Source organism: Chiloscyllium plagiosum, chromosome 10, assembly GCF_004010195.1.
Source record: "Chiloscyllium plagiosum isolate BGI_BamShark_2017 chromosome 10, ASM401019v2, whole genome shotgun sequence".
Lineage (NCBI taxonomy): Eukaryota > Metazoa > Chordata > Chondrichthyes > Orectolobiformes > Hemiscylliidae > Chiloscyllium > Chiloscyllium plagiosum.
In genome coordinates this window covers 46,247,308-46,354,481 of record NC_057719.1, presented here as the reverse complement: position 1 = coordinate 46,354,481, position 107,174 = coordinate 46,247,308, and the positions used below count along the sequence as shown (strand labels likewise).

The 107,174-nt window shown below is 39.7% G+C and overlaps 1 protein-coding gene across 3 annotated transcripts; it reads left to right on the top strand.

Moving 5' to 3' along the window:
- Positions 1-7,864: 7,864 nt before the first annotated feature.
- ddhd1b (DDHD domain containing 1b) lies at positions 7,865-83,984 on the top strand. Of its 3 annotated transcripts, XM_043697675.1 has the most exons (15): positions 8,379-8,463; positions 11,154-11,274; positions 32,926-33,099; positions 41,281-41,382; positions 42,389-42,517; positions 43,610-43,757; positions 53,604-53,716; positions 56,196-56,302; positions 59,261-59,520; positions 63,832-63,907; positions 67,881-68,030; positions 69,363-69,636; positions 81,696-81,872; positions 82,611-82,665; positions 82,751-83,984. In XM_043697675.1, the coding sequence occupies exons 2-15, from the start codon at positions 11,193-11,195 to the stop codon at positions 82,953-82,955; spliced, it is 2,052 nt and encodes a 683-aa protein (XP_043553610.1). In that variant the 5' UTR covers positions 8,379-8,463; positions 11,154-11,192; the 3' UTR covers positions 82,956-83,984. The 3 variants fall into 3 exon arrangements, with proteins under 3 accessions (XP_043553607.1, XP_043553609.1, XP_043553610.1); XM_043697672.1 differs by lacking the exon at positions 11,154-11,274 and having other exon boundaries at positions 7,865-8,463; XM_043697674.1 differs by lacking the exons at positions 11,154-11,274; positions 41,281-41,382 and having other exon boundaries at positions 7,865-8,463.
- The last annotated feature ends 23,190 nt before the right edge of the window (positions 83,985-107,174 follow it).

Here is a 107,174-nt window from a genome sequence, read left to right as displayed (position 1 = left end):
GCAGTCATTTGGGCTCTGCTGACGCCTCAGCTAAAAATGTAATCGTACAGACCTGTAAATAGGAATGATTACTCTGTTTTCGGTATGCAAACAAATGGAATGTTTACATATGTATGGCATGTCCAGTTGTACAGATCATCAAAGTATTTTATGAATAAAGTATATTTTTGAAATATAAAAAAGAGCATGGTTGAACATTAAAGAGAGATGTTAAGCTTTCTACTATTGGAAATGTGTATTGCCTGTTGCTTATGAGGGACAAATTTTACTTGCAATTATTAAGCAAATTAAAATATTGTGAGTGTTCTGCTGTTGCAGACATCAACTGCTTCAGCCAATGCAAAGTTGTGAATGGTACTGAACAGGTTTAACCATCAGCAAACAGTCCCACATTAATGAACAGTTGAAGATAGACTAGATTAGATTAGATTTTTTTTTAGATTACTTTACAGTGTGGAAACAGGCCCTTTGGCCCAACAAGTCCACACCAACCCGCCGAAGCGCAAACCACCCATACCCCCACATTTACCCCTTACCTAACACTACGGACAATTTAGCATGGCCAATTCACCTGACCTGCACATCTTTGGACTGTGGGAGGAAACCGGAGCACCCGGAGGAAACCCACGCAGACACGGGGAGAATGTGCAAACTCCACACAGTCAGTCACCTGAGGTGGGAATTGAACCCGGGTCTCTGGTGCTGTGAGGCAGCAGTGCTAACCACTGTGCCACCGTGAGGCCTAAGACACTGGTTTGAAGAACTTTCATAGTGACAGAATGCGGCTAATAAGATTGGCCTCCACGAAGACAACCATTTCCCTTCTTGCAAAGAATCACCAGCCAGTAGAGAATTTCCCTCAATTTTTACCTATTTATGTTTAGCAAAATATGCTTCATTATATTTGGAGCTAAAATGAAAGATTCCCAATGGTAACTGAGTAGAAGAAATTAATTGCTTTTAAACAATCATTAAAAATAACCAAAGAATCATAGAAACAGACAACAGAGAAAGAGACTGTAGGCCCAACATATTTGTGCCAGGTCTTTGAAGGAGGTATCCAATTAACTCTACTCCCCTGCTCTTTCCCGTTGATTCTGTATACGTTTTTTAAACCTTTTCATATTTGGTTTGACTGTAAGATATTCTGTAGAAAATAATGTTCTCATATTTTAATGGAAGGCAAAAAGAATACAGACAGAACATCATGACTGAACACAAATAGAAACAGAAAATACTGGAGAAACTTAGCAGATCTGGTCACATCTGGGGGCAATAAAAAGAGTTAGCATTTTGAGTCCAGTCTGTTTCTTCTTCAAAATGTTAACTCTGTTTCTTTCTCTGCAGATGCTGCCCAACCTGTTGAGATTCTGTAGCACTTCCTGTTTTCATTTCAGATCTCCAGCATTCACAGTACTTTTATACGGGTGAACGCAATGGTGTTAAAGGTTTGATCTACAAGTGTTACAGGGACAGGCAGGAAAATTGAATTAGGCCACAGTCAGATCAGTCATGACCTTATTGAATGGCATGACAGACTCAGTGCATTTTCTGACCTATTCCTGCATCCATTTATTATAATTTTAATAAAGAATATCACTGCAGCCTCAGTTTAAATCTGAACTAAAATGTGACAACTAAGAAATTTGCTCTGCTGCCTACACTTACTGAGATAAGTGTGAAAGCATGGTAGCACATCAATTGCTATTTTCTGTTTTTCGCTGTAAACTCACTGTACTAGCAAAAGAGGTGAATGCTATGCACAATGCTAAATATTCACCTTATTTCATCCAAACGTATTTTCATGCAAGACACCTTTAGATGTTGCCATGTTGATCTGTTGACAGATGTAGCTAATAAATAGGGAATGTAGGTGAATTTAAATTATTATTGACTTTCTTCTCTTCAGCCTGAAACATCAAGGTATGATTTGAGTTACTTCTTCCCCTTTTTACTCTGGCCATTACTGAGAAAGACCAAAGGGCATTCCCCAAATTGTTGTTTTAAATGTAAATCTTAGAAATAAGACCTTGGAGTGCAGGTTCATAGTTCCTTGAAAGTGGTGTCACAAGTAGATAGGATCGTGAACAAGGTGTTTGGTATGCTTTCCTTTATTGGTCAGAGCATTGAGTACAGGAGTTAGGCAGTCATCTTGCAGCTGTACAGGACATAGGTAGAATATTGTGTGCAGTTCTGGTCTTCCTCCTATAGGAAGGATGTTGTGAAACTTGAAAGGGTTCAGAAAAGATTTACAAGGATGTGGCCAGGGTTGGAGGATTTGAGCTACAGGGAGAGGCTGAACAGGCTGGGGCTGTTTTCCTTGGAGCATCAGAGGCTGAGGGGTGACCTTATAGAGGTTTATAAATTTAAAAGGGACATGGGTAGGGTAAATAGACAAGGTCTTTTCCCTGTATGGGGGAGTCCAGAACTAGAGGGCATAGGTTTAGTGTGACAGGGGCAAGATTTAAAAGGTACCCAAGGGGCAACCTTTACATGCAGAGGGTGGTGCATGTATGGTATGAGGTGCCAGAGAAGTGGTGGAAACTGGTACAATTACAGCATTTAAAAGGAATATGATTAGGAAGGGTTTAGAGGGATATAGGCCAAATGCTGGCAATGGGACTCGATTAATTTACAATATCTGGTCGGCATGGACTAGTTGGACTGAAGGGTCTGTTTCTCTGCTGTCCATCTCTATGACTAGTTCACAGCAAAATGCCTCAAGTGAAATAAAAACCTTCTACATCTACTCTATCAAGCTCGCTAAGAATTTTGTGTTCTTCAATAAGGTCGCCTCTTATTCTTCTAAACTCCAGTAAGTGCAGGCTCAACATACTCAATCTCTCCTCATAAGCCAGTACTTCCATACCTGGGATCAGCCTAATAAACCTTTTTCCTACTCCTTCTCTGCCAACAGCATAAAAAATTTACTTTTCAGTTCTAAGGAAGTCGTATCAGACTTGAAACATTATCTCTGTTTCTCAATCAACAGATGCTGCCAGACCTGCTGAGCTCCTACTCCATTTACTGTTTTTATTTCATATTAGTAGCATTCATAGCATGTGACAGTACTACAGCCAAGTTTTCATAATTTCAGTAGGTTCTTTTTATTCATAATCTCATGATTATTACTATTTCTTATGCCATGTTTGCTCACATCTAAGTGAAGATTCAAATAGCTTGTGTTAAAGAGATGAAGAGAACAAACTTAAACTTGTTTGTGCTCTTTCCACATGATTTATACCTTTGCTTTCAAACTCTATCACATATGCCCCTATGTTCCAACCCTTAGGCTTCTACTCCTCCAAAACTCTGTTTGCCCACATTCTATGTTTTCTTTATCCATCACCTCTGTCCCTGCTGATCTACATTTACAGTTTAGGTGTTGAACTAAGGAGCCAAAGTCTAAATGTTCTTTCAAATGTCAGAGTGTTGAGTACAGGAGTTGGGAGGTCATGTTGCGGCTGTACAGGACATTGGTTAGGCCACTGTTGGAATATTGCATGCAATTCTGGTCTCCTTCCTATCGGAAAGCTGTTGTGAAACTTGAAAGGGTTCAGAAAAGATTTACAAGAATGTTGCCAGGGTTGGAGGATCTGAGCTATAGGGAGAGGCTGAACAGGCTGGGGCTGTTTTCCCTGGAGCGTCGGAGGCTGAGGGGTGACCTTATAGAGGTTTACAAAATTATGAGGGGCATGGATAGAGTAAATAGACAAAGTCTTTTCCCTGGGGTCAGGGAGTCCAGAACTAGAGGGCATAGGTTTAGGGTGAGAGGGGAAAGATATAAAAGAGACCTAAGGGGCAACTTTTTCCACAGAGGGTGGTAGTGTATGGAATGAGCTGCCAGAGGAAGTGGTGGAGGCTGGTACAATTGCAACATTTAAGAGGCATTTGGATGGGTATATAAATAGGAAAGGCTTGGAAGGATATGGGCCGGTTGCTGGCTGGTGGGACTAGATTGGGTTGGGATATCTGGTCGGCATGGACGGATTGGACCGAAGGGTCTGTTTCCATGCTGTACATCTCTATGACTCTATGACTCTAATCCTTCCCCTCCTTCTCAATTCTTCTGATCAGGCTTTCATAAGCACTGAGCAGATTCTGTCCATTACCAATCGCTACTATCTCTGCAGCTGCCTAAATTCATGTACTAGAATCTCCTGTAAATCCCACCTGCCTTATTCCAACATCTAGCTTTTTGACCAAACCTTTGGTCACCCCCTAATATCTCCTCCTTCAGCTCATTTTGTTTTAAATCCTAAGGGAAGGACAAAGACCTGAAACATTGCTACTATTTTCCTACAGTTTCAAATATTTTTATTTTTATTTTTAGCAATGCCCCATGAAGCACTGTGGAATATTTTTGCTAAATTAGAGGCATTAACAATATAAATACAAATTGTTGAATATACTGCAAAAATACGTACAGCATAGTTGGGAAAGAAATGGAACTCTATCTAAACTAGCATGAAACTCTAACTAAGAGTTGATGAGATTATAAATAAAAAGAATCTACTGAAATTATGAAAACTTGGCTATAACAGTCACTTTCCTCATCCAAGTCATTAAACAACTGTGGCCCCAGTACTGATCCCTATGGCACTCCTCTAGTTAAAGGTTGCCATTCTGAAAATACCTTCCTTATCCACATTCTTATGAATTAAGAAATTCATAATTAAGAATTTTATTCAGCTTTATATAAAATCAGTGAACTTTATATTCCTGCCGTAAACCAATGGGCTAATTATAAATGGATTCCAGTTTGTCAATTTTTAAAAAATGAAACGTCTGAAATACTGCATAGTAAAAATGAAATTTGATTTATTTGGTCATTGTAAAATACTGGGCCTCCCCTTAGTCAAATAGGTTATTGATAAATCATGTTGGGTAATATATGAAGACTTTAAGAGAAATACTGAACAGCTATTAATGGTTGAGGTTTAATTCATTTCAACAAAAATTCAAAAAATTCCTATTACTGTTGTCTTCAGTACTCCTCCATTTATAAAAGATGGACACGTAGCAAACAATCTGTTTCAGATGGGGTACAATATCTTCAAATAGTGCACCTTTGCTGATGGCTAAAGATGTCAAGCCTCAAAAGTCAGGTTCTGTCACTAGTGTCACACATGAAGCTTCCAAATGTTATTGTGGATTGTTTCCACATTGTCACATGTTCCAAGCTGCTGAAGCTCCCAGTCATCATAATCCATTTATAATCAGCAGCCGACATACAGTCATAGAGCTGTGCAGCACAGAAACAGACCCTTCGGTCCAACTCACCCATGCCAACCAGATATCTTAAATTAATCTAGTCCCATTTGCCAGCACTTGGACCATAATGGGCGGCACGGTGGCACAGTGGTTAGCACTGCTGCCTCACAGCGCCGGAGACCCGGGTTCAATTCCCGCCTCAGGCGACTTACTGTGTGGAGTTTGCACATTCTCCCCGTGTCTGCGTGGGTTTCCTCCGGGTGCTCCGGTTTCCTCCCACAATCCAAAAAGATGTGCAGGTCAGGTGAATTGGCCATGCTAAATTGCCCGTAGTGTTAGGTAAGGGGTAAATGTAGGGGTATGGGTGGGTTGCGCTTCGGCGGGTCGGTGTGGACTTGTTGGGCCGAAGGGCCTGTTTCCACACTGTAATCTAATCTAATCTAATCATATCCCTCTAAAACCCTTCCTATTCATATACCCACCCAGGTGCTGTTTAAATGTTGTAATTATACCAGCCTCCATCACTTCCTCTGGCAGTTCACTCCATACACGCATCACCCTCTGTGCGAAAAATTTGCCCCTTAGTCCCTTTTAAATCTTTCCCCTCTCACCCTAAACCTATGTCTTCTATTTTTACATTCCCCCAACGCAGGGAAAATACCTTGTCTATTTACCCAATCCATAACCCTCATGATGTTTTAAACCTCTATAAGGTCACCCCTCAGCCTCTGACGCTCCAGGGAAAACAGCCCCAGCCAATTCAGCCTCTCCCTATAGCTCAAAGACTCCAACCCTGGCAACATCCTTGTAAATCTTTTCTGACCCCTTTCAAGTTTCCCAACATCCTTCCTATACATGCTACATCACCATTTCCCTCTCATTAGCAAGTAACTTCAAGGTGGGATGATTAGGACCTTCATGTCACACACAGAGGCATCCTTGAAATGACACTCTGTGCATACCACAGGTCATCTGGCTCAGATTTTCTCAACATACATGAAGCATTTTGTGGGCATGCCTGAGCCTATGTGTCATAGCCCCTACTCTGTTTGCTATCTTCTTTTCCATGATCCTGACCTTTGCCTTCTCTGTAGCTGTGGAGTCTACTTGCACATATGGCAAGCTCTACAATCCAAAAATTGAAACCAAACCAAAAACACATCACATCCTGATCAGAGAAATCCTCTACACTAAATGGTGAAGTACTAGTTGCCCAACAGAAACTCAGCCACTAAGACTTATGGATTGTCTTTTCCATGCCTGTAACTTGTTCTTCCCAATTATAAATGTTTTTAAAAATGGTAATATGACAAGATGTTGCATCTCTGCTCCTGATCATGTTAAGCTGCAAGTGCTTATCAAGTTATGCTACCTTGGTATCACAGTGACAAACCATCATCTGACATTTGATGCAGAACTTGGTACATGCATAAAGCAGCTACTACTTTTGGCCAGCTTGCAAAACATGCATAGAATGTCATCAAGCTGTGTGTATGGGAGGGAGTGTGTGTGTTGGGTGTGTGTGTGTGTTGGGTGTGTTGGGTGTGTGTGTTGGGTAATTTTCCCCATTTCCAACTAACCTTTGTCAGAGGAAGTGCTGACTGGATTTACTCCAAACTGGTCTGGCTGCAGTGTTAATACTGTACCAGTGTCTCCAAGTGTGCATTCCTGGAGGCTGCTCCGTGGCTTGCACCCACCAGCTCTCCAGCCATTAGTGAGCCAACTTATCCAGCCTCATGGTACACTGCCTTCCTAAGGCAAACTCATGACCCAATGGGATGATGCTCGAATGTCATCAAACAGCCTGCTTTCCTTCTGATTTTTAATATTTTTTATGCCTAGTAAAGATAAATGTTCAGAGATGACAATAAATCAAACGCTTTTTGAAAATCACTATGATTTTTGTTCAGGTTTGTCCTGGAAATCAATCTCCAGTTCCTGGAGAGTCCAGCCCAGTCCTCAAGGGTTGGCAAACCTAAAGGATCTGCCATTCTGATTTCCCTACCAGAGGCTATTGATTCTATCAACTTCTGTCATTTCAAGCAACTAATTTCTGCACAATAAATGAAAGTTTTCCAATCATTATAACTTTTTCCAAATAACCTCCAAGTTTGAATGAAATCAACATTTCCATTACATACTGCAAAGGAATTTAGCCATAAGGTAAAACAACAACATCATTGCCCCACAGATTCATCATTATAATGAACATGGATTGGAAATAGTTTGAAGATAGTGCAGATTCAACTTTAATTGTTCCCCTGAAAACCGTGGGGGGTCTCCTTGCGCTGACACGCAGCGCGTTGTGACGCCGACTTTGGCGGGTCCCCGAGCTCGGCCAGGCCGGGGGCCGGGGGTAAGGGAGCAGGGGGGAGGGGATGGAGGCACGGGGAAGGCCAGATAGCCCGTGTGTGTGCCCGAGAACCCAGGAGAGAGGAAGTACCTACCGGCCGTGAGGAAACTAGCAGGCGGAGGGAGGGAGTAAAGGCCGGGCACCCCGCCCCAGGCCCCGCCCGAGCCCGGACACCCCGCCCCAGGCCCGGACCCCTCCCTCTCCCTCTCCCTCCCCCCGCTGGAGTGCCCTATGAGCGGCTGGAAGGCGGAGTCGGAGTAACAGCAGCAGTTTGTGCAGATCGGGGGCTGTGGGGAGAGGGCCGGGCCGGTGATAGAGCAGCACGGAGCAGGAGGCGGGGGTTGGGGGGTGAAGGAGCCTGGGGCTCAGCATGGAGCCTCCGCCGCCGCCGCCGCTGCCGCACGTTTCGGTGCCGAGCGACGAGAAGCCGTCGTCCACTCGGTCGTCACCGGGCGCCTCGCCTCAGCATCACCGGCGCCGGCGGTCGGGCCGCTTCGGCCTGGAGATGTACCGCTCGCTGAGTGAGGACACCTTCGACCTGTTCACGGCCGAGTCGGAGGCGTCGCTGCCTTACCTGGACAACGACGAGGCCGACTTCAGCGAGAGCGACACCACGGTGGACCGCAAGCGGAGCCGGGCCAGCAGCATCCGGCACCGGTACGATGTGGTCGGCGAGCTGGGCTGCGAGGAGGTCCGCTGGTTTTACAAGGAGGACCGCAAGACCTGGAAACCCTTCATCGGATATGACTCGCTGCGGATCGAGCTCATGTACCGCGACTACCTGAAGCTGGCGGCCAGGGACTCGGGGCTGGACAGTGTACGCACCGTCTGTGTCCGCGGGGGCCTCTATGAAGTCAACGTGATAGACAAGGGCTGTTACCCCGTCTACTGGTATCGTGAGTATCACCTCTCCTTGTCTTAAACCTCACCCCCTCCTCCTCCTCCTCCTCCTCTATTTAGGAGAATATCAGCTCCGGGGCTTCTCTTCAATAGGACTAGACTGAGCTCACACTGTCCCATTGCCCCTGGAAGAACAACCCAATTGTAAAGCTTCTCGCTCACACGCTTCTTTGTTAGAAAGCTACTTCGATTTCACACCTCTAGATGTGTATTTTTCAGATGCTCCGTTTAAACGCGGCTAAAAGTGCCGCAAAGAAGCATAACACTTTCTCTCCCGCTTTGCTGCCCATCCCCATACCCATACTTTGTCAATGATGAAGCTCCAAAAAACAGCGGTGTTGTTTTTCTGGGTTGAGTTGTATGTTGTTCTCCTTCGTTATTGGAACTAATTACACAATGCAAAAGTGGTTTTTACTTGGAGAGTCCCAAGGATCACGGGCCTGCATCATCTCTGCATTGCTGTAGTCGAATAGGGCAAGGAATGTCTGAATCAGAAGCACAAATTTGGGCAAGCATTCCAGATAGAAAAGCAAAATGGGATTTAAATGTCTACAAGTTATAAAAGTAAATTTGCTGAGATTTAGGATGCTAAGTTAGTTGAACACTATGGAACCATGAGGTGAGAAAGGCTGGTGTGGAAGGAATTAGTGCAATGAATCTAACGAAAATAAAAAGGAGAAGCATAAAGAGGCAATGTTAGGATGTGTTGCATTATACCTGCGGTTCAAGTCCCAACGGCTACAGATAATATGTATAATGTGTCCAAAAAAGGTTGATGCTTAAAAAGGAATGATTTAGTGGCAGAGGAATGAGGGAAGAATCATGGGACTGAAAAGCTGAGCTCGGGATCAAACTGAGATTATATAAATGTCCACATGTTTAATTTGAATGGATGGTGGAAATGTTGACCAACTCAGGATCAGAAATTAGTAGTGATAGCAAAAAAAATATATTTGGTATGACAGTTCAGCCACAAAGTGTCATTCAATTTATTTCAGTAGCGGTAGATAGTTTTCACATATGAACACCAGCATTGTGGGTGATGTTGCAGAAAGGTAATGTTACTGATTGATTAGGATGGTGCCAACGTTGAAGCTGTGTTTGGTGGGGCTGATAATAAAAGAACAGAATAAAAATAGTTTTTAAGTACACGTTGAATACGTAGATAAGTGCTGTGGAGAAAGTTCAAAAGAAAAATGGTGGAAAATGTGTTGAACGTAAGAAAGTATAAGTACAAATGAGGCTTTTAGCTGCATAAAATGTTAATGATTTTGACTAAGACAAAAATGACTTTCTTAGCACCTTTTAACAGGTTACCTAACATACTTCTCAAAAAGGTGCAATGGAAGTAGTCTATGTTGAGGGTGAGATAGAAAATAAACTAAAAGGAATTGTTTGAGGAAGATGAATGTTTGTTTGGGTGACAACAAAGAAGAGAGACTTACATTTATATAGTGCTTTTCATGACTTCAGGATATTAAAAGCACTTTGCAGCTAATTTAGTACTTCTGAAGTGGAGTCACTGTTGTAATGTAAAATCTATGGGGCGATCAACTTGTGCTCAGCAAGATTAGCTAAATAGCAATTGGATGAGCAGAGTTTTTTTTGTGATGTTGATTGAGGAATAACTATCAGCCAGGACTCCAGAGATAGTTTACCCACTACTGTCTGAAACAGTGCCCTGGGAACAGGTGGAGCTTTGGTTTAATGTCTCAGCCAAAAATCGATTCGCATTTAATACAGCTTTTATTTTTGTACATAGATCACAGAATAGGATTAAAACACAGAACCTTCTGACTCTGAGCATTAAGCATTAAAGAGCATCAAAGCATTAAGAGATTGAGCAGATTGGAGAGACTAAGTAGGCTCTATCTTCTTTACCAGATTATTATTTAGACAGCAGTGCACCTGTTGAGGAACCTTCCTTATGTTCTGCTATTAAATGGAAATGAAAGTCAGGCTGGTTTTCTAACCTATATGTAACTAGTTCTGAATCTTATTGTGTAGACAGTAAAGTTGCATGTTAACACTGCTGTAAAGTGAATGAGAAAAATAGAATGGTTAAAGTGCTAATCAAAGGCAATGATAGTTTTATGAAATGATCCATCCTATTTCTTTGCATTTTTCCAACAATTCCCTTTTCTTTAGGAGTTAAACTGGAATGTTCTTGAGAGAGAATAATGGCCTAGACTTTGCTGTCAAAATGATGGTGCGGTAAATATATTTGCTGTTAGTTAGGATGATGATACAGTAATTTAAAGCAATGGACTAATATGTGATAAGTTCCAAATATCCATTATTTTTGGTCCTGTTGTTCCACTTTGGCATTGCAAAAAGAGGATCTTGTCATTCAAATACATTAAATGTGTGCTGTATTAAGTAAACTTGCCTCAGAATTAAGTCATGGGTATCCCAGTGTATGTACCTTTTCATGATGTGGGGAATGTTAATTATTGCCACAGTGTGACATTGAAGATTAATTTTCACAAATTTTGGAGTCTCATTCATTCATTCATTTCAATGATTGAAGATTTTTAAAATGTCATTTGTCTCTCACTGTTATTCTTTCTTTCCTTCTCTTTATTTCTCTTTTTGTACCTGATTTGACATTGAATTCATCCATTTTAAGTTGCCTTTCTTCTCTGTGTGCTGTTAATTTCATAATCTTTCAATCTGATTGGTTAAGGAGATGCACCGTTGGTGGCTTTGATCAGTTGGGTCCCAGATGCCCTGTTTCCCTCCCTGTGCCATTATCGATCGCTCTTTCAGCAACTTGCCACGCAAAAAGTATAAAAACCTAAACAAGGGTAAGTCCAACTAATGGCAGATGCTATTAGATTCTGACTTCAACTCAACGAGTTCAAGTGCAGGATTTGAGTATGGATGGAGGGAGTGGATTAGAGGAGATGCAGCTGCAGAGGCAACAATATAAATGGTCTTAGTTTTGAGTGCAAAGGTGCACAAGCATCTTGTATTTAATATCAAAGGTGAATATTAAAGGAAAGGGGAAGATGGTTTGCGAATAATATAAAACCTGAAGAGATGGAGTAGTGTTGCTGATTAAGCTTATGAAACCAACTAGTGTATGCAAGTTGAGATTCTCTGTGAACTTTGCAATGTATTGGGGCTCTTTTTAGAAGGGGGAAGGCAGGGTTGGGAGACTATTTGGGACCTATCGAAGAATCAGTTGTAAAGGTTGTGACTGTACATCTGCAAATCCTGTTAAAATATGCCAGGAGGATGGTTCCAGAGGCATTTTAAGAGAACAAGGTAGTATTTTCCACCTGTTGAAGATGAAGGGGCAGAATTGAGTTGGATAAGAAAATAAATTAGTGACTCCCAAAAATGGGTCTTTCATGATGGCAACCTGTTATGAAGAAGAAATTGAGGGGTGCGGCCATTGGTGTACAGTGGTGAAGCTGGAGGGGTGTTGGAAATTTGGAGATCTGGCAGTGAGCTTAAATGAAAATTAAAGCAGCAAAGAATAAGTTGATTGAGTTTAGAATTGAGAATAGTTTAAAGATCATGAAGGAGCAGTGAAAATGGTAGTGGAAAGTGAAATACCTAAACATTTAAAAAAAAATTAGTACTCGTATAATAGGACTTTTAACCTTTATTGGCTTTCTAACAATTTAGAAAAACTCTCCTACTGGATGTTTTGTACTTTACAACAAGTTATGAACTGTTTTTTTTGATTTTGTGACCATAAACAAACACGCCACTCATCATGTCAACAGCGTTTAGCTTGGATGTTATGTTTAATAACATTGAGAACTTTGTGAAAGGGCACTTCATTAAACTGCATGGGTATGTCGAGCTATTACTTTAATATTGGCTCAGAGAAGATTACAGGTTTTATAATGTGTATCTATATATGAGGAGACTGGAAATGACGATTAACTGTGTTTCTTTGTACTATGCACCAACTGTCTTTAACTGGGCATTGTTCTATTGTCATTGTCCTGTGTAAGATTTAAAATGATTAAACAGATGGGTGCAATGATACAATTCTGACTTGGAGTCATGCTTCAGTGGCAACATCTGTCAGAAGAAATTTGCAACTCTGAAATAAGGAATTGAAACAAGCATCATGAAATTTGTTATCATACAGTACATATGCTGAGTGTAAACTCAACATACTGTTCAATAATGCATTTGATATTTAGACAGTGATCTGTTCCAAACTCCACTGTCTAGTAGTAAGTTCCTTCTAAGAATTGAATGCAGAAAGTTTATTTCATATTTTGGATAAAGAAGTTTTTCTAGCAGCCCTTCTGTTAAATTAGCCACATTACTAAACGTCAGTTGGTATTGATGATAGGTCACTGTACAGTTTTAATGGACGTGGTGAAGACATTTGCAGTGAGAAGTGTCTTTCCCTCCTGGCATTGTTAACTTTGAAATTCACATACAGAAGTTGAACTGAATCCAGTTATGCCATCATAATTTCATTGATATGCCAGCAATGACATCTGTCACTTCTGTGGGCTATAGAATGCTGCAACTAAACTAAGGGCTTTTTCTGGTGACATGTAGGTTACTTGGGGGGAAGTGTACATGTATTTGGAAAGAAGGACTGATTAGGAATAGTCAACATGGCTTTATGCATGGGAAATCATGTCTCTCAAACTTGATTGAGTTTTTTGAAGAAGTAACAAAGAGGATTGATGAGAGCAGAGCGGTAAATGTAATCTATATGGACTTCAGTAAGGCATTCGACAAGGTTCCCTATGGGAGACTAGTGAGCAAGGTTAGATCTCATGGAATACAGGAAGAACTCACCATTTGGTTACAGAACTGGCTCAAAGGTAGATGACAGAGGGTAGTGGTGGAGGGTTGTTTTTCAGACTGGAGGCCTGTGACCAGTGGAGTGCCACAAGGATCAGTGCTGGGTCCTCTACTTTTCATCATTTACATAAATGATTTGGATTTGAACATAGGAGGTATAGTTAGTGAGTTTGCAGTTGGCACCAAAATTGGAGGTGTAGTGGACAGCAAAGAAGGTAACCTCAGATTACAACAGGATCTTGATCAGATGGGCCAATGGGCTGAGAAATGGCAGATGGAATTTAATTTAGATAAATGTGAGGTGCTGCATTTTGGGAAAGCAAATCTTAGCACGACTTACACACTTAATAGTGAGGTCCAAGGGAGTGTTCCTGAACAAAGAAACCTTGGAGTGCAGGTTCATAGCTCCTTGAAAGTGGAGTCGCAGGTAGATAGGATCATGAAGAAGGCATTTGGTATGCTTTCCTTTATTGGTCAGAGTATTGAGTACAGGAGTTGGGAGGTCATGTTACGGCTGTACAGGACATTGGTTAGGCTACTTTTGTAATATTGCATGCAATTCTGATCTCCTTCCTATTGGAAAGGTGTTGTGAAACTTGAAAGGGTTCAGAAAAGACTTGGAAGAATGTTGCCATTGAGCTTTGGGAAAAGTTGAATAGACTAGGGCTGTTTTCCCTGGAGTGTCGGAGGCTGAGGGGTGACATTGTAGAGGTTTATAAAATCATGAGGGGCATGGATAGGATAAATAGGCAAAGTCTTTTCCCTGGGGTGGGGGAGTCCAGAACTAGAGTGCATAGGTTTGGGGTGAGCGGGGAAAGATATAAAAGAGATCTAAGAGGCAATGTTTTCACTCAGAGGGTGGTATGTATATGGAATGAGCTGCCAGAGAAAGTGGTGGAGGCTGGTGCAATTGCAACATTTTAAAGGCATCTGTATGGGTATAAGAATAGGAAGGGTTTGGAGGGATACGGGACTGGGTGCTGGGACTAGATTGGGTTGGGATATCTGGTCAGCGTGGACGGGTTGGACCAAAGGGTCTCTTTTCATGCTGTACATCTGTATGATTCTATGACCACTGAAAGCTCTATTATATGTGCATTTGGTTTGTTGCACTTAAGTTCAAATTTCCCCAATCTTTTGCACTGGCTTGGCCATTTTCAACAGGGTGGTGCTAATATTATGGTTGTAAACAAATTTAAACTTGACCACAATGTGATCCATGTTTGGTCTCAACAGTTATGAAGAGGTATCACTGAGCAAGAAAATCTTTCGATTTCCTTTTCTCTTGAAAGATTTGTCCTGTTTTTTTTCCTCTGTCAGAACAGGAGGAGTATCTGACCATTCCTCCAGTGAAACATGACACATGTTCTGGTGCATTATAGATCATTTGGATAGTACTTTTTTGCAATCATTTGATATTGTTTACCATTTTAACTCAGGATTTTTGAATCTAATTGTAGAAATCAAAATGCTGTCCATTGAAATCTAGTTAACTTGAAATCTAGTTGGCCTTGATCATTCAAAACTATACAGTACTGCCATTTTTAAAAAAATACCTATCATTTGTTTTTGTCATAATCTAACTTATCACCAACAAAATCACAAGTGACCTTTTTCTTCATAAACTGAGATCAATAGATTTTTAGTTTCTTGGGGAATCAAGGTATATGGGGAGAGGACAGGCAAGTGAAATTGTGTATTATCAACCATGATCATTTCAAATAATGGAGCAAGCTTAGTATAGTTTGGAACAGATCACACTCTCAACAGTGAGCGCCTTATTGGATAATACATTTTGAATAATGGAGCAAACTTAAGGGACTATAAAATCTACTCTCCTATTCCCCAAGTTCTGCTTTTCACGTGTGTAACTTGAAGTTAAATTTTATATAATATATCTTGCAGATATTGTCATTCAATTCCTAGAGTGCATACCCACAGCAGGAAGTTATCTGTAATTTGGTGCATTCATCTGAGGAAATGCAGATGCATGACTGATGTTTGAACTAGATTCAAGGTCAGTGTAAGTTTGTGCATGTGTAGGCAAGAAAATCATTGAGTTTGGAGGTTTCAAGACATTAAAGCTCTTTGGGAAGAAAACAACACTGGTGATAGGTGGAAATTATTCTTTCTTTGTTGAAAGTTTTCATCTGTGGTGAAACCCACAAGTAAGGACATTTAAAGAGGTGCAATATTCAGTCACTTGAATAAAGCAACAAGGTTTACATATACTTTCAAAATGACAGGAGTGTGGAGACGGGAGAGGTAGGGAAGAACAAATTAAAATCTGATTTTTCTGTAAACTTTCAAACATATAATGGATGTAGTGCAGATAATATTTATGCCAACATGTAAATTACAAGTACGAATCTGGACCTTGCACTTAGATGTGTTCATGTTTTCTAAACGTTTGTGGATTATTGGTAGATCTAATGAAGTTGATTTTGCCGTAATGAGAGAGAATTAAATTTTAATGTCAAAGACATTCATGTGTTGGCAATGGTAAAAGGTGAAGTATTAGTTTGTTCAGAATATGTGCTATGTTAGGATAATAGTACTATCTGCTGTTCAAGAACCATGATAATGATTCTATTGTCACCAAACTATGCAGCTACTTTGAGGTGTCAAGCTGCTAAGTACAGAAAGCTACAGTTTTTAAAAATCTTGCCTCATGTAAAGTTTAGTTATGCTGGGGAATTACAAATGGATAAATGGCATCAGCATGATGTAACATGATGTGCTTAAACAGCTAGCTGTAAATAGATCAGTTGGCATATTGAGTACTTGGGGAGTCAAGGTATATGCGGAGGGGACAGGCAAGTGAAATTGAGAGTATTATCAACATGATCATTTCAAATAATGGAGCAAACTTAGTGGAGTTTGGAACAGATCACAGTCTAAATAATGAGCACTTGTCTTTAATTTTGATAAACACGCATTATATTCAAACAATGTTTTCCATGTTCCAATGTAGTGAATATTTAAGAGGGTTGCTATGTTTAGAAGACTTGAAGAGAAGTTTCCCAATTGGACATTTTATTCGCTCGGGGTGTGGTCATTGCTAAGCTAGGTCAGCATTTATTGCCTATCCAAAGTTGCCGTTGTGAAATTGCTCACTAGAATACCTGTTGTCCATGTGGTTCCAGTGTTCACATTGAATTGTAAGGGAGGGATTTCCAGGATTTTAACCCAGTGATATTCGAGGAATGGTTCCAAGTCAGGATGATGTATGGTGATGTTCCCAGATATTATTTGCCCATGCCCTTCTAGCTGACAGTTTGCGGGTTTGGAAGATGCTGTTTAAGAAGTCTTAGTGATGGTACTCACTGCTGCCACTGTACATCGATAGTGGATGAAGTGAATTTTGAAGGTGTTAAATTGTGACAAAGAGTGGCCTTTTTAAAATCATGGATGATGCTGAACTGCTTGAATTTATTGAATGCACACATCCAGGCAGGTAGAGAGTATTCAGTCACAATCCTGACTTGTGTCTGACATGTGGTGAGGTAGGTGGTCAGTTACACCTCACCAAATTTCTAGCCTGTGACCTAGTCTTGCAGCTTCAGTATTTACACAGCTAGTTTAGATTCTGCTCAGTGAGAATTCCCATATTTAAGGATTCTGTGATGGTAATACTATTGAATGTCAAGGGGTAATGGTTGTATTTTATCTTGAGTTATAGAGATAGACAGCGCAAAAGCAGACCATTCGGTCCATCTCATCCATGCTGACCAGATACAGTCAGTGCTGGTATAACGTGTGTTTCTTCAACACAAACTGGCTTTAACACAGTTGAAGAATTTAGACTATCATTTGCAGAAACTTCCTTACCTGTATTGGCTACAACACGATTCTGGTCCCATTAGTTTTGATGGTGTGGCTATTGCATGATTTTCTTATAACATGAGATTGCATGAGAACAGAACTATTGCATTATATCAGAACTGACTGTATCCTAAGTAAATCTAGTCCAATTTGCCAGCATTTGGCCCATAATCCTCTAAACTAAGCCCTTCCTATTCATGTACCCATCCAGATGCCTTTTAAATGTTGTATTGTACCAGCCTCTGCCACACCTCTGGTAGCTCATTCCACACATGCAACACCTGTGTGACAAAGTTGCCCCTTGGATCCCATTTAAATCTTTTCTCTCTCACCTTTGGACTCCCACCCCCTCACCCCCACTCTGGAGAAAAGACCTTGTCTATTTACCCTATCCGTGCCCCTCATGATTTTATAAACCTCTGCAAGGTCATCCCTCAGCCTTTGATGCTCCAGGGAAAATAGCCCCAGTCTATTCAGCCCCTCCCTATAGCTCAAATCCTCCAACCTTGGCAACATCCTTCTAAATCTTTTCTGAACCCTTTCAAGTTTGACAACATCCTTCCTACAGCAGGGAGATCAGAACTGCATGCAGCATTCTAATAGTGGCTTAACCAATTTCCAATAGTGGCCTCACCAATATTTCATGTAAAGGCTGGTGCACATAAAATGGGTATATGAATAGGAAGGGTTTAGAGGGAATTTAGGGTACCTGGTCAGCTTGGATGGGTTGGACCAAAGGGTCTGTTTCTGTGCTGTACATATGACTCTAATTACAACCATCTTTATTATGCTCAGTATGATTCCAATCAATGGAAAGTTTTCCTCCAAGTTCCATCAACCAGTTCGATGCTACACACACAGTTGGAAGCTGCCTTGATGTCAAGGGTAGTCACCCTCATTTCCTGTCTTGAGTTCAGCTCTTTTGTCCATATTTGGGCCAAAGCTGTTCGGAAGTCAGGAACTGCTTGGGCCTTAATGGTTCACTGAGCATCAGTAAGTAGGTTACTGTTAAATGCACTTAGTGACACTGTCAATGACACCTTCCATCAGTTTGAGAGTTAACTGGAATGATAATTCGAACATTTGGATTTGTTCTGCTTTTTGACATGATGTGAATATTTTCCATATTGGATGCCAGTGTTCAAACTGATTAGAAGTAGCTGGCTTGATGTGCAAATGGTTCTGGAGGTTTTAATCACTTTGCCATTGTAGTATCCAGTTGTAATATCCAGTGCCTTAAGCCATTTCTACATGTCATATGGAGTGAATTGGGTTAGGTGAAGGCTGGCATTTCTAGTGTTGGAGATTTCAGGAGGAGATAGAGATGAATTGTGTTACTGAAGATAGTTGTAAATGTTTCAGCATTTCTTACTGAAGACAGTTGTGAATGTTTCAGTATTGTCTTTTGCACTGAAGTGCTGGGCTCCCCATCACTTCGTAGATTTCCTCCTCCTATGAGTTGTTTTAATTGTCTACCACTGTTCACAACTGGACGTGATAGAACTGCAGAGCTCATTTCCCGTTGGTTATGGGATCAGTTATCACCTGTTGCCTACAATGCTTAGCATGCAAGTAGCTTCACCAAATTGACACCTCATTTTTAGGAATGATAGGTGCTGTTCCTAATATGCCTAACTGTACTGCTCGTTGAACAAGAGTTGATCTCTGGCTTGTTGGTAATAGTCGGATGGGGCATATGCTTGACTGTGAGGTTATAGATGGATTGAATACATTTTTGCAGCTGCTGAAGGCCTGCAGTGTCGTGTGATATCACTTGAGTTGTTGGGTCTGTTTAAAATCTGTCACATTCAGCATGGTGATGTGCTGCACAATATGATGGACAGTATCCTCAGTGTGAAGATGGGTACTTTGTCTCCATTAGGATTCTGCATTAGTTATCCCTATTAATTCTATCATGAGCAGATGCATTAGTTTCAGATAGATTGAAAAAAGGCTAGGTCAAGTACATTTTCCCTTTTATTGGTTCCCTGACCACCTGCTGCAGACAGTCCAGTATCTGTGTCCATTTGGCCTCCACCCAGTTCCTGGGTTGCGAATGTATTCCATTCCTGAGTTTGCATGTGAGTTGGCACACTATACAAGAGAACATAAAGCAGTCATATGTAAGTGCTGAAAATGTTGATTGGTTGAATATTAAAATTACACCCCTTAAAGGGATGGCATTTGTTAATATGAGCATTTGTAAATCAGATGTTTGTAAAATGGAATCCAAGTACGTTGCAGGCCAATGCCAACTTCAATGCATCGTCCAAATGATGGATGGAGGTAGGATTTGGATTGGGCTTGGTTAGCTGGTAATTAGCACAAGGTTTCTTGCCCAATGATTTTGCATGGGATCTGGAGTCAATGTCGGTGCCTCCAAGAGTAACTCCCTCCTAACTATATACTTCTCTGTCATCTCTGGATTTGTACAGTACTTCCAAATCTAATTAATGTAAATACTTTACTAATGCCATCAATTTGCTTTTTCAACCTCTGCTATTATGCTGGAACTTCAAAAGAATTTGTTTACTTTCAAATAGACGCTTTGCAACTTGCTGTGGAAGTTTTCTCTGCCAACCATCTGTCGTGCTTGGGGATCATATTTACTCATGTCTTTCAGATTTACTTGGGCATCATATTTACTCATGTTTGATCTGCAGAGTTTTAATATTAGTTTTCAATTCATTTGATTAATTCCCCAAACTCTGATCTAATTTATAAAAGTATAAGTTATTTTGACCTTCGTCTCCTTCAGCTCCTGCTCCAAACTAAAACAATTGCTTTTCCTTTATTCCCTGAAGGTATCAAAAAATGCGACGGGAAGGGATGAAATGGGATCATTGGTAACCTGGGAAGTTTCCTGAAAAATATTTATTCTGTCTGTACTTCCTTAACAATTGAATGATATATTTATGATCAAATAGAATGTGGATAACATTCATAACTTTAATGTTTTTGTAATTACTGAATAGATTATATTTAATTTTAAGATTAGATTCCCCATCTTGGGAATTTTGTATTTACTGGCCACCCCTACTTATCCAACCTGGTTTCCCTATGACTCCAGTCTGACGCCAACATGATTAGATTCCCTACAGTTTGGAAACAGGCCCTTCAGCCCAACAAATCCACACCGACCTTCCGAAGAGCCATTCACCCAGAGCCATTCACCTACCTTATATTTACCCCTGACTGTGGGCAATTTAGCATGGCCAATTCACCTAACCTGCACATCTGGAGAATGTACAAACTTCACACAGACAGTCACCCAAGGCAAGAATTGAACCCGGGTCCCTGGCGCTGTGAGGCAGCAATGCTAACCACTGAGCCACTGTGCCGCCCCTCTTAACAGCCCTCTGAAGTGTCACTCTGTTGTGTCAAATCACCACAGAGTTTCAAAGAGGCAGCCATCAGTATGTACTCAGGGATGGGTAAGAAATGGTGTTTCATACAATAGCTGCATCCCAAAAAATATTGTCCTTTAGAGCCCTCATATGGCACTTCCACTGTGGTTTTAAAGTGGTATGTGTGGATTAGTCTTTCTTGTACAAAGTCCTATCTTATTCTTCTCCTATCACGTTTCCAGTGCTTCTTTGCTGAATGAAAATCATTCTCTCCTGTCTTTCCAGCTGAGGCAGAGATTTCTAAAATCACGCAGCCCTCTGAGAGGATAAATATCTCCATACATTTTTATAAAAGAGTGATCCTAATTTTAAAGCATTGCCTCCTAGTTCTGGACTTATCAACAAGAGAAAACATCCTTTCCATGTCCACCTTGTCAAAATCATTCACAATTTTGTTTACTTCAATCAAATCGCCAGTCACTGTTCTAAGATCCAGTGTAAACAAGCCCATCTGTCCAACTTTTCCTAAGGTAACCTTCCAGGTATCAATCTCATAAACATCCTCTGAACTGTCTCCAAAACATTTACAGCCTTCGTTAAATTACGGAGACCAAACTGGCCACGGTATTTGAGATGTATTCTTGCCATGATGTATGCACTTGGGCACCAAGATTAATGCTTTGCAATCTTTTTTCTCATTGTGACTACATTTTAATGGACAAATGTTAGCGCAACCTCAGAACTGCGAACATTGGAGCTAGGGGGAGAGTGAGATACCTGAGAATGGTTGGTGGTTAGGGGAGCAAATGAGGGACCTATGAGAGTGGCAAACGAGAGAGCTGTTTAATCCACAGGGTTTATAAGTAAAAGGCATCTATTTTCTCTTTAGGTTTTTTTAAGGACATGGTTCAGCCTACACAATCCGATCGATCGTTGAGCACATTATTTTGAAGTAATGGGGCCTCGTAGCTGCTAGCACTTAGTCGAAGTTCCATGGCAGCCATTGCAGTATCAGAATCCACAACCTCAAACTATTAACTGGCAATGCTACTAGAAGCTGTGGCCCACAGTTTCAAAGCCCTGATCTGGATTCTCCTGCACCTCGAAGTGATTCTTTGTTTAAGTAAGAGTCACGTTTTTCAAAGTGAACAACTTCATGGTTTCCCACAATATACCCAGGGTCTGCCAGATTTTTGTCTGCTCACTTAACCTATCTATATTAGTCTTCAATCTTATGTCCTCATTAAAACATACTTTGCAACATATCTTTTAACATACCTTCAGTCGCCTCATCTAAGTCATTGATATGAATTTTAAAAAGTTGAGGCCCCAGCATAAACACCTTTGGAACCCTACTTATTACAACCTACCAAGCAGAAAAAGACCCATTTGCATAAATTCCATAATTCCGTTATTTGTCAGCCAGCCAATCTTCTGTCCATGTTATTATGTTGCCCTTGTACTCTGAGATCCTACTTTTGTGTAATAGCCTTTAATTTGGCACCTGATCGAATACCTTCTGGAAATCCACATATTGGACGTAAGCGGGGTTCCCCTTTATCTATGGTGCGTATTACTTGCTTAGAGAACTTCAATTAAGTTGGTTAAACATTATTTTCCTTTCACAAAACTACATTGACACATTCCAATTACCTTGGATTTTTCAGTGTGCAGTTATAAACACCTAAATGATTGATCCTAAGACCTTACCCACAGTAGACATCAAGCTAACTGCCTATAATTTTCAATTTCTTCTTCTGTCCTTTTTTCTAAAAGAAAAACAAGGTTATATTTGCTACTTTTCAATCTGATGGAAGCTTCCTAGAATCGAGCATATTTTGGAAAATTAGTACCAAAATATCTGTTACCTCATTAACCACCTCTTTTAAAATACAAGGCTGATGCCTAATCAGGACCTGAGGAGTTTGTCAGCCCACAGTTCCATCAGTTTGCACAATACCACTTCCCAAGTTACTGTAATTCCATGAAATTCCTCTCTACCTTTCATCTACTGATTTACAGCCAATACTGTAAATAGATATTTTTAATGTGTTATCGTGAATACCGTTAGCAAAATGTTTATTCATTTCATCCATTTGTTTTATTTGTTTATTTTATTCGTTAACTCCCATTCTTACCCTGTAGAAAAAAACATTGTTTTTTTCATCTTCAGATATCTACAGAAACTCTTGCTTTCCACTTTTACAGAACTGAAGACAAAATCTGATCCGTACTGCACAGTTGATTTCCTCTTACTATTTTCACTACAAAATTCAATATCTAATTGGTTTTAGTTGCTGCCAGTGCATTGGTTGAATATGTTGAGATTGTGAGGACTTAGAGTCATAGAGATATACAGCACGGAAACAGACCCTTCAGTCCAACTTGTCCATGCCGACCAGAAATCCCAACCCAATCTAGTCCCACCTGCCAACACTTGGCCCATAGCCCTCCAAATCCTTCCTATTCATACACCCATCCAAATGCCTCTTAAATGTTGCAATTGTACCAGCCTTCACCACATCCTCTGGCAGCTCATTCCATACACAGGTCACCCTCTGCATGAAAAAGTTGCCCCATAGCTCTCTTTTATTATCTTTCCCCTCTCACACTAAAGGTATGCCCTCTAGTTCTGGACTCCCCCACCCTAGGGAAAAGACTTTGTCTATTTATCCTGTCCATGCCCCTCATGATTTTATAAATCTTTATAAGGTCACCCCTCAGCCTCTGATGCTCCATGGAAAACAGCCCTAGTCTTTTCACTCTCCCAATAGCTCAACCCTGGCAACGTCCTTGTAAACCTTTTCTAAGCCCTTTCAAGTTTCACAACATCTTTCCGACAGGAAGGAGACGAGAATTGCACACAATATTCCAACAGTGGCCTAACCAATGTCCTGTACAGCCGCAACATGACCTCCCAACTCCTGTACTCAATTCTCTGACCAATAAAGGAAAGCATACCAAACGCTGCCTTCACTATCCTATCTACCTGCGACTCCACTTTTAAGGAGCTATGAATCTGTGCTCCAAGATCTTTGTTCAGCAACACTCCCTTGGACCTTACCTTTAAGTGTATAAGTCCTACTAAGATTTGCTTTTCCGAACTGCAGCACCTCGCATTTATCTAAACTCCATTCCTGACCTCTCTTTACTGCAGCTATTTTAGCACTGTTCATAGTATTTGTGATACTTTGTTTTCTTTCCTATGTAGAATACTTACACTGTCTGCACTAAATTTCATCTGCCAGTGATCATCCCACTCATCTAATTTATTTAGCTCAATCTACACTTACTGGGATGATTTCTTTGATTTGCTGCCCTGCACAGTTTGATTTCATCTGCAAATTTGATCTGTTTCCATTGACCTGCTACTATCAAAGCATTGACGTAAATTAGAAACAGCAGTAGTCTCACTACTGAGTTCTAACATACTCAGTGTCCCACTCCTTTTACTGTTACTCAGTCAAACCTGTATCCATTATTTTTGGCATTTTGGCGAAGGTTTACCCCTAATCAATCCTGTTGTTTACACACAACTGATGATAATGGATTTCAGTTCCCTGCATCTGTTTTGTCACGTTTGTTTGAATATAAGGGGCAACTTTTTCATGCAGAGGGTGGCCTGTGTATGGAATGAGCTGCCAGAGCTTGAGATAATTACCCGTTGTCTCTTAAGGATTTAATTCTTTCAAGTCTTATCAGTTTTTTAAAGAATTTCCATTGCATTCACACTAACAACCTGAATTTTGATGTGATCATTTTGTTTGGGGAGTACAGGGCAACGGAGGCGTATGGTGTCTGGACTGGAAGTGTTCTTCATGTACAGTAATTGTTTGAAGGATGTAATCATTCCAGTATATTTGCTACTTTTTAACATTCTCACCTCTTCTGCTATTTTACTGTTGAAATTACTTTTTGCTCTACTGCATTTTGCCTGTGCACCTGTGTTTTTATTAAATCTCTCTTTCTTGCTGACTACTCTTTCAACTAGTTTTTGAACCATCGACATTCGTCCCAATTAGTCCCATCTCCCTGCAGGATATAAATATTTAAAATTTGTATTTAGTTCAATTTTTAATTATTTAGGTAACATTTAGTCTTTTTCAAAGTTTATAACCCTTAATTCCTTTACTCTTCAATAACCTATCTATCTTTCTCCCTGCAGGATATAAATATTTAAAATTTGTATTTAGTTCAATTTTTAATTATTTAGGTAACATTTAGTCTTTTTCAAAGTTTATAGGTGTTTTCTAATCAGCCTGTTTGTAGATGTTATTACACACCTCTGGAGCAGGTGGAGACAAGAACATAAGAACTAGGAGCAGGAGTAGGCCACCTGGCCCCTCATGACTGCTTTGCCATTCAATAAAATCATGGCTGATGTCTTCATGAACTCAGCTCCACCTATCCGGCCACTCACTATAACCCTTAATTCCTTTACTCTTCAATAACCTATCTATCTTTGCCTTTAAAATATTGCTTCAGTAGGCAAGAAATTCCATTGATTCACAATCCTTTGGATGAAGAAGTTTCTCCTTATTTTGAGACTGTGCCCCCTAGTTCCACTTATCAGTGGAAACAACCTCCCTGCTTCTATCCTATCTATTCCCTTCATAATTTTATATGTTTCTATAAGATCCCCCCTCATTCTTCTAAGTTCTAATAAGTATAGTCCCAGTTTACTCAATCTCTCCTCATAAGCCAACTCTCACAAATCTGGAATCAACCTCGTGAACCTCCTCAGCATCCCTTTGAATGAACCCAGGCCTCATATTCCAGAGGTAGTGACACTACCAATGTGCCACAAGAGCGTGTTTTTTAGTTATAAGCCTGACTTCTGGTCCTGGGGTTAGTTGGATCCCATACCACAAGTTACTTGCCTCCAGTAAAAACATCCCCAAAATCCTGTAAACCAAGCAATGCTATCACCTTCGTTGTGCTGTGATGTTTAAAGAGCTAGAGATAACCAAAAGAGCTTCTTCATAAAGCTGTTGAATTTGGTAAAGTTATCCAAAAAGAAGTGGAAATATTCCAGGAGATTCAGCTAATTTTTTTTTAAATTCAAAAATAGGATATTTGTTTTTTGTAAATATCCCACATCATGTTGCATTGATGTGGGATATCAATAAATATCAAAAAAAAAACAGGCAATAAACTTGGTGTGACAGAGAATAGAAACAGATAATAATCTCTAGGGGTTTTCACCTGCATAGATCTGCATGAACAAAAATCATACTCAAATGTTTGAAATCGAACATAAGAACAGTGCAGCTTTGATCCACCATGTGTGGTGACTATGATGCCAAACGAATCCAATCTGTATGCACATGGTCTGTATCCCTCTATTCCTTGCCTGTTCATATCCAAATGCCTCTTAAACATTGCTATCATATCTGTTTCTACCACCTCCCCATCAGCACGTTCCAGTTACCTACCACCCTCTGTTTTAAAATAAATCTTGCTTTGCACATCTCCTTTAAACTTCCCACTCTCACTTTAAAGCTCCCCCCTTCTAGTATTTGAGATTTCCATCCTGAGTAAAATACTCCAAATATCCACTCTATCCATGTGTATATTATATTCACATCTAATATACTTCTATCAGGTCATCACTCAGCCTCCAATGCTCGAGCAAAAACAATCTAAGTTTGTCCAACTTCTCTTTGTAGCTAGTACACTCCAATTTGGGTAAACCTCTTTTGCATCTTCTTCAAAGCCTCCACATCCTCCTTTAAAGTATGATGACTTGAATCATGCACAACATACTTTAAATGTGGCCAAACTAAAGTATTAGACAGCTACAACATGACTTGCCAACTTTTATATTCAATGCCCTGACCAATGAAGGCAAGCATGCCATGCAGTATGCCTCCTTTACCACCTGATCCACTTGTGTTGCCACTTTCAGGGAGCTATGGTCCCCTTACTTGAGGGATGTTGTTGCATTGGAGGCAGTTTGGAAGAGTTAACTAGATTGATTCCAGAGAGAAGCAGTTTGTTTTATGAAGAGAGATTAAAAAATTTCTTTGGAGTTTAGAAGAATGAGAGGAGATCCAATTGAAATATATAAACTGCTGAAAGGAATTGACGATTGACAGTTGTAGAAAGAATGTTTCTTCATGGGCAATTTAGAATGAAAGGTCATAGTTTTAGGATAAGGGGTAGCAGATTGAAAACAGATGAGAAATTACTTCTCTCAGGATTGTAAATCTGTAGTAGACACTGAGACATTGAGTAAATTTAAGGATAAGATGGACAGATTTTAATTAGTGGACTGTAGGATGTTGGAAAGTGGAGTTGTGGCCAAGATGAGATCAGCCATGATCGAATCAAATTGTGGATCAGGCTAAAAGGGCTGAATTGCCTACTCCTGCTCTCAGTTCTTGGGTTCTTGCATCTGTCCAAGGTCAGTTCTCCTGTACCTGTAAATGCACCAGCAATGCCTAAGCTGATTATGGCAAAATGTAGGAGAAATATTGAAAACTTTCTAGAAACGTGGAGGAAAATGGGAGCCCCTCAGTGGTGCATTGTTGTCAGGTTGCAGAGCTGCCAATGAGTGCCACAACCTGAAGGTCCAGGGTAGGTGTAAATCAGACATTAATAGGCCATTTGCAGCAGTTGGTAGGTGGAACACCTTTTGTCCATAAGACTCTTGTAAAAATTATTTTGTGGGATACAGGAGTTGCAGGCAAGGCTGACTTTTATGGCCTCTCCCCAGTTGTCCTCGAACTAAGTGGCTTGCATAGATATTTTAGACCGTAGTTAAGTTTCAACTACATTGCACTACTGTTGATTTTGTTCTTAAAATCTAATGGAAAGTTGCATGTATTGGAATATTTAATCATGGTGAACTGTAGATATTTACTGCTTTTTGCTGTTCAGTTTCCTATTCCAATGTCTGTGAATGAAAAAGTTTAGAACTTCTTTAGATGTTACTTATTTGCTTTTTTCAGGAGATATTTTACCAATCTGTTTTTTATGGCAGTTGGAAAGATTTACATTTTTACTTTTTAACAATGTTAGGACAAATGTTACAACATTTTATTGTATTGCCAGAAATTATGCATTTAAGTTGATGCTTAGTTTCACCGGTTGATAGAATCATAGAATCCCTACAGTGCGGAAAGAGGCCTTTCAGCCCATTAAATCTGCACCCATCTCTGAAGAACATCTCACTCAGACCCAGCACCTCCCACCCAATCCCTGTAATCCCGCATTTACCATGGCTAACCCACCTAGCCTGCACATCCGTGGACATTATAGGGCAATTTAGCATGATTAATTCACCTAACCTGCACATCTTTGGACTGTGGGAGAAAACCAGAGCACCTAGCAGAAACCCACACAGAAAACGTGCAAACTCCACACAGACAATCACCCAGGGCTGGAATCAAACTCTGGTCATTAGCACTGTGAAGCAACAGCTAACCACTGAGTCACCATGGTCTCCTTTTAAGTGGAATTATTTACTGTTAGTAATAAGTAGTTATTAGTCTTAATTAGTGTATGAAAAGCATCTTAACTAAATTATGTCTCCGGGTGGCCACTGCTATACAGTAAGATTACCAGTGGATGATTTCAGTTCACAAAACAATGGCCATCTCTCTCATTGAGTTGATATCTTCAACATGCTTTATTTCATTAGTGCATTGCAGATTATGTAACCCTGCTCAGTTAGTTTAGTTAGTTGATTTGAGATGAAACCAATTTGATTTTGATTCTCCAATGGGATCTAGAAAATGATGAGTAATCTTCATGATACAGGGCTCAGATGAATGGTTTTAGCTTAAATAAAAGTTGTTCAGACACAGTAATTAGCACTGCTGCCTCACAGTGCCAGGAACGCGGGTTTGATTCCAGTCTCGTATGACTTTCTGTATGGAGTTTGCACATTCTCCCTGTGTCTGTGTAGGTTTCCTCTAAGTATCCTGGTTTCCTCCCAAAATCCAAAGATATGTAGGTTAGGTGCATTAGTCAGGGGTACACGTGGAGTAATAGGGGAATGGGTCTGGGTGGGATACTCTTTGGAGGGTCGGTGTGGACTTGCTGGGCCGAAAGGCCTGTTTCCACAGTGTAGGGGTTGTGATTTATGAACAGAAAAGTTTGAAGCAATATTTGTGTGTGTGGAGGATTTTATATTCAGTGTGCTTGTTGCTCTTTTAATTTGTGATTTATTACTTCATTTAGTTAACGAATTTGTTTAAAGATCTGTACAAAGTAGCCATTTTAAACATTATTATGTAACTACTCTTGTGCTTAATATTGCAATAATACAGCCTAACCTATAGTTGCTGTCAAAAACCTACGGTTTGTTGTGGGTATGTGAGGTAAATGTCTCAGGAATTAAATGTAGTAACGCCTACGTGCTGCAATGCCCAATTTGGTGTTGCTTGAAATTCGGTTTGTGCTAGCATATATCAATACAATATAAATAATAGTTATTAAACTCACACACTTATCTAAATGAAGTGTTTGTAACTTTCCATCCACGGTCGCCATAGGTTTACTGACCGGGAATGATTCAGAGTTCAACCTGAAATGGAGTGTTCGGGGTTTATGATAAATAGAGCAGTCTCAATACTAGCTCTTTCATAAGTCATTTTTGACCAAGGGTTTTATTATATTTTAAAGTACTAGCTGCCAGAAGTGGATTAATTTGTATTGTCAAGTAAATGGGGAAGTAATTTGGTAATTGAGAACATTGGTAGTACATGTTAACCGACAGGAGCAGGGTGCAGAATCTTCACCCGAGCATAAAGTGAAAACGAAATTGCAGATCTCCAGGGAAAAGACGGTCACGTGACTGTGTAGCTCTAATTTAGAGCTGGAATGGACACAATGGGCCAGATGGCCGCCTTCTGTGCTATAAGCATTCTTTAATTTATAATGGTTCACAGCAGTTCAGTCAATGTGTGAACTGCTCTGCCATTGAGAAGATATCCCCATCTATGAGCTGATTTGGAGGCACTTGAAATCTGGCAAGTATGAACTAGCAAATGAGCTTCATTGTCGAAATAATAATGGCGTACACAAGTACTATATGAATGTAGAAGCCTTCTTCATTCTCTTTATCAAATAGTGACATTCAGAAATGAGAGAAGAAAATATTCTGCACGTTATCATTGAGTTTGCTTGCTGATTGGACAAGTTCTTTTCTTTTCATATCGGTTCTGAGCAGCAGAATTTTGTTATCTACAGTAACTTGCTTTTCTAAAATATTGCCAATGTACAGAAGATGGCCCCAAGTGTTTCATATTAAGAAGTCAGAGGCAGATGGCAAACAGCAGGTGGGAAATATAAATGTCTAGTAAACAAGATTGATTTTTTTCCATTGCTGTGTGAATAGCTCTTTGCATAGTTTATTATTTTAACATTGTAGTTACAAATTTGCGAGGGGGAATTTGTACATTTATGATAGTGACAAATTCTAATGCAGGGAATTACAACATGACTGGGAGATTTTGACGCTAATAAAATGCTGAGTAAAGTCCACCCATTTTGCACCACCAATATGCCTGAGTCCCAACCGAAGAATGCTACCATCAACTGCACTAGTAACACAGGGTGGCATGGTGGCTTAATGGTTAGCACCTACCTGGGACCCAGGTTTGATTCCAGCCTCGAATGACTGTCTGTGAGGAGTTTGCATGTTCTCCCTGTCTGTGTGGGTTTCCTCCGGGTGCTCCAGTTTCCTCCCACCATCCAAAGATATGCAGGTCAGGTGAATCGATCACGCTAAATTGCCCAGAGTGTTCAGGGATGTGTAAGGTAGGTACAGTAGGGAAACATAGGGTAGGGGAATGGGTCTGGGTGGGTTACTCTTCAGAGGGTGGACTTGTGGGCTGAAAGGCCTGTTTCCACACTATGGATTTTATGATTTATTTTTCTCTCTGGGACGTGGGCATTGCTGGCTGGGTCAGCATTTATTTCCCATCCCCAGTTGTCCTTGAGGGTGGTGGTGAGCCACCTTGAACCACTGCTGTCCATGTGCTGTGGGTGACATACAATGCACTTAGCGAGGGAATTCCAGGATTTTGACCGGGTGACAGTGAAGGAATGGCAATGTATTTCCAAGTCAGCATAGTGAGTGGCTTGAAGGGTAACTTGCAGGTGATGGTGTTCCCATATATCTGCTGCCCTTGTCCTTTTTAGATGGAAGTGGTTGTAGGTTTAGAAGCTGCTGTCTAAGGACCTTTTAGTGAATTTCTGCAGTGCACCTTGTAGATATGACACTGCTGCTACTGAGTGGCTGTGGTGGCCGCTTTATTCTGGGTTGTGTCAAGCTTCTCAAGTGTTGTTGGTGCTGCACTCATTCAGACAGAGTATTTCATCACACTCCTGACCTGTGTCTTGTCAATGGTGGCTTTGGGGAGTCTGGAGGTGAGTTACTCACTGCTGTATTCCTAGCCCCTGACTTGCTCTTGTAACCACTGTAGTTATGTGGCAAGTCTAGTTGACTTTCCAGTCACTGGTTAACCTCAGGATGTTGATAGAATGCCAACTCTCTGAGACTAGCAATTAGTTAATATAACATAGAGCAGTACAGCACAGGAACAGGCCCTTTGGCCCATCATGACTGTGCCAACCATGATATTCTAAACCAGTGCCATTTGCCTGCACATGTTCTGAATCCCTGTATTCTCCATCTGTTCATGTCTGTCTGAATGTCTCTTGAACTTTGATAACATTTCTGCTCTATCACTTCCCCTTGCAACACGTTCCAGGCACCTACTACCCTCCATGTAAACAAAAAACCTAAACTCAAATATCTCCTAACTGCCCTCCTCAAATATCTCCTTTAAACTGCCCCCCCCCCCCCGCCTCCCCTTTACCTTAAACCTTAAACCTTTACCCCTAATGACACTGAACTTCATGTGATCTGTCACTTCAACACACTACTATGTTCCCTGGCCAACATCTGTATGTCGGGCTTACTGTAGTGCTTCAGCAAAGCTGAAGAACAACATCTCCTTTTCTGTTGGGGACTCTGTGGTCTTCAGGACTCAGTATCAAATTTTAGGGCCTTAGCATGTCCTCCCATGTCCTTCCTCCAATCCTCACACACCAGACCTTGTCATTACACGGGCTGCTACCACAAACAACCTACTGTCAGCTGCTAATGGCCCGCATTAGTAGCTATTGACTCTTCAGGGTTGACTACTACTAATTCATTTATCTGCCCACTCACCGTTCTCCCTCTCTGGGTCATTTTCCTCTCCCCCATCCTCCAACCCATCTTCAGCATATATACAACCTTTTCCTAACTACAATCAGTTCTGAAGAAGGGTTAATGGACCTGAAACTTTAACTCTGCTTTCTCTCCACAGATTCTGCCAGACCTGCTGAGTTTTTCAAGCAATTTTTGTTTCTGCAATTCTTTGGCTTTTATTCCAGTTAGTTTCATGTTGATTGAAAATATGCAAACTCGTTTGCTGTTAGATCCTTGAATTTTGCAGATTGAGAAGGCTTTCACCTCAACAGGCAGGTCAAACTTGAACAAGTTACGGAGGTGAAAGCCTAGTGACCATAAACAACTGCATCAACAAGACTCCTTCATTGATTGATTGTATTTTATGGACAAGGTGTTAGTGCACCAGTTTGCTGGACAAAGGTAAACAATTTGAAAATAACAGATTGAATTTTACCGAGCCCAGAAGGTGGGCCAGGAGGCATGAGGAATCAGGGAGTTGGGTCAGATTGACACCCCAGCGTGTGTTGTCGCTGTTGAGGCATTTTACTGATGGCATGCTGTCATCCCAGACGAATGAGTTGTGTGCAAGGAAGAAAGGTAACACCTATGGCTCTGATGACATCCATGAAGGGATTTGTTCTCCAGCCCTGAGCCTAATATTTCTTTTGCCCCGTTAACTAAAAGAGGCTTCCTGTATTCCTCCAAGAACTATCTCTCCCGTTGGTGTTGCTAAGCATTCAGAGTTCTGTGATTGTGTGAAAACATGGTGATCCTGCCTACATTCCATCTTTAATTGGATGGTAGGCCCACAGGCAGCCAATTATGAAGCTGCCTGAGATAACATTATTACTGTGGCATCTGTGTCCCCACTGGCTTGGTAAAACATTTCTTAACACTACTCAGTGAAAGGGGGCTTCTCCTTAAATGGATCTCTCTCTAGCTTGAAAATAAACTGTTGATCTTGCTGGAATGCCAGAATAGTCAGTACAACTTAACAACAAATGTCTGTCTATTTATTAAAAATGAAGTAATGTGAGAAAATTAATATTAAAATAGCAAGGCATTTTCTATTCTGTTCAGTACAGTTTAGTTTCAAACTCTGTTTTTCTCCCTCATCCTCTCTTCTGTCTTCCATTGTTCCAATAACATGAAACTAACAGAAAATCCAGAAAGCACCCACAGATCATGCAGCATCTGTAGAGTAAAACAATCACAAAACTTTGTTGTTCTACTAGTGAATTTAAGAAGGAATGTTCATAGATTGTTTTCTGTGATTAACTATGCTTGTGTTGTCCTTCCCTTTGCAGAACCCGATAAGATTGTAGTCATGCGTGGCCAGTGGTTTGTTGATGGTACATGGCAACCTTTGGAAGAAGAAGACAGTAATCTCATTGAAGCTGAACACCTAAAGCGTTTTCGGGGTCAACAGATGCAGGATGCATTTGAACTGGATGTAGCTAAACCCATGGATAGTAAAGATGGTAAGACAAATAAAGCCTGTAATCCCAACTGCAGTTTCACAATGCATTCTTTCTAAACTAATGGCTGGCATTTTTCAGCCTTGTTTAATATTTGAATACACAGTAGCTATTCATTATGTATGCTATGAAATGAGAAATATTATATTTGAGAACCACAACTCTGACCTTTGAATATATTACGAAGCTGAAGGTTGACATGTTTCATGTAAGACACTAAAATTATTGCAGGGCCGTGGCTGTGACTATTAGTGGGATCTGCACATTGCTGGCAAGACTAAACTGTAATTCTGAATCCCTAATTAACTCTGAAAAAGACAGTGGAGAGTCCTTGAAATGTTCATTTGGGAAAATGCTCCCATTGTGTTCTTTGAGCGGAATTTCACCCATTGAAACTAAATTACCGTTAATTTGTCAGTCAGCGTGGTGTATGACATAGAAGGAAAATTGAAGACTGGTTTCCAAGGCTGTCTAGAATCTGGTAACAGTAATGAAACAGGATTATTTTATTTTAGTCATATTTTTGAATTAAAATAAGATTACTTTCATCCTATACTTTAGTAACTATCTAGGAAAGCATCTTTTGAGATCAGCAAAGAAGTTACATAATGTATTCCCTAACTTTGCATCCAATTTTGTTCTTACTACTTACCCATCTAACCAGATTGGTCAAGGGTTCACATACTCACTGCCATCTTTGTCGGTGCTTAGCCAATAAGTTAACTAGTCTTACTTAATTTTGCTTAGTTTACTTTAACGTTTCTTAAGTAAAAAGTAACACAAGCTACAGCAATGTTTGAAAACTATAGAAGTTTGCAGGCTCAATAGAATTCTAAAACTGTACTATTGATGAAAATAAGATGAAGATCTTAAATAAACTTACAGAACAAATAAAAATGCACTATTTACTAGTATTTCACCATAATCACTCCATGTAAAAAGGGATATTATTGTAAACAAATTGTGATCTTTTCCGAGTAGGCTTTGGAATTTGGTTTTGCTGCAGATATCTTCCCTAGTTCAGTGCTGTTATTTACTCCTGTTCAGTAATCTGGTTGTCTGTTTCTCATAGACGTTGACTCCCACTGCTCCATGTCTACTAGTGTGGTAACAGCATCCGGGACTGTAACAATGAAGCTCCTTCATTCTGGACTGGGTCTACCTCACTTATGCATATGCATTCTTCCAACTTCTCTAATTACGGACTGAATTAACACTAAATACAATGTTGGCTTAATTTGCATGTTGCTTTATTTTTTACTAGACAAAACTTAGAATAGAAAATGCTGGAAATACTCAGGTGGCATCTGTAGAGTGAACAACAGTTTGTTTCAAATTGATGCCCTTTAACTTCTGAGGTTCTTCAGCCCCCATACTACGTTTAAAAAATTGCAAAAAACAATCAATTAGTTTTTTTAAATTTCAGTAAGTTTTAATTGAATTACATCTAAATACTGGATCATTTTGACGATGATTCATTTCAAACTATATCAACTTGTTTTCTATTTGCATCTCTTCAGAAATCATGGGGCAACTCCTTAAATTTGTTTTTGACTTTCGACAGGAAACTCTTTTTGTTTTGAATTATTTTTATGAGCGGGAACATTATGAATCAAATCGATTGTGCATGGGACTAAATTCTCACACCACCTTTAAAACCTAATGATCAATCCAAAGCTGTTCTGTCTAATTTGTGAATTTTTTTTGTTTTCTACAAATCAGGCAGATTCTGTTGCAGATTTGCCTTTTTAATCATTAACCTCAGTGCATTATCTTAAACATCTTTTCTCAAAAGTGATTTCTTATTGGATTCTGAGTATGTATTTAGAAAACTGGCAAGATGGGGAAGTCTTTTTCAACTTTACATAGATCAATAACACTTCACCCACTAAAAACCTGGTTTTGTGATTGTCACAGATGCCAATGCTTAGGTTCGCTGTTGCTTTAATTTAGTGTTTTTTAAATTGAAGCACTTGCCTGAACGCCAAAGCTTTCAAAAATCCTCCCATCAAAAATTTCAATCAAGTAAAACTGTTTGCTTTTAACAAATGCAAGTTTGCTCTCTTCAACCCTGTTTGTCCATTTGTTGTTTTCAGTACTATGATTAAACTGGCTGGCCAGTGGTTACGGATTCTTGTCCTTGCGTTTTTTTAAAAAATATTTGATGAGCCTTGAAAGAGTATGGCTAGTATCTCCACAATTTCGATCTTTATTTCCATGAGCATCTTCAGAGCATTCCATTCTATGGTAGTGACTTATCAACCTAAGTAGATCTAGCCTTTCTAATTCCCCTTCTCTATCAATTTTCTCCCTTTGGCTATGCAATATCAGCATCTCTTTGCCTTTGATAAAGTCAAATGCAATGTGCTCATTTATTTATATCAGCCATTCCCTGTCTCCCCATGCATAGGTTCCAGTTTAAGTCTCTAATAAGCCTACCAGTCATCTTACTACCTGTACACTATTTAGATGCTCATATCATCTTTTGGATTGCCTGTTTAATGTTATCTACCAGTCTCTCTTCATACTCTTTGCCCCTTCAAATTCTGTGATAATTAAGTTTATTCTGGTCACTTGCATGGATCTGTTTGACATGTGCATGTTGTGAAACTTCTGCCATTAAAGGTAGAAAAACTTTTTTTTTGTGTCAGTCATTTTAAATGTACTGCCAAGTAGGCAGACTTTTTAAATTAAAAAAATGCTTTGTATATGAAGCATAAGGATTATAGAAGAATCCCACATAAATTAATAGAAATGCTCTTATATAAAATGGGCACAGCATGAATCAATTTTATAAAAGTTGTTAATAAATATGCATGATAGTTGGTGAAGTTGTGCTGTGAAAATGCTTAATTTGTTTTGTATAGCTATTTGCATGCACATTGCCTGCCTATACCATCAACTATATTTTAAAGATAGAAGTGAGATTTTTCTGTAATTACAAACCTAAGATAACCAATACCCACAATTTGAAACATTTTTTAATGTTAAGGTCTCAATTTTAAACGTTTAATTGAAAATAAGAGTTTCAAATGATCAGCACAGCAAAAGGCTTAACTTGTTGAAGGATGCTTGAATTTAAGATTTTAATAGCTTTATTTTTCAGTTCTGCTGCTACTGTGTAGTATTTGAAATACAGTTTGTTGCAGTTTTTATCATCGATAGCTAGGAACGATGTTAATGCTGCTTCCTTTGAAGATTTTCTGGATAACTCTGCATGATTTTACGTGTCATCAGTTTTGTTTTATAAATTTGCTTAGAATTTTGGATGTCAAACAAAATGTAACTTGAAAGGGTGCAGAAAGGATGTGCAAAGATCTTGCCAGGGTTGGAGGATTTGAGCTATAGGGAGAAGCTGAACAGGCTGGGGCTGTTTTCCCTGGAGCGTCGTATAAGGGTGACCTTAGAGGTTTACAAAATCACGAGGTGTATGGATAAGATAAGTAGATAAAGTATTTTCCCTGGGATGGGGGAGTCCAGAAATAGAGGGCATAGGTTTAAGGTGAGAGGGGAAAGATATAAAAGAGACCTAAGGGGCAACCTTTTCATACTGAGGGTGACACATGTATGGAATGAGCTGCCAGAGGAAGTAGTGGAGACCTGTATAATTGCAACATTTAAAACGCATTTGGATGGTATATGAATAGGAAGGGTTTGGAGGGATGTGGGCCAAGTGCTGGCAGGTGGGACTAATTTGGGAAGGGATATCTGGTTGGCATGGGCGGGTTGGACCAAAGGGTCTGTTTCCATGCTGTACATCTCTATGACTAAGTAAAATGTTAATTTGGTTATGATCATTGCAGTTGAGAAGCATATTATTTGTTTACTCTGTTTTTCTTATGTGAGGGAGTAGATTTAGTTTTGGATAAACCTACTGTATTTGATTTATTGTGAAATGTACTGAGATACAGTGAAAAGTATTGTTTTGCATGCTATTAAGGCAGATCATGCCATATAAAATGCATTAGGTTAGCAGAACAGAGTGCCGAATTACAGTCGCAGAGAGAGATCAGAATTAACGTTTGAGAGGTCTGTTCAAAATCTGATAGCATGGAAGAAACTGTTTTTGAATATATTCGTACATGTATTGAAACTTTTATATCTTCTACCTGATGATGAAAGAGTGGAAGAGAGTATAACAGGAGCGGGAGGGGCCTTTAATTAAGCTAGTTGCTTTCCCAAGGCAGCAGGAAGTATAGGTGGAGTCAATGGATAGAAGGCTGGTTTGAATGATGGGCTAGGCTGCATTCACAACTTCTGTAGTTTCTTGTGGTTTTAGGAAGAGCAGTTGCCGTATCACGCTGTGATGCATCCAGAGAGGATGCTTTCTATGGTGCATCTGTAAAACTTGGGAAGAATATTTGTGGACATGCTGAATTGCTTTCTTGATTTAAAAGCTAATTTTTTAGAGGTCAGTTACTTTGAAGAATCTAGCACCTACGTGCAAAACAGCAACTTTGTTTTGTGAATTTAAAAAAAAACAGCATTTGACCAGTGTGGATCTTAAGCACACAAACAGAAGATATAGAACCAATTTCACATGCCGCATTACTTGATCACTACTCTTGTAAGGATGCTTCAAATAACATCAGTGTCTCTAGGTTTTCAAAAGGTTCAGTTATAGTTCTCCGCTAGTCTGCTTAGGCTTATATAGTCTGGTCACTTGTTTGTTTCTAACCCTCCAATATCTCAATGTATTCATATCTCAACTTCTGTTGACACCTTGCAAGAGCTAGGGAAGGAAATTAAGAGGGAGATGGTTGGTGAAGTAATAAACAAAATGAAGAATTTTGAACACAGCAAAATAGACAATTAATTAGTGTTGATGTACAAATAATGCCATAAGTTATCTTTCTGAAAATCAACAATTGAATTTCAGATTGGACAGAGGCACTACATGCTGATGGAAAGCAGTAACTGCTTGGGACATTCCTTTAAACCATGAGTGGATTGGCTTTAACAATAAGAAAAAAATGCAACTTGTCTGGAAAGCAATATAGAATCATTTGGGATTCCAGTATGCAGATCACTGCTTAAAAAGCGAATTAGTTTTTTAAATGCTTTTTTTTCTTAAATTACTGACTCCATTTGTAATGTGGCAAAAGTGAGGACTGCAGATGCTGGAAATCAGTTTTAGATCAGAGTGGTGCTGGAAAAGCACAGCAGGTCAGGCAGCATCCGAGGAGCAGGAAAATCAACATTTCAGGCAAAAGTCCTTCATCTGGAATAGCGGCTTTTCCAGCTCCATTTATAGTGTGCCAAGCCAGAGGGCACTTCATCCAACAGGTTATCTAGCCAAAATTCAGTGTTATGCAAATGATTAAAATGAAGTATCTTGAGTAAAAAAGTGACCAATTCTCCAGGAACAAAAAGTAAGGGATATTAACATGAAGTGCTATAAGAGTGGGAGTTAAGTTTTGCTGGTGAAACACATGAAGCGGGGTGCTGCCCAGGATGTTGGAACAGGAGGAGTGTGCATTAGCATAAAATGAAAAACATAGGACAAAGCAGCAGGCAAGTACAAAATGACCACCTCAAAAATGGGTGGTCACACAAAATATGAGAAAGTGACACTTGTAATGGAAGATTCATCCAGCTGGTATACAATGCATAAATGTGACTTGCTAATAATTTTTAAAAATTTATTCATGAAATTTGGGCTTCACTGACAATACAAGCCTTTTTTTTTTGCCCATTCGTAAAAGCCCTTCATAATGGGGTGATGAACAAACTTTCATATGTACTGCAGTCATATGTGAAGATACTTTCATAGTACTGTTGAGGGAGTTCTAGGATTTTTAATATCGACATTGAAAAACAAAGGTTGTATTTCCTAGTCAGCATTTGTAACTTGGAGAGAAAGCAACTTAATTCATGTTTCAATGCACCCGCTGTTCTTGTTTTTTTAGGCAGCAGACTTCAAATGTATTGATGAAGAATACTTGGCAAGTTGCTGCAGTGCCACTTGTAGATTATACTTAATGGTACAGCAAGTGAATGGTTATGGGGATAGATGGGTTGTGAACCAATGTGGCTGCTTTGAACTGAATTGTGTCAAGTTTCTCGATTATTGTTGGAGTTATATTTGTTCAGCAAGTGAGCGTTGCATGACACTTCAAATATGTGCCTTAAATATGGTGGCTAGATTTTAGGAAGTCATCACCAAATACTTAACTTCTGACCTCCACTTATAGCCACACTGTTTCTATGCCTTGGCCCGTTATACCTCTGGTCATTGGTGAGTCTCAGAATGCTGAGTGGGGGGAATTTGGCAGGGAAATGTCTAGCCATCAGTGGTTGACATTCAAAGACATGCTTGTAATGAGGGTTATTATGCGGACTTGCAACCGATACGAAAATCCCCACTTCTAATCTTTTGTTGAAAAGAAGACTGTTGATGCAGTCTTAGCCATTGCCCTAAACAACTCCTTTTGGGATACTTTGAGATGAAATTATTAGTCTGCATTAACCACATCAATATGCCCTATCGCTTCAAACAGCCTGATTTTTATTGATATCACGTTTACTTGGACTCCTTGACGCAACACTTAATGAACAGTCTTTTTGATGTTGAAGGCATTCATTCTCCCCTCACCTCTAGAATTTGCCCCATTAAGATCAAGGCTGTAATGAGGTCTGGAGTGAAGTTATCCTGATGGAATCCATACTAAGCTTGGCTATTGCTACATAAGTGCTGCTTGCTGATGATTGAGAGTATTCTGGGGCAGTAGCTGAACGGATTACGTTGATCCTGTTTCTTTCCTTATCACAAAAGGTCTGGAAACCAAAAGAGAAATTTAAATCCAGTGCAAGAAAGGTGATCTATTAAAAGATCCCCCACTGATAGATTCTATTTGATAAGCAGCAAATATGCAAAACCAGACTCTCCTTGATCATTCCACAAACGTTAAGGTTTTAATTAAGGTTACTTCTGTAGTAGCCTACCTTGAAGCTGTTGAATTGGGAAGAGAGGAACACAAAGTGCTATGGACCTGTAAGTTATTGCAAATAGGGAATAACCTATTACAATTAATTGAATATGGCAGGCATTTATGGGGTGGAGAAGAATTACTCAGTCATCTATACTTGTATTGGTCTCAAGTTGTAAAATCTAGTTTCTTCTGATTTATCAATTAGATAAAAATTGTCAAAATGACTTGGCTGAAAGGGGACAGAATTTCAAGTGAAGAGCAATTAATTTAAAACTGAGATGAGCAGGTTCAAGCCAAATTAATACAATTTTTTTCTAGTCATCAATGGTCTGATATGTCATTCAAAGAAATTGTCTTTCTTTGAAGTCACTGCCTATCTTCTGAATGTATAAAAATGTGAACCTAGGAAACCATAAAAGGTGAAAAGTCATATAAGTTGGTTTTTGGGATGAGGAGATAGTCAATCTTAATACTTGGTATTCTGTTTTTCAAATCGCTTTCGCTGACAGTCATTAAATTGATTGTATTCCGAGACTTGTGGTTATTTTTTCCATTTGAGATGAACAAAACGGGCAGAAGCGAAGGTTTATGTCTGGAGGCCTGGCTGCTGTTGAAATTGAAAGAAAATACTGAGTAATTGGATAACCTTAAATAAAGTATTCTAACTGAACAGGCTAGTACTTTTTGTCAAGCATTTGAATTTTATTCACTCATTCTGGTTTTGAGTAAGAAGCTGTTGAATTACCTTCCTTTAAACAACAGCTATTTTCAGAATTTGAAATGGAGGTAAATGATGTGTTTTTATTTCAAATTTGAGCCATTGGTGTGCTGATTATCTGATTTCTTGCTGCATTTTATTTTAAAAAGCTGAGACTAATGGAATTCTGATATTAACAATTGTATAACTTGTTAAAAATGTGTCTGGACTTTTGGTGGAAATTGCATAATTAAAATCGTAATGTGATGACATTATGCTATTAGAATAGGTGTTAAAAAGTCAAATATTATCGATTATGAAGCAAATGTCAAATTGTGTCTCTTCTCATTTGTAGGCAAGATATAATTTGTATTTAATATTTTAATGACTTCCTTAGAATTAAATCAGGAATACTACACAGGTTCACCAATATGGTGGAAGTAGAACATTTTAATTACCAGAAAGCGCAGAATATATTTTGATTTTGAGACCTTACTGTGAAGATCATTTGAATTATCACAAAATCCATGAAGCTCACTTTTATTACTTTGTTAGTCTTTTACCAATTCCCTCCCTTCTACCTTCCTTTTCTGTTCAAATGGAGACGCTTTAAGGAAAGTACTGACACTGCATGTAACAAAAGAAAGTATTGCCAAGGTATAGTACCGATTACTCTGTAACAGCTTTGTTATTGATTAGAAGAGCTTTTCAAGTTGCATTTACTCTCTCCTGACTTGAATCTGCAGTGGTACCCAGAGTAAGATTGTTCTTGAATTTGAATTATTTCCCCACTCTTTCATTAGAAGTGTCCATAGAAAACCTGGGTAAAATCATTATTTAATGTGCCTTATTTGCAACCTTTAGGGAGTTGTGGCTGCCAGATAGATTAATGCATGCAGTTTGGCTTTTAGTGCATGTTTAAATCATCAATACTAACTTTGCTACAGGATTATAGAATTAGCAAGTAAATTACTGAAATTAAGAGTTGCACATCATGAACTGTTCATCCAGGAATGTTTATAATTGGTCAACGTTACTGATACTATTAAGTTGGAATTTGTTTATGGCTGGTCTTGTAAACTGACTGAACAGATAGACATTTTATGCTATCATTAAGGCTTTGAAAGAATTAGACAGCTCCATTATGTACTGAAACACACTTCCTTTGCACAAGTTGTCATCAGTAACTTATTTGCGACATATTCATTACTTGTCTGTAAATTATGGTGTTCTACTGCAAGAGACTTTTGTCTCTTCAGTCTTAATTTGTCGATCCCATACCACCACCAAGCACATCCACAATGAGTTTTGTATGTGTACAGTATGTAGAGGATTAGTTATGTGGCTGTGACTGGTCTGTTTTTCAGATTTGTTTTTGTTCTGTTATCTGACTTTGCTCCCATCAGCCACGAAACTGCTGAAGAACAAAGCAATTTAATTGTGCAAGAAACCTGGAAGTATTTAACAATTCATGTAGTGCTCCTCCTTGTCTATTTTATTTACTAATAAACTTCTAGATTTGAATTGTCACTTAATCACTTCATGCATTTTGAACGCTTTTCTCAGTATAAAAAAGCTAAATGTTCTACGTGCCAGCTTTATAGTGAGCAGATAAATCTGTGTCCTGTGTTTTATTAACATATGAAGTGTTTATTGGCCGCAGCTATACATAGTTTAAAGCTCAGACGCAACCATGTGGACTGGTATAGTGTGGATGAAGTTTACCTGTACAGTGACGCAACCACATCCAAAATTGCCAGAACAGTTACCCAGAAGTTGGGATTTTCTAAAGGTACTGTTCTCAAAAGCATTTTGCATGACTGCTGTCTATTTCATTATACCTAGTTTGCAATTAATATTTTTACCGTGTGTCATACTCAAACTTGAGTCAAACAGTACCTGTAATATTAGTATGATGACATATGATTTTTGTATTGATGATATATCATTTTGCAAATGTAAGTTATAAAGCTAAACGCTGGCTGGATTCATCAACTTAACTGTTTCTAGCCTAAGCTGTTCAGTTGGTAGTGAATTACAGTACCTGCAACCTCAATCCAAACTCTCTTCCTGCATACCCTCTTGTGCGTAGTGTCCCTACCCCTGGGCTCAGCCTTGAACTCAAATCCCAGCTACTCCAGAGGTGTGCAAAACATCCCTGAACAGGTTGATTAGAAAACCAGGTTAAACTTTTAAAAAAATTTGGTCTATCCAGAAAAAAAATTCATGGTGTTTATTGATGAACTATCACAAATGATATTGTAACAGTTCAATGTGGCATAATAGAGGCATTAGATCTATTGGTCTGTTTTGATAGAAATAATGAATGTACTGGAAAATTGAGGCACAGCAGCTTAGAGTTTTTTTTATATGAATTGGCTGTCTTATAATTAACAATTTGTTAGAAATCCCATTGAAATCAGGTGAGATTCAGACCTCTTCTGACTAGTGTGATTTCACTGAAGATCAGTAGCATGAACACCAAAGGCACATTGTTGGAAAGGCATTGCTCTAACATTTTGAAGTGCATAACCCAGGAAATGCATTGTCGATCTCATGAAGGCACATCATATTATCTAGCCTTCCAGTGAAATCATAAGATGTTCTACTGCTACAGACAACATTGGGAAAATGCAGAAGGGAAGAAATTTTAGAAATTAAATAGATCAGAACTTTTTTAATGGTGTTTTACTGAATCGATTTTTTTCAAAGTATGCATAATTTGCCAGATTTGTAGAGTAATTTTACCACTTAAAATTTGACATAGTTACCATACAACTTTGTTGTTTGCAAAATGCTTCTTTGTTTTACATGCCAAATTTCTCAATGTTGCAACTATGCATACATCTGTTTATACACAAGAATGTGTTTTTTGTCAATGCAGCATCAAGTAGTGGAACTAGACTTCATAGAGGATATGTAGAAGAGTCTTCACTTGAAGACAAACCTCCACTCCCTACTCATATAGTTTTTGTTGTACATGGAATAGGACAAAAAATGGACCAAGGTCGAATTATCAAAAATACAGGCATGTAAGTATCTCATTTCAAAGCACCTGTTCCATCACTGCACAAACATTTATTGATTAACTGAAGTGTTTAATGGCATGTGTTTAGAAATGAACAGCATGTTTTGATAAGTGGACATTGATTTCACCAATCTGCCCCCACACCAGTGGCCTTCATTGTTCTTTTGGGGTCACTTGTCCCAAATCCTGAAACGAGCTCCCTTTCACTGGAAATCGGCACTGCGGGAAGCCGTCTTTAACAAACAGCTTCACTGAACTGGGAATTCTCCAGAATGTGCACATCCGACCTGGGAACCAAAATCCAAGCAGTGATCATACACGAAAAATAGAAGGTGAATGCGAAAGTTGCCAGAAACTTAAAAATGAGTTTGATGTAATTAAGTAGGTGGAACAATAGAAAGTGCAGTGAAGTGCAGGTGAGTTGAAGTTTTTCTTACAAGTAGGGAAAATGTCATATGACACCTTTGTCCAATTCTGTTCATTAACACTTCAGGAAAGCTCTTGAAGTGAAACCTGCCCCCAGTGAAGTGAGGAATAAAGAACACTTGAAGCAGTTAGTCCTGAAAGGAGATCCATGAGAAACTGCTTTGTGGTATACATGATAAGAAAGCATGAAAAGGTGAAACTGGGACATTAAGTCATAACTATAGGACAAAGGATAATTCTCAACCAGAATTTTTTGCCATTATTCTTTACTTCCTTGCTTTTACTTTTCTGGTTTCCTTGTTTTTTTCCCCTTTTTTCTTGAATTTCTTCCTCATTTATTTTCTTATGCTCGATCCGTTTTTTTCTTCATGCCTCTTCTGGTTTTACTTTTCTTTGAGTTTGCGTTACTTTTACTGTAATTAGTGTTCATTCTGACTGACAAACTTTCAGAGTGTATTCTGAGACACTCTTAAATGAGTTGCTTTTTTTAGTGAAATATTGGAGAGACAAAAGCCCATTGTCTACAGCTCTGCAATGAGCTCCACTCTCTCCATGAAATTCCATTTTCAGCCCAACTTGAACTGGAGTTCTGAAGAGTCATATTAGATTCAAAATGCTAATTCTGTTTGTGTCTACACAGACCCTCTTTTTTAAATGTAAATGGTTGGTTTGCTGGCTAGGCCAGCATTTATTGTTTATCTCTTGTTGTCCAGAGGACAGTTATGAGTCAGCTTTGGGTCTGGAGTTAATTGCATTCATTTCAAACAGTATGAATGTGGAACTTTACTTGTCATAATTAATGACTTGTAGTTCCTAGAGGTTTTAAACCTTAGTCTGGTGTACAGTTGTGATTTTACTCCAGCAATTAACTGATATTCATAACTTCCACTGAACTTTAATTTTTAAAATGAGTTTGGGCACTTGATGTTTATGCATCATTTGGCTTGCGAAATGTCAGTCAGTGAAAAGAATTATTCAATTGTTCTCATGAGCTACAGAAAAGAGTAATTGTGAAGATGCCATATACATTGCTTATTTATGTAACTGATCCAGATGCAGTTATGATAAATTAGTCATTCATTCTTACTTTACGATAGATTAAAGCTTCTAAAATTGAGATATAAGTTTTTAAAAAAGCAGCGTTGATTTATTAACCTTACTAACTAGTTGTGAAATAGTTGTATTATGTTAGAATATTGTGTGAATCTGGAGATAGTTGAAAGATACAGGCAAAAACCCATTGATATACTAAATTAACGAAATATACGCAAGGTTTAGATAACATGTTTTAAAATGTTAAATTTAGATTATACTGGTAATAAAGATGTGTGCAGTGCTCTATCTTACTTTGTTCTTGTCTGAAGGTGTGCAGGACCCTAATGAGCCAGTTGGATTTTTATACTCAATGGAACTTTTATGCCTCTGCTTTAAAAATAGCCAGTGCATTCATTCTTTCCACATTCTTTTGTATTTCTTTAATAGAATGGTGGATTAAATATGCAACTGAATGATGAATATCGTTCATATATTACTCAATTCAGTGTATTCGTGCTTCATTTGTATGTTTTGCCATGGTGCAAAATTATTCTACACCACATTAATGGATGGGCATTGATTTTGGAAGAAGAATTGACTGTTTTGGTTTGAACCACTTTTATACATACACAAAGGAGAGTTCCTGAAAGTGACATTTGAGGTTTTTTAACCAAATATATATTTTGTCCCAGTGCCTTTTTCTGGGCTACATTTGTGTTTTAGGCGTTATCACTTCATTTTCACTGTCTTCTTTCCATATTGTTATACCTTCTGGAATCTGCTGTTTCTGCATTGGCAGGACTATTTATAGAGCAAAACTGCGGAATCAGCCGATCCTCGTGAATACTTTGAAGACCTTGAGCTTGTCATGCACCCACTGATCAGTATAGAACCCAAAAGTTATGCTTTAGGCAATCAATGGCATGTTTTATATTGGTCTTGGTGGTAATATAAACTTCATTCTCTGTACTCTGCTTCTATTAATATTGACTAAGAACATCCTTCGTACATTCTGAAGCGCACCACCTTTTATTTGTTTTTATCTATGTTTTCCAAGTAAGACTAGCATGGAGTACTGATGAAAAATAATGGTGTAGCAGTGTGAATTGCAGAAGGTTCAGAGAAAGTTTACTAAACTGACACCTGGTATGAGAGGCTTGAATAGACTAGGCTGGTTTCCCTGAAGCTTAAAGGACTGAGCAGTAATTTGATTGGCGTATATAAGATCCTGAATGGTCTGTTTGGAAAGGGTGTCTCCAAGAGAACTAGTGAACACTCTTGTAAAATTTGGGAGTCTCAGAAACATAAAAATTGGATGCAGAAGTATTTCATTCAACCTTTCATAAAGTCACGCCATTCAATAAGATCATGGCTGATCATCCAACTCCGTTCAATTTTCCCACTTTCTAAACTATATGCTCTGGTCCCTTTAGATCATAGAACATAGAACAATACAACACAGAACAGGCCCTTCGGCCCTCGATGTTGTGTGCACCTGTGGACTAACCTAAGCCCATTTAACTTCATGAAAACATTCAATGTTTTTCCCTCAACAGCTGTCTTTAGCAGAGAATTCCACAGGCTCTTCATTCTCTAGGTGAAGCGATTTCTCCTCCTCTCAGGCTTACGTGGACTACCCTGTATCCTTGAACTGGACCCCCTAGTCATCTGAAACATCCATCCTGTGTTTACCTTGTCTAATTATGTTGGAATTTTATCGTTTCCATGCGATCCCTTCCCATTCTCCTGAACTCCAGTGAATATAGTCCTGACCGATCTTTCTTCTTACATCAATCCTGCCATTCCAGGAAATCAGTCTGGTAAGCCTTTGTTGTGTTCCCTCCACAACCAGAATGTCATTCTTCAGATAATGGAACCAAGACTGCACGTAATATTCCAGGTGCATGCAGCAAGGCTTTTCTTGCTGTGAACAGTGTTGTACCACTTGCTTTCAATGCCTGCTGCACTTTCGTGATTATTTTCAATGACTGGTGTACATGCACAATCAGGTCTTGAAGCACTTTTCCCTTTCCTAATCATTGCTTTTCAGATAATAATCTGCCTCCTTTTTACTAACATTACACAACAGTTCAAAACAGAACAGCCAATTTGTCCTCCATCATAATCAGTGCCCATCTATTAATGTGATGTGAATAATTTTGCAAAATGAATCTCCCATTTATCCATTTTATACGCCATCTGCCATGCTTTTGCTCACTCAATAAAATTGTCAAAACCACACTGAAGCATCTCTGCATTCTCCCCATAGTTTTCCCTCCCACCTAGCTTCGTATCATCTACAAACTTTGAGGTATTACCATTTAGTTCCCTCATCTAAATCATTAATACATATTGTAAGTGACTGGAGTCCAAGTACTGATACTTACTGGACATCATGTGTCACTCCGAAATAAACCTGCTTATACCTACTTGTTGTAGTCTATCTGCCAACTAATACTCTCTCATGTTAGCATACTACCCCGAATCTCAAATGCTTAAATTTTATATGAGATCTTATTGAAAGCCTTCTGAAAGTCCAAGTAAACCACATTCCCCTTTATCAACTCAAATGATTACATCCTTTCAAAATTCCAGTAGATTGTCAAGCATGATTTCCCTTTCGTAAATTCATGCTGACTCTGTCCAATTCTGTCTTTAAAGTGTTTTGCTCTAATATCTTTTATAATAATTGCTGGCAATTTTCCCACTACTGATGTCAGGCTAACTGATCTGTAATTCCTGTTTTCTCTACACCTCCATTTTTGTCATTAGCTACCTGCCAATCCATGGGAAATGTTCCAGAGTCTATAGAATCTTGAAAGGTAACCACTTGTGCACCTGCTACTTCTAGGGTCATTTCCTGATGTACTCTGGGATGTATATTATCAGGCCCTGGGGTTTTTATCGACCTTTAATCTCATCAGTTTCTCTAACAGCACTTCATTATTAATATTGATTTCCTTCAGTTCCTCACTCTCACTAGGCCCTATATTTTTAGAGCAGTAAAATCGACGTTTCGGGCAAAAGCCCTTCATCAGGAATACAGTCAGAGTGCCTGAAGGGTATTCCTGATGAAGGGCTTTTGCCCGAAACGTCGATTTTACTGCTCCTCAGATGCTGTCTGAACTGCTGTGCTTTTCCAGCACCACTAATCCAAAATCTGGTTTCCAGCATCTGCAGTCATTGTTTTTACCTATATTTTTGGCATGTATTTTGATTTTGATATATCCCCAAACATTTTGGTGAGCTACCTTCTTGAACCTCTGCAGTTCATCTGCTATAGGTTGACCCTCAAAACCCTTGGGATTTTGACCCAGTGACAGTGAAGAAAGTCATCTATTTGCCAGTCAGGATGGTGAGTGGCTTGGAGGGAACTTGTAGGGGGTGCTGTTCCCATGTATCTTTTGCCCTGTCATCTTAGATTAGTGTTTGTGCTTCTGTCTAAGGATCTTTGGTGAATTTCTGCAGTGCATCTTGTAAATAGTACACAGCTACTATTGAGCATTGGTGATGGAGTGAGTCAATGTTTGTGGATGTGGTGCCAATCAACTGGGCTGCTTTGTCCTGGATGTTGTCAAGCTTTGAAGTATTATAGGAGCTTCACTCATCCAGGCAAGTGGGCAGTATTGCATCGCACTCCTAACTTGTGCCTTTTAGACTGAAACAGGTTTTGAGGGATCAGGCGGTGAGTTACGCATTGCAGTATTCCTAGCCTGTGACCTGCTCTTGTAGTGACGTGTTTGTGGCAAGCGCAGTTGTATTTCTGGTCAGTGGTAACTCCCAATGATGTTGCTAGTGAGGAAAATTCAGTGAAGGTAGCACAATTGAATGATAAAGGGCATTTGTTTGTCTCTTACTGGAGATGGTCATTGCTTGGCATGAATGTTACTTGCCACTTGTAAGGCTAAGCCTATATATTGACCGAATATTATTGCATTTAAACACGGACTGCTGTAGTTTCTGAGGAGTCATGAATACACAATGTTCAGTGCCAAGCATTGGTAAAAATCCCCACTTTTCACTTCATGAAGAGGTACAGTGAAAAGCTTTGTTTACAAGCAGATCAAAAAGACTTAGAGGCATACAGGCTACATTGCACAAGGCGTGAACTAGGTGAGATCATATCCAGTGGTGATGATGTCTGGGACATTAAGGTATGATTCCATGAGTATGATGATGTCAAGCTCTTGCTTGACTAGTTTGAGGGATAACTCTCCCAATTTTGGCACTAGCCCCCACATGTTACTAAGGAAGACTTTTAAGGGTTGATAGGGCTGTTTTTGCTGATGTCTTTTCTAGTGTTAATGTTGATGCTAGCTGGTCCGTCCAGTTTAATTTCTTTGTTGAGACTTTGTAGTGATTGAGTGGTTTGTTAGGCCATTATAAAAGGTAGTTGAGAGTCAACCACATTGCTGAGAATGTGTTGCTGGAAAAGCGCAGCAGGTCAGGTAGCATCCAAGGAGCAGGAGAATCGATGTTTCGGGCATGAGCCCTTCTTCTCATGCCTGAAACGCGATTCTCCTGCTCCTTGGATGCTGCCTGACCTCCTGCGCTTTTCCAGCCACACATTTTCAGCTCTGATCTCCAGCATCTGCAGTCCTCACTTTCTCCTAGTCAATCACATTGCTATGGGTCTGGAGTTACATGTAGCCAGGCCGGATAAAGACAGCTGATTTTCTTCCCTGAACAACATTAGGGCGTTAGGTGGGTTTTTCTGACGTCCGATAATGGTTTCATGGGTGGTTGTAGATTTTTAATTCAAGATTTTGTTGTTGGATTCAAATTCCACCATCTGCTGTGGTAAGATTTGAACCCAGGTAATTGTACCTATGAGCATTTAAACAAACTCCTATTCCAGTCAGTGTGACAAAAAAGGGCCTTTCAAGTGGCCCACCTCAGTGGGCTAATTGGCAGAACTTTAACCTAACAGTGTAGCTTTGCCTTCCTCCAAAGAATTGCTTGTATGGTGAGGAGGTAACTGAAAAGCATTAGAGTCAATTTTATTATAGTGCAATTTGATGATTTCCTCCTGACTGGAGGCTTGTCTGCAAGGGCTTTGTGTTAGCTCTAGTTGAAATATCTAAACAATCAAGTTCATACTTCTAGAAGTTTCTGATTATGGTATCAGCCTCAGCATTTAAGAAATAATAAATTTAAATACAAAACTGCAGAAGCAAATGCAAGAGAAGAAAATGTTTTCTGGGATTTCTCCTTCAAGCCCTCTGACCACAACACAGGAAAGGATTGGCAAACTGTATTTCTTTTCACTTGAAAGAAAAAGACCGAGGGGTGACTAAGTACAGATGTTTAAAGTTAGGAAAGATTTTGATAGGGTGAATGCAGAGTCAATGTCTGGGGAAGAGCTTAGTAGAGGCCATTGATACAAGAATCACTGAGATTTCTATTAGAGAATTGGAAATTCAGAAAAAACCTCTGAAGAGTGGTAAGAATGTGAAACTTTCTGCCATAGAGAGTCATTGAAGCAAATAGTACTGATAAGCTTTCGGAAAGTAAATGAGCGAAAAGAGAATATAGATGATTTCAGTTGTTTTTAGTGGAGTATAGACGTTGCTGTGTATCTGTTGGGTGAATGATCTGTATTATAATCCTACCCCTACCACTGTAGATTGTAGTGCTATGTTTGCATATTACACTATCAAGTATTTTATCTGTGTGGTTTTCGGTCCAAATTTTATAGACCTATCCAGTAAATGATTAGTCTCCTAGCACTATAATGATCTAGTTATACAGTTTACTAAAACAATCCTTGTACGTTAGTTGTTTAATGCGCTTAGTGTTGCTAAGTGTTTATCATGCAAATGTTACAGAACTTCTTTGTATTAAACTATGTAAAATGTTTGTAACAAAAACATTTAATTTTTGATAAAACCTCTGAGGAAAAAATACAAGGTTTAGTGAGGGATGGATCTCCGCTTTTCTCCATGACAGGACCGTTTAGATCAATGAGCCTGGGATATATCTGATTACAATCCATTAAAACAGTCTTTATGTTACAAAGTACCTTCCTGCTTTCAGAAACAAATATCTTTTCTGAGAAGTTGATGGCATCCATTCAGTGTATCAGCTGTTATCGTAAAGTATTGTGGTTACTTTGCAATCATTTTAGTTTTCACTGTGGTTCCATCATAATACCTTGTACATCAGAAAACATGGTCCGATCTGCCCTGAACATTATTTATGCTGAGTTCCCAACAAAACTTCTTGGTCACTTCCGTTGAAAAAACTGCAGTCTATTAGTTACAAAGATAGCAATATGTTAAATCACATGGTGCTTTTGGGTTACACTTGTCATTTTCTCTGGCTTATTCTCACCAATCACTAAGGTATAAATGAAAATTATGGTTCCTACAATGCCCAGTACCTAGACGAACAGTAGCATGACCAAGAAATTATGAAAGAGAACTCTTCTTTGTACTTTGCTTAGTGTATCCTGAGGAACTCGGGACACATTCAGAGGTGAATTGGATATATATCTTGTATAAATGCTGCCATTTGACCAGAAAATTCTTTATTTCTATGAGGCAGGTGAGCAAACAAAAAAAATACAGTAAGCTCTGTATATGTGTCTCACATACTTGTTCACTTAATGTAAATTTTAAACCGCAGTCAACTTGCAGAAGACAATCTAATGTACTTGCTAACTTTAGAGCATTGTGATGGCACAATAGATTTCTAGTCTGGTGACATTAACAGAAATCTTGCAATATGGGTTCAAGTATTACCAAGACAGATGGAATTTAAATTCTATTAATAAATCTGGAAGATAAAGCTTGTTGTCATGATCATGCCATCCATCATCAATTGTCATAAAACCCATTGGGTTTATTAATGTCCTTTGGGAAGGAAATCTGCCATCTTTATCTGGTTTGACCATGTGTGACTGTGACCCATGGCAATGCAGCTGTCTCTTAACTGTCCTCTGAAATAGCTTGCAAACCATTCAGGGGCAATTAGAGCTAGGTAACAGATGCTGCCTTGCCAGTGACACCTAGGTTCTATGAAAGGGAAATTTGGCACAGGCTTCTGTAGTTGTTGGCTTTGAAAATGAAACGGACTTTCATAGAAATACATTCTGACCTTCTTCCAAAGCATCCAGAAACAGGAAATTAAAAACTGCTTTTTCTTGGTTACTCCAAGGTTTCTTGGTTGCGAGTGTGGCATGGTGGCTCAGTGCTTGGTACTGCTGCCTCAGGGTTCAATTCCAGCCTCAGGAGACTGACTGACTGTCTCATGAGACAGTCGTGGGTTTCTTCCCACAATCTAGATTAGGTGTGTAGATTAGGTGGCTTGACCATGCTAAATTGCCCATAATATCTAGGGATGTGCAGGCTAGGTAGATTAGCCATGGGAAATAAAGGGTTACAGGGATGGGGTAGGGGGTGGGTTTGTGTGGGATGCTCTTTGGAAGGCCATTGTGGACCCAAGACTGAATGGCCTGCTTCCACACGTCAGGACTCTGATTCTAAATTATTCCAGATTTAGTACCCACTTAGGATTGCCATTTTACAAAGGGAAATTGTTTTTTTTTTAATTATTTGTCTACCATGCTCATCTCAAACGAAATAAAATGGTACCTCAAGTTGCTCAAAGTATTTGAGGAAAAAAGTAGGCATATTTTGACAGCAGGAGGACAGTTTATTTCTCACACCCGATCTCTGTGAAGGATTAGAACTGAGAGTTTAGTTTGCAACAATTTTGTTTCTGGATTCAGAAAGTATTAATCTAAGTTAATATACCGTAGCATATGTTTTCTGCAAACAATATTTGTGCAGAAGTTGACTTGTAGGAAACCATAATTAATCAAACAGAATTGCACAATTTTTTTGTAAACTTCGATTATTGGCTGTTAAATAGTCACTCTGAAGGAACTTCAGTCAGATTTTTACAGACTTGTATTAATCAATTGAAACATAACTTGTATACTGCTTTTGAAATTTTCTTTGTGGTTTAGTTTTTTTTAAACACTTGTTAAGCTAATGTTGAAGGAATACCGTTCAATGCCATGCAATTCAACTTATTTTTCCTTATTAAACCTAACAAAGGTTAAAAGTAAAAATGTTAAACTGCAACTACAGCTGATCTGAAATTGCTGGATAAACTCAGCAGGTCTGGCAGCATTTACGGGAAGAGCGCAGCATTATACTACACTGAGTCCAGTCTCTCAAGTCTGATGAAGAGGCACCATATTCTAAATACTAATACTGCTTTCTTCCCACAGATGCTGCCAGAGCTGATGAATTTCTGCTTGTGTTTCAGCTCTCCAGCATCCCCAGTTCTTGTTTTATATTTATTGCAAAATGTACTATTTTATTTCTAAGATTTATTAGAAATAACCCTCACAGAAGATTATTTCTTTCCTACTTGATAGGATGAGAGAAGCTGCAAGGAAGGTTGAAGAAAAACACTTTCCTTATGCCACAAATTTGGAATATGTTGAGTTTCTGCCTGTGGAGTGGAGATCGAAGCTATGCCTGGATGGGGGTAATTAAATGTAAACAGGGTTACCCTTTGGATAATGGCATTTTGTAGATGTGTGTTGAAATGAAATGTGTATGATTTTACGACTTGCATTCATAGTTCATAAAACTGAATAAAATTGAATGCAAAATCTACTACTGCTATTAGAAGTGAGTTTACAGACTTAAAAAAAAACTGTCATTTCGTAGATTTGCAAATTTTAGATCTGCTGGAGAATTAAGCAAGAGGATGGTTTGAGCTCTAGGGAGAGGCTGAGTGGGCTGGGGCATTTTTTCCCTGGAGCGTCAACCCAAAGGGTGACCTTTTGGAGGTTTATAAAATCATGAGAGACATGGATAGGGTGAATAGCCAAGGTCTTTTTTTTCCCCCTTAGGGTGGGGGAGTCTAGAGGGTGTAGATTTAAGGTGAGAGGGGAAAATTTTAAAAAGGACCTGAGGGGTGACTTTTTCTCACAGGGTGGGGGTGCATGTATAGAACAAACAGCCAGAGGAAGTGGTGGTGGTGGCTATCATTTAAAAGGTATCTGCTTGGGAATATGAATAGAAAGGATTTAGAGGGATATGCGCCAAATGCTGGCAAATGTGTCTAGGTCAGATTGTGGTGTCTGGTTGACATGGATGATTTGGACCGAAAGGTCTTTTTTCTTGCTGTATGACTTCATACAATCTAATTGACAGTTTGGTACACCAGTGCACTGCAATCCCACTTTCACCATGCCAGGCTCAAACCAAATGATTTCATGCTGCTATGATTAACACCATTGGTTTGGGGATTTTGCACCTTATAAGCAACCTTATTTTTTGGCCAATGGGCCAAGGAGTGGCAGGTGGAGTTTAATTTAGATAAGTGTGAGGTGCTGCATTTTGTAAAGGCAAATTAGGCACTTGTAAGGTTCTGGGGAGTTTTGCTGAACGAAGAGAGACCTTGTAGTGAACGTTCATAGTTCCTTGAAAGTGGAGTTGCAGATAGATAGGATATTGAAGAAGGCGTTTGATATGCTTTCCTTTATTGGTCAACACATTGAGTATAGAAGTTGGGAGATCATATTGAAGCTGTACAGGACATTCATTAGGACATTTTTGGAGTGCAATTCTGATCTCTCTGCTACAGGAAAGATGTTGAAAGGAAAGATTTTCAAGAATATTGCCAGGATTGGAGGACTTGAGCTATAGGAAGAGGTTGAATAGGTTGCGTTTTTTCCCCAGAGCGTTGGAGGTTGAGGGGTGACCTTACAGAGGTTTATAAAATTGAGGGGCATGGATTGGATAAATGGACAAGGTCTTTTCCCTGAGATGCAAGAGTCCAAAACTAGAGGGCATACGTTGAGAGTGAGAGGGGAAAGATTTAAAAAGGACCTAAGGGACAACTTTTTCATGCAGAGGATAGTGCGTGAATGGATTGATCTGCCAGAGGATGTTGTAGACGCTGGTGCAATTACAAGATTTAAAAGGCATCAAGATGGATACATGAATATGAAGGGTTTAGAGAGATGTGCGCCAAGTGCTGGAAAATGGGACTAGATTAATTTGGGCTATCTGGTCAGCATGGATGAGTTGGACCGAAGGGTCTGTTTCCATGTTGTACAGGTCATTCTGCTATAATGCGTGTTTCGTCAGCATGAATTGGCTAGAATGGGATTGACGAATTGTGAATGTTGTTTGGATAACATCAAATTTCTACTTAATAGGTATAACGCTTTTCTGTTGGCAGTCTTCTACAGCGCGATTTTCTATAGCTGTTTTCTATAGTATGAGGTTACAGAAGAACTCACCTGTTGCGTTATAGTAGAATGACCAGTACATCTGTGACTCTGGTCAAAAATAATCTTCAAGCAATGAGAAATAGGGCTAATTGAATACTAGTGTAAATTAATAAGCATTCCATTCTTTTATAAACAATGTTCCTGAAAGTCTTTATTTTATTATTTAATTGATCAAATTACTTGTCAGTGAGTTACTGATTACATATTTGCTCAAACTTTCCAAGGGAAAGTGTTTAAGAGGGAACTGCCATTTTAAAGTGTGGTAAGCTCTGTAAACACAACAGTAAACACGACCAGGAAGGAGCTGTTTTATGTTGTGCTGAGTGAAGTGGTATATAAATTAGGTTATTTTTGGGGATCTAGGATTGGCATTGAAATCTCTCAGTAAAATACAGTGAAAGCTCCATACCTATCTGTCAATCTGTTGGAAGTGTGTGTGGATGCCAAATGAGAAAAATACTGGGTTTGCTGTGGTTTACCCCTTCTCTCTCTCTCTCTCTCTCTCTTTATGTTAATTGATTTGTTAGCACACAACTCCAGCATCACACAAAAGAATGACCAGTAAGACAGGGTGCTAGAAACAGTCAATTCAAGTCATAGCCTTGACATAGACATGAAATCTCTAGAATCAGCGTTGAAGTCAATTGTCTTTGCAGAGGTTTTTCAAATATTGTCTCGCTGAATTAATGAAAATAAGCCTTTTTCTGTTTTTGTTTCTAGATACTGTTGAATCCATTACCCCAGATAAAGTACGTGGACTTCGTGATATGTTAAATAGCAGTGCTATGGACATCATGTACTACACTAGTCCCCTTTACAGGGATGAGGTGTGTCCCTTGGTTTTCTCCTTATAAATGGTTTTAAGTGGACAAAGCAATAATGGTTTAAGAGAATCATAGAAACTCTATAGTGTGGAAACAGGCCTTTCAGTCCATCGAGTCTGTACTGACCCTTAGTGTCCCAGCCAGACCCATCTTCGTAACCCTGCATGGAATTTTTACCTTGTCTAACCCACCTAACCTGCACATCCCCGGACACGAGAGGGCAATTTTTAGTGTGGCCAATCCACCTCACCTGCACATCTTTGGACTGTGGAGAAAATCTGAGCACCCGGAGAAAACTCGGGAGAATGTGCGAACTCCTTATGCGGTTGGCCAAGGCTGGAATTGAATTGACCGTGATGTTAGCAAGCAAGTAGGCAGTTAGTCACATGGGATATTTTGATGGACAAAGCACTAGAAAACTAAAACAACAAGGTGCAACCTCTTCACAGGATCCTGCAGTGAGATTTGCTAGTTCAAAGTGATATATTTATCAAATTGCTGATTGCTTTGGGGGAGGGGGAGTCTTCAATAGTGCAGCTTTTGGAGATATGTGGAATCACTGATTGGAAACCTTTACATTTCTCACGTTATGCTCAGCATAACAAATTAGGAGCAGGAATTAGGCCACCAACCCCTCCAGATTACTCCATTTTACATTTGTCTGACAAAAATCTGCCTTCACCTTAAAATATTCAGTAGCAATGGAACTCTGCCTCAGAAAGTGGTGGAAACAAAGTCTCTCCACCTTCTAAGAGAAAAAGAATTCGCTTCACTGTTATAAAAGGATGAACATCAATTGTAAAACGCTGCCCCCTATTTTGGACTTGCCTCTAGAAGAAACATCCACCTTGACAAGGCCATTCAGGATCTTGTTTACTTCAATTACTTCACCGCTTAATCTTCTAAACTCCAGTTAATAAGAAACCCGGCATGTCCAACTTGTTCTCTTAGGACAACCCACCTCATTCCAGGTACCAACCTAATAAACCTACAGTAATCCATATGCAATACATTTAACCTCAATCCTTAAATAAGGGGATCAAAACAGCACACAGTATACTGAGGTCTTACCAATGCACTGTATAACTGAAGCAGTAAAATCCTTCCTTTTACGTTCAGTTCCTCTCCTAATAAAGGATGCCTTACATTTCTTGAACTTTTCGTGACTACTGTATTAGAACAGATAGATCCTGCTGTACTTTGGAAGTCTGCCGTCATTCTCCATTTAGGTAAAAGTTCCACTCTTATTCTCTCACATTTTCCAACATTGTACTTCAACTGCCAGATTTTTGTCCACTCAATGAACCTATCTGTATCCTTTTGTATCGTCCTTCCATCTTCTTCACAATATGCAGCATATGTGAATTCCAGACATTGCTGTCCATTTCATTGGAGTTTTTCGAGTCAAGCATATTTGAACGTTTGGAGATCTATCACAAGGTAAAAGATATCTGACAGAAAAAAAAACTTTTTATTGCAGTCCTTTATCAAATGTAGGAGAAAAATGTCTCATTTTTTGTTGGCATTCTCAACAGTTAATCCTTTAGGTCTTTTGTCTACAAAGGATAAAAAAAAAATCAGGTTTAACTTATCCTTGAGCAACAGCACAAATCAAAAGCATTGCATTAAACATCCATAACATACATGCTGAAAAGTCAATGCCATTGAAATCTATGGCAGTGATTGGTGGAATTTGTTAACAGATACCACATTGTGTTCTGTTTGGTACTACAGCAAAGGCAGTGTTTAATCTCTCTGTTCGTTTTTTCATAATACATATTCAACAAAGATAAGACTGAGATTTTGGGAACACTGTTGATAGCAATTAAATTGTAATGTATATTGGATTTAACTGATCACCATGGCTGTCAACTCTGTGGTCAGTAATTGGATTGAGATTTTTGCGTTGATTAGTGTACCCTCCCATTGTGTCCTGACAGGTTTCCTTAAGGAGCCAATTATCCATGGATCATTCCTCCTCTTCATGGCCTGATATTGTTACTTTTATGGCTAAGAAAAGCCCATTTGTTTTGCAAAGGAAGACGTATGCTCTCAAGTCCCCATGATAGTCAGCTCATTGTCTGAATTTTCACTTAATTGGCAAGAGTCACTCATTAACTCAAACATTTATCACTGTTTGCTTGTTCTTTTTTAGCTGCCAGTTGTCAGCTGATGTTTTTGACTCTGGTTATGGGTGCATGGAATGAGTTTTTTTTTGAGACAGATAGTGGCAAAGCTGCTTATACCTTCAAAACTTGAAGATACTGATGTAGAAGATCATACTGCCATAAACAAATTACTACACACTATAAAGTGAAGTAATGAAATATCCTTATACATTCAGTCGATATCTAGTTCTAAAGGTTTAAACATGTTACAAACTTCAATGCACTTTGTTGCACATTAGCTCTTAATACAAAAATTACATTTAGTCAGATTGCATTGCTTCTCTTCCAAAAAACTGCAAATTAAAACAAAACCAGTGTAAGCTCAGCCAGTTTGATAATATTTCTTCCCGCAGTAATTCCCTCCTTGCCTACTTCCTTGGGATGATATTAACTCATCATATTGAACTTTGAAGATCTGGCCCTGTCAAATGCAAATGTGCAATACAGGGGACTCTTGTAACATACTATTGCATTACCTTCATTCTGTTAAATCCCACAGTGTGTTTTATGCCAAGTAAGGCTAAGCAAGGTCATGTGATATTAAAGTACTAAAATCTACATCGGCTACAGTTAAGCAGAATAATCTAATATTATATATTATAACTAAACTAAGTTAATTATGAAATTTCAATTTCCCTTTGAATCTCTCTCCTTGACAGGTTTAAATGTCTTAATTTAGAGTTATATTTTCATTCATCACATGGTAATAATTTTTTTCATTCCGGCCTTACATATGCAGTATTGTAGCGAAAGCTAGGCAGATTATTATGTTGTTAAATTTTTCTTTCTTCAGATTGTGAAAGGCCTTCAGCAGGAGTTAAATCGGTTATATGCACTTTTCTGTTCTCGGAACCCAGATTTTGAAATCCAAGGTGGGAAGGTTTCCATAGTAGCCCATTCTCTGGGCTGTGTCATCACATATGATATTATGACTGGGTGGTATCCAGTGCGATTTTATGACAAAATGGTCCAAGAGGAAGAAGAGATGACTGAGAATTCCATGAGTTTTGAGGAGCGTGAGCTTCTGGATGAGATTCTCAAGACTAAAGAACGGTAAATATTTATATATGGTAAAATGCTAAACTTGCTGTTTTCAAGGCTCGTGACTTAAAGTACTGAATATATGTTGTAGTTAGTTCAGGTTTTTGCAGTGGTGATTTTTAATTTTTGATGTGTGTTGTATCATATGGAAAAAGGATTCTAATTTCTATGTTTAATGGAAATGTAGTAAAGATCGATTTCCAAAGCGTGAAAGAAAAAGAGACTGTAGAACTCAATGTACTCGTGTTTGAGCAGGAAGAGGAAGTTTAGAGACAATGAAAGACTAAAAGAGGGATTTACTCTAGAAGTAAGAGGCATGACTGAGGTACAACCTACAACTCAGATGCTGCACAGTCCAAGATGACAGAGAAGGAAACTCACCAGAGGGTTTTAAAATTGATAGGTATTGAATAGGCTGTTGTTATTTAAAGGTCATAAGACATTGGAAGTTGATGAGATGTGTCCCAAGGATGTTGGATATAACCTGGATTTGAGGGTGGTGCTGGAGGGGCAAATAAGATTCTTGGATTCAACAGGCTAAATGTGGAGAGGCTGTTGCACCTGGGAGATGCTAGGATCAGAGGGCATAACCTGAGTTTGGGGTCACCCATTTAAGACTGAGATGAGGAGGAATTTTTTATGAGAATAGTGAATTTGTGGAATTCTTTACTACAAAGGCTGTAAAGACTGAGTCGATAAGTAGATTAAGGCTGAGATAAACAGATTTTTATTCAGTAACGGAGTTACGGCATCTGGGGGAAAAAGCAGGAAAATGGAGTTGAGGGTTGCCAGGTCAGCCATGATCTCTCTGAATGGCAGAGCAGAATCGATGGGTCAGATAGCGTTAGGACCAGAAATAGGCTTATAGTCTTAAGGATTGGAGAATTACAATGAATGTTCTGAAGAAGGCTCACTGGATGTGAAATGTTAACTCTGATTTATCTTCGCAACTGCTGCCAGACCTGCTGGGTTTTGCAAACAATTTACTGTTTTTGTTCCTGATTTCCAGCGTCTTGGTTTTTATTTTTGCAAAGCATGATACATTTGTTCAAAATGGTTATACTTACAAGCTAGACTGTTTAATTTTGGTGGAGAAACTTGTGGAACCAATTATTTGGGATAGAATTATTAGTCACTTGGATTAATTCCCAGACAATCAGCATGGATTTGTTAAGGGTCAGTCATATCTCAGTAACTTGAGTTTTCTGAAGAGGCAACAGAGAGGGTTGACAGTGTCCAATATATTGGCGCACAATAGACTTGAAGAAAATTATAGGTCATAGAATAAAAGGGACAGTAGTAAAGTGGGTACAAAATTGACTGAGGGATAGGTGGAATAACTCCACAGAGACCGGTATCCTGCCAACAAACCATTGTTTGTTTACAGGTGGAAATTTCCCTAACTCTGGCATAGCCTCATCAGAGTCAGCACCCAGAATGTCAGAATCTCTGATACTCCTCTATATATCTGGCAGCTAGGATTCCCTGATTGGTCTAGATTAACAGGGAATCCCCAATCAGGGAACTCCTATTCTGTGAGGGCCAGCTGGCTGACTTCATTACAATAAAAAGTAAAGTATAAAGCTGAATGGATTTTTTTGGGAGCTGGAAAAAGGCTTGAAGTGATATATTTGGGGTTTGCCATTATTGAGAACCTGAACTAGACCAACTGTTTGGAGACTGGATACTCGATATCAAATAACTCCTTTCCTGATGTCCCCAAACCCTTCCCACCATCTACAAGCCAAGTGCCAGTGTGTTGATATGCTTTTAATTACATAGCTCAGTGCAGCGCCAGCAATACTCAACAAGAGTAATACTGTTCAGGCTAAAGCAGACAGTTTGTTCAGCACCATATCCATCACCTTAAATATTCATTCTCTTCCCAACTGCTGCGTAAGGCAACAATGTGGATCATCCATAGGTGCACAATGATGACTCCTTCAGTCTCCCTTGACAGCACCTATGCATGACCTTTACAGTGCAGAAAGACAAGGGAGCAGATGTGTAGGAACACAACCACCTGCAAATTCTCAAATTGGAACTCCTTACCATTTCTTCACTATCACAAGGTCAGATCCCTGGGGCACTCTCCCGATAGAGGTTCATGAAAGTGGCTCACAGTCACCTGCTCAAAGGCAATTAAGTACAGACAAGTGAAGACCTTGTGTGCTTAGACACAATGAACAGATTTTTAAAGAAAACTGTGAAAGAATATGGAAGAGAACACAAAAAGGAACTAAGTACTTTTTGTTAGAAAACAGGCTCAGTTACAATAGAGTGAATGGTCTCAACGTTTTGTGGAATACTCTTTAAGCAAAATAAGGGGGAGGAAGTTAGTAATGTTATCATGGCACTTCAGTCTTCCTGCATAGCTGCAGCCCGAAGCAATCTTTCTTCTCTTCCATTGTTCTCTTTGCCCACCTCGCGCTCTCTTTGCCTGTCTCTTTTTATCTGCCTCTCTCTCGATCTCTGCCCCCATCTCACCTGCTCTCTGCCCCTTCACTCCCCCCGCCCCCTTCACTTCCTCGCCCCCGTCTCCTCTCTCTGACCCCGTCTCCTCTCTCTGACCCCGTCTCCTCTCTCTGACCCCGTCTCCTCTCTCTGACCCCGTCTCCTCTCTCTGACCCCGTCTCCTCTCTCTGACCCCGTCTCCTCTCTCTGACCCCGTCTCCTCTCTCTGACCCCGTCTCCTCTCTCTGACCCCGTCTCCTCTCTCTGACCCCGTCTCCTCTCTCTGACCCCGTCTCCTCTCTCTGACCCCGTCTCCTCTCTCTGACCCCGTCTCCTCTCTCTGACCCCGTCTCCTCTCTCTGACCCCGTCTCCTCTCTCTGACCCCGTCTCCTCTCTCTGACCCCGTCTCCTCTCTCTGACCCCGTCTCCTCTCTCTGACCCCGTCTCCTCTCTCTGACCCCGTCTCCTCTCTCTGACCCCGTCTCCTCTCTCTGACCCCGTCTCCTCTCTCTGACCCCGTCTCCTCTCTCTGACCCCGTCTCCTCTCTCTGACCCCGTCTCCTCTCTCTGACCCCGTCTCCTCTCTCTGACCCCGTCTCCTCTCTCTGACCCCGTCTCCTCTCTCTGACCCCGTCTCCTCTCTCTGACCCCGTCTCCTCTCTCTGACCCCGTCTCCTCTCTCTGACCCCGTCTCCTCTCTCTGACCCCGTCTCCTCTCTCTGACCCCGTCTCCTCTCTCTGACCCCGTCTCCTCTCTCTGACCCCGTCTCCTCTCTCTGACCCCGTCTCCTCTCTCTGACCCCGTCTCCTCTCTCTGACCCCGTCTCCTCTCTCTGACCCCGTCTCCTCTCTCTGACCCCGTCTCCTCTCTCTGACCCCGTCTCCTCTCTCTGACCCCGTCTCCTCTCTCTGACCCCGTCTCCTCTCTCTGACCCCGTCTCCTCTCTCTGACCCCGTCTCCTCTCTCTGACCCCGTCTCCTCTCTCTGACCCCGTCTCCTCTCTCTGACCCCGTCTCCTCTCTCTGACCCCGTCTCCTCTCTCTGACCCCGTCTCCTCTCTCTGACCCCGTCTCCTCTCTCTGACCCCGTCTCCTCTCTCTGACCCCGTCTCCTCTCTCTGACCCCGTCTCCTCTCTCTGACCCCCCCATCTCTGCCTGCCTCTCTTTGTCTGTCTGTGTCCCCCCCATCTAATGTATCTTCTTCCACACCTATTTTCCTTACTTGTCCTTCCCTGGATATACATCATGAGTCTTGCTTGCTTTGCAGCTCGAATAGTAATAGTTGGATTTACATTGTGCCAGAAATCTGTAATAGGCAATGCAGAGTTGCACTTTATCTGGTAATGGGGATAGGTGATCAGTGCTAGTTTTTCCCTCATTTGCTGTAATTATTTGCCTCCTTTCATGGCAATTGACCTCTGTTTCTTATCAATTGCCTAGAGTCTGCATTTTTAGAGGGTGATTGAAGTTATTCAGTGATTTGCATTTTTGATTTTTACTTTTGTGGCTTTGCACGTTACGTGGGTGGGCTGTTATTACAAACTGACCATGTCATTGGAGAGCATATCAGTAACATACATGACCCTAGGTTTGTCCAGAAGTTGCCAGAAGAATATGATGGGTGGCAGTTTCTGAGCATGTGCATATTTATTTCAATTATCTTGACTGGGGGCATATCCCAGTTGGTTAAGAGAGAGATATAATTAAGTATTGAACTGTGAGTATTGCTTGTGGCATGGACATTGACAGCAGAGAATAAAAATGCAGTTGAAGGTTCGTGGTGCTTTTATAAATTTGACTTTTATTTTTAAAAAATTACACCCCACTTCTGTATGGCATCCATTGATATTTAAATTTTGTTTTGCAGATTAAAAAAATTGGAACACCAGTTGCTTCAAGTGAAAGCTTCAGAACCATTCAGATTACCTGCTTTGAAATTTAAGGTGAGTTTAGATGTAGGTTCATTATGTGCAATTTAAAATTTTACATAAGTCTAATGTATTGAGGTAAGACTTCTGTCCCTTACTAACAAAAAAAAGCTAAGTCATTTAAATTCACGAAAGATATTGTTCTCAACAACATTGTACTTTTGGTTAGTGCCTTTGTTTTACCAGTGCATGTTTTTTTAATGGCTCGTGTTGTCAAAACTGAGTGCAACTATAATTTCAGCTCAAATCTGAACACAAGCAGAAACTTGCCTTCTCCACTGGGTCCTGAGCACACTCCCTCTGGTTTAAAAAAAACACGCACAGTAAGTAACTTGCTACACTGAATCTTAAGCAGACCCTCTTCAACAATACACCAAACTGCAACTTAAACAGGGTCCTAGGTAGGATCACTTAACTGGAATCAATCAGAATCCACTCTACCAGACCACTGAAATGTAAGAAACCTGCAAGGACGTGGGGTAAGTATGCCATCCTACTACTAAAACTGAGACTATGCGATTTCAAAACCCTCCCCTTCCTAGCTTACTCTGAGCAAATGTACAACCTCTGGAGAACAAAATGGACGAACCCAGATCACGGCTCAGCTTCCAGCGTGAATTGCGGGGCTGCTGCGCACTCTGCTTCACAGAAACCTGGCTCAACCCATCCATTCCCATCTGCGCACTTCAGGCTGATGGACCGCACAGCGTCCTCGGGTAAGACAAAAGGTGGAGGAGTTTGCTTTTTAATCAACAACTCATGGAACATGGACATTGCAACCCTCGGCTGCTATTGCTCCCCAAACCTTGAATTCCTCACCATCAAGTGCCGCCCCTTCTATCTACCATGGGAACTTACCACTGCTATACTAACTGCTGTGTACATAATGCCACAGGCAAAGGTTAAGGAAGCTCTGGATGTCCTATACTCCTCCACTAACACCCTGGAGGTGGAACCCACTGAGGCCCTGTTTATTGTAACTGGCGACTTCAATCAAGCCAATCAAAGGAAAGTGTTGCCCAAGTACCACCAGAATATTACCTGCTACCAGGGTGCCAAACATTTTAGACCATTACTACACCACTGTGAAAGATACCTACCGCTCCATCCCCCTCTGGAACTCCGACCACAATGCCGTGCTTCTTCTCCTGGCTTATGGGCAAAAGCTCAAGCAGGAGACCCCCTCACGGTTACAGGTCCAGTGCTGGTCGGAGGAGGCAGAGGATTAACTTTGGTGCTGTCTGGAATCGGCTGATTGGGCCATGTTCATACAATCCAGAGGTACCTTGGATGAGTACACCACCACTGTCACAGACTATATCAACAAGTGTGTGCATACCGAGGAAGTCAATCTGGGTGTTCTCCAACAGGAAACCCTGGATGAATCAGGATGTACAGAACCAGCTAAAAACCAGGCATGCGGCCTTCACATCAGGAGACCCAGTCAAATATAAGGAATCTGAGTATGACCTTCGCAGAGCCATTAAGACAGCAAAGGATCAATACTGATCCAAACTAGAGACTCAGACACACCTGGCGACTATGACAAGGACTGAATGACATCACCGATTCTAAAAAGAAACAGTGCAAGATAGCAGATGATGACATATTTCTCTCAGATCATCGCAACACCTTCTATGCTCGCTTTGAGCAGAATTTCGGCAGAGAGGTAACACCTATTCCGACAAGTCCTTATAAACCTATCCCAATAGTCACTGCATCAGAGGTCAGATCAGTTTTCCTTTGTGTAAATCGAAGGAGAGCGATGGGCCCAGACAGAGTACCAGGCCGTGCACTCAGAGCATGCGCAGATCAACTGGCAGAAGTCTTCTCGGATATCTTCAACCTCTCCCTGCAGCAGGCCACTGTCCCTGCCTGTTTCAAGAGGGCCAACATCATCCCTGTGCCTAAGGCAGCATGCAGCATGTCTCAATGACTACCGCCCAGTGGCCCCAACTTCGGTGGTCATGAAGTGCTTTGAAAGGTTGGTCATGACATTAATCAACTCCAGCCTCCCCACTACTCTTGACCCATTCCAATTTTCCTATCGGACCAACAGATCCACGTCAGATGCCATATCACTTGCCCTTCACTCCTCCCTAGAACACCTTGACACTAAGAACAGCTTCGTAAGAATCCTACTCATTGACTACAGTTCAGCCTTCAACACTATTAACCCCTCAAGACTGATGACTAAACTTAGCAATCTCGGACTAAGGCCCACTCTCTGCAACTGGATCCTCAGTTTCCTGACCCATAGGCCACAATCAGTGAAGATTGGGAACAATATTTCATCGTCATTAACACTCAACCCTGGAGCCCTCCAGGGGTGTTTACTTAGCCCCCTACTGTACTCACTGTATACTCATGACTGCGTTGCAAATACCATACTAATGCCATTTACAAGTTCGCTGATGACGCCACCATAGTCGGTCGAATCTCAGATGGCAACAAAACAGACTACAGACGGGAGGTGGAAGACTTGAAAAATGGTGCACTGAGAACAACCTAGCAAAACCAAGGAACTCATTATTGACTTTTGGGATGTTACTCATAACCCCCAACACATTAACAGCACAGAGGTGGGATGAGTGTCAAACTCCTGGGAGTGGTTATCTATAACAAGTTTTCTTGGACCTTCATGTGGATGCACTGGTTACAAAGGCCCAACAACGTCTCTTCCTCAGGCAGCTGAGGAAATTTGGCATGACGGCGCATACTCTTGACAACTTTTATAGGTGTGCCATCGAGAGCATTCTGTCTGGATGTGTCACTACCTGGTATGGTAGTTGTACCATTCAAGATTGGAGACGATTACAGAGAGTGATGAACTCAGCCCGGGCAGTCACAAAGGCCAACCTCCCATTTATAAAATCCACCTACCAGGCCTGCTGTCAAGGAAAGGCTGCCAGCATTCTTAAAGATCTATCCCACCTTGGAATGTTTTTCTACAACCTCTACCATTGGGGAGAAGGTACAGAAGCCTGAACACACGTACCAGCTGGTTTTAGCAACAGTTTCTACCCTACTGTTGTTAGAATACTGAATGGACTCTCAAACTCTTAACATTCACCTGTACCTGTGTTTACCTGTGTTTTTGTTTTTGCCACTGTTTACTTATTATTTACTTATCTATGCTACTTAACTATGTGATTTGCCTGTATTGCTTGCAAGACAAAGCCCTTTCACTGTGCCTCGGTACACATGACAATAAATTCAATTCCATTCCATTTAGTTGAAAGTGGTACATAGGGGTAAAGTGTCTATAATATATATCTGTTCCCTTTCCCAGTCTAAGATAGCACTGCCACCAGGAGCAAATCATTAGAAGCAACCAGTGAATGATAATGAACCAACTCGTGCATCTACTAGATAAGATGCCAACAATGCTGTGGAGAGAATTTTGCACTCTCTGATAACATCCTCAGACATCACCTACACTAAATTGTTTTATTCTCAAGGTTCACACTATCTGTAGTGGTGCTTTATGTGGATCATAGCAATTCACGGAGCTCAGATTATCTATGGTACATTGAGAATTCAGCTACTGGTTTGATTTCAGTTATTGGCCTGGTTCGAGCCATCAAACAAAGATGCATGATAGGGAAGGTTTGCCTGGATGTACAAGGGAAAGAAATAGAATAGATGGCCTTGAAATGACGAAGTCCATGAGCTCCATGCAATTGTTGGACAGTGCAACCCGTTCATTATAGTGGATTCATAAAAGAAAATGGTTTTGGCTTGTTGGATTTATTTAAATTTGAGACTTAAATTGATATTGCTTATGCATCAATTAAAAAAGTATCCATTCCAATGTTGAAAAATAACGAGCTGAGTTTTCATTGTAATCCAAAATGTTGGTGATCATTGTGATGATGATTTTCTGGTTGTAAATTCATAATAGATTAGATGTTTCTGCATTTTTGTTTTGTGTCATTTACTTTTAGTACTATTTGTCAGTGTGAAAATTAAATTTATTTTATTTCAGGTTGAAAATTTCTTCTGCATGGGATCCCCTCTAGCAGTTTTCCTAGCATTGCGTGGCATACGTCCTCAACATACTGGTAATCAAGATCACATTCTACCGAAAAGTATTTGTGGTCGATTGTACAATATATTTCACCCGACAGACCCTGTAGTAAGTTCTCATTCTACATGTAATGGCCCTTGCCAATGTCTGTGGTCTCTTGAACAATGAAATAATCATAACTGTAACTGTAAAATTGCATTTATTTTACATTTTTTGTGCTCTCGTTCCCAATCCCAAGTTTTAAACAACTTTCTCTCAGGCTTTCACAGTAATGTTCACATATTTAGGTAATAAGAGATTAGAGAAGAATTGAAAAGCCATGAGGTATATAACAGTCTTTGTTTCATTTTTGAATAATCAGTTGCAGAATAGCATGTTGTAAATTGGTGTTTCATTTTGGTTCTTATCCAGTTCATATTGGCATGTAAATCTTATCCGATGCCGTTTTAATGGCTCGTGAAATGGATAAGTTCAATCTAAAGGAATATCATACTGTTTAGAAGAAAAGCAGATTAGGAAGAGATTTACTTGCATCACAGAGTATGAGCCAAGAGTATGTACAATATTAGCGTGCTGAAAATGCAAAATATTTCATTTCTCTGTTTATTCTGATTAGTATAAGAACTAGTTAAAAGAAATAGCACATCAGTTTCCGTTTCCCAGATTGTGCAATGATTTAAGCATTACTTTATAAACTGAGCCACAGTTTTGGCTATATGAATGGCTTTGTTGCAAGTAAAATGAGTGAAATGACAGGTGCTCTCATTCTATTTTCTGCAAGATACAAGATAAACAAAAATGCCACAGGATCTGAACTAGGAATATTGATATAGGCATTTGAGTGAAAGCATTATGCTTATTTCAAATACCAGCTCAGTATGTTGTACAAGCTGCCATTCTTGATGGAAGATTTCAGGCACCATCCTCTTTAAATGTAGGAAAAGTATAGGGCCTGCTTGGTAGAGGAAAACTACTTCCTGGCCTGACTCAGAGTCTCTTGTATTTAACAAGATGCGTTATTTTATATGTTAGCAACTAGTTACAGATTAAGCCGTGGTAGACATTTTTACAGAAGCATTGAGGAGGGACAGATGGTATATGTCACTCCTTTGAGATCCTACGCTGTTTTACCTGCATGTTGGTGCAATGATGTCATAGTGAATGCTACTAATGGCATTGCTCAGTATTAACCAGTATTTCACATCATTTCAGAGCCATACAAAATGCATTGAATGAATATAACCACAGGGTACTAAAAATAAAATGTGATCTCTTCTCATCTGTGATTTCTGTGATACATCTAATGTTTTAATTAGTCTGTCAACTCCTTTTTCGCATTTAATAGATGTTCTGAAATATTTTGCCAATTCAGGTGTGTAAAGTACAGAAAATGAACAGGGTTAGAAACTTAACAAGTGTGAAATCTTAATTTATTTGTAGGCCTATCGGTTAGAACCTCTGATCTTGAAACATTACAGTAATATTGCACCCCTCCAAATCCATTGGTACAACACACCTGTCTTAACAAAGTACGATGACATAAGACCAACCTACATCAAGCCTGCCAAAGAGTCGATGAGTCCTTCAATGCCTCCCTCAGCATCTACCTCACATACAGAAATTGAAAACATGCCAAGTCCAAGTTCCTCGCCAGTTATACCTCGACGAAACTATGGGGAATCAATAACCAGTCTAGGAAAAGCAAGTATAATGGGTGAGGTATTAAAAATGTATCTGTTTTTAAATGTGTTAAATAACAAGAATGTAATAGAGCAAATCAGATTCATTTTATGGCTCCTAAAAGGCATTTATTATCAGTACTTAATGTATTTGTCATAAATTTATAGGGTTGTGTAAATAGTAAAAATGACCAAAATACTAATGGTTTTCCTTTATCTTGACCACAAAATGTTTCTCTGCTAGTGTGGAGTTTGTTTAAAAGGTGTCCGCAAGTACAACATTTTTTATTAAAAGTATGTTATTGAACCATATTACTAATGACAGAAGTTTTGTCTTTAAAACTTGTGTTTGTTTGCCATGAGGTTAGAGTTTTGACCTGTGAAACAACAGAGGGAATTGTGATGGGATATATCCTTGGGGCACTCCACTCCATGGACAGGATTTTCCTTGAAGGTGTCTGAATTCTGCTGTAATTAGAACCAGTTTCTCTTGCAGCGTGGTTTCTATCACTTGTAATTTTCCCCACGGCAGGCATTTAATGGCCAGAGGGTGTACTTGTCATTTGACAGGTAGGTGATGAAGAGGGCACCCTCTGTTTTTGTTTTAAAGTTGAAAATAAAAATAGATTTAATAACCTGGCCACCATTGTGGAGGTAGGAGGAGAGGAATGTGGGAGTTTCTGCATCTGGCATGTGGAATTGCCTGAAGACTACTCTCTTTCCTCTCTTCAATCGCCATTGGGCGATTTCCAGGCAGCTACTGTTCTGGGGACATGAAGACCAATTGGAAAAATGCCAGCCAGCCTTAATGGGCTTTTAAAAGGCCTTCAACAGGCTAATCCACTTACAGGCAGATAACCCTGTTTTGCCCAGCTACCTCTGTTCCTGTCCCCTGCAGGGAAGAAAAATCTAACTCCATATTTGTTTTGTGTGAGGTTGACAAAGAGCAAGGAAGATATGTAAGGTTATTCGAGCAGTGCTAGAGGTATTTATGGCACATCTTGTTGGTGCCTTCTCACAAGGATATACAGGCCAATATAATTGAGCTTTCACCGGTTCCTAGGTTGGAAAGTGAAAGACAGCATGCCAGGAGCAGCACCAGGTATATCTAAAGCTAAGGTGTCACCTGGTGAAACTACAGCAAAGAACTACTCACATGCCAGAAAGTGAAAACAAAATGCAGGATAAAGGGCGAAGTGATCCACAGCCAACAGATTCTGCCCTGTCACATCCAGTTATGAATTATGATGGACAATGAGAAACAACTAGCAAGAGAAGGAGGCTTCACAAAAATTAAATTTTCAGTGACGGGAAAACACACCATGTTAGTGCAACACACATGGCATTTACATCCATCTTCAGTCAGAAGTGCCCAGTGGATGACCCAACTCATACTCTTACTGACATCCCTAACATCACAGTTACCTGTCATCAGCCGATTTGATTCATTCCCTATGTTTTTATGCAATAACTGATTGCACTGCATGCTACAAAGGCTATGGGCTCTGACAACATTTCAGTAATAGCACTGAAGGCTTGTGCTTCAGATGAGCCGTGCCCCTAGCCAAGCTGTTCCAATGCAACTACAAGCACTGGCATTTACGTGACAATGTGGAAAATTGCCTAGGTATATCCTGTCCACACAAAGCAGGACAAACCCAACCTGACCAATTACCACCCCATCAGTCTACTGTCAATTGTAAGTGAAGTGATGAGTTATTGTCAACAGTGTCAAGAGGCACTTGAGAGGAATGACCTCCTCATGGATGCTCAGTTTGGGTTCTGACAGGGTAACTCCGCTCCTCTTCTCATTACAGTGTTAGTCCATTAATCAACAAAAAAGTTTAATTCCAGAGGTGAGGTCAGTGTGACTGTCCTTGATATGAAGGCTGCATTCAACCAAGCATGGCATCGAGGAGTGTTTAATAGAAATTGGGGGATAACACTCTACTGTTTGGAGTCACACGTAACACCAGGAAAGATGGTTATGGTTATTGGAGGTCAATAATTTCATTACTGTAGGAGTGACTAACCCCATCTGTCTTCACCTGATTTACCTATGACTAACTTTCCACCATAAGGTCAAAAGTAAGGATACTTAATATTCAGCATGATCCGTCAAAATCCGATCCATAAATAAAATCACCTAGCCTTAGGCTGCTATATGGCGGCTAAAAGTTGTGCCTCATGTGCCAGGCAATGACATCTCCAACAACAGAAAGTCTATCCATTGCCCCTTGACATTCAATGATATTGCCATTGCTAAATTCCCCACTATCAACATCTTGAGGTTTAGCATTGACCAGAAGCTCAACTCGACCATCCATATATAAACACTGGCTACAAGAGCAGATCAGAAGCTAGGAATTCTGCAGTAATTAACTCCATGTTTCCAAATGTCTTGATGGCACAAATCTGGAATATGGTAGAATGTCCTCCAGTTGTCTGGATAGTGCAGCTCCAACACCACAGGGCTCAACACTTTCCAGGACAAAACAACCCACATTATTGATATCCAACTGATTCCTTCAACCTACAGATTGTGCCATTGACCAAATGCAGTGTAGCAACTTGCCAAACACTTTGGCAGTGCCTTACAAACTTCACCTTTACCATCTCGAGGAACAGTCATAGCAGATGTATAAAATATCACTGCCTGTAAGTTGTCTTCCAATCTAACACTACATTCTGCATTCCATTCTCTTACCCCGATATATACTCTTATAGGGTATGATTTGTCTGCTGTGCACCAAAACAGAACTTTTCTTGTACATGATACCACAGTATTAAATCAAATTTTAAAAAAAAGCTACACCCCATCCTGACTGCTGCTCCTTCACTGTCACAGGATTAAAATCCTGTAACTCCTTTTATTCCTAATAATATTGTGGATACACCCAAACCCCTTGGACTGCAGCAGTTCCAGGAGACAGCTCACCACTACCTCAAAGGGAATTAAGGGGAGCGAATAAATGTTGACCTGGCCAATGATACCTACATCCTATGAATGAATTTTTAAAATGGCACTTTAGACACTGCGCTTGTTGAGAAAATTCATTTATGAATTATGCAACAAGGCCTTTCCTGTAGGTCGTCACCACAATCCGAATTCCGGCTGAATGATTAAATTTTTTTACTATATCTAGTTATCTCTAAAATGGTCAAAATCTCAGCATTGTAAGTGTCAATGGATGTTCCTCCAAGCTAACCTTTACTTCCGAGTCTCAATTAACCTCTAGGCACTATCATGGGAGTAAATTTCAATTTTAAGGAATTGCAGGATTCTTAAAACTACAGGGAAATCATTAGTGTGAAAATGTGGAAATAGTGCTCCATTTAATTATGAAAGTTGTTTCAGTTGTTATAGTTTTTATACCCTCAAAAGTACAATTGGTTTCTGATGAGCAACTGTGACTCCACGGACAGCTTTTTTGCCCAAGTTAGTTCAGATCCCACTCCAGAAATTTGAGGACAAAAAATCCAAGCTAACATTCTAATGCAGGACTAAGTAATGCTGTACTGTTGAAAGTGCTGCCTTCTAGATGAGTTCATACGAAACCCCATCAGTGCTCTCAGATGGGCATTCAAAATTCCTGTGGGGTAAAGAGCAGGGTGTAATGGCTAATATTTACCCTTTAGTAAGCATCCTAAAAATATTATCCAATCATTATCTCATCAGATTTTATAATAGCTCACTGTGCCCCAATTAACTGCTGCATTGCTGACATTGTGTCAGTCATTACATTTATTATAACCAAGTTAGGAGGATTAAATCTTCTCTTTTAACCCCCTTGATTGGCCTCAACGTATATTTTTAATTATTCTCAGCATACAGCTATGCCACACTTGAATTAAAACATAGTTGGCTGGTTCAAGAGTGCAGATGACAATTACAAGGTTTTCTTCAGTGGAAGAAAGTGGAATTTTATTTGTTGACGTCGAGAATAATAATAAAGCACAATATCAGAGACCCTCAGACACAGGTATAATGTTTCAAAAGGGGACGGTGTCTTGTACGAAAATGAAGATCAGGAATATGCACTTTGAAATGTCCCTAGAGTCCTCCAGATGTTAGGTTTAATCAGAGACCACTGTTTTAATTGATGACTTGTATCCTCATCATAATGATATTTGTAATTATATTTGCATTATCGTAAATGGGTGTTTTTCTGATTTGTTCTATCACAGGCACTGTCTTTTGAGAGGCATGGAGAGACAGCATACCTTCTGTTCCATGCCTGCTATTACAAATCCATTTCCTTTCTCTCTGCTCTTCCCAAAAGCAGCTGTTTGAAATATAATTAATTTGTATATTCCTGTGTCTGCCTTCTGTTTCTCACAAGGTGGATTATCTGCAGACGAATCTTTCAATAATACAAAAATCCAACGGGAGATGCAGATCTAAGCAACTGGTTTCAGTCAGTTTAGTATTTTAATTTCAGTTTTGACTCTCTCTTGTTTACTGATTGTATCATGAGCTTGGCTCAGCCTGGTCAGGTGATCACTGGATCGCTGAGGTTAAAAATCACACAACAAGTTATATTCCAACAGTTTTATTTGGAAGCACTATCTTTCGGAGCACTGCTTCATGTAGATGTGCAGCAGGGCCATAAGACAGAATTTATAGCAAAAGATTGCAGTATCATGCATCTGAAAATATATATTGAACAAACTTAGATTGTTGTTAAGTCTTTCATCTTTTGGAATGGGTTGCAGGTTTCGCTTCATTAGTATGTAAATCCCAGAACTACTATTAAGTCACATTCTTGAGATAACTTAAGGTTTTATTTAAAAAAGGTGGCACCTCAGCTCAGCAAATGCATTAAAGGTGTGAGGTTAGAGTCTGTATCCCAATCTTGAGTCAGACTGGTTCTATTTCCAAAGTGAAATTTATAAAATATTACATGGATTGACTGCCTGCAGGTTGTGCATGTTTTGAGCAAAATAGAATGAATCTACAAATATAATTCCGCAAATACAAATTCACCCCATAGACTTGTGTCTGCGCGTGCATAAGAAAGAGAGTGTGTGTGTGTGTGTGCACGTGAGAGTGAGTGTGTTTGCAAGTTTGGTAAACTGGGTGTGTGTGTGATGGAGTATCAGCCTGTGAAGGGGTGTGCGTGTGTATGACAGAGGGTCTGTAAGAGTGTGAGAATATGTAAGATTGTGTGTATGTGTGCTTGTGTATGTGTTAGAGAGTGTATAGTGTAGTGGGGTCACCTGTAGTGTGACATGAACCCAAGGTCCCGGTTGAGGCCATTTTCATCGGTTCTGAACTTCGTTATCAGCCTCTGCTTGGCCACTTTGCATTGTTGCCTATCCCAAAGTTCGCCTTGGAGGATGGTCACCTGAAGATCCGAGGCCAAATGTCCCAGACTGCTCAAGTGTTCCCTGACTGGGAGTGAATGCCACAGTCTGGTGATTGTTGCACAGTGTCCATTCATCTGTTGTGGTCGAGTCTGCTTGGTCTCACCAATGTACCATGCCTCGGCATCCTTGTCTGCAGCATACGAGATAGACAACATTGGCCGAGTCACATGAGTACCTGCTGCATAAATAGTGAATCATGTCCCCATGTGTAATGGTGGTATCCGTGTCGGCACTCTGACACATCTTGCAGTGGTTGCTATGACAGGGTTGTACAGTGTTGTGGTCAATGTTGTCCTGAAGGCTGGGCAGTGTGCTGTGAACAATGGTCTGTTTAAGGTTTGGCGGTTGTTTAAAGGCGAGAAGTGGAGGCATAGGGAAGATTTTGGCGAGGTGCTCATCCTCATTGATAATGTATTGTAGGCCGGGAAGAACATGGCGCAGTTTTTTGGCTCTTGGGAAATACTGGACAACAAAGGGTACCCTATCGGTTGCAACCCATGTCTGTTTCCTGAGGATGTCATTACGGTTTCTAGCTGTGGCATGTCAGATCGGGCAATCAGTGAGTTGAGCATTGTACCGTGTCTTATGAGGGCATCCTTGAAACCAGGTGTCCATAATGTTCCTTCTCATTTGAACAGATCATGTGTATGCGTAGGGGATGGTTGTTTTAATGTTTATAGTGGAAGCTAGAGAAGTGTAGCATTGTGAAGTTATCTGTGGGTTTGCGGTGGAGTGTGGTGCTGAGGTGTCCAACCTTGGTGGAGGTGCATATGCCAAAGAATGAGGGATACTAAAGAGTAGTCCATGGTAAGTCTGATGGTGGGATGAAATTCGTTGATAACATTGTGTAATTGTTTCAGTGACTCCTCACAATGGGTCCAAAGGAAGAAAATGCTATCAGTATATCTGGTATATAGTGTTGGTTGGAGATTCTGCGCAGCTAAGAAGCCTTATTCAAACTTGTGCATGAAAATGTTGGCATATTGGGGTGCAGATTTGGTCCCCAAGGCTGTTCCATGTGTCTGGATGAAGAACTGGTTGTCAAAGGTGGCCAAGTAATATTTTGTAAATTCCACTTTGGGAGTAAAGCCAGTCTGACTCAAGAGTGGGATACAGACAGACTCTAACCTCACACCTTTAGTTCATTGACTGAGCTGAGATGTCACTTTTTTTTTAATAAAGCCTCGAGTCATCTTGAATGTGATTTAAAAGAAGTTCTGGGATTTAATTATTAATGAACTGAAACCTGCAACCCATTCTAAAAGGTGGAAGACTTAACAGCAATCTAGGTATGTTCAATATATCATTTCAGTTGCATGACATCGTAATCTTTTGCTGTAAATTCTGTCTTATAGTCCTACTCCACAACTACTTGATGAAGGTGCAGCACTCCAAAAGCTAGTGCTTACAAATAAATGTATTGGACTATAACCTGGTGCTTTGGTTTTTAACTTTGTCCACCTCAGTCCAACACCGGCTCCTCCACATCATGGATCTCTGAAGTCAGTGTTTTCCTTTCCAACAATCATGACACTCATTCAAAAAGGGACAATCATGACACTCATTCAAAAGCTCTTAATTGGTTTAAGACATCCTAAAGTAATGAAAAGTCAATATAAAGTAAATCTTAATTGCAAAACAAGCAGTGTTTCTTGGAAGTTGCTACAATTAATACAGTCAGCCTTCTGTACACTAGGTGGCTCTTTGAGATCAATTATACTGTGAACAACACTGGCAAAAATATTCCGTTGGTAGATAACATTGCTTGAATGAAAACACCAAGTCTGTAACACTCTTTCCAGACTTATGACAGAGTTTGTGGAATTAAAATATATTGAATTTGAACACAGAGGAAAAGCTGTCATGGACAACAATCCATTCCCCCTCTTTCTCTGAAACCCCTTTCATCAACTTCATTGAGTGAACTCAGAGTAAGCACATCACTACAAGAAAAGGGTTTTAAAAGAGGAAGTCTGTCTCCAGCCAGATTCAGGAAAAACTCCAGTACCAATAGCTTAAGTAAAAAGATTTTGGCTGCAGACCAAAATTTGAATAATCTGTGATTTTTATTGTATATTTAACTGTTATTGGTGTTACGACATGGGCTAAATCCTTCTGCTAATTAAACAAAATACACAGGAAAACTCACTTCGCCTCAGAAGCAGTGAAAGTATGAGTGACAGAGAACTACCCCAAATTTCACTATTTAAAGAAAAAAAATAACAATTTTATTCTTTAACTCCAAAAGTGAACATTAAACAATAACTATTCACAACCCTAATCCTCCTCTCTCTTTCAAAAAAAATATCTACCTCCCACTCTATGACAATATGCTGATGCAATAAAGCCCCTATTAAATTTACAGCAAATCAATTTTCTAAACCAGCCAGTTGTGTCAATCCTCCTCTAGATCTCCCTGGATTGTCTTCAGTCTTCTGCCACACAGATATTTCATGTAAAGAAAAGGAACCATTTAGAGAGCAGTCATTCGATGGCAGAAGCTGCTGTTTTTCTGGCTAACTGTCCAAAATGCCTGCTTTTTATACACCAAAACATCAGATCGTCTCATTGGTTCAAAAACATCACCTTTGCTTTCACAAGTTCAGTTTTCTTTAAGTTTATCACCAGTTTTGCTTCTCTTAATCATTCAAAGAGCTCTGTCAACTGTACCGTGTGATCTTTCTGGGATTCACTAGAGTCATCATCAAGATAGACTGCACAGTTTGTTAACCCAGTCACAACTCTGTTCGAGTCTTTGCAATGTGGTGGGTGCGTTCTTCATTCCAAAGGGCATCACTTGGAATTGATGTAGCCCATTTGAGGTTACAAACATAGAAATTTCTTTCGCTTTCTCTGATTAAGGTACCTGCAAAAAATCATGCAGTCAGTCCAACTTTGATATAACTGGCTTGTCCAAATTTCTCTATACAGTCCTCTAATCTTGGTATTGGGTATAGCCCAGTTTTCTTAGACGTTGATCTTCCAGTAGTCCACACAAAGTCGTTGAGTCCCGTCAGATTTGGGAACTAACCACTTGCTCTGACTTGGTTCAATAATATCTTCTTTGAGCATCACCTCCATTTCCTTCTGGACCTGTCTGGCTTTGAAAGGATTCTGTCGGTGTGTTGTTTTGTCAGAACGGCATTCCGTATGTCTACCTCATGCACAATAGCATTAATCCTTCCCATTTTGTTCCTGCATATGCCCTTATACTGCTGCAAGAAACCTTTAACCTGCATTCTTTGTTCCTGAGACAGTTCACTAACCTTTCCCACTCCTCAAGGACTTCCTCATTGTTTAACATATTTTGAGGCACATCAAAATCCCCATCATCTGGATTTGATTCCTCACTCTGTGGAGCAGTAACAAACACCTGTTTCTCAAGTTCCTTCTCCCTATTATAATAGGATTTCAACATGTTTACATGACGTACCCAATACCGTTTCTTTTCTACCCGGCATCTTTTGATAGGGCCCACTAAATTTGGATTTGAAGGGATCTCCTACCACTGGTAACAATACTAATGTTATCCCCATGGGAAAACATCTGAATCTCAAAGATTTTATCTGCCACCTGTTTCATTCTATACTGTGCCCTCTTTAGGAGCTGTTTAGCTAACTCTCACCTACTCAATTTAATTTATCCCTCACCTCCAATACGTAATCCAAGTGTGAAGTCTCTGACTTTGGTTCTCACAATTTCTCTTTAATTAATTTCAAAGGCCCTCTCACTTCATGTCTGTATACTAACTCAAAGGGAGTAAACTGAATAGATTCATTTGGGGCATCTCTAATGGCAAACATTACAAATGAGATACCTTTCTCTCAATCATTCAGGTAATCCTGACAGTATGCCCTCAACATGGTCTTGAGGGTCTGATGCCACCTTTTTAAAGCTCCCTGGGATTCAGGATGATATGCACTTGATTTAAAGTGCTGTATACCTAAGCTATCTAGCTCTTCCTTAAACAGCTGAGCAGTAAGTTTAACCCCTTAGTCTGACTGAATCTCTTTGGATAACCCATACCACATGAAGAAAGCTATTAACTCCTCTCCCACCCTTTTTAACTTAATACTCCATAATGGAATTTCCTGCGGAAATCTGGTAGGCACATCCAATATGGTAAGGAAGTACTGGTTCCCACTTTCAGTTTTCAGGAGGGGACCTACACAATCAACCATTACCAGGTGAAACGTTTTTCAAATGTAGGAATTAGCAACAAAGGTGCAGGTTTTATTACTGCCTGTGGCTTACCTACCATTTGGCATGTATGACACCTACAGCAAATGTTAACCACATCCTTCTGCATTCCAGGCTAATAGAAATGTTTTTGTATCTTAGCCTGAGTCTTCCGTCACCTAGGTGACCTCCTACAGGTAGTCCATGTGCTACTCATAACACCTCCTGTCTGTATGCTACCAGATTGTATGGCAACACAATCTGGTGCACTTCTGCCCATTTCTCCCCTGCACTAACCTGCCATGCTCTCCATTTTTGTCTTAGGATTCTGTCTTTGAGATGATAACCCTCAGGAATATTCTCCACCTCCTTTTCTGAGCACGCATCATAAATATATATTTTATTGTCTCATCGTTCTGTTGCAAGTCTATTAGCCTTTCAGGACTAAACACTTCTGCCTGACCCTCTTCAGGTTTTTCCTGCACCATTATGTCAAACAGGATGTCTGCTAACTGAACCTCAACTATTTTAGTTTTTGCTTTGTGTTATGACTTATGATAATGGGATCTTATTCCTACACAGTCTGGGAAAATACCAGGGTATTTTGCTTTGAACTCCTCAGTTCCCTATCTTTCTTCGGCTTCTCTACAACCAGGGCTGTCACTCCCACCTTAGACCCTGCTAAATCGTTCCCAAGAACAAACTGGATTACTGGAACTGACACTGTCAATCACTCCCACTGTTACTTCCCTGTCTTGAGTTGACACTCCCACTTGATCTTACATAGGGGTACTCTAAATTTCTGTCCATCTACCCCACAAGTTACCACTCTTTCGGGTAACAGATCAGAAAGAGTGCAAATACTTTCATCTGTTACTTTTAGAGACTGGTTAGATCCTGTATTTTTCAAAATTAGAACTTCTTTCCCTTCTCCCCCTGTTCTTTGAGTAAACTTTACCTGCAGACACACATTCTTTATAGAGATCAGTCACTAACTCCGTACCCTGCCCTTGCTTAGGCTATACACTCCCCTGCAGCTCCTTGACTTTTCTTGGGGATTCCTTTATAGTAGAAATGCCTGAGGCCTTCCTTTTTAACCTGTGGTAAATAATCACCAGTGTTCTCTACTTTGTTTTGTAGTGTAGGATCTCCCCTTCTCCCAACTTCTATCTCTCTCGGGATAAATTATTGCCGGAAGCTAAACTTTGTCCTTTGCACCAATGTATATTCATCTGCCATCTCTGCTGCTCTTCTCACTTCTTGAACTTTCTGTTCATCCACATGAATTCTTATCATCTCTGGAAGTGAGTTTTTAAACTCCAGCAGAATAATCTCTCTTGGAGCCTCATAGGTCTTATCTATTTTTGAGGCCCGCACCCATTTATCAAAATGACTGTTTAATTCTTTCAAACTCAACTTGCAGCTTTTCCACTTTCACTCTGTCTCAAAGGTACAGTACACACCTTCAACTTCATAACACATAGTTAAAGCTTAAAATGATACTGAGTAGACTTTATATTTTTTCAGGTTTGGAAGAGGTGTGTACATTATTTTTGGACATGTAGTTGGACATGTTTGCACATTTTAAACCTGTTGTTCATAATGTTTGCAGCCTTGGTTGAGTAAGTTTATTGCAATAAAACTAATTCTTTATTATCTAACTTAAGGAATTTGCCTGACTGGTTTATGATACTGAGCTATATACAGTTTAGTCTTTATAATTAGCAATGTCACCTCCCCTTTAAATTCAAACATTGTTGTGGCCACTGGAAGAGTGGAACAGGGAAAGGTATCAGTCCACTTATCCTCACTTGGTCATAAGTAATAAAAGGAACAGTAGAATGATCTTAGTCCAGAGAATGACATTGTTCATTCTGAGGCACTCTGTGTGGAGAGGAATCTCTGCAACATATCCTAGTGAGAATATTAAGGATTTTGGAATGCTTTTCTTTGCAACTTTACCCTTAAATAATTCTACTTGACAATAAATAGGAGGAGAAAGAGGAAGGGGCCAAGAACAACAGGATCGCCAAGCTAAAAACGAGCAACAGTTGGCCAAATAATCCTTAAGAATATCTTCCCCTTTTTTCCAAAAAGGAAAAATACATTCATGTACTGATAATTCACTGAAGACACTTATCAAATTACTTTCTCAAATTACCCAGAAACAATATCTATATGCACGCCTCTGCCACCATAATGACTTTGCCCATTGCTTTTGGCTGCACTGTTTCCCTTTGGAGTCAGGTAATGCTTTTCTGCCTTCCATGCTGTTCATACCTTTTACATTTGTAATACGATTTGTTATGGTGAGGTGACTGTTGATCTCATGTTGTTTCAAATTTGAAGCCTTTTCAATGTGAAATTCCAAACCATGCCCTGAGTCTGATAACTCAATATTTTACAGACAGCTTTATTTTTGATCATATCAGTATGCATAGTTTCTTAAGGTCAGTCAAAGCTTGCCTGTGGGGTTTTACATATCTTTGACAAGGTATGGCATTTTCCTAAGTTTACTTATTTCTCAGTTTTGCATTCATTTTAGGAGCTGCACACATTGGAAAAGGTATTGGTGGAATATTGTTTGCGAGATTCACACGTTCTTCTTCAATCAGTGAGGAATACAAGGATGAACCAGTTGTAGAAGACAGGAGAACAACTGAAGCTCAGTATAGTCCAAGGTTGTTGTCACGCAATAATTCTGGTCTTTTGTATGGTGCAGGTTAGTATATGCAAGTCTTAATTTTAGAATTTGGCATTTTCAAATACTTTGCCTGTTGACACTTTGTACTGTATTTGATGAAATGAACTAATATATTTGCTACATTTCTTTTCTAAAAACTTGATAATTTTCAAGGATTCCCAAGAAATATTTTGAAATATTGGCCTTCTGCTTCTGGCATTTCAACATTTGATGCTGGAATATAATGGGCATGAGCCAATGGCTATAACAGTATTCTCCAAATCTAATTGAATGAGCTCCTCCAATAAATGGAGGGTGAGCCTTGGGTCCTTCACTACCTTTAAGGAACCAGACCTGCAAAGAATCGCCCATAATTTTGGGTAATACAATGTGCTTTAAGATCTAAAGTTTTTAAAAATAGAGGCACGATTAATATCCTTTTCAGTTTACTTCAATCTGCTGGTTGACAGTTGCCTGAATGTGCTTAAAGAGGAAGGTTTCGCAATTTACCTAATGGTAAAATTGGCATAAGGTCAATGTAACATTGGCTGAGGCCATTGTCTCTTCTGACTCCCAGTGAACTGAGCAGTTCAGCCAGCTCAGAGTCAGCAGTGCAATCTTTAATCGTAGTCTTTATCGTATTGATTTTAACCCCCTCTGCGCAGAAATATATAATTGAGACCTAGCTGTGCATGCAATGTACAACTTACGTATGCATAATTTAATTATTGTTTGCATTCTGAAGCATTGGCAATAATTTTTATTTTTCTCTGTTAGTGGAGTTAGAGCATCGCCTTGATTTTGAACTGCGGGAGGGCCTTGTGGAAAGCAGGTATTGGTCTGCAGTAACATCACACACTTCTTATTGGTCATCTCTAGACGTCGCTCTTTTCCTCCTATCATTTTTGTACACACAGAGACCACCTGTTGGTGTCGACCAATCAGAAGACATCAGATTTCCAGGAGAATCTCCACACAAGTGACGAACTGTATAGAGACTGTTGTTACTCCTGCTTAAAGTGCAATGAAAACAAAGGGAATCGCAGCTTTGTTTGTGTTTTTTATTTATTTTCTAAAATCCACAATGAATATTGGAAGTACGAGCAACCTATTTCTAAATAAAGTACTCAGATTAGAGTCAAACCTGTTCTTTTCCTACTCTTTAACAAGTTGTCATTATTCACTGTATAATAAATATGTAAAATACTTCTTTACAATTATGGCAAACTAAGGTTAATACTAACATTGAGGCTGGAGCTTATAATGTTATAAACTTTAATTTTTATTTATGTTTCAAATGTGCAAACCATATCCAGATACTAATAATGTTTTGTACTAGTATAACCTCCTAAGAATGTTGACATGAAGTTTGCACTTTATATCTCCAGTGATATCTTACAGCTAGTCAGTGTGGCTAACAATGAACTGTTTACACATTTGAAGTATAAAAAAAGAAGTTTGGTGCTTATACTTATGTTAATACAAAGTTTTTCACTTTTTTGTTGATTTGTGTATTTTTTTAAATTTTGCCACAACTGTTTTGCTTCACTGTGCTGTTGTATAGTGCAGGGTTTAGATCAGTGTGGTGCTGGAAAAGTGCAGCAGATCAGGCAGCATCCACGGCTCCTCAGATGCTGCCTGACCTGCTGTGTTTTTCCAGCACCATGCTGATCTAAACTCTGGTTTCCAGTATCTGCGGTCCTCACTTTTGCCTATTATATAGTGCAGAAGACATTGCAATGTCATTCTCTTAGTGCTTTGCATTTTTTTTGTCAATAAAAGCCCTGGTGGTTTTATAACACCAAGTGGTTGATGCCGTGTAATTTCAGATGTCGCTGCTGAAACGTTTTTATCTCAACCATTTAATGCTGAAACCATTTAAACCAGGCTGAGGTCATTTTCAGACCTTCCTTCGTAATACTTTTCAACATTCAAGCCCTCTTCCACTTCTCCAAATTTCAAGGCGTAATTCTCAAAACATTGTAATTTAACAATTTTTTGTCTGGTAATCGGGCATTTTCAGAAAACTCCCCAAGTATCTTAATTTTTATACTACCAAATGATTAAACACTTCAATATTTTATTTTTTTTTTCACATTTGCCATGATTATTTGACAAATGAAAGGAATAAATTATCTGCTGAGCTCAAAATTATTCTCTGATAACCGGTTCATTTTTAATTTAAAATCTTTTAATCTGGCTGGTTTGATTCAAAATGTACATCAGGTCTTTCTGGTGAGCGTATTATTTGCTGCCTTTGATCTATCCACAGCCACAGATCAGATTTCAAACAATCTCCAAATAAGATAAAGCATAGAATCTTTTGTAAATAATCTCAAGAAATACTCTGAATTGATGCATTGTTTTTCTACACATGAATTAAGAAACCACAAAATGAAACTGAAGAAAATTATGCATCCAAGTTGAGTCTGCAACACTATCATTTTAGACAATTTAAGCATTTCACAAATAGAAAATGGGGAAAAATGGATGATAGCCATTGAAGTGGCCACTGGTCTTTTGCTCTCTGTAATTCTAAATGGCAATACTTCTGGCGCATGTGTGCATGGAGGCTGGTAATACTTCCAAGAAGATTAATCATTGTTTGAGAACTGCAAATCCTAAAATTAAGTGGTTTCAAACTAGCTTTGTTACTTTGGAAAGCTGCTCACCATGTTTCTAAAACCTAATTGTAAAACCTTGTTACCTATAATTAATGTAGGAATCTCCCAACTTGGTGCTTCTAGTAACTATAATGGATGAGTGAGCTTTGTATATATGATGTCCAAACACTTGATTATGGGCTATATTCAGAATTGTTTGTCATTGGTCTGGTTGAAGAGGTCAGAAATACAAGTTGCCTGTTTGACTCAAATCAGAAAAAGTCGAAGCCATTGGTGTCTTAAGGAATCTTTCAGTCACCTTGTTTAGTCCTTAATGCGTCTTCGACTCCAAACATAGCTAAGATGATTGCTGCTGGTATCCACAATCCTTGACTTTGTAATGATTCTATAGCCATTCCAATTGTAACTTTTGTTACTTCTCATTTTAGATTTTATTTTTGCACAGTATATTCCAGTGCATTAAAAGTTTTTGTTTCAGTCTAAGTCCATGCAAAGATCCTTTCCTGGCCTCCCCTCCTAGGTCCCTACTTTCTGTCTCTAGACAACGTTATCCAAAGAGTGTTGTCTTTTCACATTGTGCTCAGTGAGAGGTTTGGGCCAACTCCCAACTTTGGAAGCCCAGCTCTGCCCATACCCACCATATTTTGTCTCCTTGAGGAAGTGATTGCCAAAGAGATCTGAGTAACAGCAATAGAAAAGATGTTTGACATCTTAAGGTAAATTGCATTTCTAGGCCATACGGCATGTTTATATACAAATTTGTTTTGCATTGGCAAAGATTAAAATGTTGAGATAAACATACTTATATTAGTATTGAGAGGTTTCATTTCCTTCCCTTGATGGAAGGTATTCAGGTCCATACAAGAGACCATTTTCTGCAGCTTCAGCACTTTAGAGAAATGTTTTAATTCTTTCAGCTCAGCTTTACTAGTTAGGAACAAGCTTTTACTTTGAAAACTTCCTGGTAAAGTCAAAGGCAGACCTCACCCACAGCACTGTGACCTCCAGCATGGATAGAGCAAGGAGGCAGGTCCGTAATTCATCCCAGCCAAATTGGGGACCAAATCCTGTGCTGTTGGCACCAGTCACATTGGCTTCCCAACCAAATGACTCTTTAATGTGTCTAAGTTGTTGTGATAATCTGCACTTTCACCTACATGTTTTCCTCTGACCTATGAATAGTAATTGTAGAGGCTGCAACTTTCCTTTCCATCACATTGCTGGCAACGCATATCTCTTGCTCCTATTTCCTGCCATTGGCATACATTGTGAAGATTAACAAGCTGATACTCTACCTGTTTGGTCATGTTATGAGCACACCTTCTTTGGCCACCTAATTCTGGAGTGAGCTTGGACCTGGAACTTTAGGCTCAGCAGGAACATTACCCATTCTGCCACAATCCCTTGTCAGATTTTAATTATTGTTGGAGATTAATTATAAAAAGTGTAATATTGTAACTTGTTCTTTCTGTATCTTTCACTCCTCTTAATTCCATCTTGTTGCTTTCAGTACATAATTTGGTTTGGGGTTAAATGTTTACCTCCTTAGTCTTGTAGATATTGATGAGAACATCAACCTGTTCAGAAATGTTATTACACACCTCTGGAGCAGATCGGACTTGAACTTGGACCTCTTGGCTCAAAGGTAGGGACATTGAGAACCCCTAATATTTACCCCTTTGGTTCAGATTGTGCATTTTATTAATAATCTTCAATTTAATTGTTTAAGGAAATGCATTATTGCTTGACCAATTCATAAAATTCTAAGATTCCCTGTAGAGGGACTGTGCCAGATAGCTCTGGAATCACTGCAGGTTCCAGTCCGAAATGCCATTGAACCTATTCAGGTATGTGCTGGTGTCTCACCATGAATAGCAAATTCAAGCCAAAGGTTTGTTTTTTTTCCCTGTAAGAGATAAGATGGCCGTGAACATTTTCAGTAAAGCACACATCTGCATTAAACATTCAACGCATTTGCTACAAACTCTGGTAGCAGTAGTGCCCGTACAAAACATACTTCAAGCTCCTTTGATTGCACCTTCCACATCTGTGATCTCTACCACCTAGAAGGATAAGGATAGTGAATATGTGCGAAACACCACCACTTGCGAGTTCCCCAGCAAGCCACTCACTCGGCCCTAACTACATTGTCACTCCTTCATTGGTGCTGGAGCAAACTCCTGGTACTCCATCCTTACAAATAGGACGAATATCAGACAAACTGCAGCCATTGAAGAAAGTGGCTCTCAACCACCTCAAGGCCAAGTAGAAATAAGTAAATTCTGGCCTTGTCAGTGAAAGAATATGTTTTAAACCCTGACCAGTAAAATCAATATCCTCAATGCCACTAAATGTTTTGATGGGTTGAGGTTCTGTCAAGATTTGACCCACCCAATTATGATCTATTCATCCGGCAGGAAATTTCATGATGCCTTCAGTCTTTCAAGAAACCTTTGTTTCTCAAAATCTGTATTATAAATATTACCAGAAGAGGGGGATGTTTCCTCCAACGTCAGAATGAATAAATACAGTATGCTAACAATTAGAGTAAAGCATTTATTTATGATATAAAGTATTACAAAAGTAAAAACATTCTTTTATTGAAAACTCCAATTTAATGTTTGAGGTGAGCTAGATATAACTTTAGAAAATGAGTTCTGCACACCAAAATAAAACAGTTTCTTCAGTGAAAATCATAAACCAGAATAGTGGATTATCATCTTTGAGTCCGTTGAAAATTTAATCTTAAATGATCCAACTCCATTCACTCACTGGATGTAAATCATTGAAATGTACACAACAGCTGGAAATTAGCAATGTTCAAAATAAAGTACTTAACATTAAAAGGCATATACCTATACATATCTGATGTGTGAAATGTTTTTGAAGCAATATTTTGTTTTTTTTGGGAAGTTTTTATTAGAAATATAATTAATGTGATTATTCATTTCATTGAGATTCATTGCCGTATTGAAAATTCTGTCTGGTTGCCAACTCATGAGCTTGAGAATGAAATCATGAAGTCCGTGAAAGCTGCCAAGTAGAACAATCGATCCCACACTCTATCCTCTCAGTTCAGAATGGGCTAATTCCTTCCTGTATGAGATTAAACTTCATTTTCAGTTTTTCACAGAAGCACATTGTTAACTATATAGCTGAAGAATTGAATAACAACAGAAATAATTTCTATTTGAACTTTATTATTGTCTTCAGAATTCCACTCAGAATTCAAGAGGCTAACATTTCTGAATTATATGAATTGATGTATGATTTCAAATGTACACTTTTGAAAAGCAATCATCCTAAAAAATTGGAGGAAAATATATTATTAGAGATTCAACTCCCGCTCAAAGTTTGCCTTTGACATTTTAATAATCACAACATGGGATTTAATTTTAATCTGGTCATTTTGTTTATTGCTGAATAATTTTTTGTAACTTTGGACTACTTTGGAATTTTTGGTACGTATAAGTTTGGCAGAAAAGGGGTATAGTGATTATTGATATCAAGCGGTTTTATTACTGTAATATAACACTTTTTAGTGTGGGAGATATGATTATTTGTATATTTCAATTAACAGGATGATTTATTAATATAAACCTACAAGTTTAAAACCAGGGTGGACCATTAAACTCTTCTAGCCTGCTCAGCCATTAAATAAGATCAATGCTGACCTGATTGTAGCTTCTACTTTCATATCTAATTGCTAAACTTCTTGATTTCATTGTCAGTTAAGACAGTTAACTCATATTAAATGATCCAACCTTCACTAGTCTCTGGGGAAGAGGTCCCACTGACTAACAATTCTTAAGGGCATTTCTGTCTTAAATGGCAGACCACTTATATTTAAACTGTATTCCCTAGTCCTAGTCTATTCCAAATAGCGACACATCCACCTTGTTCAGTTCCCTCAGGAGCTTGCATATTTCAATAAGATCACCACTCGTTCTTCTAAACTCCGATTGGTACAAGCTCAATCTGCCTCATCTTTCCTCATAAGAGAATCTTTCATGTCAGGAATCCACTGAGTAAATCTTTTCTGCACTGTTTCAAATGCAATTTCATATTTTAAATGAAAACAAAATTGTACATATTACACCAGATTTTGTTTCATCATATCTGTTAACAACTGTAGCAAAACATTCTCCTTTCAATCAATAACATTGCATTTGCCCTTCCTAATTATTTGCTGTACATGCAGACTAACTCTAATCCCTTTATCAGGGCACTCAGCTCCCTATATACCAGAGTTCTGTAGTCTCTCTTCATTTAAATAATATACAGCTTTCCTATTGCTCCTGAAGAGTGGACAAGTTCATATTTTCCAACCTTGTACTCCATCTGTCAACGTTTTTGCCCACTCAAGCTCTCCGTGTACATTTCAGAGTCCTTATGGCCTCCCCATAATTCAATCTCCTACCTATCATTGTGTCATCAGAAAATTTAGCAACTGTACATTTGGTCCCTTCATCCAAGTCATTAAATATACTGATTGTAAATAGTTGAGACACAACACTGAACTCACCTAAAGCTTTTTGGAAATCCCTGTATATCATATCTACAGGTTCCATTTTATCAATGTTGTGTTGCCTCCTCAAAGAATTGCACTAAAGCGTTCCAACAAGATTTTCCTTTCACAAAATTGTTAACTCATTGGACGTAGGAGCAGATGTTGGCCATTCAGCACTTCGAGCCAGCTCCACCATTCAACCTCTCTGGAGACTTGTTTAATTATGGTCTCATTCCATTTTCTTGTCTGCCACCATAATCCTCACTCGTGCCTATCAAAAAAAAAGGAACTCTGCCTTGACTAAATTCAATAACAGCCTTCAGTGCTTTCGAGGGAAGAAAATTCCTCAAACTGACAAGCCTCCAGAGAGAAGAAAAATCTCATCTCTCTGTTAGAAGGTAGATCTATTATTTTTAAACTGATACCCCTCGTTCTAGATTCCCACCCGCCGGTAAACAGCCTCCGGCTGTTGTCTTATCGAGGCCATTTAGGATGCTCAATGTTTCAATAGGATTTCCTAAAACTTTAAACTCTAATCAATATATGCCCCTTTTTTTTCCAACATGAATTCATAGGATAAGCTGTTCATCCCACGAAATAAGTCAAAGAAACCCTCTGATCTCTGCATAACACAATTATATCCTTTTTCAAATAAGAAGACTGAAACTACTCAGTACTCCAGATGTGATCTCATCATGCCCCTATCCAGCTGCAGCAACATTTTCCATACTTTTATGTTCCATTCGCTTCGCAGTAAACACCAACATTCCATTTGCCTTTCAAATTAGTTGCATGATTCTGCCAAATTGCATTAAGATTTTCTAAGAGCCCTATTATAACCTCCTGAATAAAGACTAGCATTTTCCCTATGACAGATGTTAAGCTAACTTGTCTACAGTTTCATGTATTCTGTCTCCATTTTTACTTGAATAGAGAAGTTTGTTTTCCAATCTAATGGAAAGTTTCCAAAATCAGTGGATTTTTGAAAATTTACAATAATGCATCCATTGTCTCAACAATCACTTACTTTTTTAAGACCCTAGGATGAGATCCATCAGGACCTAGGGAGTTATCAGCCTTTATTTCCATAAATTTACTCAATACCCTTATAGTTGAAACTTTATTGCTGGAACAGCACAGCAGGTCAGGCAGCATCCAGGGAACAGGAGATTCGACGTTTCGGGCACAGGCCCTTCTTCAGGAATGAGCAGAGAGTGTTCAGCAGGAGAAGATAAAAGGTAGGGAGGAGGGACTTGGAGGAGGGGCGTTGGAAATGTGATAGGTGGAAAGAGGTCAAGGTGTGGGTGTTGGGTCGGAGTAGGATGGAGGCGGAGAGGTCAAGAAGAAGACTGCAGGTCAGGAAGGCGGTGCCGGGCTGGAGGGATCCGGGTGAGACAAGGTGGGGGGAGGGGGGGTGAAGAAACTGTTGAAGTCCAAGTTCATCCCCTGTGGTTGGAGGGTTCCCAGTCGGAAGATAAGACGCTCCTCCTCCGACCGTCGGGTTGTTGTGGTTTGGCGGTGGATGAGTCCAATGACCTGCATATCCTCGGTGGAGTGGGAGGGGGAGTTGAGATGCTGTGCTACAGGTTGGTTGGGTTGGTTCGTCCGGGTGGCCCAGAGGTGCTCTCTGAGTCGCTCCGCGAGTAGGCGGCCTGTCTCCCCAATATAGAGGAGGCCACACCGGCTGCAGCGGATGCAGTAGATGATGTGGGTGGAGGTGCAGGTGAATCTGTGGCGGATATGGAAGTTTCCTTTGGGGCCTTGGAGAGAAGTGAGGGGGGAGGTGTGGGCGCAAGTGTTGCACCTCCTGCGGTTGCAAGGGAAGGTGCCGGGAGTGGTGGTTGGGTCGGTGGGGGGTGTGGATCTGACAAGGGAGTCGCGGAGGGAGTGGTCTCTACGGACAGCTGATAGGGGAGGGGAGGGAAATATATCCTTGGTGCTGGGGTCTGTTTGGAGGTGGCGGAAGTGACGGCGGATGATGCGCTGTACATGGAGATTGGTGGGGTGGTAGGTGAGGACCAGTGGGGTTCTGTCCTGGTGGCGGTTGGAGGGGCGGGGCTCAAGGGCGGAGGAGCGGGAAGTGGAGGAGATGCGGTGGAGGGCACTAGCGGGAAGTGGAGGAGATGCGGTGGAGGGCACTAGCGGGAAGTGGAGGATACGTACAACACAGATGGCCTCCTTCTTCAAGGACCGCAATTTCCCCCCCGACGTGGTCGACGGTGCCCTCCATCCTACTCTGACCGATCACCCTCACCTTGACCTCTTTCCACCTATCACATTTCCAACGCCCCTCCTCCAAGTCCCTCCTCCCTACCTTTTATCTTCTCCTGCTGAACACTCTGCTCATTCCTGAAGAAGGGCCTGTGCCCGAAACGTCGAATCTTCTGTTCCCTGGATGCTGCCTGACCTGCTGTGCTGTTCCAGCAATAAAGTTTCAACTTTGATCTCCAGCATCTGCAGACCTCACTTTCTCCTCAATACCCTTATACTAGTGATTGTAATTCTTTGACGTGTATCCCTTTTACAGCCCACTTCAGCTCTTGCTTTGCAGTTATTTCTGAATGTTATACGTAGATTCTCCAGTGAAGACAGATGCAATATATTAGATTAGATTACATTACATTACAGTATGGAAACAGGCCCTTCGGCCCAACAAGTCCACACCGACCCGCCGAAGCGCAACCCACCCATACCCCTACATTTACCCCTATACCTAACACTACGGGCAATTTAGCATGGCCAATTCACCTGACCTGCACATCTTTGGACTGTGGGAGGAAACCGGAGCACCCGGAGGAAACCCACGCAAACACGGGGAGAACGTGCAAACTCCACACAGTCAGTCGCCTGAGTCGGGAATTGAACCCGGGTCTCTGGCGCTGCGAGGCAGCAGTGCTAACCACTGTGCCACCGTGCCGCCCACAATGGTTCAATTCAATGGTTCTGTAATTTTCTTATTTCGTATTATAATTCTCCAGAACTCACTTCCTTTGCTCTTTTAACTCTGGATACCTGTTTGTGATTTATTTTTATAGCTTTCTGTCTGTCTAATTTTCCCTCATTTATTTAATCATTCTTTATTGTTTTTAGATCCTGTCTGATTATGGAAAATATCTATCTTAGCTTAATTGTAAAATATTTATTTGGATTTAATACAATCTTTAACATCCTTAGTTTACCTCAAACAATGCATCCTTCTCCTAGAGTCTTTTTTCTCTCTGTTCACCAAAGATATGGTCTATTATGTGGAATATCTCTGAAATGCCATCTATTGTGTCTCTGCTGGCACACCCTTTAATGTTATCTATCAGCTCATTTGAGCTCACTCCACCTTCCTAATCTTATACTTGCCTTTATTTAAGTGTTAAATACTAATCTTAGATCTACTCTTTGTTTCCTTCAGCTCTGAAATAAAATTCAATGTTAGGATCACTGCTACTGCTACTCAGGGGCTCCTTTTCTTGGAGGTCATTAATTAATCATGTCTCATTGCACATTACCGGGTTTACAAAATCTTCTGTCCACCTGTAAAATGTGCTACTTTAAGAAACAGTTTTGAAAACATTCTCTAAACTTATTTTCCAGACTATCCTTGCTAAACTGATACATCCAATCCAGGTGTAGATTAAAATCTTCCATTATTACCACCATACTCACCCTTTCTTACAAGCCTGCATTATTTCTTTCTGTCTAATTTAACATGTTGTAGATTCATAAGACATGGAAACAGACCGTTCAGTCCAACTTGTCTACACCAACCATGTATCCTAAACTGATCTTGTTCCATTTGCCACCACTTGGCCCATATCCATCTCCACTCTTCCTATTCATGTATCCATCTAGAAGCCTTTTAAATACTACAATTATACCAACCTCCAAAACCATCTTGTTCTATACACACATCACCCTCTGCGTAACAAAGTTGCCCCTCAGGTTCCTTTTAAATTTTTCTCCTCTCACCTTAAACCTATGCCTTCTAGTTTTGGACTCCCCTACCCTTGGAAAATGACTATGGCTATTCACTGTAATCATGCCCCTCATGATTTTTAAATCTTCATAAGATCCGATGCTCCAGGGAAAAAAGCCTCTCCCTATAGCTATCTCCAATCACAAACTTCCTTGTAAATCTTTTCTGAAGTCCTTCAAGTTTAACAACATATTTCCTATAGTAGGGAGACCAGAAATGAACACAGTATCCTAAAAATGGTCAAACTAATGTCTTGTATAGTGCAAAGTGATGTCTGAACTCCTATATGCAATGCGCTGACCCATGTCACCTTCACCACCCTGCCTACCTTTGACTCCACTTTCAAGGAACTATGCAGCTGCGCCCATAAGTCTCTTTGTTGGGGAACATTCCCCAAGGCCTTGTACATCCATGACAATGTAACTAGTTTGTGAATAAAAATTTATTGTTAAAATGTACACAACCTCTTTCAGTCATGAAAGAGAACCCAAAAGCAACAAGTACTGAAGACAAGCTAGCAGACCACAAAAAACACTTTGGCAGGTCAAAAGGAAAATGTTTTTAACTCACCTGGGGAGCAGGATTGGAATCCCCTTTCAGAAAACAATAGCAGTGCCACAGATCCTGAGCAGGCATCAGTCCGGATCTTTCAGAGGATTTTATAGAATCATCTTTATGACTTCCAGTGCCATTCCCAAATGGGCCCAGATCTGGGAAAGATTGGGGGAAGTGTTTTGCCAAGTATCAAACAGCCTCAGGGTTGAAAAAACAGGTCAGCATGCTGCACTGTACAATCCATACCATTATGAATGATTGTTCACAGGACAAGGTATGGATGAGACTTCATCTTATGACAAAAATCTGAAAGCGTCTGGCATACATTTTAAACCCTGATCATTGAATGAACTAAATATATGAAATGGAGGCAGAGAACAGTGAAGTCTATTGTTTCTTTCATTCATGACTTTTCTCGATTAATTGGAATTGTGCACACAGTGATCTAAGGAACATAGTATTACAAGATGACATAGTTGTCGGTGTGATGGGTGAGGGTCATTGTCTGTCATTTGCAATCAAGGGAGGATTAACACTGACGATGGCAATATAGTTTGTGAGGCAGATCCAACATAAAATTCACGGGATAGTTTGAAGAGACTTCAGAACTCTGTATAAAAAGCCAAGTGTGTCTGTGCAATTTATTGACCTGAAAGCAGTAAGTGTGCCAACACAAAAGTCTGCAGAAAATGGTATTAGTGTGCAAACTGCCATTTTGAAAGCAAGAATAAGGAAAATGAATGTGATGATTTGCACAGTAGGGGGAGCTAAATGCCACAATTGTGGTAAAAGTGGTCATTTAAAATATATTATTGTTCTAAACATGCAAGTAATGGAATTAAATGGCACCTGAGTATTAAATGTAGCCAGATCCAGAAAACAGAAGAATAACAGCACCAGAATTTAGACATCTTAAGAGAGATCAATAATCCAGATAATCAATACCATTTGGTAAATCTGGAAGTAGAGGGAAATATGCAGCATTTAAAGTAGACACTGGAGCAGGTGTTCAAGTACTGTGATTAATTATGATGGTTAAAACAGATCAAATTCAAACTTTCTTCAACCAAACTGCAAGGCCAAGATGGAACAAGTTTAGAAGTTAAAAGTCTGATTGTGGCAAAATTAAAACGTAATGATAGAGAAATAATTGGAAAAAAAATTATATTTTTGAACCAAGGATCCTCATTTAATATGATGCATGGCTCAACAAAAAAGAAGTGTGATCATATGGTTGGGGAGGTTCTGAAAACATTCCATGACGCAGGACAAGCATTAAATGACAAATGTGAATTTGCAAAGCCTATGATTAAATTCTTAAGCTACATAGTATAAGCCATGAGAACGAAGATTGATTCTGAGACAATGAAGGTGATCAGAGAATGCCTTCAAATCTCAAGAACTTAACAGAACTCTGAATGTTTCTAAGAATACTTAACTGAGTAGGGAAATTCAGAATTAATCTATTAATAATCAATGTACTGTTGGGAGAACTGTTGAAACAAGACCAACAGTATCCCTGGAATGCCAGTCAGAGTAACTTATTGAAAGGAATCTTTAACTAAGAGTTAGTGTGTTACAACTCAGTCACTAACAGTAACTTCTGCGAATGTAGTTAAAAATCTCACAACACCAGGTTACAGACCAACAGGTTTATTTGGAAGCATTAAATGACTTGGATGTGAGCATAAGAGATATAGTTAGTAAGTTTGCAGAATTCACCAAAATTGAAGGTGTAGTGGACAGTGAAGAAGGTTACCTCAGATTAAAATGGGATCTTGATCAGATGGGCCAATGCGCTGAGGAGTGACAGATGGAGTTTAATTTAGATGTTGCATTTTGGGAAAGCAAATCTTAGCAGGACTTATACACTTAATGGTAAGGTCCTCGGGAGTGTTGCTGAACAAAGACTTTGGAGTGCAGGTTCATAGCTGCTAGAAAGTAGAGTCACAGGTAGATAGGGTAGTGAAGAAGGCATTTGATATGCTTTCCATTATTGGTCAGAGCATTGAGTACAAGAGTTGGGAGGTCATGTTGTGGCTGTACAGGACATTGGTTAGGCCATTTTGAAATATTGCATGCAATTCTGGTTTCCTTTCTATTGGAAGGATGTTGCAAAATTTGAAAGGGTTCAGAAAAGATTTACAAGGATGTTGTCAGGGTTGGAGGATTTGAGCTTTAGGAAGGGTTGATTAGACTAGGGCTGCTGTCCCTGGAGCGTTGGAAGCTGAGGGGTGACCTTAGAGAGGTTTATAAAATCATGAGGGGCATTGATAGGATAAATAGACAAAGTCTTTTCCCTGGGTGGGGCAGTCTAGAACTAGAGGGCATAGGTTTAGGGTGAGAAGGGAAAGATATAAAAGAGACCTAAGGGGCAACATTTTCACGCAGAGGGTGGTACATGTATGGAATGAGCTGCCAGAGGAAGTGATGGAGGCTAGTACAATTGCAACATTTAAAAGGCATCTGGGTGGGTATATGAATAAGGATTTGGAGGGATCTGGACCGGGTGCTGCAGGTGGAACTAGATTTGGGTTGGGTTTTCTGATCGGCATGGATGAGTTGGACCGAAGGGTCTGTTTCCGTGCTGTACAGCTCTGACTAGCTTTTGGAGCGCTACTCTGAACTACCTGATGAAGGAGCAGTGCTCCAAAAGCTAGTGCTTCCAACTAAACCTGTTAACCTATAATCTGGTGTTGTGTGATTTTTAACTTTGTCCACCACAGTTCAACACCGGCTCCTCCACTTCTGTGAATGTGCCATTGACAGCCCTTGGTGCAATGTTGCGACAAGCCGTGATTATCGATGCTGGTATTCCTACCTCTGCCAGTATGTGGCACAGTGTGAGACCAATTCTCCTTTTTCTGTAATGCGCCTGTTTACAAAATGGTTGATTAGTAATGTGAACTATATTCATTTCCATCATGTAATCAGCAGCATTCCCTCTAAGTTGTGTAACTGTACAGTCATGCAGCTGCTTGGAGATTCCAGTCCTGTCGATCAGGTGCCAAAGAATTGTCTCTGGTTCCAGAAGTTACTGCCACACAAGGAATCGGGGAAGTGTAGTTATCGGGCATAATTGGCAAGGATTTGCAAGAGCTATATGGATTAAATCTGTTCCTTGAATTCTGAGAGTTGCTGTTTTTCAGGGTCCTTGGCACATTGGTAGTCTGAACAAGGAGGCCCAAGTTCAGGTCTGGTCTGTGCCAGAAGTATGTAATAATATATCTGAAGAGGTTCATGAGAAAATATCTGGAACTCACTGTCTTTATCCAAAGATTGTGTGTGACATTGTCAGTCTGGCTGGTGCTAATGCACGTTCAACCTTAACTCTTTTTTTGAACCATTACCTGATATAGCTCTACAAAAGGTTGGAAAATGTAGATCAATTTTTTTCTACTTCATAGAGGAGTGACTGTACCATAATACTCGTCAGCATCAGAGAAATAAAAATGGAATACATGCATGAATGTCTCCAGATAGCAAGGTGTTATTGGAATGGGTGGCCAACGTACATCCCCAGCAAAGCTATACTGAGACAAACATTCGATCAACAAAATATCTCATAATTATCCATGATTTGTTAGTTTGTAATGAAATATTGTTAATACGTAAGACACACAATTGATATTCTCCATAAAGTGCATCAAGGTCATTGTGGATATCAAAATTACAAGCAAGAGGCCAACAGTTAGTATGGTGGCAAGGGAGTGGTCATCTGACTAAGGAAATTATATCCAGCAGTAACATCTGAGTCATTAACAGTCAGAAACAGAAACAGCCTTTACTATAATCGTCATTTCCATCAAGGACTTGGGAAACATTACGAATGCCCTTGTTTGAATATGAAGATATTCATCCTTATTGTTGACTATTACTGAGGCTGGATTAAGATAAATCATCACCAGACACAGTGATAAGATCATCAAAACAAATCTATTCAACTCTCAATGTTCCTGACATGATTGTACTTGGTAATGGACCACAGTTTGCAAACAATTGATTTGGAGAATTTGCCAATGATAATTTGCAAATTGGTTCAACTCACTACCTGCACTGAAATGGCTGAATCATAAAAAACAGTCAGAACTGTAAAAGGACTTCTGAAGAAAAATAATGACTTTAATTTGGCACAAATATAGATTGACAAAAGGTTGGAAAATGTAGATCAATATTTTTCTAATTCATAGAGGAGTGACTGCACCATAGTACTCAGCATCAGAGAAATAAAACTGGAATACATTCATGAATGTCTCCAGATAGCAAGGTGTTATTAGAACGGGTGGCCAACATACATCCCCAGCAGAGCTATACTGAGACAAACATTCGATCAAAAAATATCTCACAATTATGCATGATTTGTTTGTTGAAGATGAAAAAACTGCAAATGCAGCTACCTTTGTTATCTGGAAAAATAAACCTCACATTAACATTGATCATATTAGAGTAGGAAAACAAGCAGAAGTTTAAGGAGAACAACCTATTAGGAACTTCAACCACTGCTGTCGAATGAGGGAGTTGGGAAATTTTCAACCAGGGAAAGTGTAAGTATTGGAAACTGGCAACAAGAAGCAACTATTGTTAAGAAACAGAATGGCCAAGATGATATTAGGTGGAAATAACACAAAGTGTTTGTTATATGGAGAAATCAGAGAGTATTAACATTGATATCATTGACAAGAAAATCATTTCAGATATTGACTTAGAACTCTGGTTTTTTGAGAAGACGTGAGACTCACTGAAAGCTCTATGAATCCCTCAGAAATACATGCATGAGGTGAGAACAGGGAGAGTGCATCAGACCATCAAATTCAGAAATAATTCTAAAAGCGATTAGCAAGTGTATTAAAACTGCCTCAGCCACTAATGCTATGATGTTTGAGACTTTGGACGTAGATGGAAAAAGTGCAGAAAATGAAAAAAAAGACTTGAGGGGAGAATTGGAATAATGGATTAACAGTAACAGTCTAAGAAATCAAAATTTCATAAATAGAAAGAACTTAAAGAGAGATCTCATGGAGGAAGCAGTACTCTGAATTTAGAAAGATCCATGACTGTAAATATTTAGTGAACAAAAGGTTCTGGTCAAAATGTACACAAACTGTTACAGAGTCATTTGAGAGATATTCAGATCCCTATTCCCCTCAACCAGAAAATGAGCTCAGTTCTAATCCATCAGTCTAAAAGTCTTGCTGTTTTAAATTCTCTCTCCTGAACTCATACTGTTTTAGCCTCTGTCTCAAAATTTTACTTTTAACTATTCCCTTCTTAAGTCTTGTTGTTTACATAGTTTTATGACATTTTTCTGTATATGATTTTGAAGCTAACTTGCAAAGTTCTAGTATTTTTTGTTTTGATAAACTCTCTTAACCTTTACCAAAGACACTTAATGGAATAACTTGTTAAAAAAAAACTGTCTACAAAATGTATAAATACAAACTGTATGCTGTATATGAATAATTTAGAAAGCTTCAGGAGAACAATAAACTATTAACAGAATTTGTCTCATTCTGCTCTCCAGTAATTTCCAGGACCCTCAATTCCAGAGCTCATTAACACCTTTGAGGGTATTACTGAGAATCGGTTAAAACACAGAAGACAGAGTTGGGATTAATGAGTCTTTTTCAGGTTGGAAATATGTAACTAATGGTGTGCTAGAAAGAACAGTCCAAGGGCCTCAATTATTTATCTTTGTGACTTGCAAGAGGGGCACACTGTAATGTATCCAAATTAATTTGTTGATGATACAAAAATAGATAGAAGGGCAAATTGTAATGAAGGCATAAGGAATCTACAATATATTGAGATTGTGGGCAAAAACTTAGAAGATGGATTTAATGTAGGAAAGTGTGACGAGCAAAAGTAGGCCATTCAGCCCATCAAGGCTGCTCTGTCATTCAATAAAATCATGGCTGATTTGTTAATCTTCCACTTTCCTGCCTTTTCCCCAGATCCTTTGATTCCCTTACTGATTAAAATTCTGTCTTCCTCAGCCTTAAATATACTTATGACCCAGTCTCAACAAGAATGCCATAGATTTAGAATCCTCTGAGGAGAAATTCCTCTTCATCTTTGCCATGCACTTTAGTAGAAAGAATCAAAAAGCAAAGTATTATCTAAATGGATTTAGGTATTCTTGTTAGCATGCAGGTGTAACAAGTAAATACGAAGGAAAATGGAATTTAGGCCTTTATTGCTAAGGATTGGAGTTTAATAATAAGCAAGCCTTGTTACAACTGTACAGGGTGTTGGTGAGGCTGTACCTGAAGTACTGTATATGGTTTTGGTCCCTGTATATGTTGGCATTGGAGGCAGTTTAAAAGTGACTCACTAGGTTGATTCCTGGGATGACATATCAAGAATGGTTAAACTGGTTAGGTCTTTATTCAGTAGAGTTGAGAAGAATGAGAGGTGATCTTATTAAAACATTCATAAAAAATTCTGAGCGGGCCTGACTGGGTAGATGTTGAGAAGATGTTTCTATTGCTGAAGGAATCTCAAACTATAGGAATTGGTTACAGACTAAACGAACGTATTTTAAACTGTGATATGATGGAATTTCTCCTCCCACACGACAGTGAATGTCTGGAATTTTCTATCCCAGTGAGTTGTGGAGACTGAATGTATTTAAAATAGAAACAGGTAAGTTTTGAAGTATTGAGTGAAAGGCTTTGAGGAGCTGGAATGAAAGAAGAGTTGAGACCTGGGCCAGATTAGGCCATGATCTTGTTGAATGGTACAGTAGTCTTCAGCAGCTGAATGGTCCAGTTCTGCTTCTATTTCTGATGTTCGGTGTCCAAACATGGGCAAAAGAGCTGAATTCAATAACTGTGGTGAGAGTGATTGTTTTTGACATTAATTCTCCAACACTCTTATTCCTTAATGCATCTTATTCCTCTTTTCTACTTTATTTGTTGGAGTCTATCCTCCTGCCAATTTAGTATAAGCCTTTCTTGTCACTAATGAATCTTTCCGCAATGACATTGGTTCCAGTCCTGTTGAGATATGACCCATCTCTTTTTAACATATGAATTCTGCCAAGGATTTGCTCCCAATTCCTGAGAATCTGAAAGCCTCCAATCTACATCATGCTTCAAACTTTGCAATGATCCTCCCTACCTTCCTGTTTCTACTCTAGCTGGTGCATAGCACAGGAAATAATCCACTGATTACTACAATCGGGATCTTAATCTATAGCTTCCTCCTTAGCGCCTAGAAATCTACCCACGTGGCCTCAATAACAGCCCTCTCTACAGCATTGGTGCTAAAAAACTTATGGTTCCCCTCCTCCCTGCAAAATATTTTGTCCTTTACTCAACACCAGGGAGGCAACACACACCATATGCAACACACACCATATAAGTGACCATGATGATGGTCTGAAGTCTCCAAACTGAATTCCAGTTTGACAGTGCCACCTAAACCAAAGCGATCTGCATTTCCTCGCTTTTCCTACAATCCCAGATGGTCACTATCTACTAACCTGAACTTTTCTCTGCCTGTGAGGTGACAGGCTACTGGAAAATTGATACACAAAACTCTCAGCCTCCTTGATTCTCTGCAGTGACTTAAGCTGCTTTTCAAACTCTGAAACTCTGAGCTCCAGCTCAAACTGAGACACATCTGACACACATGATGTGTCCTGAAGTTCCAAAGTGGTGCAGGAATTACAAGCAAATGGTCTCAGCTGCCTTTCAATGAACTAAGAAAAAAAGTCTCAATCCCCTCTTTTAGAATCTGCTTTAAACTATCAATTTTAATTAATGCCCCGAGACCTCAGTTCTCAAGTCTCTCTCTATTGGACTATCGTTTTTTTTAGAATAGGAGCAAAACAGCACTTACTCCTTACTGCACCAATTGCCCCACTCAAGAGATTCCCAGAGTTTAGTATTCAGTGGAAGTAGCTCTCCATGGCACTAAATTATTTGCTATTTCCTCCACAAGCCCCCATGATTTCCCAACCCCAAACATGGTCTGACTTTGACTTACATGGGATTAATACTAATTGATATGATTGATTTCTAAAGGCCATTTTGCAGAAATTATTATTTTGCTCATAACCTAAAAACATAAAAATGGGTTGCCCCTTTCAGAGTTTGTTAGAGGCTGTCAGATCATCAACATGAATACTGCCATCAAACATGGGAACATCACCCATCAAATACACTGCAGATACTCATGTGACTCACCCAATATTGTCTACCTCGTATGCTCAGGCAAGGATGTCATGAGGCATGGTATATTGGCGAGACCATGCAGACACTACAACAACGGATGAATGGACACTGCATAACAATCGCCAGACAAGAATGTTCCCTCCCAGTCAGGGAACACTTAAGAGGACAAGGACATTCAAACTCTGATCTTTGGGTAAGCATCCTTCAACACGGTCTTCGAAGATACACAACAATGCAGAATCACTGAGCAGAAACTGATAGTCAAGTTCTATACCCATGAAGACGGCCTCAATCACACTATATGTGACCGCATCCAGGAAAAAAAGCTGTCTAAGGCAAGAGACATGTTTTGTGTTTTCCCGTTTCAAAAGCCAGTTCAACTCTAGTTTGTGTGTTAGTGGAAGAGGTGTGCTACTAAGCTGAAGTATTTACATGTACCAGCCTGGGTTTGAGCACTAGTATCCTGTGAAAATCAGAGTTGAAGAACCATCCATAAGACATCTATGTATTGTAGGTAAAATAACTCGAGTGCTGGAAACGTGTCAGTCAAAGTGAAACAGAATAAAACAATTTCAATCAATCTGCAATGTCAAGTATCTCAAAATTCACTTTTCAATGAGCTATATCAACGCTGCAGGATACAACAACTGAAACAACCATAATAGTGTTCCACGTACACTTCACAAGTGACCCAGAAACTGACCTGTGTATTTTTTTCTTAAATTTTAACTTTTTTGACTTAACTCTAATTATTAATCTGTATATACATATATTGAATTATTATTTCTTCTCACATTTAATAACTACTAAACTCACTTCTTTGTTAACTCAGGTAAGATTGGCTATTTGGCTTCTTTTAACATCAATTCATTTGGTCCAAGTTCATCCTTCCTCAACTGGGACCTTTACAATTTGGGGTATCCCATCTGGAACCAGAATAAATTGGGTATCTCGCTGGGTTCTCCTAATAGCTTTTAACTGAAATTCAAACTTCCAGTTAATAACTGCAAGAAAACATGAAAGAGCCCAGAAAGCGCGGCGCCAGGGACCCAGGTTCGATTCCAGCCTCGGGCGACTATCTGCATGGAGTTTGCACATTCTCCCAGTGTCTGCGTGGGTTTTCTCTGGGTGCTCCGGTTTCCTCCCACATTCCAAAGATGTGCAGTTCAGGTTAATTAGCCATGCTAAATTGCCCATAGTGATAGGTGTATTAGTATGGAGTAGGGAAATGGGTCTGGGTGGGTTACTCTTCAGAGGGTCGGTGTGGACTTGTTGGGCAGAAGGACCTGTTTCTGCACTGTAGGAAATCTAATATGTGAAAAGGAATGCAAGGGTGGAGAAAAGAACATTGCTGCAGTTGTGGTGCGGGGGTGGGAGGGAGGGGGGAGATGGTTAGGTGTTTGCTAGTAGAGAGGGGAATAGGCAGCACGAAGGCCAAGGAGACCTCAAGTGGAAGGGGAGAGGGAGGTTGCAATGTTGGGGGAGACCAGAAGTAGGCTGCAAAGAAGACAGAATTATTTTAAATCTATCAACAAAGGGATACTTAGCTACATCGGAGTCAGGAAGAATGAAATCACTGAGGTAATGAATTCACTGAAAATGAACATGAAATTTCTAACTTAAAAGTGAATATGTTCAGGAGCTTATGGGTGGTATTGCATCAATTATTAAATTTAAATCAAGGATTGAGTTCAGTCACGCAGTGAGAGTAGTAACTGCTCATTTAAAATTTTTCAGCTTTGTGCATATGTGATGAAACCTTATTAATATGTAAAGGTGTGTTTTGGGTATTAGTTTCTTTTTCACATGGAAATGTGTAACAGTTATTTTGAAAAGAAGGTTATTGTTAACTTATGGCTGTTGTCTTTTGCAATTTAAATTCTATGGTTTCTAGGAAATTAATACATTCCTCGTATGCAGTGACTTTAAATTTAATGGAATTTAACTGATAACTGAGGGCAGGGATGAATTCTTCTGGTTCAGCTTCTGTTTAAGTCTAAATGCCCCATACGTCAAACAAATACAAAAAATATTGTTACTATGCACCTGCATAAATAAATTGGTAAGAATGAAAAAGGAGACCCCAAAATCACAAGGAAGATCCAAGTAAAATCTCAAAGAGTTCTCAAAAAAAAAATTGAGCCATGTGTTTCATATTCTGATCTGGCTCCTGTGACTTAGAGTCTGCAGTCTTTAAAGCAGCTAAAGTCAGTTTGTTTAGATGTGACTTTAAACCACTGTCATTAGTCTGAGGCATTATTGTCTCTTTCTTGTTAGAAATTTGAACTTTTGATGTTTAATTGAAACTACATAATAGATTCAAAGAGAAGTATATATTCTTTCAAGTTCATTGTAAGGATTGACACCCGGTATCATTAATCAAATAGTTCTTTCTACAACAGGATTACACATAATCTCTGATTCTTAAAGTACTTTAAGTTCAGTAGACTTGTCTCCCAATGCCAGAGATGGAAACCTTATCCCCTGTGAGGTAAGTTCCTAATGTAAAATTGATATTACCTATAGGAAATTCAGAGACTACAACAATAACTGATCCATTGAATAAAGCCATATTCTAAATTCACTCTACACAATGGAACAATTAAAAAGTTTCTATCAGTACTCTGATTCAATATTCCTTATTTAACAAAATCACTAAAGTTCACATCTATTGCAAAATCAAAGTTTGAGCCAAAGCTGTATCCTTCATAATATTAATCTTTTCGGATCTTTAAACGTACAAACATGCTGTCACTTCAGCTTCAAACCAAACATCCCATAATCTTTCATGCTCCAATTTGTACCCATTGTAAGTTGGCATTGGTTTTTCACCTAATCAGACGTCATTCTTTGGAGAAACATTAGACCACACTGACAAGAGTATAGTCTTATTTCAAATTTCAGAACCTTGCTTTTCCATTTCTTAGTCTTTTTGAATCATTTTTGGTTCCCACATGGTCTCTTTTCCTACACAGGGAAGCATTTCCTTTCATTACTGCCACTTCCCTCCTGGTCATTAGTGTTATGTTCACTCCCAGAATGCTAGGTAGATGTGCCAACAAAGCTACTACCTAGGTAGTTGTCAGATATAAGCAAATGTTTTATTAACCAGCACCTGTGGGACGTGGAGCATGCCAGTTGATCAAATATTCTGATTGATCAAGAGATCCAAACAATCAATGTAAAACCACACAGACTAAATAATAGCAATGTAATGTGGGGGTATATATATCACTGTCATATTTTATGTACTGCATAAATCACAGCAATTTTTTAAAAATAATACACTTTGGCTTGAAATAAAACTTATCGGCAGAGAGCCTTCTCACTCGCACCCTCAGCTGACAACTTGTACATCGCAGAGATCACGATAATATAGTAAACATCTGATATTTCAGGTTTTTAGTTTTGCAGGTGAATCAAGACTGCCAGTTTATAAGATGCTAATTAAAATAAAAACATAGCAATTAGTTCAAAGACCTGCCTCCCTTATATTATAAATTTCACAGTCTTCTAGGTGGGATTTGATTGCTGAACGATAAAGGTAATTTTGCCATAGTCTTACTGGACCAAATGTCTCTCCTCTCATTAGAGCCGGAGAGAAGGAGAACCCTTTGTGATAACCTTAACTGGGGAATTGAACACATGCTGCTAGTGTTTCTCTGCAATACAAACCAGCCAGCCGTCCAACTTGAACTGAATTGAATTTAACTGAATTGAATTGAATTTATTGTCACGTGTACAGAGGCACAGTGAAAAGCTTTGTCTTGCGAGCAATACAGGCAGATCACAGAGTTAAGTAGCATAGATGAGTAAATAATAGGTAAACAGCGGCAAAAACAAAAACACAGGTACAGTTGAATGTTAAGGGTTTGAGAGTCAATTCAGTATTCTAACAACAGTAGGGTAGAAACTGTTTCAAAACCAACTGGTGTGTGTGTGTTCAGGCTTCTGCACCTTCTCCCCAATGGTAAAGGTTGTAGAAAAACATTGCCAGGGTGGAATGGATCTTTGAGAATGCTGGTGGCCTTTCCTTGACAGTGGGCCTCATAGATGGATTGTTTTCTTTCTCTCTCTTTCCAATTTAAGTTGCTGTAGTGACTATAATGAGGTCAGCCAGTTGGACCTCATAGAATATGAGTTCCCTGATTGGGTTGTTAATCTGGTCCAATCAGGGACCCCTGACTGACCGATAAAAAGAGGAGTGTCCAACTCTATTTTGATTTAGTCCCTACCCTCCCCTTCACTGTTTTTGATCACACAGCACTGTCCCTTGATGTGAAGGGCAGTGTTTGTCACTGGCCACCCGGGTGTTTTCCTGTCTTCCTGGTGGTGGAATTTGAATAAAGATTGGTGCACTTTGCGTCTTCCACTGTGTCTCACACCTGCACACACACACCATGGGTGCTGGGGACAAAATAAGCACTACCGCACTTAGGTGGTAGTGTGGGGGTTAATATTTAAAAAAAAATAAAATAAAAAAAAATAAACAGGAGTGACGTCCCTACCCTCCCTTTCTAAAAAAAAGAGGAGTGTCCCGCGGTTACGTTAGAGCCCGGGTGTCCTTGGAGAAGGAGCACGCGGTGTCCACCAACACCCTGGAGTTGTTCAGGGAGAGGTGGGCGCCGCAGGGAGTGGAGTGCATCATTTCTCCCTCCAACTCTATTTTGATTTAGTCCCTACCCTCCCCTTCACTGTTCTGATCACACAGCACTGTCCCTTGCTGTGAATGGCAGTGTTTGTCACTGGCCACCCGGGTGTTTTCCTATTTTCTTGGTGGTGGAAATTGAATAAAGATTCGTGCACTTTGTGTCTTTCACAGTGTCCTGCACACACACACACACCATGGGTGCTGGGGATAAAATAAGCACTACCGCACTTAGGTGGTAGTGTGGGGGTTTAAAAAAGAAAATTAAAAAAAATAAAATAAAAAAAAATAAATAGGAATGTTTTGATCACATTCCTTTGATGTGAAGGGCAGTGTTTGTCACTGGCCACCCGGGTGTTTTCCTATCTTCCTGGTGGTGGAAATTGAATAAAGATTCGTGCACTTTGTGTCTTTCACTGTGTCTCACACCTGCACACACACACCATGGGTGCTGGGGAAAAAAAAATAATAAAAAAAAACAAACAAAAAAAATAAATAGGAACGTTAAACATCCTGTAAAATAGAAAAGAAAAAAAAAGAGGAGTATCCGTCGGTTACGTTAGAGCCCGGGTGTCCTTGGAGAAGGAGCACGCGGTGTCCACCAACACCCTGGAATTGTTCAGGGAGAGGTGGGCGCCGCAGGGAGTGGAGTGCATCATTTCTCCCTCCAATTCTATTTTGATTTAGTCCCTACCCTCCCCTTCACTGTTTTGATCACACAGCACTGTCCCTTGATAAGGGCAGTGGTGTTTCTCACTGGCCACCCGGGTGTTTTCCTATCTTCCTGGTAGTGGAATTTGAAAAAAAAAGAAAAAAAAAATTAAACAGGGACTTGTGAAAATAAAAAGAAAACAAAAGGA

Excerpts from the sequence above, each read along its gene's own strand:
- ddhd1b (XM_043697672.1), top strand. The coding sequence starts at position 7,938 with ATGGAGCCTCCGCCGCCGCCGCCGCTGCCGCACGTTTCGGTGCCGAGC. Across the intron at positions 8,464-32,925 it reads TTACCCCGTCTACTGGTATC|AACCCGATAAGATTGTAGTC; the intron begins GTGAGTATCACC and ends TTCCCTTTGCAG. Across the intron at positions 53,717-56,195 it reads GAAGCTATGCCTGGATGGGG|ATACTGTTGAATCCATTACC; the intron begins GTAATTAAATGT and ends TTTTGTTTCTAG.